General features: G+C 38.1%; 6 protein-coding genes and 1 long non-coding RNA gene across 12 annotated transcripts in view; 1 reads left to right on the forward strand and 6 right to left on the reverse strand.

Moving 5' to 3' along the window:
* cacnb2b (calcium channel, voltage-dependent, beta 2b) overlaps positions 1-16093 on the reverse strand; it is a 30063-nt gene extending 13970 nt beyond the window's left edge. Inside the window, exon 1 of one of the 5 annotated variants that reach the window (XM_016669795.1) lies at positions 14777-16093. In XM_016669795.1, the coding sequence (XP_016525281.1) occupies positions 14777-14824 (48 nt within the window). In that variant the 5' untranslated portion in view covers positions 14825-16093. Of the gene's footprint in view, positions 1-5915; positions 6635-11284; positions 12455-14776 lie in introns of those variants that run through there. The other 4 variants (XM_016669796.1, XM_016669797.1, XM_007548514.2 and 1 more) reach the window with 4 other exon arrangements.
* A 2059-nt stretch (positions 16094-18152) lies between these two features.
* Positions 18153-23649, reverse strand: tmem236 (transmembrane protein 236). Its single transcript, XM_007548515.2, has 4 exons — positions 23288-23649; positions 21545-21617; positions 19685-19808; positions 18153-18901 (listed from the first exon to the last, which is right to left on the reverse strand). Exons 1-4 carry the CDS (start codon positions 23542-23544, stop codon positions 18276-18278), a joined length of 1080 nt encoding a protein of 359 aa, XP_007548577.2. The 5' UTR covers positions 23545-23649; the 3' UTR covers positions 18153-18275.
* A 684-nt stretch (positions 23650-24333) lies between these two features.
* Positions 24334-34850, reverse strand: stam (signal transducing adaptor molecule (SH3 domain and ITAM motif) 1). Its single transcript, XM_007548516.2, has 14 exons — positions 34486-34850; positions 32897-32981; positions 32491-32566; positions 32116-32211; positions 31854-32000; positions 31634-31724; positions 31265-31460; positions 30908-31002; positions 29474-29562; positions 29223-29310; positions 29061-29115; positions 28652-28805; positions 28360-28481; positions 24334-27338 (listed from the first exon to the last, which is right to left on the reverse strand). Exons 1-14 carry the CDS (start codon positions 34523-34525, stop codon positions 27134-27136), a joined length of 1539 nt encoding a protein of 512 aa, XP_007548578.1. The 5' UTR covers positions 34526-34850; the 3' UTR covers positions 24334-27133.
* Positions 34851-36232: 1382 nt separating this feature from the next.
* Positions 36233-65494, reverse strand: colec12 (collectin sub-family member 12). The gene is made up of 10 exons (XM_007548517.2): positions 65017-65494; positions 61184-61234; positions 44103-44225; positions 41373-41459; positions 39203-40246; positions 38313-38873; positions 38043-38185; positions 37849-37955; positions 37622-37764; positions 36233-37247 (listed from the first exon to the last, which is right to left on the reverse strand). The coding sequence occupies exons 1-10, from the start codon at positions 65021-65023 to the stop codon at positions 37228-37230; spliced, it is 2286 nt and encodes a 761-aa protein (XP_007548579.1). The 5' UTR covers positions 65024-65494; the 3' UTR covers positions 36233-37227.
* A 2298-nt stretch (positions 65495-67792) lies between these two features.
* clul1 (clusterin-like 1 (retinal)) lies at positions 67793-75668 on the forward strand. Of its 2 annotated transcripts, XM_007548519.2 has the most exons (9): positions 67794-67907; positions 69980-70117; positions 70275-70423; positions 70528-70698; positions 71495-71933; positions 72020-72142; positions 72225-72439; positions 73701-73879; positions 73999-75668. In XM_007548519.2, exons 2-9 carry the CDS (start codon positions 70015-70017, stop codon positions 74012-74014), a joined length of 1395 nt encoding a protein of 464 aa, XP_007548581.1. In that variant the 5' UTR covers positions 67794-67907; positions 69980-70014; the 3' UTR covers positions 74015-75668. The 2 variants fall into 2 exon arrangements, with proteins under 2 accessions (XP_007548582.1, XP_007548581.1); XM_007548520.2 differs by lacking the exon at positions 73999-75668 and having other exon boundaries at positions 67793-67907; positions 73701-73883.
* On the reverse strand, positions 75150-101066 carry yes1 (YES proto-oncogene 1, Src family tyrosine kinase). Its single transcript, XM_007548522.2, has 12 exons — positions 100652-101066; positions 89580-89861; positions 87800-87899; positions 85600-85698; positions 84771-84874; positions 84324-84473; positions 82673-82828; positions 80871-81050; positions 79226-79302; positions 78885-79038; positions 78133-78264; positions 75150-76126 (listed from the first exon to the last, which is right to left on the reverse strand). The coding sequence occupies exons 2-12, from the start codon at positions 89851-89853 to the stop codon at positions 75918-75920; spliced, it is 1635 nt and encodes a 544-aa protein (XP_007548584.1). The 5' UTR covers positions 89854-89861; positions 100652-101066; the 3' UTR covers positions 75150-75917.
* LOC107835855 (uncharacterized) lies at positions 81590-82666 on the reverse strand. Its single transcript, XR_001661678.1, has 2 exons — positions 82503-82666; positions 81590-82471 (listed from the first exon to the last, which is right to left on the reverse strand). It is a non-coding gene; the product is annotated as an uncharacterized LOC107835855 (long non-coding RNA).
* Positions 101067-106304: the final 5238 nt, after the last annotated feature.

Raw genomic sequence — 106304 nt, forward strand, 5'->3', positions numbered from 1 at the left:
CTCCCAGTAGTCTGTCCATTATTTAACAAACACCAGTGTTTGAAAATGGCCTTGAAAAGGCATCAAAAGAAAAATAATAAAAAAGAGGCAGCTAACTGATGCTTTAAAGTCACTTGAACTCTGTCTCCCATTCTGTCTACATCGTCTCCTACTTGCTGCTTTTGGTGGTGTGCTGTTTGAGCGCCTCTCAGTTGCAGCGGACAGGGAGAGAAACCTCCAGAATGATTTTACTGTTGTACACAAAAAACATAAGACTGCCACATTTCATATGCAGTTGTCCACTACTGAAGCAAACTGAAACAACAGCAACAAATGCATGAGAAAGTATTTGAGGCAAGGAAAGCATAGGCGAAGTAAAGTGAAGGACAAAGATAATGAGAGCAAGTAAAACTGGATTCCATGATGTTCAACCTGAAGGTGACTCCTTTTCCGTTCAAAAGTGTTTACACAGCTCTTTTGGTGTATGCCAGAGAAGTGCATTAGGAAGGAAGCCTCTCATTGGGAAGATGAAAATCCCTAATAGGAAATAATCAGAGGAGCCAACTGGCTGACCTGTAGCCCTGCCATTCCTTAAGAGGGCGAACTAAAATGTAGACTGGGTCTTTAAGAAATGCAAACATAAGGGGTACTGCTACATTAAAGATAATAGCAGTGGGTATGCCTTTCCTGGTCAATTTCACAGTTTTAAAAAAGAAATCAATCTAGAATCTGGTGTCATCACATTAGAATAGTAGCAGGCAATGTTTTTGGTTTTCATTGACTCCTGAAGTTGTGAGACACAGCCTCTCCAATGTGGGAAAGAAAAATACTCGAGTGCTTATTTCACACCTAATTTTGACAGCCTCACCATTCATCTTCTGATTTGCATACTTTACTATAAACTTTTGCTGTATTCCCATTCAGTTTTCACGAGTGTTATTCTCATTAAGTCCAACATTTGTTTACATTTCTAGAAAAACAGTTAGGTTTCCAAAAAAACAAAAAAAAACAAAAACAAAAACAAAAAAAAAACAGCAAAACAAAAATTCTTCTGAACCTTTGGTTAAGTGAAGGATTGAAGCCAAATTACAATCTCCAACGTTTAAAAAAAATAAAACATAAACATACGATTTGTAGAGTTTTCTATCTAAAGATGGTTTTCTTGTTGCACACTAATTTAACAGATGGGGAGATGTTTCCATAGCAACCATTCAGAGAAATTTGTCACCTAAACACAAACATCGCCCACAGGAAAAGCTAAGTCTCCCATTATAACAACTTAAAAAAAAAAAAAAAAAAATCTCTTATGAAGAAATTTTAGACCTTTAATTCATACTGGATGCTGTAAAAGGGATATAAGACATTATCCCCTTACAGCTGCTGTGTGTTGATACATCAAATGTGTATAAACTGTGTGTTTGTGTGGCTGGTTGTTTATCTTGTGTGTCTCTCTGTGTTGCCCTGTGATGGACTGGCGACCTGCCCAGGGTGTATCCTGCCGTTTGCCCAATGACCACTGGACATGGACACTAGCGCCCCCGCAATTCTGCAAGGACAAGCCGGTACAGATCATGCATGGATGGATGTTTTAAGATCTGCTCTACAGATATTTTCAAAGAACGTCGATGCATTAACATCCTCTGTCTCCATGTTGGTCAATGCTTTTCTGTTTTAAAGTCAGTGCAACAGTTTACTAATCTAATTGTGACTAATAAAATCCACCAGTTGGAAGTATGCCCAGATCTCTGTATACTGTTTTTTTTTTCCAGCATCAAAGGGAATATTATCATTTTTTATCTAATTACAACGGTGCTCTTATTGTCCTCTTATTGTTCATTTGCCGCTCATTAACGTTTGGTGAATTATTCAAACGACTGTGAGGATTTCTTTGCCACACAGTCATTTGGTCATTAACATTTGCTCATTTGCATAATGTGTGCTCTCCAATACACTTTTCTCCGATCCCTGTTTCATCAGCTGCCTTGCATAATTTGTCTGAAGAAGACTGGCTGTGTGCCCTCTGCCTGATGTTACTTTGGAGTAGATAAGGCAGCTTTCACATGACATTTTCAATATCCTATTACTCATTTAAACAATTAGCAAACTGGCTTGTACAGCTTGTTTGAAAATAGTTTAACAAGATTGTTAAACAGTATTGTTAAACAGTATTGTTTAACAATACAACAGTATTGTTGCATTCTGAAGTAATAGGATTAATAGTGCACACAGTACAATTGATAGGTTTTCCACCATATATATGATGAAATGTATAAAAGTGTCAGTGAAAATCATAGAAAGGGAATTGACAACGTGGAATGTGTGGATTGGGATTATTAAACTTCCATTAAATTAAGGTAATCCTAAATTTAAGGTATTTGGTGGCATAAAGGCAAATTGGGAAATAATGTTTGAGTGGATATCAACGTGAATAAAAAAATTATAAGCGTGATTATAGACAACAAACTCTGCCGGAAGTCACAAACCAAATATTTAAGATAAAAATGATCTGGATCTATGACCACGCTTCATAAAAAGGGACATATAGAGTAAGAAAATGCTTGTTTCTATTATGCTGTTCTTTTAAAACATCATATATGTGTTCAGATTTAGCCAAAGCAATCAGTATAGATTCAATAATATAATAGAAAGAAAAAATTGTTAATTGCTGCACTAGGATTGCTCCAAACTGGTCAGATAATAATCAGTAGTTAATCCCATCAGTAATATTTTCAGTTTTAAGCATTCAAAGGAGAGTAAAACATCTGACTAATGTAGTATGAGATTAGGTGATGTTGTCGCTGGGTGATTGTTGGTTCTTCCTTTCTGAACAAGCAGCAAATGTTTCTGTAAGTCCACATTTCACCTCCTAAGAACTTGTTAGTCTCATGGTTGAAATATCCCTGCTTTGTTTTACAGCCTCCTGCTTTTATCTGAAGTGACAAAAGTTAAAATTATTACACTGGCTCTTTCTTTTTACTATTTCAAACAATTCAGCTTTGAGGACAAAATGGTTGCTTGCTGCCCGTAGTATCTCACCCACTAATAGGTGCCTGATGAAGGGATAGTCATTGTTAAACACGTTACCCATCAGTGGTTTTATGCGTGACCAGCACAAAATATGGCATAAAAATAAGAAGTAGACCTTGACGATAAGAGATGTGAAAGCCTGAATAAATATTAAGGTGTATTCATTATACTACTTTTAAGAAATGTAGCTAAACTCTGTTACCACTTTTTGTTGCTGTCCTGAGGTTAAGCACCCCGATGTGTCTCAGTTTCTTATAAAACAATGACTAAGCACATTCTCTTTCCTTTGGAAACATTTTATAGTTTCCAATATTTACTGTTATCATTGCCCAGTTAATCATCAGAAGAAAAAAAAAGCAAAACCAACATCATAGCACCAGAGACAGAATAATGACTAAAAGATCTTCTAGGAGAAAAGCTGTGTGTGTCCTAAGCCTTTTCTCTCGCTCACATTTTCTTTCTGTGTCTGTCCGGGTCTCTGATTGTCTCTGTGTAAGGAGATTAAGATAGCATGCGTCAATCTAGGATTTAGGTCCACAGACACAAATGCAAATTCCACACAGACTGCCAACCCTGCTTCCTGTGACTATGAGCCCACAAGTTCAAGCTCCATCATCACTCACAGACACAGACTCCATTAACTGTATCAATATAATTTAATGCCTGACTTTTTTGGCTCGTTTAATAGATATAGCTCTGGATGTCCCTCATCTCTGCACATGATACAGTGTGATGTAATATTGGCTGGAAAGAGGGAGGTCTGTCCTTTTGTATGGATATCACTAGGGGAAAAAGAAAAATCTTATTCTTCTTAGAAATAATTTCCAATTATATTTGAACTACCTGTACCTGAAACTATCTGCAACTCGACTGTAGTTCGTAGCCACAAAGTAATGATAGCACATCATACACACAGAGAGAGAGAGAGAGAGAGAGAGAGAGAGTGGAAAAAAAAACATTTAAACTGAAAACAGGTCTAACTACAGATACTGAAACCTAACAGACAGCTCTGAGTCTTATTGCTCCTCTTCATGCTTGGGAGTGGAACAGATAGTGTAATACCCCAGTAACAACTACTAAGAGGCTTTTCCTATTCTAAGTAACAAGCAGTGGGCCAAACCTGCTGCAGTCCAAAACAGTAGGCCACCCAGTGAAAGATTTTTTTTTTTTATTCATTTATTTTCTAACTTTTTTTGTTTTTTTAAACTTGAAGTTAAACACAACAAATGAGTGTCTAAGGCTAAACAATATGAGTAAAAGATTGAGGAAAAAGTCACTTCAACAACAGAGAGAGACTTTGAAAAAAAATGTTTGGGCTGGGTTCAGTGGACAGTAAGCTCATAATTAACTTACTGAGTAAATAAATCAAATGAAAAGTTCCTGTTTTGTTATTTGCCGGTTCACCGAATGCATTTATGCTTTCCTGTCTCCTGCATCAACAGACTGCAGGTTCTGCAATATTCAATGTTTTGAGTTTGGTAAAATATAAATACATACATTGGATAAAGTTAGTGACATACAGTGGACACACCATGACTACACTTCAGATTTGGATTGGCCTTACAAATACATATCTGAAAATAGTTGTGTTAGCACTAGGTTCACTTGAGTCAATAATTTGTAGGACAACCTTTCCCTACAATTACATGTGCAAATATTTTGTCTCTACCAATTTTGCACATTTAGAGGGGAAATTGTTGCCCACTCTCTTATCAAAAATGCCTAAGCTATGCCATATTGGATAAAGAGCATCTCTGAACATCAGTTTTAAAGTCTTGATACAGATGCTCAACTGGATTTATGCCTGGAGTTTGACTGGACCATTCTAAAGCGTAAGTTTTGATCTGAGTCATTTCGTTGCAGCTCTGGGTGAATGTTCAGGGTTGTTTTACTTCTGCAAGTTAAACCTCCATACAGTGGATCTCTATAGCTCCTCCAGTGCAACCAGCTTCTTGGCTGGTAAATAAAAAATTACTCTCCTTGTCAGTTTTTTCAGAACTTCAGAACTAGATCAGACTTTTTTTTTTTTTTGGTCTTCATAATGCAATTTATTTTATAATGTAGAAACCTCTTAAGCAATTAGAGACAGTTTTTTTTTGGACTCACTAACCAATGATTCTGAAGCCAATTGGTTGAGCTGCATTTCATTTAGGCCTATTACAGGAAATGTGACTAAGTAGAAAAATAAACTGCTTCTTAAATTATTTGTAATAAATAAATAAATAAGCAAAAAAAAAAAAAAAACATAAAATATTGTTCTTCCACTATGTAATTATGAACTACTTTGTGTTGGTCAATTGCAGAAAAGCCAGATCAATTACAATAAAGTATGGAGTGGTGTATATTGATGTTTATTAAGTAAATTAGTTTGTCTTTATAGAGAAAGTTGTCAGAATAAAAAATAAACAGATACTGTTACAGCTTCAAGCCAGAACTGATCAAAACTTTCCTTTCAGCAAAGTTTGATCAGTTTAACTCTGTGCAGTCCCTATTCCCCAGTTGTTCCTGAATCCATTTGCTGCTGCTTCAATGCTGAAGCAAATGGGAATTCAGTCAGCCACTGGCAATTCCCACAATATGAGAGAGAAAAATCAAGGAAAGAGATTTAATCCCTCTGATCCTCAGACTATTAGTTATGCAACTCTCTGAAGCCTGTCATTCAGCAGGACACATGGCATGGTACAAGCATGTGGAAACGCAACTCTCTGCCCCTGCAGCGCTGTGGCTGTTATAGTGGGTGCAATGATATGGAAAGGCCTCGCAGACGGGATTAACGCCCAGTGCAACAGATGGTGTCTTTTTTTTTACGCTTCCTGTTCAGCACACACTCACAGATACACCCATGCAGATACAGGTAAAAGAAAAGAAAAAAAAGAGGAAGCAAATCAAGAGAATCCTGGGAATTTTACCTTCTTTTTGGGCGGCATCGTTGGTTAAAAGTGTCCACCTGCGTTATCCTAACGAGCTGACTTCACCGGTCACCTGGCTCCAGTGAGTGATACATAAAGCATGCCATGAGAACGCGCTTACTTCCGCTTAATGTGTCACAACGGATCGATCTCTGCGCAAAGAAAAGTCCGCTCTTTACGCGCTGTTTTGAGCGTAAAATTTCCCAAAACGAATCGCGACGCGCAGGACGGCACTGGAGAAGAGTTTGGAAGCTGCACCGTGTTGAGTTGAGGGTAGTTACCCTTTCCAGAGTCCTCTGGGTATTAAAGGCTTATTTCTCAGTGTGGCATCTGTTGCGCCGCACACCGCTCACTCTGACCTCAGGCTCCCGACCACGTCAAAGTTGTTGTCCCAACCTGCCCGTGCGTGCGCTCCATAAATCCAGAAATATTTCAAGGTGAGAAACGTCTCGTTTGTGCTGCAGATTTCATCCTCGGCTAGTGTGACGCTTGATGAATGTGTTTGTGCATCCCGTGCGACTTCCTGGGGTCTGGCTGCACAAATGAGAATATTTTTGGCCCGGCTCCAGGGGAGAGAGATGGAATTAAAAATCAGGCAATAGAAAATGCCTTTGTGCGCCCTGTTTACAGCTCAGGACAACAGACAAACCCAGCATTCCTCATCCGGAAGGAGTAATCATGAGATTTTCTCACCACTAACACTGTGTTCAGCTGCACACACACACACACACCCACACACACACACACACCCAGAATGATTGTTATATCATGAGGTTATCCCTTCACTGCGTGGACTGCATATGGCGGGACATCGCTGCAGAAGCCTGGGAGAAGGACTACCGGTGGCGGTTCTCACATGAGTGGCGCACTGGGCTAGACCCCTGCAAGAGCCAAAAGAGCCTCAAATTATAATGTAAATGAGTAATTAAGTACATGCTTAAATATGAAATAATCTAATTTACATTATAGATACAAGCACTAAATAAATTGTTTCCGTGTTTTAGAGATTATTCAAAAAAATCTTCCTTGTGCCTTTTCTAATTTAATAAAACAAAGTTTGGTAACACTTTATTTGAAGGGGGGTGAATAAGACTGACATGACACTGTAATAAACATGCTTAAACTTTACCTTTAATAACATAAAGTTACCTCATTTTTAAAGTGCAATCAGTAATACTTTTATAAAAAAAATTACATCAGTGATGATTTCTTGGTTAATGTCAAGTTGTCATAACAAAGGCATTTTGAATAATGTCAACTTTGTATTAAAATTGTCATAATTTACTGAATGGCGCTTTATGACAAGGGTCATAAATATTCATGAAGGCTTATTCATGTTCATGACAGGTTTTTATGTCAGTGTCATGTCAGTCTTATTCACCCCCCTTCAAATAAAGTGTTACCCAAAGTGTGTTTTGCTTTAAAGAATCTGTATTCAGAGCATTCAAATTGGTTCTGAGTACTTATGCCATCCTAATCTAAAGTTTTTTTTGTTGTTGTTGTTTTTTTAAAGATAGTAATTAAAACCCTAATAGACTGTATCTAAGCGTTGTGTTACATGTTATTCATTTGTTTCTTCACTTTCACTTTTCTAAATCAAATGTTTTGGCTGCTACATTCACCACTCTTCTAAAGTAGTTGATGCAGCAAGACCCATTGGTCACTGCAGCTGGTTCCTATCCACAACTGTGCAGGGTACATCAGCAGATGGGCGATGCAGTGGGGTACTAAAGTCCTCTGGGAGAGACACAGATGAGACGTTACATAATTGAAAATGGAAAAGAAAGCTCTGTGTCTGTTGTCAGCTTGGCCCAAGCCTGTGACCTCCGGGTCAGACACAAATGTGTGCCTAAAGTACTAAAGTACAAAATCTCTGTAGTCACAGACACAGGCAGTGTATGTGATCTGAATCCAAATCTTTGCCACAGTTTTTATAGCAATTTGACAATTTCAGATCTCCCCTCTCTTTAAAAAAAACCTACTTCTGTTAATTTTATTAGCCAGCAGGAATCATTTATATTAATGTTAAGAAGGCCCTGAACCAGATGCTCTTATATTTCTTGGGGCCTCCTGTCTGTCCTTGGTAGTCTGGTTTCTAATCCTGTCATTATCTTCTCCTTGGCCTTCAAAACTCCTCCTCTTCTAAATATTGATACCAAAACAAACAGAATCACACCCATAAAACAGAGCAGCTCCCCCTAAGCCGTTTCACAGTCTGCCATTTTACAGCCACATACCTAAATGTGTTTTCTGTTCATTTTATGATGGACCCAAAGTTAAATTTAACTGTAAAGAAAATAATCTTTAAGACCTTTGCAAAGTACACTACGAGTATGGTATGCATTTGTTTTAGGGTTCCACAAAGATGTTCTCAAAACAACATTCTAAAGGAATATAATTATCTCAGAATAAATGTGGGTATTCTGCAAAGAGCTTCAAAGATCTAGTTTAGATCAAATCATTCATATGTGTTTTAGTTGCAAATTCAGAATCCACACCTAAAATCTGCAGTAATGCATGAAAATCAATTCATACTGGCGCTCTTAAGCCAGTCTTACAGAGCTGGAGCTAATAGGTGAGTTTTGCATTTCCTTTTTTCCGAGCACTTCATTACCACTTTATATAAATAAACACGCTGCTTTGAATTTTGCATTCAAGAGAATTATATTTCCTTGTGTATAATTCTTTTGTCTTAAGGTGACAAATAAGGTTCTATATACACTATGAAAAAGAAACTCCCATCAATCCAGGCTGGTTTAGAGTCAGTTGTATTTCAGCTTTGACTGGGCAAGCCAGTGCCAGAGCAGTTATAGCTGCCAAATCTAGTTGTAAAAATAGATTTTGGAGATAGTAATATTAATAAGCAGCCAAAACACACAAGACAGAGACTGTTGTATGTGGGCTGATTCTAATGCGTTTTTCCCCACAGTGACTGCTTTGACAAGTTTGCACAAATAGTTTGCTAGAATTCAGTGATTTTTTTTAAATAACATTTAATAACACATTTCTGGTCTATTTCACACCAGTTCTACTGTTAAAATATTTTAAATCAATCCCAATTATCTCTTTACTACATTTTTATACACTCATACAGTTGTTATGTTCAGGAGGCTTTTGGGGGATTTTCTTTTGGCTTTGGCTGCTTCAGTTTCAATTCCACATATGTACCTGACCACCGAAGAATGCTGTGTAGCCTGTTCAGTAAAATATGAAGAAAAATGAGCAAAAGGCAAACAATGTCCAGGATTTGTGTTCAGAAGAGCATCCTCATAAAAATAGCTCAGATAAAGTTTCCAAGTTTTTACCAAGTAAATGTTGGTATTTTTTTCTAGACAAATTACTTTATAATCTTTAAAAACGCTACTCATTTATAAGGAAAAAAAAAGGTAAGAGAAACTGAATGTTCTTTCCACTCCCTTATCTCTGGTAACATATTAAGAAGTTCTCCCAATTCACCTGAAAGAGTTTAATACCCTCATAAAATGTGCAACATTCATTAAATTTCTGAAACTCATACATCTCCTCAGAGCCCACTACTGTCATCCCCTGGCTTATCCACTCTATCACACGTGTCCATATGCACATGTCCGCTCACACATTCATAAACAAGCCTCCGTCACTAAGCCTCTTACAATCAGTGCGCTTGCATGTGAGTGTGTGTTGTTATTTGAGGCCAGAAATGCATGATTGGGCTGCTGGGCCCGAAATGGATGGCACGCACAATTACCGGCAAAGCTCCAGATCCTAACCTCTCACTCAGTCCTCCACTTTGTCCATACAGCTCACTAACGTACATCTGCCTCCAGTCTAAAAACAGAACCCTGTCTCCATGAAGCCAAAATGCTGTGCTTAGTTTGCCATTTTAAACTGTGGCAATTAAGTTACACCCATTTTCCCCGATTTGAGATGAATAATTGTCTTCCACAATCTGGCTCTCTAATGCAGCTGAAGTTTCTGTTTGCCTTGGTAGGAGGGTGTGATCCTCGGAGCAGAGGAAAGCTAATAGCTAGTTGGTTGATCACCATCTGTTTCAGCTGACTTTAGCTCATCAAAGGAACACACACTGAAAATGTTCTCATCATTGGGATACAAGATTGTGTCAGCAGATATTAGAACTCTAACAATTGTTTCAGCTGAACAAGAGGAGCCACACCCACCGATTAATCTGGGCCGTGCCCATCGGCATCATTTGCTACAACTTATCTATCAACTGTAGCTCCACCAATAGCAGAGAACGCTTTTGTATCGGCTTTTGTATCTGCTGACAGACATACAGATGATGTGTTTCTGTGCTTTCCAGGTTTTGTCTTCGTTCCAAAACTTGTCTTCAGACTTCAAACTCACTAACAGCTGTTCTGTCGAATCTGCTGATGAGGCAGAGTGGTACAGCATCTGGCATTCTCAGTACATACATACTTTCTGGAAAGATGTCTATTATGAAATCTGCCCTCTTCAGGTAAGGTAACTGTCACTGATAATAACTTATCCATGTTTATGCTCAAGTGCTTGGGTCATGCATCAGAAATATATATAAAGCAGACTTGCAAGTCCACATCTAAATGGCTGAAAATGCTTTGGAATGGCCTAGTCAATGTCTGGACATAAATCTGATGAAGAGGCTGTGGCCCCAGGTCAACAGGCCATTTAGGCTTGAAAAAAATCCAATTGTGGCCAAATTAAACAAAAATCTGCAATGATTAGGGCCCATTTCTTTCACTCTGATCTTAGAGACTAATTTCTCAGTTAATGCAAACACCTGCTGACAGATTCTACCAAGAGTTATTATATTTTAAGTACTTTGTACTCAGCCAGTTTAGTTTGGTCAGTTTTTTTCCCCTTTTATTTTAATAAAAGGGGAAAAAAGTTCATTTTTATTACTCAACTAGAAAAACTAAAAGCAGCAGGATTTGTGTGGCGTTTGTTTGACAAAAAATCTTTTGAAAATAACCTGCAATAATATGGACGTGAAAAACTGTGTTGTTGAGACTGAATTTGTCTTAAGACAGTAAAAGTCCGCTTTTCGCCCTCTCTGCTGTCATCTACTGCAGCTAAAATGTCAACAACTTGCAGTCCTTTTTTCCCCAGACTATATGGTAAAAAAAAATCGGAACTATCCCTTTTAATCATCTTTGGCTGCACAACTGTTCCACACAAAACTGCTGACGCGCAAAGAAATACCTTCCAAAATGGTAAATTACAAATTAGTATGTGGGTAGAAAAATAATCTCTTTGTAAAAACTGTAATAAACCTCTTTTGACCAGATAACGCTAACAGCAAGAAAAAGTCTTTTAAATCCAGTAACAACTCTCCCCCTCTGTCCTCGTTTCACTCCTCCCCACATCCTACCAGATAAGGAGCCAATACTCACCCAGGAGACGTTCTTTGCCTTCAGCAATTTGGACATGGCCCGCAGGTGGAAAGGCAGAGAACCCGACTCCCGACAGACTCAGTCACATGCAAAGACGCCCAGACTGCATTTAGCAGCTGTGGCAACATCCTCCATCCTCCACTGTCTGCCCCCTTTGCCAACAAACCTCCCCAGATTTACATCTGCCTGAAGCCTCGGCTGCCCATCAGACCCAGCGAAACGTTCTGCAAGGAGGAGGAGGAGGAGGAAGACGAGGAAGAGTGGGAGCCAAAGAGAAACAAAGACGAGCTCCAGAAGTAGCTGTCAGAGGCAGAAATAGAACTTGCATAAAGTTCCCTCCGTCTTCTGCCTGAATCATCCTCTTCTTCTTCCTTGTTGATGGTCACCTGATCACCCTTAAATGACTAACATCCCTGAGAATATGAAGGTAAACGTCTATCTGAAGCACGGCTTAAAATGTTATGAGAAAAAAAAAAACAAAACAAAACAAAACAAAAAAAAAACCTGCAAACAGTCAACTTTGCCCTCCTAACATCTGGGGGGAAAGAGATGAAGGAAGAAGAACAGTGAGGAAGAGCGATGATGGGAAACTGAGTAAGGTGAAATCAACCAGTTGGAAAAGAGCACAGCAGGTTGGAGGGCAGGGTGCTGATCTCCAGCTTTAGATTAAAGAAAAACATTGTTTTCTCTCTAATGTCTTGTTTCCATTCCATACTATGTCAAACAGAGAACAACAGGGGGGAGGATGAACCTATTCAGCCTCCATGCTTCTGTCCCTGCCTGTGTTATCTTGTGCCGTGATTGTAATCTGGCCGATGAGCCTCTGATTGGTCAGGCAGGGAAAGAGAAGGATTGGTAGAGTCAGAGATTAATGGAATTATACACGATCGCCTGTTTTTCCAGACTTAAAATCACATTCAAATTGAGCCTTTTCTGGAGCGTTAGTGACAAAACATGATGTGAGCAACTCTGCAGCGAACTTTGCACAAAAAGGAAGAACATTTATGTCTGGGCAATAATTTTCCTCTGGCAATATATCTTGCTTTGTTATTTTATTCCCTTTAAATTGTGACACATTTGTAAAAAAATTATATCGGCTTGTTAAGCATCATAGTTATGGGTTTCCTCCCATAAAAAAACAAAACAAAACAAAAAAAAACTTGTCAAATTCACCATCATCTGGGTCTCAGCGTTCATTCTACAACCGCTACATCATGACAAAAGCGAAATTTAACAACAAAAAATTTATCTTTTCTAGCAGTCGTTGTACAGCACATACAGCAGTAAAACAAGCTGACCAAACATGCTGGAGCTCCTCTTGGGTTGCTATGTAACAGGCTGGGTTACCTTGGGCTGGCTAGGTAACGGAACAGCGTCCACTGACTGTGACTTAGTTATAAGGAAGTTTTTCTAACAGCTGGTTTTTCAGATACCAAAAAACATGAACTTATTACCAGAAAAAATGTTGGGGAGTTTTGTAAGCTCTCTGACTGTTTCTATGAGCAGTAGAGACTCAAATGGAAGCATAGAGTGACGTGTGACTCATAAATATTGGCACATAAGTATTTCTGAAGGATTATAAAGTGAAAAAATAGCACAAATTGGTAATAAATCTGAACTGTTTAACCTTTACTGAGCTCAACCTTTTGTGTTGGGTTTCCAGTAACAGTGCTCTCGCTTAGACTACTACACAATGCAGAGCACAATTCAATAAAATATGATTTTCTGTTTGAAACAATTGATGCTTTTATATTCAACAGCCTTTACCAAACTATGCTCACCTACGTACACATTCATCAATGAGCCTTCATCAAATGTGAGCAGCAGGTATCATTTGTCGTTGCGACGCTGCTTTTATTCGACCTGATTTTCTAAGCTCCTTTTTTTTTTCTGGCTTGGTGCTGAGGTGGGCACTCATGCTATGCAGCAGTTACAGCGCGCGGTAATCTGCAAGGCTTTAAGCTGACAGTCGAGAGAGTGCCGAGGGCCAACAGTAAGCCAGCTTCATGCGGGGGAAAATATGGCGACGATAAGGTTTTCTGCAGTTGACGCCATCACAAAATGCGCAGCTCTAATAAACATCATAATATCAGCATTAACAGGAATTACCAAAAGAAGTGGAGGCACATGCAAAACTCGTGCAGTAAGTAAAGATGAGTTGGAGGAGAAAGTTAGAGAGGGAAAGTAGAAAAGGGAACAGAGTCAGAAAGAAAAAAAAAGAAAAAAAAAGACTGACATTTCTGTTTCGTCCTGTCATCAACAGATTGGTAAACCCACACTTGTCAATTTTCTGCCAATATTATTTTACTTACTCTTGAGCCACTTGAATCTCAACTGGTTCAAAAACTTCTGTATTGATTTTACTTGATTTCAGTGAGAAATGCTTTCATCAAAACATATTGATTGATAGACTTTAAATACTTTGGCAACTATCCAAGTGAATGAAGATCACACTTGGGGCTCTTCAGGATTTTGAAGAGCCGCAATTTACCAATATCTATAAACTCTCCGTAGCTCAGGTTATGACATGCTAATAACACAAAACGTTACAACTCTGTTTCATCACAAAGTCAAAGTCATGTAGAGTCACTAAGTGTGTCCATGATACGGACGACAGGATTTGTCAGAATTTGCACAAGCTTAATGCAAAAAAATAAAAAAAATAAAAAAATTAGAAGCCTTTGTTTTTTATCTGAAAAATATATGGTTAGGAATCAGTAATCAAATAGACTCAACAAGTGTATACTATCCATTAAAGTTTTTTGTCAAGTACACCCACAAGTGTAAAAACATTGCCAGAATACTAAAAATACACACAAAAAAAAATCTGGGGCAAGCTTTATTTTTTTGTAGATTAAATGACTGTTTTTGGTGTCTTTACAGGTAAACATTAATCAGTCAACTGCAGCTTATCCAAAATAAATCTACTTTACTCTCTTGCAAGGTACTTTAATTCATTTGTGTGTGACTAATACAAATGGTAGGTGGCCTGAAGCTCTTTTCCAGTCATATTAACTACTCAAAGTGCTTTACACTGAAGCCACATTAACACATTCACACTCACATATATAAACCAATACTCAGATTAGTAGGCAACAGGAGTCACGCCCACAAGCTTCCAGTTACAAACTCTTTACACCAGTAAAAAAATCTTCCAATGTCTGTTACAAGAGGATTACTTTGGAAAACAAAACTATCTGAATTATCATAGTAAACATTATGACATTCTTTTCTTTTTTTTTATCATAATAGATCAAAGCCCGGCTGAGGATAAACGAAGAGAATAAAGTGCAAGAGTCCGCAGTTTAAACTCACTGTTTGTGTAATTGAGCATGCAAACGTACTGCAGATGAAAGACGATGCACATCTGAATAAGTGAATTAACTGCTGTACCCCCCTGTAGTCCCTTCGCTCTACCCCACCGCAAGACTCCACTGTTGCTATGCGATCAAAAGGGTGCGTATAGATCCTGCAGGTGATGCTGCCACTTACATAGGTGGACTGCACTCTCCGCCAGTGTCCCAGCCCACAGCAATGCATCAAGACATCAAGTTTTAGGGAGAGAAGGGGACAGGCCAGATGAGCCTCCGGGGGTTGGGGGGTTGGTCACCTTAAAACCAGCTCACAAATTTCACTCTCATGGTCCATGAAGAGGAGCTCATCAGGGAGTTTAGGGATCCCGTGAGAGACGAAGACTCCAATCTACAAAGTCCACAAGTTGTCGAAGGGGTGGAGAGAGAGGGGAGGTCACCTGGGGAGTCAAGTGTCTGCTTCCTCTTTTGAGACCTGGTCCAGGTGAGGCTCACAGCATATATCTAGATATCCACCACCTATGCAGCATATGTCAGTCTGAAGAGCAGGGGGATTTCTAAATCTCTTGGTGTGAATATGCTCACCTCATCTTTAAAAGAACAGGTGGTTCATCTGTCGGTCTGCATATTTGCCCTTCCATCCCGCCTCACCTCTATCAGTGTCTCAGCATCCCCTGTTGAGAATCCTTCAGCCTGCACTTCAGTTCAAACACCGAGAACAGTCTGCTGCTGGAACTAAATATCATTTTCTTCTCTGCGAGTCTCTCAGCGCTCTTCAGTTTCTCACATTAGTTTAGTCAGAGATCCTGCATCACTCTCCACATCCATCTTGTCCTCATCCCTCTCTCTTAAGCTCACTGTAGGAGTCCAGAATCAGACAGTTTCAGGTTCAGTGCTCTTCAGTCTTCCTTTTCTTCCTCCTTAAAGATTCCAGCCCTGTAGCCCCTCCTCCTTCTCAACCACTATCTCTCCTTCTCGCTGCGCATGCTGTTTCCTTCACCACAGGGGTACCGTCTCTTCAGGGGCGTTTCAGCTTACCTGAGTCACTCTTTGCGATCCTGTTGCGACTGTCTGTGCACGTGTGTGTCTGTGTGTGTGCAGAGGCTGCAGCTGAAGTGCTGTCCCTCTCTGTTGCCATGCTAGAGCCGGGTAACATTCGGCTAGCGCAGGAGAAACACAGCCTGAATTCAAATGCACCTCCGGTCTGTCAGATTTACAAAGCCTCCTCTCCTGCTCAGCAGCCCCCAATCTCTCTTCTGTCTCCCCCTCCTTCCTTATCTCATGATCTGCCCTCTCTTTATCTCATTTCTCTATCTTATTTTCCTCATCTCTGTTCACCTTGTCCACTCTAAGTGCCTCTGCTGTTCAATTTTGAGTAATTTTCTTTTAATTTTGTGCTAAAAACAGCTTCCTCCCCAACTTATTACCAACTATTTACAACTTAAACATAATTCAGATTAAATTAAATTATCTGGAAGTATTTATGGCTGTAGTGAACCAGTTGATTGTTATACACTACTTTGTGTTGATCTGTAATATAAAGTCCCAATAAAATACACTGGAGTTTTTGGTTGTAACATAACAATATTTTTCCAGCTTTCTTTGAAATGACTGCACCAGTGCAGAGCTACTTTTTATGACTGTACCTGTTACACATTCGCTGTTTCACACTGAACATTACTTATACCTGAACCTCATTAAAAAGATACAATTGTAAATTTTTCTTCTTTGTTAAAATTCTCCTCACTGTGTGTGGTGTCAAGGTAAACTTTCTACAGCTTTGATCACAGTTCTTGGTGCTTCAGACTTCTTACTTGTTACTCAAAATTGTGCATAAGCAAAATTGGATCATTGGTTATGTTTAAGATAAGTAATTCAGTAATTAAATGGACATGGTATGTTTTTGTTTCGTATGTTTTTTTTTCCCATTTTGAAGAGTGGCTAAAGATATGATCCTCATGTTTATTCAGCAGAGAAACAGGAATAAATACAATAAGCAATTATAAACATCAAGGCTTATTTATGCTTAAAAAAGAAATTGTGTTGTTATATATGTTTTTTATTACTGTGAAAGGAGTTATATACTTCAAAGTCACATGAAAACTTTATCTGATGTTGACAAATTGGCAAATTTGAACTCATCATTGACAATCAGGGGATCTTCAAGACTCTTATCAAGAGAAATGGTGTCCAGTCTGCTGTTTCCTATGATCATTTTAAGCATTCAGTCTGTCATACTAATGAGAAAGTGTCCTCCACCACACCAGCAACCTGCACTCCAATAGCAACCATTATTTGTAGCGCGAGCTGCATTAATGCCTTGTTGCAGAATATGGTATAAATTATTGAGAAGCAGGAAGATCATGGCTGTGGGGAAATTAGGGGAAGTTAATTTCAGTTTTTCTGCTCATAAATGAAAGCCAGCCAGATCTGGCTCTTTACTGCGTGAGCTACAGCTGCTTGGCTGATGTTTTATCACTCACATGGTAAATAAGGTCTTTAACAAATTTCTTCCAGAGCTTCATACAAATGCATTATTTCTCCACCTTATATGATTTTATGTTTTTCTTTGTCAGCTGAAACTAATCTATCACAGGGACAAAGACCATATGAATGTGTAATTCTGTTTAATGTGTCCTGGTAGGGGTGCAGTATAGTTACTGCATTGTGTCGGTGCAGCCACTATGGATGTCTGCACTGACACAAACTCAAACATTCAAAAGAAAACAAAAGCAAAAGCACTTAAAATCTAAAATATCTTCAAAGCACAGGCAACACTAAAAAATATATATTTGAATTGATTTGCTTCATGTTTCACATTGTTTTCATAAAACCTTGATTCATGTTCTCCCAGAACTCAAGACTATCTGCTCCTCATCCTCCTTTAGTCTTAAGTTTTGGTCATGTTAACTAAATGCGCTCGACTCACTTCATTCCTGATTCCACTGCAATAATTTATTCAGTTAATGTTTTGAAGGTTTTCTATTACCTCTGTTTATGTTATTTTGGATAGGTTTTGTTCTTTAAAGATTTTGGAATCATGTTTTCATTCAACTAAAACAACAATGTCATTACAGACCTTTTTGAATTTTATGGGGGGTTTTTTAACAAAAATATTCTTGAGTTAAGCCTGCTAATAGATAATTTCTCTGAAAAGCACCTCACTTATTTAGTTGTATAAATCTAAACATTTTCACTTGTGTATTTTTCTCTATCAATAAATATGTAACTTTAAAACTTTTTTTATTACTTTCTGTGTTTACAGATGTACAGATTTTAAGGAATAAATGTAGCAAGAAAACAAGTTCAGAAATAAAATAAATATGTACAGTATTTTCCAAAGAACAAATGGCAAAAACTCTATGTGTGAAGTTATTGGATATCTACCCCATTATGTTCTTTGACTTAGCAGTTATGCACCATATTTAGGCCTGTCATGTAAAATCTGAATACAATACAGTTTGATTTAATTTGACTGTAATGTGACCAAATGTGAAAAAGGCTCAAGAGGTATCAATACTTTTTCAAGGAAATTTATATATATATATATATATATGTATATATCTATATCATTAGGTTAATAATTACACAAATGGTGTTTCAGTAGGAGTCCATGGTGCTGCTCTTCAAAGCCAACAGTTCAAACATCCGCAGATGAGTTGGGGTCTTTACGCTCCTCCTCAGAACAGGCGGTGTCTTTTAAATATCCTCAGCTTGGTCATCCATGTGAAATAGATAAAAGTTAAGCTTACCAGGACATTTTTCAGAGGATATAACAAAGGTGTTACAAAACCAAACACAATAATCAGTGCAACTCGAATAATGAAGAAAGGAAGATCCTGCAGCACAGCTCCAGCAAGCGGCAGCAAGAAGCTGTGGGGAGCAATGATCATGCGGAGACAAGAAAGGAAAGCCAGGATGTAGACTGGGAACACCCACGCTGAGTAGAAAATGACTGGCTCCCCGGAAACTCGCACCAACTCCACTGTGTCCATCCAGAACAAGAAACACTCCACAAATACCTCTGCCCTTCCATCTTTCCTCCACAGGAAGCTTAGGGGACCTGAGTAAGGCATCAGTCGTGGGGTGGAAGAGTACAGGTACGAAGCGTTTGGTCGTGTGCTGTGAGGGGACCCGGTGACATCCTGCCTTTTGTTGGCTGTGCTGCCATTTCTGGCCTCTGTCTGGCCTCGGGTCACACTGTTCTGGCCCTCATCAGCTGGCAGCTGGCCTGAAACACTGGTCACATGTGTCAGGTGGGTCAGGACAGGTCTTGACATGTCGTAGTCAGAATCCATAATATTAGCTGCAAATGACAAGACTAGATGTTATACAAGCTTAACAATGCATTGTTATGTTTAAAGTTTGGCATGCAACATTAAGAGAACACTGAAACTGGAAGGCAACAACAGATAATGAGGACAAAAGAAATGTCTTGCCTTTCTTTCAGAAAATACAAGATTATATGGCTTTGTAGACTCATATTGCTGTGGTGTTATTGGCATAGACGTGTATTTTATTTTATTTTTTTCAAGCTTTCCTATCTTACCATGTTTACTGGGATAATGAAAACATGTTGGAGTTTAAACATGAGAAACAAAAGATGATTATGTGAACACCAAGACCATTCACCATCCTTAAAGTGTGCGAGTTACTATTAAAGCCCAGTTCTGTGTATGCTGGGATCAAGTGCGTAGAATTCAAGTTGTTCTGCTGCTTTAGGATTAAGTGTGTTTGTTTTTCAGAAAAGTCCCGCGATGCCCTTTTTGTTTCATACCTGAAAGTCCACTAACCGTCTGGGAATATAATGGATTGCTCTTAGTGTGCCTCGAAAGTGGACAGATGAATATTTGCAAAATTTATTGACAAAGTAAAGTAATGTTGTCACTTCTGCTTTGAGTTTCAAGTATTCAACATACCACAAGATAAGGGAACTGTCAGGATTTGTGAGATTAAGTAATGTTAGTTATGGGGAACCGCTACAATGTTGGAGTTGTATATTGTCAATTCTGGAGCAGAGGCAGCACATTACAGATAAAGAACTGAGTTGAACTCATAAAAAAAATAATCTTCTAAGTTGAAAGCTTACCTTTACCCATGAGGTTGTGAGGCCGTAACCTCTCTATGACATCCACACAAACCAGGGAGAAAAGAACCAAGGAAACAGGCAACTCTGTGAAATGGTCGAGTCTTTGTTGCTTGTCCAGCTGGACCTACAGTTCAATATCAGAAAAATGGATGTTAACATCTTCCCCCATGGAAGTTCTCAGATAATTTTTTAAAAGTGAATTTGCAAGAGAAATGTGATTTACAGTAGAAATGTGATTTACAGCAGATTTCTTTTGTAGCAAAAAGAAATCTGCTACAAAAGAAATCTGCTTTTGTAGCAGGGTTACAAAAGCAGATTTTGTAACCCTTTGTAATCAGTGTAATCACAAAGCAATTTGTGATTACACTGTCACTTTGATTCCAATTTCCTTATTTAGTGGGAGTATAAATCTGTGAAAATAAGCTTTGAGTAAGCTACTGCTTTTAAATCCAACTTTCGCATCATGAATAAAATAAAGTAGTCATTTCCTGGATGACTAACACTGCATCACATGGGGAAGAAGCATGATTGGGTGTTCTTTACAAGACTGTCACTCCATTAAAGTTTGCATATATTTGCTTGTCTCATGGACTCATGATGGTATTTAAGCCAGATTCTGGTGTGGACTTAGATAAAGCCACTGTAACACTTTTTGGTAGCCACTCTGTTGTAAATTTAGTGTTTGGAATCATTGTCTGGTTCAAGACATAACTCCAGTCAATCTCTAACCAGTGGATAGAGAGCCTCATGAGTTACTCTGTAATACAATGGAGAGCTAATACAATGTGAGTGTTGTTAGTTTCTTTTCCTCCACTTAGTAATATGCTTAAATCCAGCTGGTCGTCTCGTCTGATCTGAGTTCCAGACAGTCCAAGCTCGAAATGTCAAAGACAGTAGGTTACCATGATCCATTTATTTTGTTTGTCCATCTCAGGATGTTGAGTGCCATTAAAATTTGAGTTAATGGCAAACCTGTTTTTCTTTACTGTCTGTTACTCAGTATCTATTATGGACCACATAGTCTTGTGACATTTCACTGCCTTGGTTTGACTTGCAATGGTGACAAAGTCCTGCTCACTACCAGAAGAGATAAAAGTGGTCAAGTACATCTGGACTTAAGAGGGAACATTAAGTCGATTCTCACTTCTGAGTGTTTACAATTCAGGGGCAAAAAAGTGATCCGTTGTGTTTGGTGTATCCAAACTTACTGACTAGTCATTGTGATGTTTCGATCAGTTGTCAGTTTATTCATTAAACATTATACTTGAACAAACATATGAGCAGAAAAAGTTAGCTTTCATCAGCTATTATGCTAAGACTTTTCTACAGTCTTCAGAGAAGTCTACTGTCACTTTGACATTCACTTTAGTATTCAAAACTATATTTTTAAAAAATATAAAATGTGGGCTGTGAAATCATATGAGAAATGTTCTGAATTTTAGTGATTAAGTTTCATTTAACTCAATAAGTTGCATAAGTTGCAAAAGAAATCTACAATAACGCTTCGGCACACTGTAAATCTTGCAAATGTAAATATACAAGCTGAATCTGTCGTCTGTCATTTATCTTAATGTGTTTTTAATGATGGACCAAGAAGAGTAGCTTAGCATCCAACTAATGGGGGTCCTAAACAATAAACAATAAAATTGGTGCCTAAGCGTGCCATATTGACAATAACTGCTCTAAGTATTCAAGATCTTGTTTTCTCATCCACAAAGGGGGTTGCAATGTGGGTTTGCACCTCAAATAGGCTGTTTAAAGAAAATATGAGCCTCTTCAAGGACCCAGCTGGCATGTGACAGAACAACACATCGACAGGTGCATCACAGAGACAACAGTGATCAGTCTTGAGGGAATTACCTTGGAACTGGCTATTAGAATGGCAAAACATGGCAGCGTTGACAGCAGAAGGTATGCCAGTGCTGTTGGTCTCCTGAAAAGTGAATAAGGTTTATGTTGTCATTGAAGTATGAGAAATGTTTCGTAATGCAATTTGATCACATAGCACATTCATGCACTGTCTTCTGGTCATTATCAGCGTAGGAATGGTTATATGTCCCTTCGTAATGTTGGGGGAAAATAAACTCAAGCAATAAAATCCATCAATGCATATCTTAAAGAGCCTTTATGCGGACAATAAAACTGTTATACTTCACATTCACAGGATTTTTAGGGAAACGTACATTAAGAGCTGAATGGAAGTGATTTGACTTCCAAGTATTGCTACTCCTTGGGTTTTTATTTTTTAGAAAACATTTAATCACACTGCCACTATTCTCTTCAACACATATTACTGAACTTTCCCGGAATAGAAAAACACAATAATTGTGAACCAGTAATTGTAAAATTGTAAATTTAATTTAATTGTAAATTGTAAAATGGAAAATATGTAAATGTATTCAAACATTTTTTCAGTACTGTTTTGTTCAGGCTGTCTTTCTAAAATTTCTGTATTTTTCTCCATCCATCATCTCATCAACTGACCAACAATTCTGTCGATGCAGGCGTAAAGCATCCCCACAGCATATTGCTGCCACCACCATGTTTCACAGTATAATTGGGGTTTTCAGGATTATGTGCAGTGTTAGAGTTCAGTATTCTCCATTTATGCCAAGAAGTTACATTTTGATCTCATCTGACCACAGCACCTTTAGTATATTTGCTGTTTTCCCTACACTTGGTGCATATTGCAAACATTTTTATTCTTTTTTGCCATTAGAGGCACATTTGAGGGGAGCGGAGGCAAAACAATCCTGAGAACTGATTCGCCAACCTGAGCAGAGGATTTCTGCAGGTTATCTAAAGTTACCAGCGATTTCTTTGTTGCTTCTCTGGCTGATGAACATTTTTTTTATTTTAGTGGCTATTTCTCCTGTGTTTTTCCTTGGTCTTTGTGATGTTTTCTGTCCAATAATGTTCTCTAAACCTCTGGGGCCTCCACAGAACGGCTGTGTTTTTCCTAAAAATCACAACTCTATTTATAAATAAAATGACTTCTGGAGGGGATTGAATGCAAATGCATGAATTTGTATCATTATAATATGTTTAGTTAGGGAAATGTGCGAAATTATGCTTTTCTTTTCACTTCAGTATGTTGTATGTTCTACTTTATAGAGGACTGTCCCATAAAATAACATACATTTAGGTTTGTTGTTGCAGTGCAAAAAATGTAAAAATGTTCAACAAGTTTAAATATTTGTACATGCAATATGCTCTCAGCCACTCTTGATGCAATTAATAAAACAGATTTCTGAATTAGTCAGATTTTCATTCCTCCACTGCTTAAAGCCCCGTCTTTATAAAATATTCAGGTTTATGTACACTTTTAGAAAAATAGAAATACTTGAACTGATTCTATTCAACACTTTTAAAAAAATCAAGTGGCAGCAATAACCTACAGGGATCGTTCTGCATCACACTTTACCTTTTGAGCTGATTATTTTTGTAATACTCAACAAAGGACACCAATTTATTCCCCCGGGAATTCAACTCATTTTTTTTTTGCAGGGTTATTACTTTAGTTTAAGCCTCAAATGTCCCTGATAATCTCAGATTCATTTCAGTCCTCACTAAGACAACTGAAGACAAATAATTGTAACTCACCACTGCGTGATCTCCGAGATGAATCTCCGCTTCTTCAGGATCACGTATTTGAGAGGAACCCACACCAGCAAGGTCGCAGAGGTCACATAGGCAATAGAAGCCGCCACCACGAGCCAGTAAGCAGTCACATCCTGCCCTTTCACGTCTCTTATAAGCCTGGCAAATCTCTCCATGACTACAAAGACGGGGACAATGAGAGCCGCGAACTGCAGCACCTCGTACACGATGAGCTTGACCGTCTTCCCTGAGGGCATCATCCCTGAACGCTGGTGGCTACTTGAAAATCGGAGCTTCAGACTTTGACAATCATCTCCCTCAGAATGTCCCTGTGGGAACGTTGAACTCTGCTCACTGCTTACACTGCACTGGAGCTTGTATTGTTTTACTGCCTGCCTAATGAGCTGGTCACATTCATCCTTTTACAGCTACAAAAACAGAAGCAATCACCATCTCATAACTTCAAGAAGAAACTGCACAGTGCTTGACAAATGCAAAAGTTCTATAAAAAGTACGGTTACACTAAGATCAGGCATGCTCCAACTTTCTTTACAGATAAATCAATTAAAACTTGGTCACATTGCTCTATTTGTTTATGTTAGAGGAGCAAAAAAAGAATTGAAAACAAAAAGCAACATTTCCCAAAAAGCCTCCGTTTCAAAGGTCACGGCAGATTCATCTTTTCCTATATCAACAGCTAAAACTACGTCTCCATCTAGTGGCAATGAAAAGACAGCTGCTGCAACTGGAAAAGATTTGATCAAAACACAAACCTAATATCGGTAACATTTTAATGTAACCATGTCTGTACACATATTGTTGCAGATACAAAGTTGTAATGTTCACATCAAGCTTAAATGAGCTTAAATATGCATATTTTTGGAGCGTTGCTGCAACCTAATGATGGAAGGAAACCCAGGGCAGCTAGCACTGTGCAAACATCAAAAGCTTTACTGAAAACTCATTTAATCATGAAATCATTACTGCAAAAATTATTCCTCTAATTTATGAATATGAAAAAAGGGAGAAAAAAAAATCACACATTACTCTGTACACTTGGCCTGGTTTTATTGTGAATACCAATTATTAGGTATGGTTAAAAGAATACATAGAAACAGCAGAGTACAAGTTTGGGCAGAACCTTTACAATAACGTTGAGATTAAACTCAAAAACAGGCAGCATCTCAATCCTGTACAAAAAAGAAAAAAAAAAAAAGTTACATCAGGGCTGCAGTCCAACGCTGCGGTGCAATGAAATGCTTCGTTCGGATGACGTATGACAACAAACTGGCACCTTCTCTCCTTGTCCCAGAACAGCTGCTATGGTTGAACACGACCAATTTGACTCATTTAGTTTGTCTCGACTACATTAATATTTAAATAAAATTCTCCAAAATAGAGTCTGAGTACAAAGTCTAAATTAAAAGTTGTTTTGCATTCTTAAGGTGGCATGTGGATGGCAAGACATTTACACATTTGAAACAAGATATCCAAGGAGAAAATGAAATCAGAAAAGTTTGTCCAGAGTACAGAAACTTGTCCCCACTCTAAAGTTTACTTCAGCATTCGCACTTCAAATTTCCTTCACAAAGCATAGTTAAACATAAAACAACTTTAGTTTTCCATTTTATTAGCTCGTTGAAAATCTGATTTTCCAACCATCATATCCTTCTCAAAGACTTGCTACATGTAGAAGTCATAAATTATTCAGGACTAAGAACACACTAAATGCATCATCTAATGTTGGGTGAGAGTTAGCAACTAAACATCTTCAACTAATGCCTCTTCATCGGATGAAACGTCCCTTAAGTCGGAGAGAAAAAAAAAAATCACAGAAAACATGTGGGCACGAGATCAGTCAGTTCTAACGTCGCCATTAAACCTACAGTACAATAAGAGAAACGCCCAGGTTCTCATCTGAAATATACAACTAAGTTAGGCAGAACAACGCACATTCCACTCTATTCTTTGAATACATACATCCTGCAATACTTCATTAAAAATATCATCATAATAATTAAACATAAATTAGAAAGCACTACAAAAAAAAAAACCAAAACAAAAAAAAAACAATGGCAAATGAGGTGTTTACAAAAAAAAATAAAAAATTAGTGGGGCTCAGAGTTTTTCCCCGTTGTAACCAAGTTGGTGGTGCACGCCTGTTAGCACAGCCCTGATGGACACAGAGGACTGCAACCCTCTGAGAAAGGATGCAAAGCTGCTTGAATTGAAAAGGAAAATGGGCATGTAGGGATGGCTAATACACCTTTAATTCACCAGGTACATGCAAAAACGGCAGAATTTAATTTTATGTCTGGGAGAGCTGTGCCAACATACAGCCAACTGCACGGGGTCTATTTTAATACAGTATATACAAATGTCATGTGCATGCTTCCGCTGTCCTTGTTTTCTTTCCCTCCAGAAATCAAAGTGGCTTCAGTTTTCAGTACTTCTTAAAGTTGAGAACAATTGTAAAAGATAAGCAGGAGAACTACAAGGTACATTTTCAGCTTAATGTTTTGATGTAAATAAAAAAGTAGAAAAAAAAAAAAGAAGAAGAAGAAAAAAATACTATTTTCGTGGCAAGACCGGGGCTGGAATCGGCTGTAGTGGATGAGATCACCGTGGCAACCCTGAATGTGTCTCAGTGTTAGTGTTTTAAAGTCTGCATATGTAGGCCTGTTACTAGTGTTGTCAAAGAACTGCTGTGGATTTCATGCGTTATGTGGATTATCTAAATGTTTTATACAGCAGGTGCAGTTACACTTGTTTACTCTAATCGGTAAAAACTTGTTTTGTTTACAAAAACCTCACATTGTTAAGAAATACGGGACAAATTCTAATAATCACAGGTGAATCTCAAAATTATGTTTTAGGTGTTTGTTTCTGCTCATCCACTCGAATTCTCATTAAAGAGTTTGAGTGGAAAGTTTAGTGGAAGGAAAAACTGGAGCAGAAAAAGGGAAAATGGCAACAGTGAGAACACAGGACTTGTGAACCCAAGTTCCTTCAGCATTTTGGGTGTATCCAATTTTCCTTTTTTTTTTTGTTTTAAATGAATTTTAAGTTATATTCTAATTTTGTGACATGTTGAATTTTTAAGCCACAATCATCAAAATTTACTGAAATAAATGTCTAAAATTTATCACTCTGTGAATAACAAATTTATTCAGATCCACCTATTTTGATTTTACTGTTAAGCTATCATAATCTCTAAGTGCAAGATGTGTCTACATGTCCGGATAGTTGCAATTATATTTAGAAATTGAATAGATTTGAAAATTAAGAATTCAAATTATGTTTTTTTTTGTTTGCAAAATTATTTAAAGAGCCTTTTTAATGGGTCGTTATAGTTTTTTTTTAAAAACAAACAAAGTAACAATAATGTATTTCCATAAATCTTTAAATCAAGCATTACTTAATAATTTATTGTCAGATTTTGTACATAAAAAGTGGATTTCATTCTGGCCGGGTTTAAATTAGGTGCTTAGAATTACACCGTGAACAAAACATAAACCAGTCCAACTAACAGCAGCTGAAGAGGTAAAAATGTGCAAAGATGATCAAAGAAAAGAATTATGCATACCTTCAAACTTACATACTTGTCAGCTCAAATCAAAACCTTATGAATACCTCATGACCAGCAGAAAGAAGTAACTGTATTCTCACATGTATATTTGCCAAATAAAACACAAGGTGCACCAAACGCCAGTGTTTGCCTGATCCGATTCAAATTTTCAAACCTGCTGCTCCTCCTTAATGGGAACAACAACAACGAACTACTTCTTACTGCGGGGTGACAATGTGTGTTTGTTTATCCAATCTGTAAGGGGGAGAAGGAGGGGGGGCCTATAGCAAGGCTTTCTCTGAGTAAGGGGCCTGTGGGACGTCTGAGGGAGGCGCTATGCTTGTGCCAGAGGGGGCGCTGTAGTTTGCAGGAGCTGTGCACAGTGCAGCACTGGCTGGGTTTGGGTAGGACTGAATGTCTGCTGGAGCCATAGCACCAGGCGCTGCGGCGTAGACCGGTGGCTGGCCCATGTACATGTGGACATCACTGTGTTGAGAGAAGAAAAAAAAAAATGATATTGAGGTGGAACGTTTGAGCCATCCTAGTTTCAATTTGAGTTTACTACAAAAGGAGGTCACAAAGTAACAACAGAACTGGTTTTGAGTTATGAAGTTATTTAGTTGGTGTCAACATTATTACATTTTATTGAGAGCTTCTGGGGCTTTAAATGACTCGGCTCACCAACACATATCTGATTTATTGGTCTATTAGGTGCTTTCAGCCACTGGCTTCAACAGATTGGAGTTCTGGTGGCTGAACCCTGATTATGATTTGTGACATGATCTGAACATTTTTGGAACTGCCATCTTTTTTTGTCTATTCATCTTGTTTAATGCCTGTATTTATGTTCTTGTAGATGTTTTGAAATATTACAAAAAATAAGACTTCATAAATTAAGTTATTCTCATAAGTCTAATTGTAAATACTGCATAATTTAGAAGTCGTTTCAAATCTGCAGGAAAACAGCCAAATAAGGAGAAGTATGCAAAAACAATAAGAAAAAACTAAATATTAAAATTATAATGACTTTTGAAGAACACCCCCAAATTTGCTGTGGGGGCGTTCAAGTCCTTAAAAGCAAAACTCACAGGGAAATGTTGAAAACAATAAGATAGACAAGCTTTCAAATACAAATGGCAAAAGTCAGTATAAAAATTTGTATAAAAATCAGCAAAAAGAACACATTCCTAAATTGAAAACAGAAAGTTGGATTCTGCCCATACTTGTGTGCAACAATCTTAACATTTCTTACAAAATTAAACACAGAACAGCGACAGTTTAGCAACATATTTAGAAAAAAATCTATACCAAAATTTCTAATCTTCCATTTGACTTTAAGAGTAAAAATCAAACCTCTGTTTGAAAAGTGAGGACACTATAAGAGCGGTACTAACAAAACGCTCAAATAAAAAAGAAAAAAAGACAAATTGAAAACTACAATCAAAAGAAGAACTTATATTATTATACTTAGTGTATCAAGAAAGAGATTTATGTTTCAGAAACTCACCCGGGAGCTGGCTGACCCGGTATGGGAGCGCCAGCAGGAAGCTGCTCCACAGGAACCGTGTAGCCCTGCACCCCGGTGCCGCTCATGGCATATGAGCCCGACGCCGGCTGACCAGGGTAGACCTGCGGAGATAGAAACGTCCACACAGTCCGTACAGAAACCTTATGAGCAGCACACGTTTTGTAACAATAGTTACTGCCCTTCGTTTGGTTTATAGCAAATAAAGAATCCATCATATTAGTTAAATTCAAAACCTCAACAGCCACGTCCTGTCCTGCAATCAAAACTTTACCTGCTGTGCCGCGCTGGCAGGCTGCTGCATGTAGTACTGCTGGCTCTGCAGCTTGGCATACATGGCGTACACTGGATCTTCGTTCATCAGCTTTGCGTATAGAGACAACGCTTCCATGACCTTTACGTTCAGCTCTGACAGCTCAGAGTGCTTCCTGGCGAAACAAACCAAGAGGGGAAAGCGTTAGCAACCCGTCATTCATTATTAAACTCACACTGGAACTAAATATTTATTAAGCAGAATAAAGCTGCATAGTTTGGAGATAGATTAGAAGGGACAAAAAAAAAGTATTGAACTCTACAACGTGGTCATTCATATGAGGATGCAAAACAAAACAAACAAACAAACAAAAAAAAAAAAAATCCATGACTATTTAAATAAATGTGGCATAGAGAAGGCAACATCATACCTGTCTATGTCCTCCAACTTCTGGTCAATCAGAGGTCCCATTTGGTTACATGCACCTGAGGAAAAACAAAAATAAAGGTTATGCGTTTCCTCTCTGGTAAACAACCAACAATTTTAACTTCATTCTATACCACTGATTTAATTTATGATAAGTTTTGTCTACCTTCTAGCTGGAGCAACTCCACGCTGTCCGACTGGTTGTCTGTAGGATCTGCACTTTGGATCATCTGGAGCAGCTGATCCATTTTGTCCTAAAAAAAAAACGTCACAAGCTCATGTAAAAAGTTGAATCTACACAATCCTTATGAAAACTGGGAAATTTAGTAACGCCACTCATGTTAGTGTTAGCGAGTAACAACTTTGAAATGTCACAGTAAAGCTCTTTACTGACGCAAGTCACAGAAGGGAACTCGCCTCGTCTATGTACACAGGCTCCTGTTCAGGCTCTATTGTCTCCACCTGGATGTCCTCGCTGAACTGTACAGTCTTCTTCTCTGTCTTCACTGCAAATACACAAACAACAGCAAGAGCAACAGTTTCATTTAAGCACTAAACAATTCTTCCGGACTAAAAATCTGCTGTAAGCTTTCGATGCAACCGTCCAATATGTTTTACTTGAATACATGGCTGTTTTCATTTTTGTAGTTTGTTTTACCAGTTGCAAACAAAAAGAATTGAGTTTTTCCATTTATTTATGACTCCGACTTTTGTTTTCATTTGCTATAAAAATATATGAATATGAAGAACCACTACCAAAACACGGGCATGGTCTGGTATAGACTGGTCACTCCTATCAAGGTTCTGGCTTCAAAGCAGCTAAAATTAGTCATTACCCCATTAAGGAGGATAAAGCAACAAAAAACTGTCTGCCAGCTGATTATTACTAAAAACACAAACAGTGACAGTGTGAAAACTGACAGCACTCAAATCAAGGCGCTATATTTTAAAACTTGTCTGTAAGTTTTTATAGCAAGTATTTTAAGCAGCTGACTGAAACATGGTTGCATAAGAAAACAAGGGTTTCTTCTTAAGTCTACATCACAGACTGAAAACAATAAATGAATGTTTTGGCTAGCACTTAGAACTGTAATAGTAAGAAATGTTTCAGCTCAGCAGCAGCTAGAGTAGTTGCTTTTCGGTTTAAAATACTAGCATTTTGATCATATCAAATGATTTATTTCTAATTTTTGCATAAATACAACGCAATAGCTTTTTGTTCATCATACTGGTTAATGTTATATGTGATTTTTTTTTTTTTTTAAAACAAGGAACCAAAGTCAAAAGACTAACAAGAGTAGCTGAAACAAGTGACATTTTTCAATTCTACCATGTTATATGATCAACCTCCTTTCTGTAGGCTTGAGTCAGACAATTTATCCTAGTGAGATTACAGCACAGCTTATCGAAATCATTTTCAGACAACGCACAAACTAAATCTGCTGACATTTTCGCAGGAAATCATCAAGAATATAAACAACTCATGGAAAAGACACGGCGATGTTCTGAAGAGAACGAATGGAGGAGGAGAGAAGGCGTCAATTGTGCGAGCATACAAATGAATTGCACAATGAAGCTGTGTGCTAAGTGGGAGCTGTAGCCAAACGCTCCACACACTTTGTTTATGACTACATGAACACATAGAGGGATGCCGTTTAATGCGTGACTGGACCAACCATCAGGCACTGGAGTCTTATTTATTTATCTTATTTTAGTTGCTTCACTTGTCTACAAGTGCTAAAGTTTCTTTCACTCCAAGATCCATAACGTTGGGTTACTATGACTGAATATAATGAATAGAAAAAGAATGAGTGATTTCTGAAGAAATGCTTTGCTGATCGTAATACTCACTCATCTCAGGTTCTGCAGTGAGATCGGCAGTGACAAAGTTCGAAGGGAACAAGCCGACTCCCTGGTATGTTTCCCCTTTCCACCAGTTGGGGTCACTAAAAACACAACAACTATTTAAGGATCATCGCTACAAGGATCATGGTGAATGACCAGTTTATTTAAACAAAACAAAAATAATAAATATGACAAGCCACATAAAACACACAATCTCCTTAGTTAGAATTTACATTGGCCTTTGAAGAGAAATTTAAATTTGTCAACTGTCTTTCACCACAAGACAAAAAGAAAAAAAAAAACAAAAAAAACATGCAACTCCAGAAATGTCAACTTTCAGACTACTTGTGGGATGAAGTTCACCTGTCGTCCAGGATGGTAATGATTTCTCCGGACTTAAAAGTGAGCTCATTGTCCTCCGCAGCCTCGAAGTCGTAGATGGCGCGGACTTTTCTGCCGTCGGACTTGTGTGTGGAGAGCAGGCTGGACGTGCTCGGGTAAAGGCTCGACAGGGACGTCTGCGGTTGCTGTCGCTGCTCCTTTAGCGACAGCTCGATAGCTGCAGACAAGGAGAAAATGCACTTTATGATTTTTTAAATTCATCAGGCTGAAGCAAATTTGCAAAAGTACATATTTGATAAACGTTTTTAAACTCTTTTCTGTTTATTTAAGATTTCCTGTGGTGGTTTGATCATCAGCGGAAAAAGCTGTAATTCGCTGTGGCCATTTTACCTTTGGCCAGATCTTCTTCCTCCTTTTTGTTTGTGGTGGTGGAGGGATCCTTTGCCACCAATGCTGGGCTTGCTTTTGCTTGCTCTGCAGCCTGGGAGAAGATGATCACACATCAGATGACTGAATCATTTTTTTAGCATGCGCACATTGGATCCACTGGCACTGAAGGCACTATGAAGACTAAATGTCACATGACTCAACGCACTGGCAGCAGACCTACCTGGGAGCCCACCGCTGGGAAGGTGACCCCTTGCTCGCGTAGATTCTTGATCATCGCAGAGATCAGGCTGAGCTGCGGATCATTGCGGAAGTCCTCTGCCCACTCCACCATCAGCGCCTTCAGCTTTTCGCACACTTTTGGGTGACCCTAGGTGCAACCAAATTAGAAAGAAAAAAAAACAAACAAAAAACATACAAGAAATGACCACAAGTACACTATGTTTTTGACTTGACATTTTGCAAAACTAAAATTGACCACGCACCTTATTTAAGACGTTGCTGACTTCACTGGCGAACTCTCTAGAGCAAACCTCCAAGTGGAAGATTTTACCACAATTAGAAACACAAGCGCCCAGAAGCTGTGTGGACAACGACAACAGGAAGCAACGATCAAAGAGCTGCAAATCTGAATTCAGACATGACTAAAATAAATCCTGCATTTCAGTGATTTCCAAAAAACACACCGGGGTTGGGCAAAAGGATCTTAGGTGGGGTTGAAGTCACAAGACTTTTGCAGCATCTATCCATTTGTCACTATCTGTTTAGCAATATTTGTCCTTAGCAAATACTTAGAACTTCTTCTTCCTTCCAGACTTAACTGTGTGCAAAACACGGCTGTTTGTTTACAGTCTACTTACAGTCAATGCCTGCATGGCTACGTGGGGATCCTTGTGGTTCACTCTTCTCATTATTGAGCGGAGACATTCTTTTGGCCTAAAAGACAAGAGCAGAACTCAGGTGTCTGAAGAAATAAACAGAAAATTTACAGAAGTATTCACAACCCTTCAGCTTTTCTGCATTTTGTCATGTCACAACCACAATCCACACCACACTTCTGGGAATTTATTTGCAAAACCAAACCCTTGTATTCACAGTTTTTATTGTATTTTTGTTTTTCACATAACATTTCAACAACATACACCCAAGTTTGTAGTTTTTGTCATCATAAAACACTGCATGTGAGCTCAAAAAACGGTGGAAATAAAAAAAAAAACAAAAAAAAAAAACAGTGTTCTACTTCAAAATAAGGAAGATTAAGTTTACCCAGTGCGTGACTGCCCTATCTTATCACATATGTCCAGAATGAGGCCCCAGTCCTCAGCTGTGTTCATCTCACTGGTTGCTTTCTCTGCAGGGAAGATACATAGCATGCAATGTAAGCAGAAATCCAACAGATCACAACATTATTATTATTATTTTTTTTACATTTTATAGAACAAGGTATGAAAGAGAGGCTTTGTTAAAAAATATATAAATAAGCTAAAAAAAATTATTTGCATGTGATGTGTCCAGTTTCTATTTATATGATCATAGATTGGTGTAAACAAATTTCTGCTTCTAACTTGTCTGTGAACTAAACAAATGGTTCGATTGTTCAAAACTGCAAATGAGCACAATCATGAAATGGAAGTCTAACAGCATAACAGAAAACATTTTCATCTCAGATGCAACATATCAAATTCAGATTCTAACATAAAAAATATCAAATAGATAAATAAAGGACTTTCATTCATTTGTTTTCAAAGTTTGTTAAGCCTCTTTCGTATTCCTCTTTTTAAAACATCAGAAGAAATTTTAAAGTCTGCCACATGTAAAAGTATTTCATAATAAACTGGATCTTTGCATGTATAGCAGGAGCTCGAGGCATTAGGTTACGTTTGCAGCAAGCCTGTATATTTTAAAAGAATGACGTTTTAACTTAAACGGAGAAATAAAACTATTGCCACTGGTATGTGTTTGTTTTTCTTTATGGTTTCTTTTATAAGAAAATTAATTTATACAATTGGCAAGAACAGAATGGTCATAAACATATGAAGTGTAGCTTCCTTGACAAAATTAAACATTTTGAAAAAGAAAACAATTAGTGTGAGTATCATGACGACTATATTCCAGATTACGTTTCTAATATGGCCCATATATTTAAACTGTTACATGAACAAGAGAGATTATCAGTTATATGATTCACGTCAACCGTTCTATCAGGCTGATCAACTAGCCTGACATAAGGTTATCAATTATTCCTTAAAACATAATCAAAACTAAGCATAAAACAAGAAAAAAACGACTATAATTTGAAATTATGTTATGACAAACAGCAGGGACTCGATAATAATAATAATAATAATAAAAAATCCTAAAATCCTAATAACAGTATAGCCTAAACAGTAAATGCTGGGTCAGAGATTACATATTAGCCCTGTCTTTAAGGTGCTGTTTTTCCTGCTCACTGTTTATGCCAATGAAGTGGTTAACCACTCCACACAGAACAAAGAGAGCTGGAGAAATACAGCGTAACTTCATGGTTTCAGATAACACCACATCCTATTTCGCTTCCACTTTTTGGTTAATTTCGGGCTGGTTAACCCACACGGTGGGATACAGATGATGAGGCAGGGAGCTCATTAGCTGCTGTAGTTAGCTGATGACTGCATCTGATCCCCACTTCTGTTTACATTTACGTTATCACAACATAAATAAGAAACATCTATATACGCATTTGTAATACTTTTTTTTTTTTTTTGTTAAACGAATGTAAGAAATTTTGTTTTAGAAATAGCAAATGATCTGAAAGGCTGCGAAACCCCAAACAAAGCTGTTTGATCCCAGCTACTTATGTTAGCCTGATTACTCACCAACATCTTGGTCAAAGGGGTTGGTCGTGAAGAGAGGCATCGCTAGGGTGTTGACAACAAGATATTTCACCTTCCTTTAAATATTGTTTTTCCCCCTCCTCTTACTTCATCCACAATAAACACATAGTAACAGCAACTACATAGATGTCAAAAGGAGCTAGCTGATTCTTTTCTACACAGTCACTCCTTCTCTCCAGACGGCAACAAGCGAGGCATGCTGGGTAAATGAAGCAGATAGTCTGATAACGAATAAAACTGTGGCACCGACAATAAATCCAGCGCTCAAAGTCAAACACTTATCAGTGTCTAAAGACCCTTTGAACCAGAAAAAAAATGATCAGAAGATACTAATTTTCTTTGCTGTGGGAAAAAAAAATAAAAAATAAAAAATAAAAATAGCATGTCATCGTCAGGTGACGTTGGTCACATGACGCTTTGTCATGTTTATGTTTAAATGAAACTGATTGCAAATAACTTTACAGTACGGATTATAGGTGCATTCTAAAACAAAATAAGCATGAGTGTATGTCAGTTTCAAGAAAAAAAAAAAAGAAAAAACATATCACTAGTTATTTTACACAGCTGTTTAGAAAGGCATTTTTAAGGAGTCAATAAAGCTCACGTATAATATAATCCTGTTTGCATTGTTGATGTCTTGTGAATAATTATTTTATCAGGATAAAACACAAGCTACGGTAAATATGCCCTTGTGTGCGCAAATCATCAAAATGACGCCTTTGTTTTTATTCATTAATCTTTTTCTTTGTATTTACATTCATTCAATTTTAAATTATGTTTATTTTCTTTTGTCTTTATTATAAACATATATGTTTACAGTACATAAATTCCTCCTTTAAATCGTGTTTATTGTGTATGCACAGCTGAAGTCATTGAGAGGCATGTGACAACATGCCATGCATTTCAGAAATAGACTTGAAAGACATTTTTGAAGAAAAACAGAGAAGAGTGCGATGGCCAGATTTTATTGTCAAAGAACGCCGAAGCGAAGATCATTTCAAGCAGCCAAAAGAATCCATTTTGTCTGTTTGATGTATTCCAATAAGATGATGATTATTTTATTGTCTTCAGAACTGCTATCTCTCCTTAGTGTGCTCACAAATTAACCAGATGGAAATCTTAAAACAGGGACAAACAGATTTCAAGTTAAAACTCCAAAGACACATTAGGCCAAACTTAAAAGCGCTGCCACCTATTGTTTCTGTGCTGTTTATTGAGGTGGCAGCAAGAAGGTGGGGTTTTTGCAACTGAAGTGGATAAAAGGTTTGTTAAAAATCTGTCAAAAGTAATTCGTCATTGAGATGCTGTGGTGATACAGGGGTCAAGCACAACCCACTTATGGAGGCCTTAAGTGTTCAGGGACCTTTTAGTTTCCATAAAGAACTGTTTCAGTATCTTCAGGCAGGAACTCTGAGTTGGTATTGAGTACGCTAGCTGCCGTCTACAGTACAAACATGCCTAAGTGTCAGGTTTACTGGTCACACTAAACTGTCCTGTGATGGCCTAGTCACCTGTCGCAACAATAGTATAGGTACCAGCAGTCCAATAAGGATGAGTGATTATAGAGAATGGATGACTGGATGAATGGAGAGGTAAATGTCTGAAAGGCCTGACAAGTGAGAGTTCTCATACCTTAAATCAAATGGTCTAGATTGGGTTTGTGAAAAATAAGACACTAGTCTAGGCAATATCATTTCATTTAAACTGAAAGAAAAAAAAAAAGCAAAACTCAGTCACTCAACACAGAGCATCTTTACTGTTTTATTGTCTTAAGTGTCTTGGTTGATCATTATTAGCTTGGTGAATTAAAAGAGGGACAATAAAGCATTAAAACAGATTACAAACCACAACTTATTAAGTAATATATGGTACAGTAAAGGCACCTTTTACATCAGCGAGTGGCAATGCAAACACTTGTTTCACCTGCCATACTGTATTTGGCATGTTGGATAAATCTCTTTATACTGGTGTAAACTGAATTTTCGTGTTTTAAGAGCTATGAAATCACTGACAGGTAAGTTTCTAAGTAATGTCAGCCCTAAAACAGCAAAACTGCTCAGTAGTCATGATAATATTTGTGACTGGAACCTAGTAGTTTAAGAACAGTGACATTTACCTGCACTTTACTTGTTTTCCCATACAATATTGGATTGGTTTAGTGAGTAAATGTGAGTGCTTTGCACTGCAAGATTTTATAAGGTACAACATCTTATAAAAAGCTCAGAATCTATGAAGTATTATAAAATAGAAACAGTTTTCACCTTTTCACTCTCCAAAATATGAAAAAAAACTTCTTTTTATTAAAGATTTCCAAGTATAAAATCTGCAAAAATGTTAAGTATAGTAATAATGCAAAAATATCAAACAGTACCAAATTTTATAGAATACTATTTACAGATATACATGAATGGAACTGGCTGCACCAAATCCTAATTTGTTACAGCTTACAGACATAACTACAATCTCATGATATTTCTGTACCAAATCTCAGTTGGTACCGTAGTGGGATATCTTTGCTCCTTCTTGGGTTCCACAGTTTGTTTTAAAGTGCCTTGAAGAAACAACAGGCACTAAAAGTAATTATTTAGAATCGTCTTCTAGTCTCCATGATGCCTGACTGAGCCGCCTTTATCCTTCAGTCTTTAAGTTGAGCTCCTTCCTTCACATGACTCTCCTTTTTGATGCACCCTCAGCTTCATGCATAGAGGAAGAAGTAGATGGATGCTATAAAACTGGAACCACCACTATGAAGAGAAAAACATGACATGTAAGGCATATATTTAAAATGTATTTATTTACTGAAAACAATGCTTTCAAAAGTATTTATACCCCTTAGATTTGATCACATTTGACACATTGCAACCACAAACAGACATTTTTGATTGGCTAAAAGTCTGTACTTAGAAAAAACAACCAGCACGTCACCATCAACGAGTCCCTTTGAGTGAATCATTTAACTTAAGTTTAGGCTGTTGCATGACAAAACATGCCAAAGTTTAAGGAGTTTCAGTACTTGTGCAAGTGTCAGAGGGAAGGAGATTTTGAATGTCTTAGTTAAAATTTAATAAGGTATAAACACTTTTGAGAGACAGCATTAAGATTTTAAGTAAGTACTGACACTCAGATGAACGTTCACATATGAACCCAATGCGGTCTGTGCAGTAGAAATCGTTCCAGTTAGCATTATGGATAAGACCCGCACAATCCTCTCCATTTACATGACCGTGAGTCCAGTTATCGGGCTGACCAGGTTTCCAGTTTCTGATGATGACAATGCAAATTTGTTAAACGTATTCATGCCAGTCTGAAGAAATTAAAAAGTAAATTTATGAATTTATAACTCACGTAAAAACCGGTATGGTTCCATCCACCCACTTCCAGACATTTTCTTCTTCCTTGTCAGTAAGACCCAACCAGAAATAGCCCTTTGAAATGGCATTTCTTATGAATTGCTGGTGGAAAAAATAAGAGAGAAAAAAACATTTGATGATTATTTTAAATAATTGGTCGAATTATGTGAAATGTGATTTCATCTCTACCTGTTCTTCATTGTCATTGATTATGAGCATATGGGATGATATGTTTTTACAGAACTTGTTTGCTTCATTAAAGTTGAGTCTCTGGGAACCAGAAGAAAAGTAGTAGCAGCTGTCCCCAAACTTTCTGAACTCAAGAGGACAACCTGGAAAACATAAATATAAGTATTATCAAGTGAAATTAAAACATACGTGGATGCAAACAGTCTCTGTCTGGCAAAAATCTCTGGAAGTAGCAGATAAATTTAGGTTTTCAATTGACGTGTGACTCACCAGGTGCAGGAGTAGAAGCAGCAGCAGGGGGCTGTTCCTGTGCAGAGTCTTTTGATTTCTCCGTTGGTACTGAGGGTAAAGTCGGTAGGGGAGGTTTGATGACTTGAGGGGCTCTGGTTGGTTTTATATTGACAGAAGACACAGGACCAGGCAAGCCTGGAAGGCCCGGAGGACCAGCAGGGCCAATTGGACCAACAGGCCCACGAGGCCCCTCCAAGCCTGGAGGTCCTGCTGCTCCTCTAAGTCCCTGTGGGCCTTGTGGCCCTGGCAATCCAGGATTTCCATTGGCTCCAGGGTACCCATTTGCTCCAGGGTCACCTTTCTCACCAGGGTTTCCAGGTCTGCCTCCAGAGCCTCTAGACCCTTTAGGTCCTGGAAGCCCCCGAGCACCAGTGGAACCTTTTGGACCTGTGGCACCTGCTGGCCCAGTAGGACCTCGGTCTCCTTTTGGTCCCACCAGGCCTGGCATTCCTTTGTCTCCTTTATCTCCCTTCTGTCCTGTCTGGCCCATCGGCCCTTGGGGACCTTTATCACCTCTGGAGCCTTTTGGACCTGGCGGACCTAAATCAATTAAAAAACAAACAAAAAAAAACAAACTTGTTTGTATTGGGGTTCTATTGGATCTTAATGAAGAAAAGTTCAGTTGTATCTGTACAATTTACACTTCCATGTTTAATGACTTTTAGGGAGAAACAGCTGTGATCAGGATTAGATCATTGTCATTTACACCATGAGGCAATATCACAATCAGTTAAACTTGTTTCTTTTTTGTCTACAAAAGTTATACCTAAATGTCACAATATCAATGTTGGTTGCCTATATCTAACCTACCATTATTCTAAAAGCAAAATATTTTCAACAAGCTCGTTAAAAATGTTGTTTGATCTTACCCTGCAGAATGGTGAAGTTGGTAATGAGCTGCGAGTGTTTGCTGTCTACCAGCTTCATCTCCTGCATCACATTGGACAGGTTGTTCACCTCTTGGTCCAACCTGGTGGCAAGCTCATCCTGCTGTGTGCGCAGATCTTTGCTGTTGGTCTTGGCCTCTTCCATAGTGGCATTCAAGTCTGCTAACAGGTCCGTGTGCCTCATCACTGTCTCAGCACAGGATCTTAGGCCGGTCAGGTCAGAACTGATGACACCCAAGATCTGCGTGGCAAAGCTCATGTTTCCTGTCACACGGTCCATGGCGATCTCATGCTTGTCCAATCGTACTTCCATCTCATCAAACTTTAATGAGGTGGCATTGTCATTGTCTCTCTGGCGATCCATCAGCTCACGCAAGCCTTGGTCATGACTCTCGGTGATGGCTGAGGTGTTCTGGATTTGGATGACCAAAGCATTAAGCTGGGTTCTCAAGTCGTCCAGTGTGTCTCCATTGGAAGTGGCTAGGGCGGAATTATTTGCAGCCAAAACCTGAAGATTCTGGACCTTTTCTTTCAGCCACTGTGAGTCTGAACGCGTATGATTGGCTGTCTGCTGCAGAATCTGATAGTCATTCTTCAGTTTCTGTACCGCCTGACTAACATCTTCGACTGTCTTCTGTAGCGAGCCGAGCAAGTTGCGTTGCTGTCCTTGGGTGATATTAAGTGAATTGACATTCACTTGAGTCTCACTCTGCACTTTGACCTGCTCCTGGAGCTCAGACTGGAGTCGTGCAGTGTCTGCCTGCAGGTGGTCAATCATTCCACTGTAGGAAGCCAAGGACTGATTGATCCCACGCAGTGAGTCTGCGTTGCCATCCAGGACACTTTGAAGCGAGACATGGCCGTTCTGCATGTTGTCTCCTGTGACTAGCAGGTCTTCTAACATGTCTCTGTTGCTTGTTGCTCTACTGCTAATGTCTTTCAGTTGGTTTTGTAACACTTCCAGATCTGATTTGAAGGTACTGATTTCACTGGTGGCATTGAGGGACTTCTCTCCTGCTTGATCATCTGTGGAAAAAAAACAAACAGGTAGTAGTAGGCCCGAACATTTAGAGATGCACTGATTATGGAATTTTATTACTGCCACTGAGAAAAATGTGTTTCTGAACACTATCCCATTACAATAGGATAATTATGGAAACACCTTCATAGGACTCTAGATGCCACATGATGTCAGGTACAGGATTTACATGATTGCATTACATTAGTTGTCTTCTATGCCTTCGTTCTACACCAATGGGGTCAAACGAGTCACACCATATCCATGTTGAGTACATTTAAGGTGGTGAAGCAGAATTCTCCCATAACTCTCCAGCTAGTCAAAGAAAATCACCACATCTCGAGGATTGGACTGATTTTTCCTTCTGTGCAGTCCCATTCTTGTTGAGGATCCTTCTTGGAGTCATTAATACTATGTGTAGTATTAAAGATTTCACCCACTATATGCAGCAGCATCAGTATCTCTACAAGTATGATGTAAACCACGGCCAATTAATGTAAATCAGCCATTGTAATCTTCATTATGAATGCAGCATACTACCACAGCCACATAGAGAAAATTACATTTATTTAAATATATTGTAGCATTTGTACAATATAACTGTCATGTTGTAATGAGATAATGTCAAAAAACTTATTTTCAAACAGCAATATGCTTCCAACTTTTAACCAGTGCAACTTTTTTCCTTTAATGTCACACTTGACAGTTTCAATTTGAACTGACTATGATGTTATATTCTGAGGATTGCAACAAATAAAAGAGGACACATTTGGTGTAAGTGCTTTGACCAAGGTTGTAGTTTGAAAATGAAGGAACAAGATTATTCCAATGGATTACACCATGGGCACCAAACCTAAAATTGTTGTTGTTTTTTGCATTAGAAAACGAAAAATGTGCATGAAATTATATATCGTAGGTTGACGTGATTATAGACCAAAGATTGCTTCAGTTCTTTGCATTGATGGATTAATGAATGGTAACAACAACAACAACAACAACAACAACAATCATGAACAAGGGAAAAATTGGCTGATTTTGATCAGATGATTGGTGCACTTCTATAAATATTATCTCAGACTCAATATCAGGTTCAATTATTGTATGATAAAGCTACCTGATTCCAAACAGTCTTACCTAGTTTCTTTAAGTCTGTTTCGACAGCATTGATCTTCCCTCCATAATTCTGCATGCCCTCAGTGACATTGTCCATCCTTTGAACAACTAGAAAAAGGGCAAAGAAGAGATTGATTGGAAGAGATACATACAGAGAATATAACTTTTTTTTTAAATATGAAAGTGTCAGAAGGTAAGCAGCAAAAAGCCTTAGTTTAGTTTTTGTTTTATAAATGTGACATTAATTTAATTAAACCAGCAGAGGGAGCTGCTGTATTCTTCCTTTCACTGTAGCAAGTAACCAGGCAACTGAAAACTGTTGACTTGCCAAAGCTAGAGGCTGAGATGTTCATAAATTCCACTTCACAAGTATGAATATGAAAAACAGCAGCTTAAATTACACATCACCACACGCTAAGTCCAACTGTAATTTATCTTCCCCTCTCCTCTGCAACTAAAGTTCATCTCTCATTTGTGTTTTATTTTTTATTTTTTTGCCAGTAGGTGGGTGTCTCAGAACTCAACTGGAAAGCATCCCAAGCGCTTACTGTTATCATTCCAGGAGTGACAAAAACACAAAGCAAAAACATACACTTAGGCCAAACATAACAAAGTCTCAGTTTGAAATACCTCTTGGCTCAACACTGAGAAACTGAGTTGTATCTTTTTCTACATCTCTCTAAAGTCTTTCCAAACCAAACTAATTCTTCTTTTCAATGTATATTCAGCAGTGGCGGGTTACTGGTGGGCATGTCAAGGTTTCAAAATGTTTTAAAAACCCTAAATTATTCTGTCATATTGCTACCAAAGTTTAAATCTGATTTTCGTTTTATTTTAATACAAACTGTATAAAACAAAGTGAGACATTGTGTCTCTGGGTTCAGTCAAAGCATGAATGATTAAATTAAAGTCATTAATGCATTAAATGAACATTTTCATGAAAAGTCAGAGAAAGGGTCAAAGCCACTGCCTGTCAGCTGGCTGAAAGAATGAAAACTACAGTTGACGAGATGCAAGTGACCAGTCTATGAAGCAATCTATTCTAGTGATTTGCTTATCCAATAACCCAACCAGGTAGTATCTGTTTGAATCAGTACCAGTTTCAACATTTGTTCTATTTTAAGGTAAAAATAGTAACATTTTGGACAGTAAGCAGCTGAAGAAACAAATGTTTAAAATTTTAGACAACACATAATTTTAATTATTTTAGTTACGTTTTCTGTAAATGCTGTGAAAGCTGTGCATTTATTTTAAACATTATGTCAGCATAAGAATCCTATACCAGACCTTGCCAAATTTATATCCCTCTCTTCTTCTGTGATTCAATATTTACAACAAGCCTGTATGGGAAAAGCAAAGCAATTTTTTTTCAAAGAATTTAGCAAAGACTATAACCAAAGATGATTGAAAATTGTGAAAAAATGGTGAAACTATTTTTGTATGAAGATGTCTATTGATGTCCAACTGGGCTTACAAACTTGTTAGCATTGCTCAAACTGGCAAACTAATGTTCAACATTTTCATTTCTAGACAGGACTAATCAACTAACATAGAGTATTTTTCACCATAATTTCTTAAACTAAATGAGATGTCTATTAACCTTCAGCGTTTGAAGGCCTGAGGCTGAAGAGAAGCTTACTTTGGCACTAATGAGCATTTGAAGAAAGCTTGCTAACCTAAGTTGCTGGAGCTGGTGCAGACACTTTGTGACACAGCAGGTAGCAAAAACACATCTCCAACAGGGTAAAGTATTCAAATGTTGACATGAGGCTCAGTACACAGAGAAGACCAAAGAAAAACAGAATACAGCTTGCAACGGTTTTCTTCAAAGTTCAGCTGCTTTTGACACTCGTGAGTGAACTTGTAGTTCACGAGACAACAAATTGGTCCCCGCTAATAAAATTTTTCTTTGGGTTGTTAAGCTATAGTAGTCACTGCCTGGTCATCTGGTATATATTAGAGGCAAACCATCAAAATAGCACGGGCTCCAAGCCAACCCACCCGTAAAGCTGCAAACCTACAACAATCCTGACAAAACTTAAAAGGCAGCAGTCAGCTTTAGATCTCAACTTGTAGATTTTCCAACGAAGGCATTTCATACTGCCAAAGAGAGCTTTGCAGTGCGTTTGGACCAGATAATACTTTAGAAAATTTTGCTCAGATGTTTCGACAGGTATACAGTGATTGTTCTGGATCACTGTTCTGGATATTGGACAGTTCTCACTCTGCATTATCTTCTGACAATGGCTTTGAGGTACTTGAATGTATCTCTGTTTTTAATTAATGTCTTCAAAAACGTCTCAAAACACTAAAACACTTTGCAGTGAGGCCACTGTCACACAAGGATTTCAAGTCATGACTAATCTTTAAACAAAATCATATCAGTGAAGAACAATGTGTCATAAAGGCCTGTTTTAATCAGTAAATGTTTCTCTGAACTTTCTTATTTTTCTGACGGGACTGAAATGATCATTTGAAATTCTGCATGAACTCAAATTACTTTGTGAAATTCCCTAATCTGCAAAACACCAATTTTACCAGCAGAATTTATTAAAAGGTTTCCAGAGGAGTCTGAATTTGTCTTTCTAGTTTTGTCACAGTGTAATATATTGTGGAAATTCCAGTAAATGAATGCGGGTGGTACATTTTCTTTAGAAAAGGTAAATGACAAAATAACACTTTTTATATGTCTTTCAGAAAGTGTACAAAATAGTTTACAAAGTGTAACCGTTAACTTCCTTTTTAACTTACCTTTGTACCCGAGGACAGCCACTGCTATAGTGAGCAGGGCGCAGAGCACATAGAGGAGAGCGATGGCTGCCCTTAGTGCCCAATCATTTTTACACTTTGTGCACTCAGTACCCTCCTGAATTCCTGCAAAACATAACAGGGTCTGTGTTACTAATCTGTCTACAGAATGCAGTAAGTCAGCTTAGTCATATTCATGGATAACAATGAGGGCCAGCTGTTACTACATAACTAAAGATGGGAAGCAAAATAAAACTAAACAAGCCAAGAAAAAGTGAATGCACTCAGTGTTTTGTTTTCTTTTCATAACTAAGTTAAATCCAACATTTCAACACTGGGACACCCTGAACCTTTTGTCAGCCAAGACTGAACTGAAAACATTTGGTGGCATGAGGAGACAACGCAACTCAATGAAACTGCAAACACTGTCCATGTGCTAACCATACCACAACACTGCATTCCTTACCGCCAGCCGATCTACAGCAAGACGACAGAGAAACTTTTTTATAATTCATCTCGCAGATGTTCACTGAAACGTCTTAATAATCCCCTGAAACAATGATTCAATGATAAACATTAAGCAGGATGTTTACTTTGGTTCAATAGAACTGACCAAGCAAGCACAGCAGGAGAACAGCTGGCTGAGACAGTGATGGTTATTATGGGAATTGAAACCTATTGAAACTTAATCAACTTTAAATGAAGATATGGCAGTTTATGTGTTTCATTAAGGTGGAAAATAAAGTGTTTAAAAAATATTTTAGAATACATATTCAATGTGATTTCTTTGTGTTCCATTAATACATTTGCAAGAACTGCAAAGCTTTTTTCCCCTTTGTCATAATGGGGCATTTACGTTTAGTGCCCCATTATGACATGGGTTCATGGACCCATTGTCTTACATGTAAGCATTTTGAGGTTGACAGGTCAAAACAACATTTGATATACATCTGTAGCAGCATAAAATGTTGAAAATGTGAAGCACTGAATACTTTCCAGATGCACTGTGCCTTAAACTTCAATGTATTTTATTGGGATTTTGCACATTTGACCAACACAAACAGTGAATAACTTTAAAGACAAAGAGAAATCTCAAAAGGTTTTCAATTTTACTACAAAGTATTTGTATTCAGCCCAACTAATCTGGTACAGCTTCAGCTACAGGTCTTACGGTATGTCTCTACAACCTTTGACCATTCAAGAAATGAACATTTTGTCCATTGTTCTTTGCTCCAGTTCAGTTAAATTCTCAATAAGATTTGGGCCATGATTTTAACTTAGCCATACAAGCAAATTAATATCCTTTAATCTAAACAATCTGACTATGGCCCTGGCTGTGTATATAGACTCATTGTCGAACTGGAATATTAACATCCACTCCAGTCTCAAGTCTTTTGCACTGTGTAAAAGCTTTTCTAAAGAAATGCATCACCATTCTACGTCCACCAACATCCATCATCATGGGGATGGTGTGTTCAGCCGATCTACAGCAAGACAACAGACTACCTGTACAGCGAGGCACTCGACCTAGCAAAAATGTAACTAAGTCATGTAGGGGACACATAACCACATGTGTAAGAAAGTGATCTGGTCAGAGAAGACAAGACTGCTCTACATTTGAAATGCTACATTATATCCTCAGATAACTTTCTCATTTCACACACAGCAACTTGCTCTGTCTCTTTAAGCCATGATGAAACTGCAACCAAGAGACTCTATCCTTCCCAGAGATGGGTTGGGCAGGACCGCAAGAGCAGCACTGGGGTTTAGCCTCTCAGTTTTGGACCCACACATCTGTCCAAACATCCCTCCTGACCACCTCAAGGGACCCCTTTATGGACCCAAACTTGAATATGTAGGTCTGTATGATTTGTACTAAGAGCAGCATGACGGGGGCGAATGCAGGGAGCTTGATCAGAGAAACCTCCCTCTGTTCCTTACCACATGCAGATGAAAGTACAACACAACACCATGTAAACAGGCGGCTAGACGGCTGCAGGTCATGGGTCAAGAACAAGGGAGAGAATAGTTTTTCTTTTGTCTCTCTTGATTAGACTTTGAACCACAGTTGGGGAACTTTTTGTGTTTATCCCAATAGGAGGGTCACTTAATTTCAAATACTACCTACCAATCAAATCAGTTATTTCTCTTATATTTCATTTTCACTTATATAACTATATTACTATAAATAATAATAGTAATATACACATGCACATACAGATTCAAACTCATAAAACCAAGCATAATGCTCTAACATTTGTTATACACACCATCAAAATTTAACGCACATTGCGTTATCAAAGTTGGCAGAGACAGGATAAGAAACGGACTGAGACTGACCACGTTCTCCCCTCAGCAACACGTCAAGCAAGATGAAAGCCGATGAAAATTCAGTCTGAGGAGCCTAGTTTTGACTCTTTCCAAAGGTGGAAAGTTTTCCATTCCTGTGCCTGTCCAACTTTTCTGCCTGCATCCAAGGGTTTTTGCTTAAAAAAACAGTTCTGTCTCATATGGTGAACAGACTAAAGATGGTGAGTAAAGGTTTCCAATGAAGGTGCAATGCTTTATTACTCTGGTTTCAGAAAACAACTTCAAGGTTCCTTGGAGGAAATCTTTCTGAAAGCCAAAGACTGTACATATTTGGGGATATTGAGGTTTTTGCCACGTGAAATCGTATAAAATAACAACTTAGAACTAATTGAAATGTCTTATGTTAGGATAAACAAATCCTTCAACACAAAATTTTAACAAAATATTAAGCATATCCTTGAAACACATGCAAAAAAATAAAAACCAAGCAGTTTATGTCCTCTGTGTGTGCTGTGTTTTCAGATTTTTCCATTCCAGCCACCTGCAAGATTTAATGTGAGTCAGCAAGTTTCTTATGTTTCATAGGTCCTTCTTACTTTCTGCACATAAACTATCACAGTACATAAACACGCTGACACATGCATCCCACAGACTGCATGAGAACACATGACCTGGTGCAGAGCACCGGAGGGCTGAGCCTGTTGAGAGTTAAGAGCCTGGACAGCAGCCAGGACGTCCCAATCAACAGGCTGGACCGGAGCCAAATCATTTCCAACAAGTGAATAAATGCCAGGAAAGCTTAGAAGAATCAAAATGCTAAACTATGACTGCTGTTTCATGCTTGAAAGGAAGACATTGTCTGTATAATCTCAACATTTTACTTAAAGTAAAGAAAAGGATGTACTTGTGCATATGACACAGTATTAACACTCTGCAGTATTATATAGTCATATTCGGTACAAGGAAACAAGCTGTTTCCTTGTACCTTTTTTCCTGTCAAATGCCAATGAAGCTGGCACTTTTTTTTTTCTCAAATTTTTAACATCTACAGTTTGTACAACTGCTTTATGGGTATAAACATGAGGAAACAAAGGAGATTGTGATGTTTTGAAGTTTTTGTGGTGTTTTTGATACACTCCTGTTCATGTATGCTGATGGCATAAAGTTCAGTGTCCTGCACCATTGTGACTGGGTATGATAATTTCCCATGATGTTACCACCTTGCTTGATTTTTTTCATAATAAAGGATCCACTAGAAATCTGGAAATACATTTCTAATGCTCCATATATGTCGTAGTGTATGCTATTTATGAACATTTCTGATGTATAGACACAATCTAAGATTTTTGCAAACCATGAACACTTTCAAGGACTTAAGTAGGTTTAGAGGATCGGTTTCACCACAGCTTCATGGTAAAAATAGAGGAGCAGAGATAGACTGCTCCTCTAAAGTTTCTGTGAAACTAGTAAATTTCACAGAAACTCACTAGTTTCTGTGAAACTATCTGTGAAACTTCGTACTATGACGAAAAAAAAAAAAAAAAAACAAGAAACCACACCATTTCTAAGTACCTGCCATTAGACTAGCGTGCACGCACCATCTCACTCCAGGCTGGCAGTGGAAATTTCCATAGCAACACAAAGAAAGCTTGTACAGCCTGGAGTCTTTTTTGTGTGAAGAGCCTTTGTGCAGAGTGTTAATACTGTGTCATATTCGGTGAACGGGTGGCTACCACAAAATTCCTTTGACTTCACCACCTTCGACTTGGGGTTGTCAGAAAGCTAAAAATGTTAACAATTAAAATACCAGTAGTAATATAAACTGACCTCAAGTGACACATCACAACAGAGAAAACTTATATTTTTGTCTCAATTGCATGAAGGAAGAGACATATGTCTTTAAAGTAGTTAAGCTGTGTAATGTTAATTCTGCACCTAAAGTCTACAATCAGAAATCCCAATAATTTATTCACACATTGTGGTTAAAGATACAAATTTGCAGATACAAAAAGGCTTGGTTTAATACAAAAATCTTAATAAAAAAGCTACAATTTCAAGTTATCTGCAGTGGAAATTTGAGACAGAAATATAAGGAAAAGGATAACTGCATCATGTAGAGAAAAAGTGCCATTGGATGGTGACCAGAGCCAGGCTGTTAGCCATAGGTTGCAACATTCATGCACACAGGGCTCTTTTTAGTGTTAAGAGTCTATCGCTACTGTGTGTTTAATGGCTCAGCGGGGATCAAGAATGTCTGCCAGGTGGCTAGTTGTCTGTTCAATACTGTGCTTCAACAAGCACAAGTGTCCTTGTGCTTGTTGCTGATCTGCAAATTGGTGTGTGTGTGAATTTGGCTTGCAGTGTGACAGTGTTTTAGTTGGTTGTTAAGACAAAGCAAGGCGTATTCAAATTCAGACCACTTAGCATTTAAAAGCGCAACAACATGCAATTACCTCTGTAGCCATTCAAGGCGGCTGTGGGACAATTTTTATCCTCATTTTTGTTCTCTAACCTGTATCCATTTTGTACCCAGAAACAAATCATTTTTTTCTGACTTGTACTCCACCATAGCGCAGCAGTTTTTAGACTTTTAAAAGATTATTGATTAAATAAGGAAATAAATTATCAAAAAGAAAGTCAAACCTCTGAAATAATGGAATTAAATTTAAATTTGATACATTTAAATGGGATCAATTTATTGGTAAATAATTTACTCAAGTTTTTAAATTACATTTCTGTTGATGCACAAATTATAAGATATGACCCCTGATCATCATAATCCTGCTGGTAGATGTAGTTTACCGAACATACATACCAATATTTACTTTAGATGATAGCAAAGGTTTTTATTGATTGGCTATCAAAACAGGAAAAACACTAAACAAGGTATGTAAAAACCTAACATAATGTCAATATTAAATGTCCTGTGCAAGCAGCTTTGTCTCTCAACCAGAGATTGAGAATATTATGAAGAATGAAATACACTGGAGGTTTGTAGTGTGGGTCTAACATGAGGTTTCCTTGCCACTAGCCAATAATAGTGATATATTCGGTCTCGGTACAATTCACCAAGACTTTGAACATCCACACTGCTCTGTGTTCAAATGTATTTTCTGCATAATTCCCACTGACTAACCCTTATCTAAGCGGAGCTTTTTAGTAGTGTCACTACCTAAATTGGTGACTTGGATGTATAACACAGCAGATTGACTTCAACCTTCAGCTGCCTCTGTTCTCTCAAACAGAGGGAAATGTCCAGAAGGTGTTCTAAGGTCGTGACTTTTCACATAGGATCTCTGTATAGCAGAGACTTTCCTCCATGTTTGCACCCCCAACCCTTCCCTATGTTTAGTCTTTGTTGCAAGAAGCTATTGTTTTTAAAAATCCTTACCCAACGGAGAGACTTTCAAAAATTCTGTGTGGACTGGATCATGTGTGGGCTCTATATCCAAGATTATATCCAAAAATTATAAAATAATAATTTCCAAAAACAAAAATGAAAAAAAGTAGTTTGTTTTAAAAGAATGTGTCTGTTTGTCCTGACTCTGTACATGAAGCTTATAAATTGAGCGAGAAATATTAATGACTGATATAAACTTTTTACTCTTATGTTTTCTATTTGTTTGGATTGAATACTTAGGCTGCTTAGGTAATACTAACAGTCTCATTTTCAGGAATTTTAATGTAATTGTCGTCATTTCTCTCTTTTGGTTTTAATTAGGTAACAGGTGGTGCCTTTCATTCATTTGTTGCAATCATGTTAAACCCACGGCGACGCTTATAAAATACACTGAGGTTTCGGTGTCCTCCTCTGGCTTTTACAGCTAGCATTCTCCAGGAGGAATGTTAACTGGAAAGCATGAGGGAAGCTACCACTGCAACAAATTACTACAACATTAGGTTGTCTAAATTGCTGAGTCAGTCATAGCATGTCCGGGCTTTCTGTTTGTTTGGGTTTTTTTTTTTTTTTCTATTCAGTCTTCACTAAGAGGTTTATGATTCTTTAAAATGAGACCCAGAGCTCTCAAAACATCTGGGTCTGGTTACAGCCGAGCCAAAAGAAAAGACGCATGAAAACATTTGATACATCATTCCTTCATAGTAAGCATGACGAGAATGAAGGGGTTAAGTCTTGAGTTTGCAATTTTCAGTGTTTTTATAAGAACCACATTCACAGCTCTACTCAATCCCCTCTTACAATGATAATAAAAAGCAGTGGGGCAGGCTTACATAGGAATGTTAAAGTTATTAAAAAACATTGACACATATTGTGTCCCATGATGTGAAAGCTGAGATTGTTTAAAAAAGTGAAAAAAATGTATACGTATATATGTTAAATATAATTTAATCAAATTCAAATTGATTTAACTTGTTAGTAAAGAAAAATACTACTTTAGTTTGATTTAACCCTAATTTGATAAAGATGGTGATTAGTATTAATATTATTTAATCTGTCAATTAAAACTTACAAAAAAAAAAATAGAATTAATATAATTTAGGTCCAAAATTCTAATTTCTACTGAAGCTTTGTGGAGAGAAGAACAAAAGCAGAAGATAGTTCTATATTTTAATGTCTGAATGTTGAAATGCAATAACTCCTGGCCGCCACACGAGGCTGCGGTATTTAAAAGCACAGACATTCTAACTGGCCAAAAAGTAGGTCTTAAAACTGAGATTTAAAATCCAAAGAACATGGAGTGGATTAGATGGCATTTTCTCATCACATCTGTGTGTGGTTACATTCAGACGGGCTATGACAAATGGGCCATGTGCCGTAATCCTCAGGGGCAGATTTTTGAGAACATACACGGGCTTCTTCAACTAAGTTGCACCACTGTTGGGGAAATTTTATGATGTTGGGTTGGATATCAAATGACTCTCTTTTTCAGTCAGTAGCTGCTCCTAAATCACATTCTCTTCTCTCCTCCCTTCGGTCGTGAAGTGCAAGATGAGATATTACAGTTTGGGTCACATCTGCTGGTTAATACCAGCTCAGTGATGCAATTTAGCTTGTCACTTTAACTCACTGAAATAAAGTGAAATTATGGCAGACAGATTTCCTTTATTTTGCTCAGAATTCATATTTACCACAGAAGTAAAGTATGTTTGCTCGCCAACCCTGAATTATGCCATATTTGGTCTCACATTTTGACACATCGCAACTACAAATTTCAATTTATTTTACTGAGAATGAACATGTAGATTGTCCTAAAGCAGAAGGAAGGTGGTATGTAGTAAAGTGTAGCTTGTTCATGTGCAGCCACTCCGTTACCAATGCTATGCCCAATAAGTGGCAATATGAAGAAAATGACACAATTCTACACATTCAGCTTAATTGTACATCAATGAAGCTCCTTCTGCTGTCTTGATATCTTACCCACAACTTTCTTCAAGAATGTTCTGCCTCTTAAAGCATCCTACCTGATTCAAGTAGCAAAGCTATTCCTTTTATCAGATGTTTTTTTCCCAGGCACTAAAAACAGCAGCTATCAAGCCACTGCTAAAAAAAATAACAATCTGGACAAGTCACTACTGCAAAATTACAGACCAATCTCCAACCTTTAGTTCATCAGTAGAATGATTGGAAAAGCTGTTTCAATGGTTAATTAGCTTCTTAACAATGACCAACCACTTAAATGTCTTTTAATCTGCTTTCTGTGCTCGCCACAGAACTGAGACTGCTCTCGTCAAAGTGTTCAGTGACATTTACATTTATGTAGACTGTGGAAAAACCACAGTGCTGGAACTGCTGCACCTCAGCGAATTAATTCAACGGTGTTGACCATGAAATATTACTGAAAAGACTGGAGAGCTGGATTGGACTCTTTGGTCAACCTTGACTGGATCAAGAATAGGAAGTTCTTTGCGTCATTGGGTAACTTTTCACCTGAGTCAACAAAGACTGCATGCGGGGCGACCCAAGGTTTCATCTTGGTGGCCTTCTAGTTTAATATCAGCATGCTCCTGCTGGCTAAGATTATTATAAGTAACGGTAAATTACCATAACTATGCAGATGCTACACAATTGTACAAGTTTACATTAGCCATTTTCTTCCTGTTTTTTCCATTTTATAATTATGTGCTAATTCATGTCTGTCTACTTCATAAAATTCTGATAAGATATATGTGTAAGTTTATAGATTAAAAATACTTCTGAAGGGCTTTGTTTTGTAATCATGATAATGATTAAGATAGTCCTGTCTCTGAACCACATGTACTGTTTTTTTTTTGTTTTTTTTTACTGACCACAACCTGAACATTAATATATTGTAATCTATAACAATGACGTTCAGTGAGTAGGTTATATAGTCCAAACAGATTACCTAAAATATAGTTGCAGCCAAAACACAATGCAAGAAAACATTTCTTTTATTGCCAATCTTCATGCACTAATTAATTAATCAATTAACCGGTTGTCCTCTTCAGAACCAGCACACTTCTCTTTAAAATGCAAACAATTTGCAATAAAAAACCTCCTCTTTAGAAAAGACATTTTTACAAGCATGCATTTAGGAAAACATGGAAGCCATAACTCAACTTTATTGGACTTAGAAAAGAAAACAAAACCTTTTCACCATTCCTACTCATGTTCAAACGACGGTATGTTGGAATGAGTTTATTTCATTAGAACCTCAGTGAAGCAAAGCAAACTGACCGTTCATATTTGGGTGTCATTCAACATCTGTTAAAATGTATTACATGTGTTCCACAGATACGTTTATGTATTTTCATATATTACTGTATATGCACTTTAGTTGAAGTTTTTATCAATAAATGATTAGATAAGTGTGTTTGTGTGATGGCAACCTCAGGAAAATTAAAAACTGTGGTTCACTACACACAAAACTATGTGAACTTTTTTCTGTTATACAGTCTTGATGTGAAATCCTATGAAATCCAAACAGGACCTCTTAGCCAACACACTGAAAAAGTCAAACTCAGTACTTTCATTTCTTTGGAATCATTTTATTATATAAAAAAATACATTTAAAAGCTTTGAGTCAGGAAATTTGGCAGATTATTTTCCGTTGCCTTATGTAAGCAGTTCACTTTTAAAAGTCCCTTATGGATTCTTTGTCAGCAGATTAGTCATGATTTCATCAACACACAGCAATTAATGATAGTGAAAAAGTGTTTAGACGTTTGACATTTACAGAGTCAAAACAGATGTTTGCTTTAGCTGACAACATTCTTTTGAGTAGAGGTATAGAAATAATCACGCTTTAACTTTAGCAAGCAGCTGAAGTAAGACCTTAACATGGGCTAACGTGGCAGAAAATGTGCTGTCAAAAATATTAAAATAATAACGACGATCATCTTTGAAAAAGAAAATCTGAGCTCTGTGGCTTCTGGGCACAGGAACTCAGAGTAATAGGAAACCATGAGCAGAAATGGTAAGAAAAAGTGTGAAAAAAAAAGAAAAAAAAAAAGAAAATCCAAGAGCAGACAACCAGCATCAAGCAACAAACCGTAACTACTAATATTAAAGCATCACTATGATTCATCTACGGAAAAACTGAGATTCCACATTTTACACAAAAAAGCACTAATTAGGAATGAGTAAATTACTCATTCAAAGCACACAGCTACAGAGCAGACTGACTTTGTGGATTCCACTATATTGTTTTAATTGGACGGTGGTAATGTGGAGAACAGTGGGAGGAAACTGGAGTACCCAGAGAAGCATGTAAACATGTAACCTCTATGCAGGAAGATCCCAGGTAGAGAATCGAACCCAGAACCTTTTTGCTGCAAGCCAACAATTCTACCAGCTGTGCAACTGTGCATAAATTGATTTCAACCAAACTCTGTTAATTCAAGAAGACAAAGAAGAAGAGTGCCTTTCAAAAACTAAAATGAAAACGCGTGTTATGAGTTAAGACTAGAAAAAAATGGTTGAGAAGAATACACTGGTTAAAAAGAAGTGTAAAAAAACTCATAACAGTACCAAAAGAATGATATAATCAGGCAATCTAATGCATTTTATAATACACCCCCCTTCCCTAGATAATTAAATAAAAAAAATAAATATGAACTGATTGTTCCTCAGGCTCCAAACATGAACATTGTAAAATAAATTTCTTATCCTTTCATAACAAAGCAATGTTACAGTGGCTATTTAAACTTCTTTATACACAGTCTAAAGATTTAAGGCTCTCATTATTCTCATAACAACACTACATCCAAGAAAAGCTAACTGAACTGTGTAAAAGGTAATTAAGAGCTATGACTTTGTGTTCCAGATGTTCGTTGTTTGAAATTTTTCATCAAGTTCCTATAAAACTTTGCCTATTATAGTGAGCAGTCCTAATCTGTCTCTGGTGTCTGTTTAGCTCACTGACAGAGTTAAACGGCACGCATACGGATCCAGTAAAGAAGAAACTTCAATAAAGGTTGTACTTCCTAAACCCAAAGTGTTGCTTTGTTCTACACACCATATTATTTCTTTTCTAGGAATGTAATTCCTTTGTTACCAGAATGCAGCAGTTTGCATAAAGATGAGCACTGTGTAAGTGTGAATAATTATTAAAACAAGTTATTAAATTGTAACCAAGCGGGGGAAAACAAACAAAAAGACATTACAGTATATATAATGAATCCCAGGGTGAACTCTCACAGATATCTATCTGTGTCCCTGGAAGAAATTTTAAATATCAGAGCCTCACTAATTTTACCCACCCCACCACAACATGAGCATAAATAAACCGAGACATGTTTTGTTACTTCGATTCAGAAGACTTCATTATACTCTCATGTAAGTCCAAAACCACTGTATCTGTGAGCCGAAGTTGAAGAACACTGGAGTTAAATCTTAGCATCCATCTGTGCAGATGGGATTTTTTGTGGTTGTGGCTGCTGGCTGTGCAGCCCACCATGGAAGCAATTCCAAAACTGAATCAGCAACAACCTTAGCTCAGCCTGATGTGCAGCACCCCGTCCCCTTCTGCAACCCTCCTGTTTATAAGCTTTATCGGCCAGCTGAGCCAGTAAAACCACAAAGCGTGGACCAAACCAGCCGTCCAGCCAAGAATGGCTTTACTTTGTGGGAAAAGACGCTGAGCACAGGGACGATAGTATCTGAATTCCTGTTTTACCGTGGTCCATATCACAACCAGAGAAATTATGCAATGCACTAGTAAGATAAGTTTTTAGAAATTGATACCACATGCAAAGTCTCTAAGGTACAAAATAGTGAAGCAACAAGTCACCAGGCCATTGCCCTGCCTTCAGACATCTCATTGTTTGTCCTACATAAATCTTTAATATGGTGCTGACATCCAAATAGGAGGGCAGCAAAACCTCACACACTTGATCTCAGAGTTCTACCACTTCTGAAGGAGACAGAAACAGGCACAAACCAGATAATTAAGATCAACACCAAATCAGGAGGGATCTAGAGAGTAAAGAGTTTTTATGCAAACTTCAAAGTTCCGGAAAGATCTTAGTGGTTCCCAGCAAGCTGGGAACCACCCAGCTGAATAGTCCGTTGTAAATTGGGCCTGCGTTTCTACCATACACATTGTATTGCTTGCAAAGCAATACAATGTGTATTTGCTTTGCAAGCAGCAATAAAGGACACATGAATAATTTTCACTATCAGCTTGAACTGCGTCATCCAACCTTTGGCCAGTCTTCCTTAAATGTTCCTTAGATGTTCCTTTAATTTTCCTTTGAGACTCTTTGGTTAGCAATATATTTTCTTTGTTCAGCCTCCAAGGCACTGGCCACTGTTACAGTGGCATTCTCATTAGTTCCACAGATTGCATAAAGATTTCACTTAGATACAGACCATGTTATCAGGATTTTCACTCACCAGCAACTTTTTTAAATACTTGGTATGTGGTTAGACCCCCCCGCTCCATCAGAGCTGCCCCAACTGTTTATAATATAGATTCAACAAGGTGTGGGAAACATTTTAGTTCATATTGTCATGACAGCTTCCTGCAATTCCACTACATCCAAAAGATATCATATTAGATTCAAGTCTGATGACGTTGTAATGCAGTGAACCAATGGTCAGAAACTAGCTTGAGATGATGGAGGTGAATTGTGACTTGGTTACTACCGGTTAGCTAAGAACAGAAACTCTCATTTTTATTGGCAGCAGCTTTTTGGAGTGCTGTTAAAACAGGTGGAACTCTGGTTAAATGAATAGAAGGCATAATCATGGGATATTTTTATGTTTCAGAAACTGAATTTATCTCCTGAGCGTATAAGCTGGACCTGGATCTTGAAATGTGATTGCAACAGATAGAGGTGAAGTTAAACTCTGTAGGACTGAAAATTGTATAGCTGACCCCACAAAAATAACACAAGTGTTCTTGTGAGAGAACGTGTGTACGTTATCAGAAGAAAACATGCCTTCATTTATCTTTTTAAACATTTGAGAACCTTACAAATGGAAAAACTCCTTACTGTTAAACACGACCAAGCCAATCCAGTATGTTGGTAGAGGGCCAACATAAGCACAACCACAGGAACAAAAGTGCTACAGTCAGCTCTGGGAGCTGGACGGTGAGCAGCACTATAACTCATGCCAAAACAAAACAAACCAAAAAAAAAATTCTTTTGAACTTTCTTTGTATTATAAATAGAGGATGCAGTGAGGTTTGAGTTGGCCTCTTTGGGACCGGCAGGCCTCCATTGGGTTACACAGCATTGCAGAGGTAGATGTGCAATTTCTTCACTGAAAATTAACTGAGACACTTCTAATATTGAGTCTGTTGTTTCTGTGATGGAGCCAGGCCTGGCTTTGAACAGAGATCTTGTCAAACATCTATTATGTGAGAGAAGACACCCTATCAGATGACGGCGGGTTAAAGGCGTTCTGTTGAAATTGGCCCAGATTTCCCAGGGGGGACGGAAAGGCGGAGTGGTGAAATAGAAAATTTGATGAGGTCGGTTAAGATGATTCCAGTCAAAACTACAGCAGCAACATATAAAAGCCACTCACACACAGAAGCTCCTTTGCAAATCCATTTTTTTAATCATTTAATAGTTTGAGAAAAACTAACTCTAGTTTATTGCATGAAGGAGAATCCAAAAGAGAATTAAAAATCCAAGCATTCGATCAAATTTTTGTTTCACTTTTATCAAAAGTAAATCATACATCAATGCCTCCCCCATGGCTTTAGCAAATCCTGTCCTAGCACAATGTGCCAAAGAAGGGTTTGTCAAGTTCTTATTAACGTCTGCATGTCAGACGCACAAAACAAATAATAGAATCAGGACCTAATCCGGACATAATTGCGCTAAGGGTTCTGGATAGTTGACCTGAGCCCCATCTAAATCTGTCCTCAATTTGAGCAGAAATGCTTGTTGCATACTTTGGATTTTCTCACAGCAGGATGCAGATATTCTGCCCCTGTCTGGCATACATTGTGCCTCTCTTCTATTGGTCGATTAAGTACTAACCAAAGATTTTGTGACCGATAACGACCCAAAACAATTTAAACAAATCATCCAAGCAAATATTATACCTGTACTGTTTTATCTGTGTACATCAGATAAAATAGAACAGATACACACATGAAAAGAAAGGATTGTTTCTGCTTTCTTCTTGTGAAGTTAACCTTTTTCACGATGTCTATAGTGCTCTAATGCTTCTTTCCTCCTTCGTCTCCCCCCCGCCCCCTCCCCTTGACTGGTTTTTATTAAAAACACAAGAGTAATCTTTCATTAGGATACCAGAGCACACACACTGCATGCATGCATGCATGCATGCCCTGAAGTGGGGTCGTAAGTAGAAGGCAGGCATTTTGAAGACATTCTTTTCTCATAATAAAGTCCCTGTAAATTAAAGCCACTCGCTGTTTTGCTCCCAAAAATAAGTCAGGCAAGGAATGTGACTCCTCTGCTCAAAATAAGTGTTGACAAATGTTTCCCCGCTGAAAAAAAAAAAAAAAAACTAAAATCAAAAACAACCCTGACAATATAAAAAAAAAAGTAAGTTGAAAAACTTTTTGAAGAAAAAGAAAGTTTGCCTCTTCTCTTGCTCACAAACCTGGATCCTGACTCCTGTACACTCCACCTCTCCTGCTTTGTGCGTTTACAAGTTTGCGTTGAATAAACTTCCAGTACGGACACAGGAAGCAAATCAGCAGCGTCTCAGGTTTGGATTCACAGTGGAAAAATAAACCGTCTGTGGAAAGCAGATGCCGGAATGAGTTATGTACTTCATTCCTCTCCTTGCTAAAAACATATGAATGGCAGAGCAGTCAGAGTTTTCTGTCAGTGCACAAGTATGTGTGGTAGACGAGGAGTTTACATGTTTGGAAAAGGCATTTGCTTTTTTCCCCCCATAGATGAAAAGATTTAGTTCAGAGCAATAAACTGCGAGCAGGAGCCATGAGGTTTTTTAATCAAAGGGCAAAACAAAAGCTGAGTTACTAAACCTTTTTTTTTTTTTTTTACATTTTGTTGCATTTTTGTTACAGCAAGAAACATCAGTGCATTTTAATGGGATCATATAATTAAGCAACATTAAGTAGTGCATAAGTGGAAGAGGGTGGTGTGCATTTGTACTCGAGCTTTTCTACATTTTTAACTCTCATCTGCATCATAGCTTTTAGACCAATATCTCAAGATTAGAAAAAGCCATGGAGCGCTGTTCATTATCTGTAAAAGAAAAGGGACAACAAACCTAGATGTCCACCTATATGACAAGCTGGGCAAGGAGAGCACATATCAGAGAAGCAGCTAAAAACACAACTGTAACAATAAGGGAGATGCAAGAATCTGCAGTTCAGGGAAAGGAATCTGTTGACAGCATAACTATTTGTCACACACCATACAAATCAGAACTCCAGCTAATAATGGCACGAGGAAAGCCGCTGCGCGAAGAAATGTACATTTAAGGTTTGTCACATGTAGAAGACAGCAGCCATGTGAAAGAAAGGCTCTACAATGTAACAGTTTTAGCATACACACAAAGTACTATGAGTGAAAAACTAACATTGCTCTTCGCCAAGACCACACCATTCCCAGAGTGAAACATAGCGGTGGTAGCATCATTATGCCGGGATGCTTTTCTTCAACCTCGTCAGAACCGATGGGAGAATAGACGAATATAAAAAATGCACAATCTTTAAGCATAACCTATTACTTCAGACTGGAAATGAGATCCACCTTCAAACAGAAAGGCAACTGCTACGACAGAATGGTTTAGCTTGATGGGTAATCGCGTGTTAGAAGAACTCGGTCAAAGTTCAAACCTAAATCTTATCGAGAATCTGCGGTGAGACTTGAAAACCCACGTTCACTGAGACTCTCCATTAAGTCTCACTGAGCTTGAGCTATTTTGCATAGGACTGAAAAATGCAAAATATTCAGTCACTAGATGTGGAAAGTTGATAGAGACATATCCCAAAACATTTGCAGCTGTAATTGGTGGTTCTACAAAGTATTTAAAATCTCAATGCAATACTTTGAAGTGTGTGGCTGAAAAGAGTTAAACGGGTGTAAATACTTTAGCAGAGTGATGTATTTCTCCATAGTATTTATACTCAGTCAAAGTAACTACCACATAATGAAGGCTCTGTGAATGTTTTGTAGGAGTTTATTTATTATCAGATACTTAGAAGATGGATTTTATGTGGAGTGATCCTTTAACCTGGGAGCTGATTGAGTACAGCTGTTTGGTAACCAAACGTCAAGCCTATACATGAAACACACATGTGTTCAAAATAAATAACAAATGCATTAACCCCAATTTGGTGATGTTAAGTTGTCCATATCAAGACAAATGTTTAGTTTGGAACCAAGAAAATCCAAACTGTCCACTTATTAAAAGCATCAATACATGCAGATGTCAAGCAGGCAAGAAGACTGTATAAACTAAATGTGGTGACATACAGTCTGTGGATTCCTGCTGCATTCACACCTCTTGACATATGGGTGCCTAATGCTTGAGCAACACATAAATGAGCACTAAAACACCTCTTAAACCAAATAACCTCAAGTGCAGTAACTTGATCTTTGCAAAGGTCCCAGGGTCAACCACTACATCATCCCAAAGTTGCAGCAGCACAAGCCAAAGGAGGCAATAACACATAAGGAGATGTGCAGGAATTTTGGATCAACTTTGCTGACCAGTCAAGTTGCATTGGCTCAATGGACAAAAGACATTGCCTTTCTCGAAACATCAAAAGTCCCACTGCATTGAGCCCTCAACAATTTACAGCATATGCGGTAAGGATGAGAAAAAAAAAATCCTTTTTTATTAAAATGGTTTAATTTTACACTTAAGAATAAAAATAAAACAAACAAAAACTGAGAAATATTTTCAACCTAATCACTGGTGCACACACCTTGCATTGCCAGTAAAATATATGAAACCGAAACATGTCAGCGCACTCACTGCTGTGAATGAACTAAAACACTCAAGCGGAGAAACAGTGAGTAGAAAAGTTGATTCACAAAAGAATCACTTGGTACCGAGTGAAATGAAAGCACTCTGATATTGTGAAAACAGTGCGAAGTCAGCGGCTGGTCAGGAACACCCAGAAGTTTGTGGTTTCCATTTTTACTGTACACAGTAGTCGTATAAAAAGGAAAAGAAACAATGAAGGAAAAAGCCAAAAATGAGCTTGTTTCTGGGAAATTCTGGTTTCTGTTTGACCTCAGAGATTAGTGTAGGTGGGATCTACTCCAAGCAAAATACAACAGCCCCTAAAATGCAATAACTTGTATTAACATGAACATTGTGTTATTTGGAGTGAAACTAATAGGAAGAGTGGTCAGAGCTGGAAACGAAGGAGGAAGCCAATGCTCACCAAACCGTTTATAGCCGAAGGACTGCACCTCCTCTTCATCAGTAAATTCGTCTGCAGAGGAAAAAAAGAAATTAAGTAAATAAAAAATGATTTAATTTAAAAATATGAAACAAAACAATAAATGTTTAGCCTTCAGAAATGCAGGTCGTTTAACATGGTTGGTTAAGTATTTTATTCACATTTCCGTAAACAAGCTTCATTAAAAAAAAAAAAAAACTTAATGAATACTATGTGTTGACAAAGATTATTTTATGCTACTTTGATCAAAATGACCTAGACAGATCATAAAAAAGAACAGATTCAAGCTCAGAGGGTAAAAAGCCTCCATTGAGAAAATTGGTTTCGTTTGTTTCTGGGAAATCACAGTTACCACATAGCAGACCCCACGATGAGCTAAAGAGTGATATGAATAATCCAAGCTGTTGTAAAGGAGGAATTTTGGCTTTCCCAACATCTCCACTAAACATTTTCCGGTTTATGTTTATGCGCGACATGATTGTGTTTGTATCACACTTGGACAACATGAGCGTCCCTGGCTGCTCAAGAGTCATTCAGGGGAAATCACGCTTCGCTTTTTATTTCCAAATGGCTGATTTAAAAAAATGTGAATCAGAGTGAAGCTTGTTTGGATTTAATTTGTAAAGGCTACAGCTGTGCTACTTAGGAGGAGGTTGCTCAATATTAACATTTCATCAGATGGGAATTTCATTTGTTTTACAGACGAAACTGATGGACCTTTCCCTGTAATCTGAACGCACAGCATTTCAGAAGTAGCGTATTTTCTGGACTATAGAGCGCACCTTACTATAAGCCGCATTTACAAAGCTTTTTTTTTATAAAATAAAAACCTGGAAATGTATATGCCGCACCGGGCTATAAGCCACTGATATCTTCGCCGCTCTCGGTTTTCCTTAATAAATCTGCTATTAAGGGCGCAGCCCCTCCCCGTCTCCAACGCCAAACCATGGATTCGGCAGTGCAGCGGCTATCAATCTGTGCTGCCAGATCGACAGCCTTCAACTTAAAAGCTGCATCATATAAACTTCTTCGTGTGGTTTCCATGATGAGGGGGTTTGAGTTTGAAAATATATTTCTCCTTGTATCTGCTGCTATCATGTGCTTGTTCTAAATGAAATATAGCACTTTCTTCTTTGATTTCCAATTTTGACTTCCAATGATTCACTTCCTGCTAAAGAGCCCCCTGGTGGTTGAAGAAAAATCCACAGAAAAGCAGCACCGGGCTACAAGCCGCATGGTTCAAAATATGGGAAAAAAGTAGCGGCTTATAGTCCGAAAAATATGGTATTTCATCGTTACACAACTATGGATAAAACAAACTATTTAAAAAAAAAAAAAGTAAGACCACCTTTATTTTATCATGCTTAATACACCATCTTAAACAAGCCCAATCATTGAGTTCAGATGTTCCAACCACTTCCATGGCTGCAGGTGTATAAAGTTAAAGCACACGTGGACTGTATCTTCAAACATTTGTAAAAAGAAAAAAATAAATAAATATATGGTCCTTCTCAGAAGCTCAGTAAAATTAAGGACTGTTCCATGTGTTAAATTCCACCTAAAAAATTCAGCAATGACATTTCTTTTCTGCTAATCCTTCCGGAGTCAACTCTTAGTGGTATAATAACAAAGGGGATACAAATACACTTTGAAATGTCACTCCAGGTAAAATGAGTTTGGGTTTTGTGGTTGCAAGGAATTGCCATTGTCTGAGTGTGGTGTGCCAGGTGTAAGGTTTTAAGGAGGTTGTCTTATGATGTGGGATTGTTTTTTTAGGGGTTGACCTTTGACCTTCAGTTATGGTGAAAATACGTCTTAATGCTGTTGCTTACAAATAAATTCCGGACAATTTTATGCATCCAAATTTCCAGGATGAGTTTGGGGAAGCCACCAAGCAAGGTCGAGAGGAGAGATTAAAGTTGGTGTGAAGGAACTCCAACTGCCTGGCAAAAAGTCTTGATTTCAATCGTAAACTAGAGTCAAAACTACGAACCAGGTTTCATCTCATCTAACCTCATACATGCACTTCTGGAAAAGTGTTAAAAAATTCCAATAAACACACTCATAAACCTTCAGAAGAGCCTTCCCAGAAAAGTAGAAGTTGTTATAGCTGCTAGGGGTAATCCAAGTCTATATCGAGATTAAGATATCATTACAGTTTGTGTCTGAATGTGTGTATGTGTGTGTTTGTGGCAAGCATCTTGATATTTTTGGCAATATAATGTAGTATAGCGTATAAACTCTGCAATCAATTTTAAGCCACTGTAAGACAAAAAAACCCTGTTAATCTAAGGTAGGATTGTATCCAAAACATGTTTTCTTTTAGAAAATCTCCAGCACTATTCAAGTGAATTTCAACTGGCTTTCATTGCAATGATTAAAGCTGAATTTTAACTAGTCCTCTTTAACACATTAATGGAGTTTGATGTTAAGCCGTTACATCGTTCCTCTGCTAGCAATCTCTAAATGGTTTTCTTCCATTTTTCCAAGTGTTGAAATCTTACACTTTGTCACACTAAATTTCCCCTGTTAAGTAAAACCATCCTCCACAGCATGACAAGTATGTTTTGAAATGGGGATGGTGTTTTCAGTGTTACAGTGCTAATTTTCCAACAAATTCTGTCTCGTCTGAATTTGCTGTCTCCTAAATGTCTCCTGGCAAACTGGGAATCTGACCTCTTATGGCTTTGTACAACAAATCGTGTCTCCATTTTCAGGCTATGGATTAAGCAAACGATTTGTGCCATGAGCTACTCTAAGCTTGGGTGTTTTGTTTTTAGAATCTAACCCTGCTAGAAAATTTTCCACGACTTTATGCAAGCTGTGTTTGTCTGTCTTCATCATGCTTGTTTGTTCTACAATATTCTCTAACATTTCTCTGAGACCTTCATACCAGCTTCAATTATGCAGAAATTATGTCATTTGCAGACCTAAAGGGGATGGAATCTGCTCTCCACATTTTTTTTATTAGACATTTATTTGCAAAAAACAACAATAACAACAACAACAACTGTGTATCATTAAATCCGTCCTTGTTTGTGGTTGTAGCGTGACAAAATGTAAAAACATTCAATGTGGTGTGAATACTTTTGCAAGGCCCTGTTGTTTTTCTCACAATCTACAGTTTTCCGAGAACGACCACAAGGGGGCAGAGTTGTTGGGATGTTCATTCTTTCCCACAAGTTCATAGCCTACTGACTTACCCAGAGAGGCTGGGAACGACATGCCTCAGTCTTTATTTAGCAAAGTCCAACACATCAGGGAACCACATGAGCCTCACATCCAGGCGAGTTTATTATAAGCCTTTGTTTACATCAGCGCCAGCGTGATTCATACTACGTATTTTAGTGTTTAAAAGCAGCAGGAGTACAAGTGAGGCCACAACGAAGCTTTTAAAATGCTTCAATTAAATCTGACTCAGTAATTCTTGCAGCAGCACTTGATTTATCTGAGTCAATTTTTAAAATAAGTGCATGAATGAGAGCTACATATTCAAGCGCTATTTGTCTAAAGTCATGTGCATAACTTCTGTTTGGGACAGCTGTTTTTTTTTATCTGACTTTCTGTCTGATGTTCATCGGTGGACAGATGCAAAACAATTTGAGGCAAAAGCTTGGTAAATGAAACCAGATGTTAGAGTAGTAACCCACGCATTCCTCTCCTCTTGTCCCAGAGCAGGAGAAAAAATGAGTGCAGGAAAATGTGACAAAAAAAAGAGCGAAGAACAATTGATCAGTCATCACTGACACGCGGCGTTTATAAGCCTGCGGTCGATTTAAAACAATTTTAATAGTTATCATTAAAGTGAAGCCTACCTTTCATTGTGGTTCACTGGAGTCTGTTTATCTGTTGGTTGAAGTCACATTCACAGCATCGCATTGGAATTTGCCATAAGGCACCTTGAATCTGCAGGTATCACACTGTCCTCGTTTTATTAGCAGGAAAAACAAGTTAAGAAAATGAAAAAAAAAATGAAAAAAAAATCGGAGGCAAATCCAAGTTTTTTTTCACTGTGCAGCTCTGTCTTTCTTCTCTTTCAGTACAGGTAATGCTTATGCTCCTGCCAAAAAAAAATCTAATGAATAAATAAAATAAAAAGAACTTTGTTAAAAAAATGATGCAAAGTTCATATGATTTCCCCTGGCTTCTGTCAGTTCAGAGAGATGCTGAGATGAGCTTGTCTCCCTGTCCTACTCGGATCTGAGGTGGTACTCCCGCCGCTGCAGCAACAAGAGGAGCTTAAAAACTTAAGGAGTCCTAACGTGAGAGGAAGTGCTGCACGCACTGCTCGGAGAAACCACGAGCTCCTCACATCTGTGCGCACCGTCTGCACACAGCTGCTTTCTCTGCGTGCGCTGCTTTGTGATTTTACCATCGAGAATAATTATATCTAATGATGACAAACAAATTCTGTTTACACAGTTTGAACTTGTATAACATGGAGGTTTGGCTAAGGTAGGGGAAAAAAAAGGTGTGACATGGATCTAATGATATCCTTAAAAATGCAGCACTTATAAAATAATTTTAAAAGCACATTCTTGATTCAAAATTTGAATTAAAAAGCAACAATCTCCAGTTCTTATTTTGACTTTACTTTGACTTTTCTAAGCTGGATAGAGTCCACCTGCACAATGCAATCTTAGTGCTCTGTTTTGGCCACTTGGGGGCAGTAAACAGGATGATGGAACTGTGACGTTTTGCCAACTATTTTCACACGCAGCAGACTTATTTTGGTTTGTTTTTCAGTTTGGTCATGAACTCAGCAGGAAATTAAATAAGGGACCAAACATGAAAAGGGTTCCGTCATAGAACTGAAATATCCTTTCTTGTGGCTCAGTGGTGAAATTCATGCATAATCGATAGGGCCCAGGTTTGAAAACGTTGTAGAAAATCGTGATTGTATTGTTCAAGAAAAAAAATATTATATAATATAAATATATGGCTAAATTTTGAAAGCTTGTTTAAAGTGATTACTTGGAATTACTAAGTTAATCACGTTTTGTAGTTTGAGTAACTGCATTGATTACGTGGATTGTTTAAACCTTATTCCAGGATTGATTTCTTTTTAGGTAGTTCAAATAAGACAAATAAGTTTTGAATAAAATAGAATAACTTTAAGATTAAAAAAACTAAAACTAAAAAGCATGACACATTCACTTCCATATGAAGTCAAAAAAGATGTAATATGACCTCATGAGGGGCCCTGCTTTAAGCAAAAACACATTTCTCATCTCAGTACTTTTAATGTGATCACATGAAGCTCCAAGGGATGCTGTGTCCTGTCGAACTGAGGTTTTCTGTTGACTGAGCGACGCTTAACGTTTCTCAGTTCAGTTTTACCTCAAAGAACATCCATTCATCAGCCCTTTGTACATTGTGAAGCTGTTTAAGTCCTTCATCTGTTTGTCTTCCATAAACTAAAACATACCAATGTGATCAAGTTCAACAATTTAGTGCCTAAAACTCTTGATTTGCGTTCATCTATCTGTGATTAATTGCTTGCCTGCAGTGTTTTACCACTTGGAACTTGTTTTACTATAAAGTTTTTTCTGTGGTCTAGGTGGACCAGGGGATAATATCTGGTAAAATATATAAACCAGGTGCTGAAAGTCCCAGAAAGGGCTAAAGTTCTGTCTGCTTCTGATTATGATCCTTTAAGGACTCAATTTTCTGGGTCACAGATTCTGCAGAGAACACAATTTTTTGGGGGGAGGAGGAGGAATAGTTGCAGAGAAAAACCTAAGAACAACGTCCTGTGTCACACATTGGATTCAAATCTGATGAGGAGATACGTAGAAATCATTTACAGCTAAAGAAATCCTTGGTATTTTTGGTTAGTGTCAATGCAAAGAGGTTTAGGCTTACAAAATTAGTCACACCCGTTAACTTTTTATGCTATTGTCATATGACAACCACAACTTTTATTGTGTGTTACTGGGATTCTATGTAACATCTTAACACATATTAGACTCCAAACTTGTAGGAAAATGACAAGTTGCTTTTGTTTAATTTTTTGTTATCACAATGAAAAATCTGAAAAGTGTGGTGAGCCACCTTGTGTCAATATTTAAGTGTCTTTTACATCAGATATTGGGCTATGTCTCTATGGCTGTATGTTTAGGGTTGTTGTCCTCATATCCTTGCAGTGAAAATCAGTTGGGATCTTAAATCAAAATCATCTTGTTGATCTAATTTCTTCCTCATTTAGAAATGTTTCCTTTACCCAAACAAATTAATCATCAAACACCACAATAACTAAAACAATAGAGATGAGCTCACTGTGATGAAACGGCTTCTGAATGCGTTTGTATTGTTTGGACCAAGACCTCGACGATTCCCACTGACAGATGATTTAAGAGCCGATGCCAGAGAAGCGCTGCACATGTTTAGCAATCAACCATCTTTTATTTATTTTTTGGTAACTAAAACTATTTCCAGCCACTAGATGCTCATTGCAAATGACCAGAAAACTAATTAGTTTTGTGAGCAACAAGCAGCTCCTTTGATATGACCACTTACGCAAACCCTTCCTCTGAGCATGCCCAGCGGTGGATTAACGGGCATCAACCTCAAGCAAAGACAGTAAGAGGATAAAGTTCACGCAGGACGAGCACAAATAGACCTGAGCAGGTCAAGATAATACAAACACTTCTGTTCACACAAAACACTTTGTATTTGAAGGAGAAAGAGCTTCAGTCTTCTGCTGGTGAGTCGTTTTGGTTCTGATGGACCAATCCTTTTTAGTCCAAATCTTTCAGTCTGATGTGTATTTTACTTGTACTTCCTATTCCCTCAGTGAGGTTTCAGTACATCCGGCTCTTTCTCATGATTCGAAAGAATTAGCTCATTTACCTACTCCTTTACAGGGAGATATCTTCCTTACCTCTAAGATTTTTAGGCATCTTTTTTTTATCATTTGAAAATGTTAAAATATTTGGCTCCATCTTTAAATGTTATAATCTTTTAGCCATCTTTTCACAATACTTTATGAAGTTTATAAATAAAGGTTAAATTTGATGGCAGCAGGATTTAAACAAGCAGCTTTTATAACCAGTTTAAACCCTGGCCTCAAATGGGCACATCTCCATTTCTAGTAAATCCTCATTGGTTGCTATATTGTGTAACTCCAAATTATAACTGGGGACAAAGCAAAGCAGACATGGGAGTTCAGCTGCTGAATCAAAATTAGCAAGAGAACAATTCAAAATTTGCTTTGATTTTTTTCATTTTTTTTGCTCATTTTCTGCATATTTTCATGACTTGCTGGAGCCCGGTCTCCTGGAACAGCAGACGGTCGCTGACGTAAACATTGTTTTCCTGCTGAGAAGAACCCAACAATGTAATTTATTCAGGGCTCACACACTTCTGTTGGCCTCTTTGCGGTATGGCTTAGACTAAAAACTACAGTCAGATGTGAAAGGCAAAAAAAGAAACATGGTTGTAGATCAAATGAAATGCAGTGAAAAACAGACTTTCAGTTTGTTTAAAGTGCTACAAATGGCAACAACATGTAACCTTTTAAATCTTCCTAAACATACTATATCTTATGACTGGGACTTTAATATACAAATGTAAGAAAGTCTGGGTATTTTTCTTTCTTGCCATCAGAAGTATTCATTTGTTACCAATGAATTACTTAATATTTTTGTTCTTGAAAACTATAAACAGAACTAAGAGAAAATAATTTCCGTGTGACTATATTTTGTGAACAAATGTGTAGCACCACCTAGTGGTAGATTTGATAAGTGCCTCTGCTGTTAAAACCCAGTCAAGTTAAAACCCTATTACCTCGATCAGATTTTTTTAAAAAAAAGTGGCAAACGTTTTAACACCTCTAGATTTTTTTTCCACATTTTGTAATGCTAAAACCACAAAGACCAGTCCAGGATGTCCCCCATCTCTCACCCAATGACTGCTGGAGATTGGCACCAACCTGCAACCCTGCGGTTTAGACAATAGATAGATAACCATAAAGTTCATTGTATGTTATTAGGATTTTAGGTGACACTAATTAATGGATATTTGTGAAATAAAAGGGGAACATATATTTTAACAAAACCTGCATTTCAACTTTTATGAGTCAATTCTTGTTAAAGAGCATATTTTACTCAACTTGCAGATGAAAGTATTTTATCTCTACCAAGTTTGCATGTTTTTTTCCTCTTTCTCGTTGCAAAAAACGGAGAACATCTGTGATTATCAGTTTTCAAGTCTTGGGACATATACTCAATTGGATTTTGTCTGGACTTTGACTCGACCAGTCTAACACATAAACATGTTTTCATCTACGCCATTCTTTATAAAATTTAATATTCTGTGTAATTAGTGTTGGTGCCCTGCTGGAGGGTGAACCTCCACCTGACTCTCTACTCTTTAGCAGCATCAAAAACATTTTTCCTCTAGGATTGTCCTGGATTTAACTCCATCTATGTTGTTTTATTTCTCAACACTTATTTAAATTTCTCCAGAACATTTTTTCCTGACTTGTCTGCTTAATAATGCTTCGTGTAATGTTTTCTAACCTTTGACCTTTGCAAAACAGCCGGATTCATACTGAGATTAAATTACACTTTCTATTTACTCAAAGGTGGCATCGAACATCAGTTAGTTGCAGTGTATTTTATTAATGGGTGTCATAGTAGAGGAGTATTTCCTGATTTGTATTTATAGAAAAAAAAAAAAACACTCTGGCATGCATAAAGTTGACTTTTACAATCAGTCATCCAAAAACTCCTGAAATAAAAGGATAAAAAAACCCGTCTCTTTTCTTTGTTTCAGACTGATCTGAATCGCATCACAAATCGCCACTAAGAATGAAGTTCCTTCTCACTTTGACGACTCTCGTCGCTGCATCATGCGTCCTTAGTTTTGCCGACGCTGACCAAACTGATGTCTTCACAGACGACATCTTAAAACGTAAGTTGGCAAGTCAGAATCTTTTCCCATTCCCATTTCCATCCAAAGAAAGACTTAATACGTTCCAAATATTCCTTTAAAATCGGTTCACACGTTTCCAATTGTTGTAAGTGTGAGAAAAGGAACATTTTGCGACGTGTTCATTTTTTTGTCTCAGAGCTGTCAGAGGATGGCGAGAAGCTTGTGAATGAGGAGATGAAGAGAGCGCTGTACGGTGTGAAGCAGATGAGGGAGGTGATGTGGAGGAATGAGCAGAAGCATGAGCACCTCATGAACTCTCTGAAGCACAGCGGAGACAAGAAGAAAGTGAGAGAACTTGCCGGATATAAACAAGAGAGAGAGAAAAAAAAAGATTCAAACACGAAAAAAAAAAAATAAAAATGTTACAAAGCTCTCACTTCTCCCACCAGGGGGCAGCCCAGCTAGCAAAGGATGTGAGTGAGAAGCTGGAGGAGGCAGAGGAGCAGTGCAAAGACTCCCTGCAGTCAGAGTGGGAGGAATGCAGACCCTGTCTGGAGGACGCATGTAAAACCTTCTACACCTCCACATGCCGCAGGGGCTTTGCTTCTTTCCGCAGTAAGGTATGAAAATCGTCTTCTTACAAAAAAGAATCAAAAAGCAGTTGGGTTGAGACTTTCTATTTTGCTTTGGCACAAAGCTGAACAGCTAGTAATCGCTTACTTAAAAAACCTGCAGCATGACAATACAAGCTCTTTTATAATCATAAGTTTCCATTTGCGACCAGCTGTCCTGCTGAGCAAAATCAGAGAACTTAGTTTACCTCACAACTTGTTTTCTTTGGTCTTTAGAGGCCTGAGAGGTGCAACTACCGTGTCCAACAGTGAAGAAATAATATGAAATACAAGCTAATCTTCCTTATGTTGAGTCCAGTTCATAAACAGATCATAAAACAATGCGACAGTGGAGACAGACAACCAATAATTTCCTCAGGTACCCCACAAAGACAACACGAGACATTAAACAACCACAGATAGGGGGGCCCCAACATACAGTTTCAATAAATTCAGATTTTAACTGAAATTCTGTTGTTTTTATGTAGCCACATTGCAACCACAAGCTTCAATGTATCTTATGATTTTTATTACATGATATATAAAATTTAGTAAACAAAGAGGCCTTGGATGCTTATACAATGCTCTCTTTGCCTGGTGTCTATGTTAAGGTGGACGATTATTTCATGTTAGGTTAGCAGCGTGCCATATTTTTTTTTACCACTTTCAGATAACTGCCACCTTTCCCAGTTGTTAGATAATCTCTCCATAACCCGTGGCAATCATCTCACCACCCCCAAGCCTAAAGCTACAGCGGAGGATAGCAGTCAAATACTCCAACCGCCATAACGTTCATGTGTTGCAGGTGGAAACCTTTTTCCAAAGAGTCTCCAGACGCTTTGGTCCAAGAGAGCGCCCTCTGGAGGCAGGAGACATCTTGGTGAACCAAAGTCCTGACGAATCAGAACCAGATGTAGTTCAGATTGAGAATTCTTTCAAGCGAGTGATGAGCAAGGTGGGGACCCTGGTGAACTGCAGCATCGCCTTGGTCTCCAGGATGAGCAGCAGGCTTGACGGAGTCCTTCAGAAGGCTTTCCTGAACACCACCAACGAACTGTCAGAGGACAACGCTCCCGATCCATACTACCCTGGGCGCGACTCCGGCTTCCTGCAGGGCGTTGGGCTGGAGGAGGTGCTGGAGTCATTCTTTGACTTTGGAAGGAGCGTGGTGGAGGAGTTTGGAGCTGTGGTTACCCAGGTGTTTGATGATATCCATCAGACTGTGGAGGAGGAGACTAAGAGAGGTAACTCGAGTCTTTTCACGCTGTCGATGCCATTGGACCAGAGTTGTGTGGATGTAATTATGTACACGATTTTCTCCTTTTTCCAGAGATAAAAAGCTTCCCTCGCTTCCTGCAGAACAGGAAACTGTGCAAAGACCTCCGCAGGCAGACATCAGAGTGCTGGCAGCTTCAGAACAAATGTGAGGCCTGCCAGGGAGCTCTGCTCACAGGTGAATCGCCTCTTCACTCAAAACGTATTATTTTTGTAGAGCTGATGCTGCAAAATCAGCTCATGCTTTCTTTTCACCACAGAGTGCCCCAGTGTTCGTGAACTGCATGTGGAGCTGGATGAAATCTCCCAGCTGCTGGATGTCTCCAAACAGCAATACGATGAGATCTTGTCCATTGTCCAGCATCACACCGATGAGACGGTCAAGTGGCTGACCAACATGGCAGCCGAGTTCAGCTGGGTGGCTCAGGCTGTGAGCAACAGCAGCACTCCTCAAAATGTTTTCCGCATCACAATGGTGAGTAGGCAGGGTTGGCAGAAACACGCAAACAGATCAGAGGAGGCAAAGGTATAATTGAATAAGCTGTGAACATGTATTGAATCAAGTTTTCTGCACGTGAATCTCCGTGTTTCAAAGGTGAATTTATTTCAGCAATTCAATTTAACAGGTAAAAATCTGAAAACCATAGGGAAGACAAAACAATCACAGACATCATCCGGAAGCTCATTGGAAAAGAAGTTAGCTGCCCCCAGAGTGCTGCATTCAAACATGACAAAAAGTTTAGTGGAAGGAGAACCTGTGGAGGACAAAGGTGCACGAATATCAAGAATAACAGACATGCTTACTCTTTAACAACTCCTACAAATTTATACCCTGCATTCTTTGCAACTTTGATTGAACCCCTACAAGCAATTTTAATATGTGCTGCTGAATTCATTAGATGTTTTCTACAAAGCTGTAAGAGTCACTGTATCTAAATCATTTGCTACAACTGCTGCATTTCTAGTGGCATTCCTCCCTTCGAAGCAGAGGCAAGACGAGAAGCATCTCACTTGAGTTAAGAAAAAAGGAGTGGACTGCTCCTCAGTTGTTCAAAGTCCTCCTGTTATATGAAAGTAAATTCACCATCTTTTCTAGACAACATCCCAGAGTCTGGAGGAAGAGTGCAGAAGTACAGAATCCAAGCTGCTCTATGCTCAGTGTGAAGTGTCCACACTTTAGGGCAACAAGTCATGAGCTGGTGTTGGTTCACTGTGTTGCAACACGTCCAAAGAAAGTGCAACCATCAATCAGGGAATCTTACATTTTATTCCGTTTCCCCACAGAGAATCTATGAAGTCTTGTCAAAAAGGAAATGAAACATCAGAGCCAACAATGCAGAGCAGCAAAAGTTTTCTCAACATCTCAGCAGACCCACAATACGACTGTCTCCCTGCTGTAGCAACATGTGCAAAAGTTAAACTGTAAATCAACATCTCCTTTCAAATCTTCTGTTCTTATTAGTTTTATGTAATATTTAAATTCTCCAAGATTAATTTTATTATTTCCATTAGCTATTAACCTTAATCATCAGCATCAACAGAAACAGACTTGAAATATCACAATGTGTGACGATTCGGCTTCATAGAGCTGAAATCACAGGCTGAGGATTACCAGAATGCGTTTCTGTTCCGAATTTATTACAGAAACATTTTTTGTTGAAATCCTGAATTAAAAAAAAGGGGATGACGCATCTGTGTCTGCAAGAGAAAATGCAATTACCTTTTCTTTTCTCTAGGTGGCACCAGAGAGCCATGAAGAGCAGAACATGTCTGCCACTGAGACTAAGGTGGAAGTAAACGTCCTGAACTCTCCCCCACTCACACTCAACATCCCCGGGGAGCTGGAGCTGCACGATCCGGCTTTCATCCAGTACGTGGCCCAGGAGGCTCTGGACAAGTACAAGGAGATGGTCAGGTGAGTCTCGCTTAACGGCTCAGCTTCAGCAACGTGGTCCACTTCTTTGATGCAAGATAAACCATAAACTCTTGACATTGGAGCTCTGTTGCTTACAGTACGTTTTGTTTCCCCAACAGGATTGAAGATGCGTAACACTGCTCCGTCTTATTTTCCGCACTTTATAGCAGTAGACATCTTCGTGTTGATATCCGAAGACAGTACAGCTGTAGCTGATATTTATCCGACTCCTTCAAATTTTCTTCTTGTTAAATAGCCGTAACTTGATAAAATATATTCTATTCACAGACCAAGTGAAATGAGACACTTTCTGAATTTTTTTTCGTGGATGTTAAACACATGAAAGCTACATGTAGCATTTAGTTTATCATTTTATTTTATTCTGTACAAAATCATTAGTTAACATTCTCATAACTTTCATCATGTGTACCCACACTAGATCAGGTCTCATTCTTAAGGGACAATCTCTTACATGAATGATGCACAGAAAGAAAGAAAAAAAATTCACATCTTCAATATTGTCTAATTTCTCATACTTTCAAGGATTCTGTACCTGTGAGAATTTAAACATATTTTGAGCCATAGTCTCCATTATGTGCTTGTGTTATCTGAGTTTTATTAGATTAGGTTATGAGTGTGAGAGTGGAATGATAAACCTGCATCAGTTTCGGTTATTTTAAACTTTGCTTTGACTGTAGATGTTGCTCAGAGTATACATGTGACTTATTGTAAGCAATTTTTTAATCAACTGGCATGTTCAGTTAATTAAACTCTCTTTCCATTTTGAAGAGAGTTTATGAAAAATGTAAAGTCATATGCCACAAAAAAACAAAACAGGAATTTATGAGATAAAGCTAAAACGTTCCTCAGCATTTTGGTCAATTTAAAAAGTATTTCATTTATTTTATTTATTTATTTTTTTACAAATGTGACTTTAAAATTTAAATACATTTTTTAGGTATATTTAGGGGAGCCACAAAATGTAAATTCCTGAATCCGCCCCACGTAGGATGTCATAAATTGCCAATTAGAAATTCAACAGCAACTAGAAATATATATTAAATAAGACAAATAAGAGTTAAACTTATTTGTAAGGTCTTTTTTACACATTTACCAAAAGTCTTTCCTGTATGTTGCTAATTAATTAGCTTCCTGAAATTGATATTCAACTGTGAGTAACTCAAAGTAAAAAAAATGAAAAAAAAAGTTTATTAGTGGAGTTGTCCACCAAACAAGACAATTTGACAAATTAAATCAGATCCTTTTTTCCCCCTAATTGCACAGTTTAAAGTTCATTCATAGAAATTGTTCAGTTTAAAAAAGGTAATTAGAAAAAAAAATCTATGTAAATTATCAAAATGTTGTTTTAGGATTCCCCAAATTAAAATGACAAAAAAAAAGAGGCAAAAAAGGAAAAACTGAGTTTTCAATTCAAGTTAAAAATCATATAAAACCAATCTCTTATCCTGAATCATCTGTCTGATCACAACTGCTAAAAATATGTTTTTAATATAAACTGTATATACATCAGCTTTGATCTCTCGGTACATTCTTCCATCCATTCAGCAGACCTTTTATTTAATTAGCCACATGCTTTACACTCGTCACATACTCAAGTTAACCAGTTATTGGTCGCTTAGAAAGACGTCCTTAATCCACTTACGGATTCAAACCAAACGATAGTTCATATAAAAGGTCTGGATTCAGATTAAAAAAATCTGACTTAACAATAAAAAGAGGGAATTTGTAAGAAGGTGGGAGAAAAACCATCATTTAAAAAGTTGAGAGAAAAAAAAACACGTCCATTTGTCTGTTTGTATCACAGTGTTGTGGCCAGCTCACATGAATTTATTCTGATAGTTTCCCAGAGCTTAATATACCCATTTGCACACTTGGTCCCATTGTACATCAGGGACAATCATTTTCAGATGCCAGTGTTGTCTTGGCCTACTTCTTAATTGCTTTTTTTGTGTAAAAATCTTTTTTTTTTTTTTTTATCTCCACCAATGTACCTTAGAGTTTAACCTAAATCCCAGGACTAAAGGTTGTCTCCAGGCTGGTATTGTGGCTCTGTAGCTGTGAAGTAGTCTTCCAGGAAGGACTGGATGTATTCGAACGTCGGCCTTTCGTCCGGCTCCTTCTTCCAGCACTGCCTCATCATCTCATGCAGCGACTCTGGGCAGCCCTGGGGGCAGGGCATGCGGTAACCGCGATCTACCTGCTCCAGTACCTCTCTGTTCACCATGCCTGGAGAAGCACAGAGACAAAATGTGACTATACTGAAGAAAATGCATTCTAGTAAATAAGGCTTGCTCTCCTAGTTTTGTTCTTTGATTTGGGGAAATTGGGGTTTGATTAAGAGACTTGAATGGGATCAAAGTTGGTTAGTCCAATCACTACTGTACCTCCCAAACACAGAGTTGGTCATTTGACCAGTTTGATGGTTCTGTGCAGCCGTCTGCCCCAAAACTCAATTTTAACCATTCATCAGTTTATACACACTTGAGGGATGTTTCAGACCCACTTTAAGAACCAAACATTTTAAGTAATTTGTCCAGTTGTTCATGTCCTAGAACAACCAGACATAAATTAAATTAAATTTGGCAAGACTGAAAAATCGCTGGTCGTACACTGCTCATGCTAATCAAGAATAGACAAGATTTCCATATTGAGACATGAAAGGCCAGTAAATACATGCCCAGAAAGGTATGATCGCATTGAAAGAAAGTCTTTCCCCTTCAAAGGTTATGTACTACTTTGAGTTGGTCTGTCAAATAAAATCTCAAGAAAATACTTTGAAGTTTTGTTTGCATGTAAAAACATGAAAAACTTTGTTGGTATGCTTTTATAAAACACTGTACACATAAAAGAAGACTGACTGACTGGCCACCGGTAAAGATGGTAAAGATCTCAGACGGAGAAAAAAAAAACAAAATGTGGAGCAGAAGCAGGAAAAAAGATTAGTTGTGGGGATGGAAATATTTGGCCAACACATGTTTTTCAAATCCGCATCACCGCTATCCTCAAATAGTCAGAGCAAACATGGAACATTTTATAATGTCAAGAAGACTTATTTGATTAGATGATAAACACAGCATGTTGTATTTCTGTCAACTGCCTAGAGAAACTGCAATCACAGAAACCAGAATTTTAAGAAGGAGAGTCTCAGAAAACCTGAGTGACCTGACAGGAAGCTGGGCTGTTATTTCCTGAGAGACCTGCAGTAGACGTTTAAAGCTGCAGCTCTGACACACCAAAGACATTGTTAGGAGTGTTGGCATAGATGCCCCAGAGTGGTTAACATGCTGCCGTTTGTCACCACCAGCATTGGTGTCAAGCAGAATGCCAATCAGCGCTGCTTTATCCTTGAGCCGTGGATTCCGCTCTGAGACGGGAAGACAGCGATGCTGAACCCTGTGACACGGCACAGAGACCGCTCCGCTGGGAGCTCGACTGCAGTTAAAAGGGGTTATGACGGAATCAGTGGCATGGCCGCGGCCTCGTCCCCCTCCCCTCCGCTCCGCTGTGGGAGAGTGGGGATCAGATTATCTCGCACTGGGGGGGAGAGCGGCAGGGCTCAGAGCAGCTGCTGATTCTGGGATACGATAGCCCGGTGGTATGCCGGATGCTACGGTGTTAGCATGATTTATGGCTTTCATCTTAAAACCTGAACTCCTAATTAAATGTTTGGTCATCCATGTTCAGATGTTTTTATTACGTCAAAGGTAATTTAAAGAGGAAACAATGTCATGCTCCCATTCAACATCTGCATCAGAACATTGGATTAGAACATTAACCCCCACCCTACACACACAAAAAAGAAAAAATAAGTGTACATCACACGGCTTAAAAAGGAAACAGGGGCAGAATTTAATTAAACTGAATGATTTTTTTTAGTGAAAGCAAAGCCACCAGATGGTCTGGCAGGCTGACATGGTGGTTCGGATGGGCTGCGTTCAGAACGCTGATAAAGGCGCATTCAGACAGCTGGGGTCAGCGTGCTCCGACTGGGAGAAAGAGATCACATTGGTGGAGGGGTTTTCCCCCTGACTGACAAGTCACAGGACACCGGCTCTGACTCACACCAGTTAAACCCATTTCTATTCTGATCCACACAGGGGAGATAATAAACGATTTAAATGACTGAGTTAAAATATCAAGGCAGGCAGGCAGGAGGGAGGGAAGAGGAATCCTGAAGCAGCACATCCTTATAAGACATCTTTGGTGTGTACGAGCATCCGTGTTCTGCTCACCTGGATATGGAACTCTGCCCTTTGTTACCAACTCTGTCAGTAGTATTCCAAACGACCACACGTCTGATTTGATTGTGAAGCGACCGTACAAAGCAGCTTCTGGGGCCGTCCACTTGATGGGGAATTTAGCACCTGGGAATAAAATAAAAATAAATAAAAATTTGGTTAAAATTTTAAGCACAAGGTTAAAAAAAAAAAGAGTTAAACGTACAAGAATAATAATATAATAAAAAAGGGAAAAATTAAGACAGGTATCATTTCACTCCCACCATTTTTCATGGCGGTCCCACTTTTGGTCCCACTTTTGAATTTACTGCACATTTTTATCTATTCCAGATTGATTCCACATTTCAATCTGTATCACACCCTTAATAATTGGATAAAAGTTCTCTAGCAACTTAAAGAGAAACAACAATAGTCGTTTAGTAACCATGAGAAACTTCCTGGATGCGTTTGGTTTGAATGTTTAGCTGCTGTTGGTTCTGCTAATGGAACCAGAACCAAATCAGACAGAAGCAGAAAGAAATCGACCCCAAACACAGCTCTGCTAGGGATTGGGTCTGATTTCACTTTTTAAATCCCATCATGGATTCTGTTGAGAAGGGAGGCATCCAGAATGTGCATGTTAGTAGCTTCCCACTCTAACCCAACCCTTATGTGTAATAATCTAAAGCAGTCTTTCAAAGATGGTCTTAAAAATACAACAGCGGCCATGTTGAGTGCACCAGTGGCATGGCGGTCCAAACGCGCACCTTGACGAGCCGTGTACTCATTGTCCTCTATGAGCCGGGCCAAGCCGAAGTCTGCGATCTTACAGACCAGGTTGTCCGCCACTAAGATGTTAGCGGCTCTGAGGTCCCTGTGGATGTAGTTCATCCTCTCAATGAAGGCCATGCCGTCTGCGATCTAGAATGTGCAGAACAATGTGATGGGAGAATGTGTCGATAAGCGGAGGAAAAGCATTCTCACTCCATAATACTGCCACCACCACCATATTTCACTGGTTTTATACAGTTGATTTACTTCTATAGCATAAAAAAACCTTCCCTTCATGATGTTTGCAGCTGAGCAGGCAATGATTTATTTACTATACCTGTGAAGCCATGTCCACCAGCTGAGGAAGCTTCAGATGTTTTCCATCTCCTTCTTTCAGAAAGTCCAGCAAACTACCTGTCAGAAAAAAACAAAACAAACAAACAAACAAAAAAAAAACACTACAGTTAAGCAGAATCAACACACCTGTGTGTACAAAGGTAATGAAGCAGGAGTCTGCACCACCCACAAAAGATGCGGCAAAACAGACACACTGAGGAGACATGAATGTTTTGGCGCGGATAATGTGGGACTTTTTTCCCCCACTAATCTCAATCCTCATATGGATCTTTGCAACTAAAAAGAAATCTACTTTTCTTTTACTTTGTAACCAAACTCAAAACATTAAATCCAACTTAATGATCATAAGTTACGCTGATGGAAGGTTATACAGCACAAAACAATTATTATACGTGGGAAAATGTTGAAAATGATTTGCTACGCCTTGTTAAGAGGTTATTTTAGCAATGAAAACCACACCTTTTATAAATACATTTTTGCTTGATCTTCAAATCTCAAAGGTGTGAGAATGTTCTGCAGCAGTCATTTAGAAAAGCAAAACACATTTAAAGAAGAAGTTAATCACCAACTTCTGTTAACACTGAGGCAGAGAAATCACAACACAGTACAGGTTATTCAACTTCCAAAAATTGCGGTATATGACTTACAGTTTGAGAGTTTCATTGTTGGTAATGCAGATGTGGTCATGAATGTGGGAAATATTTTTTATTTTGTATATTTATGCGTGTAGATACTGGTGAAAACTATTTTTATAGCTTACAGATATTTTCCTTTTGAAACCAACAATAAATTTTGCACACTATGCATGGCAAGTGTTCCTGCTTAATCAGAGCAAAAAACGTCTGATGGAGGGAGGAGATGTCACCTTTAAGCAAGGACAATCTGTCAGGACTGATTGAGATTTATCATGTAATGAATGGTTGGCAAGATAAATGTGCAAGACGGAGGGGGAAAAAAAAACAAAAAAAAAAAACACACGTAGAAGCAATCACCAGCTGGTCAATCCGCAATCTGGAATACATCATATTCAGCCTATTTCCAGAATAAAATGATGCTGTTAAGAATAAACTGTCGCTTTGCATTAAAACACCCCTGTTATATCTGAGTTAGCCATATGGTCAATGAGGGAGCGCATGCCGTTAGCAGTGCTCCAACTGATGAGGACACCATTTAGAAATGCTGTGCTGGCAAAATCCCTGCGGATATGAAGTCAAAGTGGCAAGAGCAAACTCTGAGTAAAGAAATACCAGACAAACACCATTTATGCTAACGTCCAGATGTTTGTTTGAAAGGAGGGAAGTCTTGCTCTTTTTCACGATGCAGCAACAACCTTCCAGTTCGCAAAGTACAAACTAGCCTATTTTTTCCCCACTATGATAAAGTCTAAGCTTTGCGTGAGATTTCTAACTTTTGTTTAAAGTCTTTTTAGTGCATATAAACTTCTGAATGTGGACAAAGCTAAAAGATGTTTTGAACAATATCTCCTCATTCTGTTTTACGAAGTATATTTCTAAAGGAGACAAAAATGTCACTTTATAAAAAATTATGGCTCAGTAGAAAAATCTGTAAAGTGCATCAAAATCCGCTATAAAATTTTCCAACTTATGCCTTTGAACTCTGCTTACCTTTACCCATGAACTCAGTGACGATGTAAATAGGCTCCTCAGACACCACGGCATAAAGCGGCACCAGCTTATCGTGTCTGAGTTTCTTCATGATCTGAGCTTCCTCCAGGAACGCCTCTGGAGACATGGTCCCTGGTTTGAGTGTCTTGATTGCTACTTTAGTGGTTCCATTCCATGTGCCTGAGTAAAAAAAACACACACACAAAAAAAAGGCATAATCAATAACATTGTCCTACGAGGCACATAAAGTGACTTAATATGATCCTTTCATATTGCTCATTTCTGGGAGTTCTCCCATGTGTACAAAAAACCCCATCAGCCACTTCCTGGTTGGGGCCGACTTACACGCGCCCTGCTTACGTACAATGAGCCGAGGCTGGCCTTTACAGATGACTCATCCTGACCAAACTCTACCAAGCTGAAGGACAAAGTAGGGCAAAATACACTCAGCATGCCATCTGAAATCAGAGTGACAGTACAAATGCTCCAGAAGCGTAGAGTGAGGAGGATTGACAGCAAAAAAGTTGCAGCAGAGCGGGAAAAATCCTGAGCAAACAGAGCAGGAAGAGGCAGAATGAAATTCCTGGGATTACCCAGCGGAGGCTCTCATGTCGATGCTTGCTGCAGGCCAGCCTCGGTTAAAGACGAGAGTCGTGTTTGCTCAGAGGGGCCTGTCTGAAATGCAGGCTGGAGAAATGAAGCGTATGACGTGACCTGTGGTTACAGAACTCTGTGTGCCACAAAAAGAGCCAACAGCCATCAAAAAAATCAGTCTGTGGGCTGGTGAAGCAGCATGATGATCAGCTTCATTACAGACACACACCAATTAGACAGAGTTTACACACGTCAACTGTGTTTCACATTAAAACTGCATCATCTATGAATAATGTAAAGAGGATGCTTTGTCTCTGTGTGTAAGCCCTAATGGCTCTGTTACTGTATGCCAACAAAGCTATTTGCCTTCTTTACTTATTCATGAGCCAAGTGTCGAGTATCAATACCACCAAGTAGATTCATCCTCAAGTGTTGCTGATGTGGGAAGTACAACATGAATAGTTAAGGGTTGTGGAAACAAATTAATCCCTTTGTAAGCAAATTAATCCCTTTCTGATTCGTTCTTTTGGAACGAATCAGAAAGAAACTTAGCTTTTAATGACTGAAACATGGTCTTAGCAGATAAATATGTGAACCATCACTCTGAACACCCCACCGCCAGCATCATGCTGTAGGGGCGGCAGCATCATGTGCTGCTTTGCAAATGCCAGCCACTAGCATGGAAGGTCACACTGTGCCCATGTCAAGTTGCATTTCATTATCAAAACTGTAGATGCGCTCCAAGCAAAAACAAGCAAATATACTGCGAATAATTTGGAATTATGTTACACAGAAACATCCATTCTGCAGATGGACAAGTGTCCACTTGGACAGCAAAGCTGCTGCGTTTTAATCGTCGTGTGTACATCTGACAAAAGCAATGGTATTTATGGAACTGTACAGCAAAATGAGTAAAATGGAGAGACTGAAAAAGCTTGGGTGAAAAAGCACTCTGTAAAAGTTAGCTGAGGATATTTACAAGAATTACTTTATCTACGGTAAAAATACTCCACTGAGCTAAGAAAAGCAGCTACTGACATATTCCTCTCAAACACGTCTCCAGAAGCCGGGAGAAAGCCTCTAGCTGAGTCACTTGCTCTAAAGTAAGTACCAGATGTATTTACAGTAAGCTCAGGCGCATCACAGTCTACCCAATTAATCTCTGACATTCAGCCTTATGCCCGAGTGCGTTGTAATCTGCGCCTTACCCATCCAGACTTCCCCGAAGCAGCCCTGTCCCAGTTTGACGTCCAATCTGAGGGACTCTCGGGGGATTTCCCAGGCATCTTTAGCAAGTCCCTGAGTTTGCGGCTTCACCGTCGGGCACACAGTGGTCAGCTTGTAGCACAGACCGTCCACATGTTCTGGGGAAGAAAAAAAAATAAAATAAAACAAACAGGCTGGCGTTACAAAACAAGTCATGATGGACCAATAATAAAGTTGGATAAAACAAAACTTAAGCACATACATTTTTTTTTTTATTTAATTGTGAGAAAGGTGGAAAAGCAACAAGTTGTATTCATTATCTGACAGATGAATTAAATCCTCAATATAATCGCTCTCTTAAAATTGGCTTCTGAGATCAAAAATGATTTAGAGCAATATGAAGGAGTACTGACCTTTGAACGCACAGTTATTACTTTGAAACATTTCTTTAAATGACCAGAGATCAATATGTGTAATTTTTGAATTTTCAATAAACTCTTTGTAGTACATGAGTTAACATTCTGCCATGTTGTGAAGCTTTCTTATCACAAACCAAAGGGGATTTTTTTTTTAAGAAGCAGCTGACTGCTTATCAATTCTGTGCGGATCAAAAGATGCATTTTAAACATTTATCTTAGCATCACATGATTTGCTTTTGGGGCAATTATGCTAATAAGGTCTTCTGCTGCTTACAAATTTGTAACATTTAAGATTTAAAGTTATTTTATTCAACCAGAAGTTTTTGGGTCTTGTACAAAAGGAGGCTGACATCCCTTAAAAGCCAATAAAAACAATGCTGAAGGACTTTTACTTTTGAAAAAAACAAAAAAAACCCAAAAAAAAACAAGTGGTTCTTATGTGGAAAATGAAAAAAAATCCTCAGTCACAGAAAAACAACCAAACTCTTCTTATAACTTCTGACCAATAAATATTTATGGCTTATCGTTGGTGATGAGGTCTCTTAAGCTCTTGCCACAGATTCTTCATCAGGTTAAAGTTGAGACTCTGTCAGGCATATGAATACTTTTGTATAATTCTGTTTTATTAAATCCAACACCGTGTCATGAGGAATGCGACTTTACCAACCCAAATCATTTTGCCATTCCGTTTTTAAGACGCATTCCAGTGGTAACTCTTTTAATCCTGTTTGGTTTTGCATTTTTCCAAACCCATCAACTCTTTTAACATGCTAACAAAATTCTGTCAAGCTTCACCAGCTCTCGACTTATCTTCAAGCAAGTTTGCATTTCTAAATGTATTTCTTATTCTTTCCTGATAAAACGTTCAGGGTTTCATACAATTTCCACATGTGAATAATGTTTTCCTCTGCAGATGGAGGGAGTCTGAACTATTTAAATATGACCTCAATCTATGGCAGGTCAAGTGCAAAATAGCATTCCCTCTCCAGGACCACTGCTCATGTTTTTCTTTCCTTGCCAGAACTTAAAATATGGTCCAGAAATGCTCAATACTTCATCTTCAAAAACACCACCCCGTTTCACTAATTATATTCATATCCCGATTACACAACCAACAAACACAAGACATGACAGGCTGGAAGAACAAGCAATTCAACCCCAGGGTTCTGTTCACAACGTAAACACATATTTGTGTAATGGCTACCTGAGAAAAAGGCCTTACAAGGCAGCATACCTGTGTAGTGTTTCACCAGCATCTGTAGTGACACAAACTGCGCTCGTGTAGTAATGTAATAACCCCCATTATCCAGCTTGCGGATCTTGTAGTGTTTGACGTTGTCTCCCTTTGTTTCGTCCCAGTCGCGTAAAGACAGAGAGTAGGCTCCTTTAAAATCCAAAGACATGAAGTTAAGTGCAAATCTCAGCAAAAATACTGGAGCAATGCAGGCCACCAGATGTAAACTGAGGAGGAAGTTTGCAGTTCTAAATTTAACCCCATACACTTACAGAAAATCAGAAGAGAAAAGAAATCAATTTTTAGTTTTATGAGAGGCACCTTGGCATTATTTAACCCTTTCACATGCAGACTTTCAGAAGAGTCAAAGCAATCCCTTACATTTAAACCAACTAGAGATATAAAGGTCTTTCTGTACCTAGTTTCTTTTTGAATGCATTTTCTTACCTTTTGTTGTTTCGCTCTCTCGTATTAAGAAAGTTCCCCTCTCATTTCCTGGTAGCAATAAGAGGCGCTCAGTGGCTTTTCGGCTCAATTTCCCAAAGTACCACCTGAGGAAGGGGGTGGGGGGAGTCAGAAACTTGAACAAACTGTAGACGAGTACGAGACGTTCTCATCAACAGAAGAACACATTCGTGATGCAATGTCTGAAAGCTGGACACCTGTCTAGTTCACACAGTATTAAAAATGGATGTAGATGTTTTTTTTTAGCTTCTCATATGCGGGTAGCAAGTAAACATTGCGAATGCTCCAGGCACTACTGCTTATCACCCGATCTAATAAATATTTAGAGATTTCAAAAATTGTTTATTTCTATAAATAAGAAATAAGCTTGCAGCTCTAGACAATCTTCCTACTTTGAAAAACAGAGCACAGTCTATTTCCAGCCACATCAATGAGCTCAGTCAGTTGTTTCGTTAGGCGGTATCGCATCCTGTCGATAACAGGTGCTCACTTGAGATTTTTTTTACACGTCTGGTTAAAGAAAATTGGCTGCTTTTCCCCCCAGTGCTTAAAACAGCCGGCATTAATAAAACTGTCAGAGCTAAAGAGGAATAAAAGTGTTGTTGTCACACCAGTGGAACTGAACAATAAGAATGCCACTGGTGAAAACATTAGCAATATGTTGTTTTTCCTCATTCCAACGCAGCCCAACATACACTTTTTCCATCTTAATCAGAAGGAAATCAGTAAAGAAGTTGGTAAACATGAGACTAACAAGCCGAATCTAAAGTTTCATGAAAATGCTCGAAAAAGTAGCAATTTGGCTCCTCACTCTTCAGACTGTATGGAGTCGGCTGGGGCCACATAATTGCTGGGGATGTAGCCGTTTTCTCCTGTGTTGATGGAGCGGGCCTCCCACCAGTCACCTTCCCTGAGGAGGCAAGAAAATAACCAATAATGAGCATATTAAACAAGCAAAAGCATTAGAGAGAAATACACCCACTCTCGTATTAAGAGTGCACAGCACACATGAAGATAAAAAGAAGCGAGGCCATTTCACACGTCACTCATATTGTATTGGGGGCGGAGTTTAGCCTTGAGTTAGAGCCTTGCTTTTCTCATCCAAGCCTGCCGACACCTCTGCAGATAGAAGCATCCGACAAAGACTTGAAATGGAAATAAAGCAACAGTCAAGCAATAATCTTTGTATTTATGGATATGGGTTGACGGTTTTGCTTCTGCTGGTCTTATTAATGTTAAAATTATGTTTTGTACCGTTTAGAAAAGTGTCATGTGGTGAGAATATTAAATTCTTGTTTGAACCAAAAACTACAGACAACTTTACAACAAGGCATCAACAGTAGGATGGGGCTGGTTAGAGACCCAGCCTATTTTTGATATACAAAGATTTTATAAAGTGAATTAGATAAACACAGAACTATCGAGTTATATAATTTTTCTGTTTTAAATTCATCAGATTTTTTTTAATGCTCTTAAACATCTTTGTACATGTACAGATACATGATTAAATTATCTTAAAACTCACATTTCCTCAGTATCCGCAGAATACCGAGGAATATAGTTGTGCTAAACTCATTTAACATTAATGAGTTTATTGTTCAAGAGCCCATTTTCCCTCTCTATAAACAGTGACCGATACTTCCGTCTCCCCAGGGGTTCTGGAAAGCCGTCCCTGGGTCATGTCACACAGAGACGAGAAACAAAGATGACTAAAACTGGCTTTATTTTACTGTTTGTCTGTGTGCCTCAATGTGAAGGGCACACATACATTTTAGAACCACAGCGTCTTGGATCAACTCCACAAAATTTCCTAGCTGCAATATTTCACAAATTTAATAGTGAATTTCCATCTGCAGCTGCTACATTGTGGAAATCCTGATCATTGTTCATGGGAAAACCTGGTATTTTTACTCAAGGTTCCCCCCACACTATGGGAATCTGGCCATTTACAGCCACAAGTCACTGTAGATATGTATAATGAAAACCTTTCTAAGCTTTGCTTTTATTAAATTTAACAAATCAAATCATGCTAAATGCAATATTAAGTCAAATTTAAACATTGAACAGGACAAAACTGTTAGGAATAAACTAATTTAATTAACTGGTGAGACATTTATACTGGCTCTAAAGAATATTAACATACAGATGGTTATATTTAAAAAAACAACAACAAAAAAACACTTTATCGGAAAATAAACACTCCAGCAAATGCTTTCAAACTTTACAAATAAAAGATGACTTAGAAGAAATTCTGCAAAGAAATAAAGACATGAGATCCTAAATTTATCTGATCCAAATTCAGTGAGATCAACAAGCAGATCTGAGGGTTTAAAATTAAGACGGGAGGAGCAGGGACGCAGAGGCAGTGCGTCTGGTGGCATTTTGAAAGAACTTGGTTTAATCTGTACTCTTCCCACCTCTGCTCCGAAAGCAGATGGCATTTTCATCGCTATAAAAGCCATGTGAGCCAGACAGCGGTGGGAAGGGAAGAGCCATGTGATGAACTGAGGAGAGCAAACTTGGAGCGCTGCCCATTTTCTCAGCTGTGCACACGTGGGAAAAGATTGCAGAGCAGCAGCTGATGGGGAGACGACAAAAATGAGTTTTCTCCGAGTAATTTATCACCTCTTTTGCACGCATAATCCACATTGTTGAGGTATTTTGTAATGTCAATTTTATATTTGATCACATTCCAATACTCCAGAGTATCTGAAATTCATGTTATTACGAAAAATATATCAGGTTTATGTTATTCAGCTGAACAGCATAACTCAAATTTTATCCACTAACTCGGAGGAAAGGTCTGTGCCTGTGCGGGTGAAAAGCAATGGGAACCTAACAGATGCTCCATTAATGAAAGCCATTAACCCAGACAGTTCTCAGGCCTGATATCAGACCTCAGTTCAATAAGGGATTAAACAAAAAGCTGAAAAGAGCACATAGGAAGCCACGAACAAATATACAACCACGCAGCAGCTTTAGTTGTCCCCTGTAAAAATACAAGTACTCACGTGTTGTTGATAATCTGAAAGCGATCCCCTTTTCTGAACGACAGATCATCTGACGTCCTTGCTTCATAATCGTACAGGGCGACAAAAAAGGTCACTCCACCTAAAAACAAAAACTGAGGCTTAAGTATCTAGAAATAACATATGGTAAATACAGTTAAAAACAGTTAATTTTCCACTTTAACCCTCCACTTTATATAAAAAAAACATTAATTTTTTAATTAGTTGGTTAAGTATCAATTTCAACTGATCAAATAATAAATCCTATTTATTAGATAAATTATGTCTGTCTTGAAGTATCCCACTTCCTGTGGGTCAGAGCGTGCTCTAAAAATACAACTGGACTGCTCAGCTGTGATTTATCTTGTTTATTGTTTTTAGGAACTCTTTGGGGACGCAGATTATTCCCACAGCATATCTCCAACTCGTCTCATGAGTGAATCATGGAGTCTTATTCATTTATGATAAAAACTTTTAATATATGTTGTCGGGAACAGAAATACAATTTACAGCAACAACTGAAGACCAAGATACCCTCTAGAAAAGCACATTTGAAAGCTGGAGGTCTCTCACTGACCCAATGTCTGAAAGTGATATAGCTGCCAAGTCTAGAAAACTACAGAAAATATTGGCTAGCAGCTTCACCTGCCCTCACAAGCGACTGGTAGTTAGAAAATATAACACACTATACCTCAGTCAACAGGTCACGCTAACAATACTCCTATGTGTCAAGGCTCAAAATTAGCCATTTTCATAGCAATACATTTTTGGAATAAAGCATGCTAGCTGTGACAGTGAGCAAAACTTCAGCTGATATTAGGAAGGCTGAACACAGTACAGAAAAGTTACACCATGTTACCCTTTTGAGCTTTTAACTTCTGGCTGTCAAGGAACGTCCACATTTAGGAAATGCTGGGAGTCTTTGAGAAATTTCAAAGTCAAGGTATGGGTCAATATTCTCCATGACAGAAGAGGTCAACTCCAGTCTTCATGAGCCAGGATGGTCCAAATTGTAGATGTGACCCTGATCCAACACGCATGATTAAACTACCAGATTAGCATGTCAAGGTTCTGCAGTAGCCCGCTTAAGAACCGCTTAAGTTCTGAACCAGAGATACAGCTTCAACATGCAGATCACTGGATCTTAAAGTCATGGTTTTAAAAAGATCAGATGAAGTCTACTGTTTAATGTTGAAAAAGCTAATCACGCTAACTGCTCATATGACAAACACAAGCGAAGATCTGAGTGTGACATCACTCCCTCATCAAATTTTTAACTTCCAAAGATACAGAACACGATATGCAAGAACATGTTCTGTGTTGTGACATTTCCCTCTAAGCACTGCTATGATGATAAAGTCACAAAAACTCATCTCAATTTCTGACCCACTGCTAACTTTTAACATGCATGAAGGAAGTCAATGAATTTTGTGCATATATTCCCTTTTTTCTCCGTTCAGGAGAGTCTACGCGTGCACTGCCTCCCATATCACAGACCTATTTTTGTTTTCTCTTCAGCCTTGGTGTTTTGCCTCACTCATTTCAAATGTCTAATTTGCATAACATCTGCTTTGTCTAACACCCTGTGAATAACAAATGTTCAGCTGCAGTTGTTTCAGATGGATTGACAGCAGAAGGAAAAGTTGAAACAAGGCAGAGTAAAAATCTTCGGTCCCCAAATGACAGAAACCAGCAGGTGTTGGTGAAGAAATAACAAATAAACTTAAGATAATTATGTTTCCCCAAAATGAAACAGATTGTGAGGCACTCTTTGAAAACGGACCTGTGATCACAGCAGGGAACGGGTTGTTCACAGTCACCGAGGTGAACGATGTCGAGGCTCCACCAAAGGGGGTCATGGCCGAAGAAACTCCACCAAAGGGTGCAAGGGCAGCGGGGTGGCTGTTGTTCTGCATCTTCATGGATGGTGATTGACCCATAATTGTGGGTTCTGGTCCATAATGGCCCAGGTGAGCACCGACTGGCACCACATTAGAGTTATCGGGTTGGTACTTCAGCGCCGGGCCCTTGGCTTCTTTACTCCTGACGCAACCCATCGTCAAGCCTGAAGAGAAGAAATGGGGAAAATTAAAGAACAGAACTAATATCCAATTTGGATGGTGATAAACTGACAAAATATATCCTTCAAAAATGATGTGAGAAATAGTTGGAATAGCAACTACAGTTAAATCTAAAGTTTAACTTTAAGCCTGACAAATCTAGGCTTAAAGTAATGTTTTCATTTTACCAACATGTTTCTTCTGACTGGAGATGAAATTAAGGCTTTTTGGGCAGACCAGAGACCCAGACTGAGTCTGAGGAGGGAGCTAAACATTAGGGTGACAGCACAGAGGCCTTCCATCTTCAAAGTCTTGGTACTCATCACCAAAGACAAAATCATAAAACTACCAGTGGAAACATGCAAAAAACAAATGTCCTTGTAGAAATGCCAATGCAGACATTTCCATTAGCTATTAAACTGGGCGTGACTGATTTTCACGTGGTTTGTTTAATAAAGTGTAAATTAACAAAGTTCTTCTAAGGTTTACCAATTTTATGTCCTATTGTTCAAATGGTTTATAGATTTGAGGATTAGATACTGGAGAAAGTGCTGACATAACTTGACGTAACGCGTCCCTCCCCTCCCTAGTGCTGTGTGCTTGTATTGCATTTAACGAAGAAGAAAAACCTGCTGTTGTATCATTTTTTTTAAATGTTTACTCTTAGAGTAGGATTTCTGCGATTACATATAGTGATAGATTAAAAGCCAAAAAGATGCAAATAATTTTGCTACTTTAATCCTCATTGTCATATTGATGACAAAATATCAAAATGATATTTTAAGTTTATGTCTACCTCAAATTTAATTTAATTGGTATATGATTTAAAATGGGGGGACAAAACATTTCCCCAACATAAATTCTCTAGTGTATGTAAGCCTTATATTTTCGGCAACTAGTTCAGATTTCTATGATTTGATGGATAAGATAATGTTCAAAACATGCAATTCGTTATCTTCAAGTTCTATTTATGTGGCCCTCTAGAGTCTTGATTTGGCCTGTGGACCTCGAGTTTAACACAGCAAGTTCTAAAGGAAGTGTGCTGGACCTTAATCCGCCAATGACTGACTGCATGAATTGTGCCACGCCCAGTAGGAGAGTAAACACCGGCCTTTATAAGTCAATAAATAAAATACACAGAGATTATTTCAAAATCAATCCTGAAGACTAAACTGAAATATGAGAGTGTGTGGTATAGGAGTTGGTGCATGTGTCATCAACTGCCGCAGATCTCAACACCAACACAGTTTTCTGTCACCTTTGGCCTCTTCGTTAAAAGAAGAGCTCTGACGGTTTACGTGCGTCAGAGCTGCGGATCAAATCAGAGAGTGTACTGCTTTCAGTGACTCATATCCTGGTATCTGACAGATGTTACGACAGTTTCGAGTACCTGAGTGCGACACCTCCCACAGGTATGCAACCGTGTGGACTGCATGTCAGAACACAGGAAAAATATTGCATATGCTGCAGCTGCCTACAGCATAAAGCAAGTAAATAAAAAAGAATAATAATTTTAGAAAAAATATGCATATTGCGCCCTAGTGGGGGTGCTCCTGTCCTTGGTATGAAAGTAATGAGCTGATCTGTGTCCTCCTCTCTAAAACTGCTACAAAATTACCTCAAATACAAGAATTTGATGGCTCCAGCCAAGAGAAGAAAAGAGTTGAATTTGGTGCGACATTAGCCAGGCCATTGCAGTCAACATGTTCTGTATGAAGCAAGCCGTAGAATAATGACCTGGCTTTTACCAGGTTAGTGGAGAATAAAAGTGTCAAATATCACGACTTAATATTTTTACTATAAATGCATTGAGATATAAAAAGCGGTTTTATTGAAATCTATAAAGAAATTGTGATCATAAAAGCGTTCAGCAGTTATCTGGCATACCTAAAAAATAGAAATGTTTAAAACAATATTTAATGCCAGTTTTCTGTTAAATGTATGTTTTATATTACAAAATATGTTTAAAGGGTCCAAAAAAGAGACATGTTAGAATAAAAGATGCAAAATATAACAAAACAAAAAAACAAAATTTGATTGGCTTGAACATTTTTTGCAAAGTACCATGACATGACATTTGTTATGAAATGACAATATAAATAAACTGAATTTAAAAGATTTTTTTGTAAAAATGTATGGCAAAAAGTTGCAAAAAAAAGCACAAAAATGTTAAAAAATATTTTTTTAAATAAATTTGAGTCAAGGTAAAAGAGAAATTTGATTTCTAAGTGTAACAGAGTCAGATTTTAAGATTTTAATTGCAACCATCTAACTTTTAGAATATGTAATGTGTTTTGTCCGGTCATCCTCATTCTATCCTTGGCCTTTCTGCAACAGAACACAAATGGTCACATTCACTGCATTTGGAGTTAAAAAAAAAAAAAAAAAGTGAAATTCTTTGAAGCAATTCACCAAATGGTTTCCGTAAAACAGCTTTGCATGCACAACACAAATGGCACTGTCCTCCTTCCTAGCTCAAACATTAAAAAGACACAAAGCATAAATTCTTCCAACAGAAACTATCCATTTGTAGACTGCATTGCGGGCACAACTGGGAGATGAAAGACAACAATCTAACCAAACGTTTAGTAAATATCTGTCAAAAATAAGACAGCATAATTAACAATGCGTCTCTTGTAATTAAAAAACAACACTCTTTCCAAGTCTTGATTAATTAAAGGGAACTATTTGATCAAAGAAACAAAATTTAAGGCTGCTCAGAGTAAGTTAAATTGTTGACTTGTAAAGATTTGATACAGTTCAAGTCCAACATACCACAGTATACTTTTGGTTTTCCTCTCGTTATTGTTGGATTATGATGTTTTTACATCATTATGACAACATTATATTGTGACAAATGGAGTGAAGGAAAACTCTGTTCTTTGTAGACTTTGGAATAATTAGAAACGTATAGTAGAACGCATTTAAGAGGTTAGGAAAAAACTCCACAATAGCATTTAGACTCCAAATCTGCAAATGTTTATATGGCAACAACAGAAAAGAGGGCTATGTGGACTTCTTGTGTTGGGCAGCAGTCCAACTAAATTTCAAATCCAACTAATAATTATGCTAAATGTGTTGCACCACACTAACACTAATGTTTTTCTCCTTTAGATACAAAAGGAAGGTCATGGTCTCTGAAAAGCTGCACCAAAGAGAAACCTGGGGAAGTCCAAGAATCAATCCATGGATCTATTTGTAGGATATAGAGTATTGACTTTGTTCTAATGAATAAACAGTATTGACAAAACAAAAACACAAAGGGAATAGAAACAAAGTAAATGGGAGATCAAGATTAATAACAAGTGACCCAGAGAAATGAACACAAACAAAAAGCACAGCAAGAGGTTTGTCTTAAAAACGATATTTTGTTTTTTGTTTTTAGTTGAGCAGTTCTCACAATTTCAATTATATAATTCTCACAACAGATCTCTCTAACGATGGCCATTTTAGTTTTATTTGTTAAACAAATTCTCGTTGTGATAACTACAAGAACAAGTGTAATTGGTAAGACGGTTTGCAGTACAACTTCAGTTTGCATTTTATGGCAAATGCCATTATTTATTGTTCAACGAGGCAGTAATTTCTAAAATCACAGGCAAATGCATATTTCATGTTGGATTTTAAATTCTCCATTTTTAGCTTTCCAACATCAGCACCAAAATATAAATAAATAAAATGCATGTGACCATCACCTCTGACCCCATTACTTCCTGCATGTCAGATTCAGCATTATCCCAAATGTCTGCCAGACCCTGAAGCTGATGTGACAACAAAGTGACAGCTGAGCTTACAGAAAATGGCAAAACAGAGAAGAGTCCCAAATGACAAGAAAAAGAAAAAAAAAAAAAAAAGGTCAGTGTTCAAAATGTCAGTCAGGCTGTGGCTAATAAATGTACAAACAAATATAGGTAAACATTTTCCTGTTATCCAAAAGTTTTACATGGAAGCATTAAGCGTCTGAAGCAGAAAACCGGCATTTTCTTTGTCTTTTGACGACATGTTCAAATATTTTTGATTCACATTAACAAGGAGTCATATCAAAACATGGAGCTAGCATTTCCCTAGTGGCTTACCTTTTGAAAACACTGTCAATAGGAACAAGATGTGAGCTTATTGGAAACTGTTGAATCAAACCCATCCTTAGAAACAAATTAAAAAAAGCTACATTCGTACTGTACTACTTGGGAACTGTCCAAAAAATAAAACCAGGGAACCATATTATTATTCTTTCACTGCCGTTTTCAAGCCTATACATGATTTTGTTATTGCAATATCAGATGATAGATTAGTCCTAATCGAATCCAAAGCATCGGAAAGGCTTTATAATCTTGGAGTTTTTAAGGATTAATACAGGAGTTCCTGACAAAACTCAATGGCCAATTTGTGTTGTGAGAGTGCACCCTGTGGTTTTATGTTAGCTGCAACCACACTTCTAGGCAGAAAGCTGCCAATTTTTGGTTACCTCAGAGCTTATTTCCGTGCCATTACATTCAGAGTGAGAGTCTGCATTGACAGCTGAATTTCCCTGTGTCTGTCTTAGTCTCAGTTTATACGGCCGGACAAGATGTTCTGTTGGCTTTGACAACACAACATTAAATGAAGTCATTGTGAAATATGCCAAGAGTCCAATTATCAATGGGTCGACATGCTAGCTCTACCCTCTTTAGTGAACTGCGGAGCATGAAAACAGTGTAAGAAATTGTAGTTGTATGTGTTAAGCTAGAAATAACCATAAAACTAATGATAAAGCTATGATAATTTTAGGGGATGTGTTCTCAGAAGATTACTGTAATTTGGTAACAAAGTAGGGGTAAGTGGGGAAAGTTCCTAATCCTAATGAGTTGGATCGGATTGGTAACAAAAACTAATCTTGGTCTAAAAAATCCAGAATATTTGCTCAAATAACCAGCCAGAATTATACTAATCTCTTCAAGTAGTTAGAGACACAATCAATTTTTCACTGCTGCTTTCTGAAGGAACTGAGAGAAGGATGGGATACTAATTCTATACATCTCAGTTGAGCATAAAAGCCATTTGAAAATCAGAGATGTTTAGTAACTTATGAATTTTTACAAAAAATCAAATATATTCCCTGAAAATATTAATTGAAAGACTAGACTTCATCCCTAATTTTACATCCCTAATATTGCTTATTGGTGATTCTGGATCACTTAACGTCTGAAGTCAATGCGATATCCACACCTTGATAAACATGATAAACACGTTTGTAGAGCAGTGATTCATTCTGAGACCGTTATAAACCAATCACAAGCCTGAACAAGCCCACATTAGGCGAGTATTTTTGGTTTGTCAAACTGGTTCAACGGCCTGCACTTTAAGGCAAGAAGTGAAACTTGGACAAAAACAAGTCGGTGGTGAGAAAATATCATGCCCAGAATCTCGGGAGGATGTTTTGAAGATTTTCATATCCGATAAAACTCACTTGAGTTTTATCAGCATATCTATTTGAACTCCCTAAATTCTCTGGATTCCTGTGATGCTAATCTTGTGCAAAACATGTTTTGTGTGAGCTTCAAAAAGTAACATTGCAAAAAGAAAACAAAAAGTGACATGATCATCCCTCATAATTTAGTCCTACAAAAAGACGGATACTGGTTTCTCCCTTCTCAGTTCTCTGCTTTTTCTTGTACACAAAACAAAAACACCTGGTGGAGCAACACGCAAACAAACCCAAGCCCCAGATAACATAACAAAAACACTGAGAACAGACGCTTGCAAAAATCAGTGTCCTTACACTGAAAGACAAAGTTCAAAAATTAACCAATTGCTGTATTTTTACCACCACAAGATACTGCAACAGTTTTAAACACACAGTCACAGAAGCAAAGATCAGTCAGTTTTAAACGTTTAACAAAGCAGGATGAAACCAGTTTTAAACAAAGAAATGTTTGTGACAATTAAAAAAGAAAATGCATAAATAACTATAGCATAAAAATTCCTTGTGGGACAACTCAGCTTTACGACAAATTAAATTCCTTGCACAACACTGTGTCCTCTCTGTAATGGCCTCCTAAATGGGGCTTTTATACACACAATGACATAAACAGAAAGAAATGTGCTTCAAGCTCAAATGGTGATGCAGGTCACATATTAAAAAGTCAGCCCCGTTAGCTGCGTGTTACTTTCTTGTGGATGACCCAACAAACAATTTTAAGGATAATGAACTGCGAGGTTTTTACTTTTTGAGCTTCTCAACAAATCTTAAGAACTCTTCATAACAAAACTAGAATTTTTCAGAAACCTCAAATCAGGTCAGGCTGTAATTTGTTTTGATTTAAATGTAGTACAACTCAGTTATGCCTACTTGCATAAGTGAGTTATGACAACTGAGTTAACCAAGTAAGCATCACATGTTTATGGATTTAAAAATGCTAAAATTTTCTATCATACAATTTTACATTCACTCAGAGACAGTGCCAGAGTAGCTGAAGTTTGGATTCAACTTGGAACATGACTGCGTACTGAACTGTGTTTCAGTGTGTGAATGTGTCTGGCTTTGGGGTAATTGGTCTGACTGGAAGAGTATTTAGTTCAGATGGTTTCCTTTCTAAAAGCGTGCAACGCGTTCTGTCTGGATCTCTTTTTGACATAATGAAGAAACTCTCGTTGGCCAGCAAACTGTTCCGTCTCAACTCGCTTTAGCACAACTAGTGCAACATGTTTGTGGTAAGAAATCAAGTCTGATGCACTGAACGTCAACCCAGTGTGTTTCTGCTGTAAATACGCCAGCAAACAAGCCCGCTCACCTTTCACAAGTCAGCTGACAAGAGGCTGCAGCTAACACACATGGAGGCTCAGAGGTGGAATAACAGCAGATTGACTCCATCACTCCCCAGTGCCATCTCCACACTTCAGAGAACACACAGATGTCTAGAAAGGTGTCTAAATCAAAGCCCCGAGAATTCACTAAGAGCCTATAACTTGTTTTAATTAATTAGCCAAAATCGGTTTGCTGTACTTTATGACTTTATACAGATAGGGAGAAAAAAAAAACTACAAATACTTCAAATAGATGTTTTGCTCTGCATTTTTGCTTAAATCTTTGCATAAAAGTTCAAACGAATACACATTGTATCACTATCATTTTGTTGCTTTTCTGTTTATAACAATCTAACAAACTGGTCTATACCTACAAACAAGTAAAAGAAATATCAGAAAACTCTGCAAAATAGCTGACACATGGTTTATGGGGAACTTCTGCCTCACAAGAAGACAAGAATACACAAAAGAAACCGTTACTTGGTCAACTGAATGCTGGGGCCAGACCCTAACCAAGGACATGTGGAGCTTCGTGCCAGACAGCCTGTGATGCCATGTCAGATTAAGGAGACACAGGCTGTTGCTTCCCACAGGGCCTAACAACAATACTGCAGCACTACAGGCGGGACGCTTTTCTTTAGCTGCCACACATCTAAACTGAGAAAGAGAAACAAAGATTTTCTGAATGCATCTGTCGAAACTGTCATCCTGAGACTATTTTATCATGAGAGATTTCTACAAGCAGCCTCACGTATGTCAGTTCACTAGACCATCATGCACAGATGCAGAAGATTGTTGCACACATACTTTTCATGAGATGAAAAATAATGTAGACCCAAACTAGGGTGAATAAAGAAATTATATTAAACTCTGCAGAGGCCTTTTGGCAATTGAGTTTCCACCTTATGTAACCTTTACTGTCACTTTGGATTCATCTGAGACAATGGGAACCTTTGAGGATACAGAAATCACCACACCACATAAACTGAGGCTTTTATTTCACAGAAATTAAGGATGGCATAGTTTCCCTTCCTGTCTTGCACGGAGAAATAAGACACCCCAGCACTGTATGGCTGTTGTTTTTAACCCTCTCATTAAGATAAGGTTTTTTTTCTGTACACACAGAAAGGTCCATTGAAATCCATCAGTTAATAGCTGTTCTGAACATGCATAATAAGCCGTTTCAACACATGCACCACGTCTCTGACATTTTGTAATTATTTCCCTGATGGCAGCTCATGAGAAGACAAATACTCACATCAGATGAGTCTGACCTTCAGCTGCTTTGCTGTACATCTATGCACATGCTGCCCTATTGCAAATCACAAATAGTAATGCTAATTCAAGCCAGTACATATTTTAATTTGTGTAATGCATGTTCTGCTTGTAAAGTGTTAGAATCTATTTTACAAGGAGGATTCAACCACAAAGTGATTCCCATGATTTATTTTAGAAAAACAGTGCGTTTACAACAGTATTCACACTCCATGAATTTGCCAAAAGGAGCTGAAAGGTTGGGGTTATGGACCCCTGACTGTTAATTTGCATTCAAATGATTTTATTTTAATTTGGAACAAAAACATGGCACTATGAATTGTTAGCATACTGCATGAAGGTTGGAAAAAAAAAAAAAAAACATATTAACCTTATCTGAGTAAGACAATTTGAACTTTTTTCAATCATTGCTTTGAGTAACCCAGGGTTACCCACATAAAAACATAATACTATATTTCAGAGCCTGCAGCTGTAACAAAAATGGAAAAGCTTTAAGGATGCAATTTTGTAAAAATGTTTAAAAAAGTTTATTTGAAAAAAAAATGCAAAAAGAAGAGATATCCGTTTCTTTTTAATCAGAAATAAACCTGTGCAAATGCTTTCTTGAGAAAGATGCTACACTGTTCACATAAAAAAAAAAACCAGCTGCAAACGGAAAAAGGAAAATACAACAATAAAACCTGTGTTCACACCTGTCATTAACATGTGTCTGTGGAGAGACAATCACAAGTAAGGGGCTCTCAGCAGGTCACACACATTCACACTTATTAGAATTCGTCTCAGGAGACAGATCGGCACTCACTCCAGCATTTTGCATGCAAATAAACATCACTTCCGCTTTCAATGACCAAATGGCGTTTAATTGGCAGGTGGCAGCAATGATGCCATTAAAGTCAGATTGTAATGGTAAATAGGTTATGATAAGAATAGGTTGTGATAAGAAACTTCCTTTTCTTTGTTTGTATGAATGACATCTTTCTAGGAAAGAACTTCAGGCATGAGCCAGGCCGTTTTGTCAAATGTCTTGAGAGATTTTACTCAATCACTGCGGCATTTCAAGAAAATCCTCGTGAGCTTCTGCAGTAAGCAGCCGAGTTATTTTTCCCACCCCTTTGAAATAGCTAAGGGGTAAATACCAGCTCATGAAATCTACAACCAAAACTATTTCAGCAGAAACCAGCTCCCACTAATCGACCCGGGTTATTCTCCATGCTGCGGCTTGTTCTTATCTTCAATCTGGGCTGCCAGCGATGCCAATCACAGAGATTGGAGGGAAGCGGCCAGTGGGAGGGGAAGCGGGGAAGCCGAGGGGGATGGGGAGATGGACTTCCTTCCGAATCCATTCATGCTTTTTGAGGCCACCTGCTGTGCCTGTCAAAGGCTGGAACGAGGCTGGGGGGAAAAAAAAAAAAAAAAAAAAAAAAAAAGAGCGAGCCATCTTTCAGCTATAAAAATGAAGAGCAGCTCCCACTACATAGCTGGGAAATCTTGAGAATTCTCCTTTTGCAGGTGGGGACGTCCCGTGACAGCCTAGGTTCTCTCTCTCTGTTCCTGGCACAAAATCGTGGAAGTCTCTAATCAGCAAACTGTAAATGATGATGTAGAGTCTTATTTGTGTCATGAGGACACCCAAGGAGCATGAGAGGATCCTCGGCAGCTCTAGTTAAATCCAAAGTCCCTGAACCCCGGCCAACGCCACCTGTTCCTGCTCCTCACCCCTCCGCCAACAGCCATCTCGCTTCCAGCTGTGAGCGAGTGCCTCTGTGTGAATGTGTGTGGTTGTGTGTGGAAGTGGAGGAGACACAACTGTCCGGCCAACTGGGGCTGTACTGACAGAGAGGGATTACCGTGGAGGAGGATTACTGGGCCACTGGAGTATACCAAACAGAGACATTCAGTAAGGGAGACAGTTATAACAACAACCATTGCTGCAGAATATTAGGAGCACATGAGGTTGAGATGTTCCTGCTCTACATTGCAATGATTAGTTGAGACTAACCCGCATTTTCCTATGTGCCTCCTTGTTTTTTCCCCCCAAACTTTCAGAATCTCCATCCGTAAAGTGTTGATGAGGTGTTAGCATAAAGATGAACCCATTGATTAAACATTAAACCTATGAAAAATGTTATACATATCTGACCAATTGGGCATCCAAGTAATCCTTTGCAATATTGCACATATTTGTACAGAAATCTGCATATCTTATGGGCGCCTTCACAATAAAAGCATGTGAGAATTCAGAAAAACTTTTGCAAAACGCTTAAATAAAATGTTTTGGAGACTCCCATGGGTATTGTTTTAAAGGCCTCCAACAGCTGAGGCCTGCAGCAGCTGATTGAGTATATTGAGAGTGTGTGTGGAGGAGAAAAAAAAATGGGTGAGGCAAACAGAAAAGAGGAGATTGTTAACTCTTAATTAGCAGGGCAAATAAACATTTCTTCAAAACTCAAAATGCAGCCGAGTTGTCTGCTTTTCCCCGTGTACGGTTCATTTAACAGATACATACATTCCGACAATAGTTGTTGTGGACATTTTAACAAACTAGCTTGGAAAACTCGAATCCCGGAGCAGGTCGGAGTAAACATTAAACCGACTTTTGTGACATTGTACCCACACCAAAGTTAACTCTCCTGCTCCTTTCACCAACTTTTCCTGACTGTAGACCGCAAGGCCCTGCTCATTCCACTTCCACGACAAAACGTGACTTTCCAGTGTCTCCAAGGCGGGCGTTTCTTACCTTAAAACCAACCTTAGCAGCGTCGTACGTCGGCTACATGCGTCCTGTGATCGTTTTCCCCCCCTTCTGTCCTACAACACAAGGCGTTTTGTAGTTTCTCGTGGGAGAATCCAAATAGGAGGAAACCGCCGACACAAGCGCTCTGAACGTGGAATCTCAGTCTTCCGTCTGTCCCATGCCGATTAACTACTTCACCAGCTCCCAATACGTCCTTCACTAGGGTCCTTTCGTTGTATGCCCACACAGAGAGGACACTGAGCTACGCCAGAAAACAATGCTCAACGTAGCTGTAAACACGCGAGGTTAAGTGTAAGGAATCACCGGCGGATGGTAGGCGAGGGTCGCCCAGAAAAGACTCACAACAATAGCAGGACTAGTACAGAGGAGAGGCAATGAGGCCAAAGAAGGAATCATGCTGCGTTCACGGGTAGAGATTACACTCGGAACATACATGTTTGGTTTAGAGGCTAACTTTTTGAAGCGTGGGAGATATGTTGTCGCAGTTCTAAAATAAATGTAAAAATAATAAATGCTAAGGCCCTTCTGCTGTCGCTCTGAACCGAGCATTTCCAGCCGAAGTGGAGAAAATTACGTATTTTATTGTAAGAAAATCCAACTAAATAGAAAACACGACAGAGATTTGAATCCATTTATGTTCATTTTCACAGATGGGGTTTTCTATTCTGTTCTAATTGTATCCTTTGATATTATTCTGTATTTCGGATTTACACCAAAAACGAGCAACCTTTACAACATTTATTTCCATAAAGAACAAATAAAGTGCACTGCTCCTGAATAATGATTAGTTCAGAAGACCATCTGTTGAGTGAGTGAGAAATATAGCTGTCAAAAAAGGCTAAATTAAATTAATATGTTCTCTTCTAATCTCTTCAATGTGAATTAAAAAGAAAAAAATGTTTACCAACAACTTGTCCTGTCTATTCTCTCCAAAAGTAAAGGAGAATATCTTACAGGAGTTTTACACTTGCAGTGATAGGTTTACACCGGTGACTAGCAATCGATTGTAATATTTCTACCTGAAAAATGTTTTGAAGCAACTCATTTTTAACCTATTTATATAAAAAATGAAGAACTGGTTCTTACGAAGCCTTTTGGAAACGATATAAAGTTTCCAAAAGGCAGATTACTTAAGCAAAATTTCTCCTGCTCAAGTAATCTGCTTTCCTGTTTTGCTTTTATCAGTTATTTCAAAATATTTTTTTTAATTGAACTTTTATGTATAATCACATGTTAATTACTGATGTAGTTAATTGTAGATGTTTAATAAAATATTAATTGATCTGCAACAAAATGAACATACTTGTTCTATTAAGCTAGTTTTATGACACCAAATGTATTGTTTTTTGACAGTATTCTCCATAATAATAGAAAATATGTTACTGTTTTGTGCGTTTATAAAACAGTTTGTCCTAAAGCTAAACTAGATATGTGATTTACAACTGTGCAAAAAACAAACTTTATTTCACAAACTACATTTGGAGAATTGTGTCTCAATATATTTTCCCTTTCCTTTTTTTTTTGTGATATATATATTATTTATTTATTTATTTATTTTTTTTAATTGAAATTAGTTTCCTGTTGTGTTATTTCCGACAGCACTTGAAGTTCACAGCGAATCCTGCTCAATGTGTATCCAATATGGCCGAAGTCCCTGTGTATTACAATAGAGTGAAAAAAATCCGGTCAGTCTCCGAGCTGCATTAATCCTACACATGACATTTATACACTAACAAAATATAGAGCAAATATCTCTTCATTGCCAGAACGTTTAATAAAAATGAAACTGAACTGTTGTAGATCTGTGTTTAACCTTTGAACTCAATTACAGTGTAAAGGTGTTTGGTGCCCCCTACAGTTACATCTATGATTTTAGATCTTCTGCCTGGGGCTCTGACAGTGGAGCTCTGCAAAGTCTCATTATGCTTCTAGAAAATCGTGTTCTCGTTTATTTTTCACACTGCTTTGAATTCATTTGATTCCAATTATCTGTGCACTATACAGAAAGTGTGGTGGAGGGAAAATATTTTGAGGGAAAAATGTAATATTGACATTGCAACTTAAAAAATTACTCAGGGGGTCCAGATTAAAGACTTTCTACTGAATTTTTAAAGGTTTGGAGAAAGGATTTGCTGACCTCTACTGACGCTGAGTGGATAGCATGCGAATTGTGATATTACAACATCACACACAGGGAAAGGTTAATAGTAAATCAATTTTAAGTGAAGGGAATTTTTTGTTATTTTAAACTAGTTTAACTAATAAATTAATTAATCGTTATTGATAATCTTCTAACTTTAATTCATTCATTTTAATGAAAATAAACTGTTATAAATGTACTTAAGGCACTCCCTCTGTCCTGTTCCTCTGCAGATTGTTCTTCATCAGTCTGTTCAGCAGCAAATCACCAAGTTATTTCAAAGGCAGTTTTTTTTTCATTGTGCTATCAGTCCACTCTGACTTTGTCAACAATGGCTTTTACTCCTCTCTTCTATAAATGCCAGATTTGAGGAGTGCATGACTATTAGTTTCCTTGTCAACAAGTTATTTTATCTCTATATTTCTACAGCTCCTGCGGAGCTACAGGCTTTTCAGCTGTTTTTGTTTTTTTTGTTTTTTTTTTAATAATCTTCTTACCTGGCCTATCAGTTTAGGTGGGTAGTTATTGCTAAGCCATGCGTTGTGCTATCTTTTCATTTTCAGATGGTGGGCTGAACAAGGTTGATGTTCAGTGCTTTGGATACAAGTTTCAAACCCTAACCATGAGTAAACATATTATTTTACTTGCAACCTAAGCAAAAGGAAAAAGGCCACTAAAACCATATTTCCCTTTTTTTGCAGTTATGCACTACTGTGTGATGATAAGTCAACTAAAATGCCCCCAAAATACTTTTAGGTTTATCTCTGTAAATCGAAAAATCTTAAAATTGTATAAGTCAGCTTATATGCTTTGAACATTTGTTGAGTTTAAACAGACATTCCTTGAGATGTAAAATTAGCTCTTTTGAGTATTTATTCTGCAAATCGTTTTGGTTTGACTTAAAGTTGACTTTCTTTCACACCTTCTTGCATCTCTCACATTCAACGTGTTTGAATGTGAAAGACGTGCACACACACACACACACACAAAAAACAAAACAAAATAAAACATCGTTGTTTTTTTAAAATTATATTTCACTTCTTTTCCTCATGATGGCGCCGTTTGCTCAGGGTACCGATCCGCATCTCTACCTGCTGCACAGAGCAGGCCTAATATTAGTAGTCAGCTCCAGTTCAGCGGTATGGGCTTTAAGTTGGGCGTTTTACAGCGTCACGTCCTAAGAAAGGAAGAAAGAAAGAAAGAAAGAAAGAAAAAAGTTGTGGATCAGGCCCCTCCTGGCGGTGACTGGGTCTCTTCGTCATAATGCGTCAGCCTAAACAAAACGCTGACGTGCGCCTCTCTGGCAAATTCTGCAGGTTATTGGTGAGCTTTAGGTGTGATTCAATCAAATCAAAAGATCAGCTAAGGCTCCCCATCGGGGACCAGGACGACCCCCTCAGAACCAAACGCGTCTGTCTGATTAGTCACGTTTTAATGGAGGAATTCATCCTTTAAACTCGGCATTCTAAAACACTTTCCTTTACATAAGCCAATAAACAGGAAGGTTTAACTCTCATAATGAAGTGGGTTATTTAACTGAAGGCATGGTTGTTACTAGAAAGACTTAAAGATTGGGAGACATTTAGATATATTGGAGGAGGAGGCACACCAAAAACAGAAACCAGGAGAGATCAACAGCGTAATCTTGTTGTTATCTTAAAAAAGCTATTCAAAAGAAGAATACAAGATAGGGGGCCATTTTTGGATATAGAAATGGACTGCATAGATATTCCTTCAAGATAAATTAATCAACTTTAACTCAAATACATTTTAACGGTTCAAGGTCTACTAAGACATTATCTTTCATTTATCCAGTATTGGATCATAAGGCTAACAGGTCCTGAAGGAACAACAAGACAGCCCCTTTCCCAATAACGCTCTCCTGCTCATACTTGGTGATCCCAAGGTGTTGGCAGGCCATAGGGGATCTGATGAGTTTGCTTTGTTCCAGATATGTGCCCAGAAAATCTCCAAAAACAGAGGTGAAAACAGGAGGCATGCTGATCTGGTTTAGGATATATCCAAAATCATATACCATATATACTCAGATTGTGTAATAAAGGGAAAATACTTTATTACACATACAGAATGACAAATGAATTTGTCATTCTGTCACACTTTTTACTTTTACCTTGAATTTTTTTTTTCAGTATTAGTTGCATGACTTACATATTACATTGCCCTATTTACTTTGAAATAATTGAAAGCTGTTAAAAACTAGCTAGCAAAGGGTGCAAATCTGTAGGTTAAGTGAACTAAGCAATTGCTTGGAGCTCCAATACCAACAGGGGGCCCCAAACGCATGAGGACCGTAACACAAGTTATGTTTGAAAATGTGTCTCCCCCTCCCCCCTCTCCTCACTTTTAAAAAGTGTTACATCAGAAAAATCGTGCAAAGGAAAGATGTGTTGTCCTCAATATTTAAAAAAAATCTATGTAAATCTGCTTAGTAAGAATGTAAATGCTTAATGCTGAGCAAAATAACCACGCTATTATTAATGTGCCACCTTTCAACACGGCACAACCACCTAAACTGAGGGAAAAAGAGAAAAATAGTGCAGTAAAGGTCATATATGATGAATTGAGCATCTATGATACAAAGGGATTTTAGGTCAGTAGTGAAGTTATATGTTTATGGCCTGAAGTATAGCCTGGGATAAGCTCTGCTTAGGATTCAGGAAATCTCCCCCCAATTTTCTGAATGGAAGATAGACATGACGTAAGCATGTCGTAGTAAGCCGGTGTTGGATCCTTTAAACCTGACATAAACTGTTACGCAATTTTGATTTTAAAGGAGGTGATAAAGTGTTGTACATTTATGATGCAATGATTTATTGGAAACATTTAGCAAAACCCAGCAAGACACTTTTTTTGAAGTGTAGCTTTTTTTGTATCATAAATGATACATCAGGCTAATCGTGCAGCAGACGATATCTCTGTTTATCACTTTTGCAGTTTCTTGGAATCTGTAAATTCAGCTACATATTTCCTCCATAAAGGAGCTTTTTGTGCAAATTCTAATCGTTAAACAGTTAGAGATCTCATAAATATTTGTAAAGATACAAATGATACATTTGCAACAACAGCTCCAGATTTTTCTCTTTTTCGTTCTTCATGTGAACAGAGCATTTGAACCACACAACACAATGGCATAGTGTATTTACTAAAACGTGACTTACAGAAATAGATTCATCACAAAATCTACATAGGCTATCCTGCGTCACCAGCCCCTGTTTAAATTCAGGTCCCTTAAGTATTTTAGAAATCCAAGAGATCTTGTACTTCTGCTGTGTGGCCATTAAAGCCACCACACTCGTTACCGAACGAGCAATTACTGGAAACGATTAGAAAATGCGACTCTGAAGTCTGGAAGCGTCGCAATCTGAGACGATTCATTTCAGCACCGGACAGCTCCAGCGGTCCCCAGAGGCCACGTCTATCAAAGCCACATGGTTACATGAAACCACCAGATGTACCAGCAAAAAAAAAAAAAAA

The sequence above is a fragment of the Poecilia formosa genome, unplaced genomic scaffold (genome assembly GCF_000485575.1).
Source record: "Poecilia formosa unplaced genomic scaffold, Poecilia_formosa-5.1.2 Scaffold27, whole genome shotgun sequence".
Classification (NCBI taxonomy): Eukaryota; Metazoa; Chordata; class Actinopteri; order Cyprinodontiformes; family Poeciliidae; genus Poecilia; species Poecilia formosa.

Bases quoted from the DNA above. Each gene is read 5' to 3' on its own strand.
- yes1 (XM_007548522.2), bottom strand. From the start codon at position 89,853: ATGGGTTGCGTCAGGAGTAAAGAAGCCAAGGGCCCGGCGCTGAAGTAC. The intron at 84,474-84,770 runs GTAAGAAAATGC...TGGATTTTAAAG, and splicing joins AGAGAGCGAAACAACAAAAG to GAGCCTACTCTCTGTCTTTA. The intron at 78,265-78,884 runs GTGCGCGTTTGG...TTTTATTCCCAG, and splicing joins TGAGTACACGGCTCGTCAAG to GTGCTAAATTCCCCATCAAG.
- colec12 (XM_007548517.2), bottom strand. The intron at 44,226-61,183 runs GTGAGCATTGGC...TATGTTTTGCAG, and splicing joins CTTCGGCTATAAACGGTTTG to GAATTCAGGAGGGTACTGAG. The intron at 40,247-41,372 runs GTAAGACTGTTT...TTTTTTCCACAG, and splicing joins AACAGACTTAAAGAAACTAG to ATGATCAAGCAGGAGAGAAG.
- tmem236 (XM_007548515.2), bottom strand. From the start codon at position 23,544: ATGATGCCCTCAGGGAAGACGGTCAAGCTCATCGTGTACGAGGTGCTG. The intron at 21,618-23,287 runs GTGAGTTACAAT...TTCACTTTTCAG, and splicing joins ATCTCGGAGATCACGCAGTG to GAGACCAACAGCACTGGCAT. The intron at 18,902-19,684 runs GTAAGCTTTCAA...TGTCATTTGCAG, and splicing joins TCACAACCTCATGGGTAAAG to CTAATATTATGGATTCTGAC.
- stam (XM_007548516.2), bottom strand. From the start codon at position 34,525: ATGCCTCTCTTCACGACCAACCCCTTTGACCAAGATGTTG. The intron at 32,212-32,490 runs GTAAGTAGACTG...TTGTCCACACAG, and splicing joins TAGCCATGCAGGCATTGACT to CTTCTGGGCGCTTGTGTTTC. The intron at 31,003-31,264 runs GTGAACTTCATC...TTGTGTTTTTAG, and splicing joins ATTACCATCCTGGACGACAG to TGACCCCAACTGGTGGAAAG.
- clul1 (XM_007548519.2), top strand. From the start codon at position 70,015: ATGAAGTTCCTTCTCACTTTGACGACTCTCGTCGCTGCATCATGCGTC. The intron at 72,143-72,224 runs GTGAATCGCCTC...TTTTCACCACAG, and splicing joins CCAGGGAGCTCTGCTCACAG to AGTGCCCCAGTGTTCGTGAA. The intron at 72,440-73,700 runs GTGAGTAGGCAG...TCTTTTCTCTAG, and splicing joins ATGTTTTCCGCATCACAATG to GTGGCACCAGAGAGCCATGA.